The 144,179-nt window shown below is 43.3% G+C and overlaps 1 protein-coding gene across 1 annotated transcript; it reads left to right on the plus strand.

Moving 5' to 3' along the window:
• Nucleotides 1-14,591: 14,591 nt before the first annotated feature.
• Nucleotides 14,592-101,385, plus strand: Foxo1 (forkhead box O1). The gene is made up of 3 exons (XM_036190732.1): nt 14,592-15,680; nt 96,345-97,696; nt 98,276-101,385. Exons 1-2 carry the CDS (start codon nt 15,075-15,077, stop codon nt 97,680-97,682), a joined length of 1,944 nt encoding a protein of 647 aa, XP_036046625.1. The 5' UTR covers nt 14,592-15,074; the 3' UTR covers nt 97,683-97,696; nt 98,276-101,385.
• Nucleotides 101,386-144,179: the final 42,794 nt, after the last annotated feature.

Consider the following 144,179-nt stretch of genomic DNA (forward strand, 5'->3'; position numbering starts at 1 on the left):
CCTCTTTTTTTTTTTTTTTTGAATGCTGAATGCTGTTTATTGAAGGAGGGAGGAGGTCTTAAATACAGGCTTACAGCACAATGGAGAACCCTGAAGGGTAGAAGTTCGCTACTGATGTTTTGTTTTGTTTTTTTGAGCTGAGGATCAAACCCCGGTCTTGCACTTGCTAGGCAAGCGTTCTACCACTGAGCTAAATCCCCAACCCGGCTTCTGATGCTTTACAATCTTGCATCTAAGCTGTTAATGCCCAATATGCTGGATACACAGACAGGGAGCTTCCCTTGAGCATTTATGAGCATTCATTCCCAGGGAATTAGCATAGGGAGGATATCAAGGTCAAGGTCAGCAAACAATGCAACAGTTACCCAAAACAGGGGCCAGGGCCCTACAGGTCCCCCCTTTTTACTAAAAAATGAGCTTCTGACTTAGGTTGTTTGGGACGTCAACAGGTCACCTTACCCGTCATGGAGACACCTGTCTCTGTCTTAGGTTGGTGAGCGCCCCCCAGACATTACCCAGCTCTGAATACTCATTATCATACAGGCTAATTCCTGTGAGAGCTGCAGAGTTAACTGTTGCCAAAGATCTCTAAGTGGTGCTGGGCTTGCAATCTGTGTGTTCAACACAGAAAAGACCAACAGAAGTCTTAACCCACCCATAGCCAGTAGGCTAAAGGCAACTGAGCCATTCCCTTCCTTAATGAGCCTTACTGCAATTTGGAGTCCTTGTAAGATGAATTTTACTGTATTTTTTAAATTAACATTTGCAATACAAACTCCTACCTTGATTGTATAATTTAACACTTTTTTTTTTTTTCCATTTCAGGTCTTCCTGGTTTTTTACTTAGGATGTTTCCAAAGTTCTCATCAGTCCTTTTGAATGACTTATTTATTTTCACTTTATGTGCATTGGTATTTTGCCATGGGTGTCGGGTCCCCAGGAATTGGAGTTACAGACAGCCGAGAGCTACCATGTGATTGCTGGGAATTGAACCTGGGTCCTCTGGAAGAGCAGCTGGTGCTCTTAACCCCTGAGCCATCTCTGCAGCCCTTCTCATCACTTCTTACTAGTTACTAAATTTGCTGTATATTTTAATTATGCTATGAAAATAAGATGGCATTGGTGGGATCTCTTAGTAGAATATTACTACATATACACATCTCCTCCCAAATCAACAGGTGGTTCTCCAGTGCCGAGAACCACCAGTCTAGGAATAACTGTAAAATAAGATAAAGCAGGTGGTGGAATGTGTTTACATGAAGAGAATCCCTTCTAGTTTTAAAAAGGGACAGTAAAATTAAGCCGTGGACTTTTCCCATGAGAAATATTTAACTAGTTTAAAAGGGAATTAAAGAAAAACCACACAAGAATAAATGTGGGACCTGAAAGCCGATGTGTTCCTCCTCCCTTTAAGTAATGTGTGTGTTGTTGGAACTGTTCTGTTGGTCCCCTTTCCTAAGCTTTCTTTTCCTTAGAAATATGATTTTAGCTGGGTGGTGGTGATGCACGCCTTTAATCCCAGCACTTGGGAGGCAGAGGCAGGCGGATCTTTGTGAGTTCGAGGCCAGCCTGGTCTACCGATTGAGATCCAGGAAAGGTGCAAAGCTACATGGAGAAACCCTGTCTCGGAAAAACCAAAAAAAAAAAAAAAAAAGATTTTTGAACCGTTTGTTGTTTAGTATTCTATTCATGAACTAGACACGCCTGCAACTTTTGTTTCTTAGAGGCAACATCTCTTATATATATGGTAACACTATCCAGGCCCAAGGTTATTTTGTGCCTGCCTGGTCACTTCTCAGCCCCCACCCCCACACCATTAGTCACATTCACTTCTGGGACTGTCCATGACCTTGACCATGGTCCAAACATAATATGTAGTGTCAGAAAGATGCCGCTGGGCCTTGTGAAGGAAGTGAATATTACTAGGCCACTCTAAATCCATAACTAAAGCCCCCCCCCCAATTCATGTAATTATGGCTTTGTCTCTTAAAATGCTGTACTCGGAGCTTGGGCTTCAAGATACTTCGTGGTCTGGCCATTAATGAGGACTTTTCTTTCCCCAACATAATATTTTTATTGATTACTTGGGAATTTCACATAATGCACCTGGATCACATTCATTTCCCAGTCTTTCCAGGTCCATCCCCCACCCTTGTAACCTACCCCCAAAAAAAGAAGAAAAGAAAAAAATATACCAAACTTTCCCTTGGCTCAATCACTGTGAGTTCTGGTTCTGGGTTCTAGTTGTGGTTCAAGCCCCTCGGGAACCCCCTAATTAAAGGGGATGGGCCCTTTTTCTGGAAAGGCTTCTTCTGGATAAGAGGGGTGTTGAAAGCCTCTTTCTGGTTTGGGAAGACAATTTTGGACAGAAAACTCTCCCCAAATCCTCCACAGAAAGTTGGGATGCCTATTATGCCTTTATCCTGTGTCCTCAGGAGAGACACGGTATTGGTTTTGCTTGAATAAATGGCCGGCCAACTGTGTAAATGACTAAATGTGTGACGGACAACTCCCAGGGAGTTGTTTATTTGATTTCTTGATTTTGTAGCTGACGTTTCTGTTTTGTCTGGTACCCGCAAAGGAAGCGGAGTCCTGTTGACTGATTCAAGCTCTGCCGGTTTTCCAGATTTTGCCACTAGGTGGCACCCTCTGCACGACGTTGCTTGTTTTTATTTTTATTTATTTATTTTTTATTTATTTTTTTCCTGCCCCTTGCCATTCTCTGGCTCTGAGCTCTGTGGTTGGGGGTCAACCCCAGTCCTGGCTTGCTTCACCAGGCAAGGTGGGCCAGCGGAGTCAAGTCATGGCACCACTGTGTGTGGGAGACCACCACCCCTTCCCTTCTGTCCCCCTCACATCTCCACAATGCCCAAGCCCTAAACCGCCCTCTTGAAATCTGTGCCTTGCAACCATTGCCCTACATGGGATGTTTGTCCGAAATTCCTTCAAACTCTGTTTACTTAAGTGGAAAGGGAACTTCTTGGGGCAGAGGCAAGATAGTTTTTTTGTTTGTTTGTTTTCCCTTCCTCAGCCACTGGTACAGATGCCGATAAGCGGCTTTCCCACCCAAGCACCCTGATTGAGACCCTAGGCCCGGGTCACATTTCACAGAGACCTTATTACTGGAATTTGGGGTGCAGCTCGAAAACTCATGAATTTGTCTACGGCTACTGAGGTTCTTCAGGGCTCAGAAGAGCCTCCTGGAGCATTTCTCAAGAGATTACAAAAAGAAAAAGGAAAAAAAAAAAAGCTTTAAAAAGCTACACCCTTTTTGATCCGCTGGCCCAGAAAATGGTAGGACATTCAATTTGATTTTTATCAAATCAGCTCTGGACACCGGGGGGGGGGGGGGGGGGGGGGGGGGGGGGCAGGCGACAACAGAACTCCAAAATTTAAAGGGCTTTACAGGGATGAATACCTCTCAGCGTATCAAAAGTTTACAATAACTGAGACACTAACGGGCGGCAAGCTGCCTGGCTGCTGATGGGACCACACAGGCAGGCAAAGAATATGCTGGCTGCTTTCCAGACAGCTATCTCTGAGCTCCCCACTGCCTGCACTGTTCACGTCCAAAGGAGAGACCCTTAAAAACAAACAAAGGAGGTGGCGGCAGTTACCAATAATAATAAAAAAAAAAAGCCAGTACAGGGAGCCACCGGCGCAATTAGGGACCATAACCTCACACCTCAAAGAACAGTTAGCCCTGGCCACGAGCAGGCGACTCACTCCTTCATGGTGGTCCCAGACCGTCCCTCCCCGTCTGAGCAGAGACCTCCGTTGAAAGATAGGCAGCCCCATTACCTTTACTGCTTTTTAAAAAAAAATTTTTTTTTTCCCTTTGCACCTGCCTTGGAATTTAGCTTCACTGTCTCTGTCTGAAAGAAATATTTTCTAGCTCACCCAGACTCCACAACGGAAACAAATCCAGACTCAGGGACCCTGCTCCAGGACTTAACAACAGTTTCCTAAGGTATGGGCTGAGACAAATAAATCCTCCAGGCTTGCCAGTGGACCACCGCCCAGCCGTGGTAAGTCTCTTGGCTACAAGATCAGGCTTTGGCAATATCCCATAAACCAAAAAACTAGACTAAAAGTTGCTCCCCAGATCAAGAGGCTGTTCGGAGCTAACATCTTCACCCCATGCCAATTGACTTGGAACCGGCTTTTCCATATTCTGAATCCATACATTTTGCTCAGTCTCTTCCCACCAGACCTCCAGGTCTACACAGTCCTGGAACTTAAGAATGCTCCCTTCTCCATTTCCCCAGCGCCTGTGAATATAGACTGATCCAATGACCAATGAGACTAGCCAGCTAACCTGGACGTGACTGCCCAAAGCATTCAAAACCTCTCCAACAGTCCTTGGGGAGACATTACAAAAATACTTAACAGGATTCAGGCTGTCACACCCAGACTCCACTCCGCTTCAGTACGTAGATAGCCGTCTACTGGCAACAGCTGACGCTGCCTCCCTTGAAAGACAGAGGATTTGCTCCAGCTCCACATTGTGATAGTGTTTCTCCATGAAGAAGGATCAGCTCTACCAAATGGAGGTCTCCTGTCTGGGATAACTGCTCGTTCAAGGTAGGAAACTCTCAATGCTGCCCCAAAGGAAGCCATCCTCAAACCAAGAAGCAGGTTTTAGAATTTCTTGGGGCGCCAGGATATCTCAGGCTCTGGAATTCCTGGCTTTCCGGAAATAGCCCAGCCCCTTTATTCTGCCACTGTGGGAGACCATGGACTCAAACAGAGGAATGAGCTTTCCAGAAACTAAGGCAGACTCCAACCTGGGCCCTAACCCTCCCTGGTGTCACGAAACCATTCCACTTTCTGTCCGTGAAATGAGACCCAGATCCTGGGATCTTAGTGGATACCTCTAGCCTATCTGTCCAAAAGTCTGGACCCAGTGGCCCCCGGCGGGCGATCCTGTTTGCATCCATACCGTAGCTGCAACTACCATACTAGGGAGGGTGTGCTCACCCTGGCCCAGGCCAGGACCCGACTTTAAGAGTTCCCAGTGCTGTGGAAATCCCCCTAAGAGGGGCAGATGGCTGGTGGATGTCAGATGTTCACATCACTCACTATCAGTCTGGTGTTTGATCACCCAGACTCACCGTTATTGCTGTACAGAGCCTCAATCCTGTGGCATTGGTGCCCGATTACAAACCTCAGGTCCCCTCCATGACTGTGAGGGTTTACGGGACATTTCTCGGGCCAGTTCCCCAGACCTCGGTGTTCCGGTGGAAACTCCACTCAGCTCCTGGGACCTATATACCCAAAGAATCTGGAATGTTCCGGTGGAAGCCCCACCTCAACTATCCTCCCCCATCTCTCTCTCCCCAAACCCTGCCCTGTCTCAAGCCCGCCAAACACATCTCCTCCCCGAGAGATGCTCAAAAATCACTCCCACCAGGTGGTTAAACTGCACCCCAGAAAACAGACATGTAGTTTTTCAGCCTCTTTTCCCATCTCCTCTCTGGGGTGGAGAATCACCCGGAATGCTTTAAACTTGGACTTTTTCTAATGCGGTCTGATCTGGATTCCTGCATCTGAGGAGAGGCTTGTCCAGGTGTGGAAACTCTTCACTCAGGACTCTCCCTTGCCTGAGGCAGAGGCCGATCTGTTTATTGATGGAAACAGACAGGTCACCAGTGGAGTCAGGAGAGCCGGAGCAACAGTGACTACAAGCCTTGCCACAGGGCACCTCATCTGCACAAAAGGCAGACCTAGTCGCTCTTACTCAAGTCCTGTACAGGGAAAGGACAAACACGAAAACATTTATACAAACAGAAGATATGCTTTGACTTCCCTCTGTGTTCATGCTGTGACTTATAAGAGGGCTCTACTGACTATAAGGATAAGACAACAAACCCACCACCACCACCACCACCACCACCACCACTACCACATCATCATCATCACCACCATCACCACCACCACCACCACCACACCACATCATCATTATCACCACCACCACTACATCACCACCACCACCATCACCACCACCACCACCTCCACCACCACATCACCACCATCACCACCACCACCACCACCACATCACCACCACCACCACCACCACATCACCACCACCACCACCACCACCACCACCACCACCACCACCACCACCACCACTACCACCACCGTAGGACCTCAGAACATTTCTATGTAATAACCCAGGGATAACTGAAGAGGCCTGCGGTCTGCATGGATCTCGTAACTTACCTGTTGTAGGCCCATGCCTCCTCTGATTAGGGCTGTAGTACCCAAGACAGCAGCTCCTTCTTACTGTCCCTGGACCAGTGCTGCAGCCGAAAGGAGAAGACACGACCTCCTGTGGTCCTGAACAAGCATGCACTTGGGGAGTCTATGCACAACCATACATAACTCTGGCATGTTAAATGGCTGCTTCTGTTCTGACGTGAGCCTGCTAGAAGTCAGCCTCATTTTCACTGAGTGGTGGGGCTTTTTTTGTTTGTTTGTTTTAATTAAATCTATGAACATAAACTTCTAGTCCCACTCCATTCCCAAGGTAAGTTTTTCTTTAAAAATACCTCTGAACCTGGGACATGGTGGTACACGCCTTAATCCCAGCACTCGGGAGGCAGGGACAGGTGGGTCTCTGTGAGTTTGAGGCCAGCCTGGGCTACCAAGTGAGTTCCAGGACAGCCGGAGCTCTTACACAGGGAAACCCTGTCTAGAAAAACCAATATAAGTAAATAAAAAAATAAACAAGTAAATGCATACCTCCAACATTTATGCTCACTGGGCAGTAACGGGACACTCTCTGGTTTTCTCTGTGGCCACGTCTGAGGAATAAATAAATAAATAAAGGGGAATCACAACAATTGTGTTTGCTCTGCTTTGCCCCTTGTCTGTGGCCTCCCGACGGCTCTGGCTTGGATCCAGCAGTGTGTCCTCCAGGGCTAGACGAAATGGAACAAGGCCCTCCACCTGGACTGTAGGATAAGCTTTCCCGGTTCTGTACTCATGCTTCTGGAACTCAGGAGGAAGGATGTCTTTTCTATTAAAAAAAAAAAGCAGTAATTATCGCTCTCAGGTGCTTATAGAACTCAGTTTGATTCAGCATAAAGAAAGTCAGGGAAGGACTTCAGATAAGTCAACCATCCCGGAAGAGCCGGCTACTGGAGCTGTCTGAACAGCCCAAGCGATGGGTAGTCCCTACTGTATTTCTGTGTACAAATGCAAAAGCATCATCATTGTGGTTAATTCCGTTGTGTCTAAGCTTCTTTTATTAACATAGACTGAACTAGCTTTCTTTTTTAATGATTTATTTTTATTTTATGTGTATGGGAGTTGTGCTCTAATGTACGAGTGAACCAAGTGCATGCAACGCTCTCAGAGACCAGAAGATGGCAGCCGATCACCTGGAACGGAGTGGCAGGTGGTTGGAAGTTTCCAGTTGTCAGTGTGCTTCCCTGCCCCTTCACTCCCTCCCACCCACCCTTACTCCCCCCTCCCCCACGGGGTGGGGGTGGGGTGGAATGGGGATAGGGCAGGATGGGGTAGGATGGGTAGGGTGAGATGGGTTGGAATGGGGGTGGGTTGGAATGGGGGTAGGGCGGGATGGGATGGGGTGGGATGGGGGTAGGGCTGGGATGATTGGGGGTGGAGAGGGGTGGAGTGGGGGGTAGGTAGTTAATGAAAACTAGGAACGTAAATGTCCAATCCCGGGCTGGAGAGATGGCTCAGCCGTTAAAGGCTAGGCTCACAACCCAAAATATAAATATCCAATCCCATCCCATTCCCGGAGTAAGCTCTCCTTTAAAAATACCTATGATATTTATGGTCGCTGGGCAGTAGAGGGGGGACACTCCCCAATACATAGGCAGTTGTGGGTGCTGGGAACTGAACCTAAGTCCTCTGGAAGAGTAGCAAGTGCTCTTAACCACTGAGCCAATGCTCCAGCTTCTTGAACTGCTTTGTGAGCAGAGCAGACTGCAGCTAATAGTGATAAAAAGGAGAAAGGAAATCTCAAATGTTATCCAACATCTCTCCCCACACCTAACCCAGCCCCAAACTCCGTGCGGGCTGGAGCTGATGTACCCCAGGCTGGCCCTGAACTTGCTGCAATCCTTCTCTTAGTCTTCCAGGTGTGGGATTACAGGCCGGAGACACATTTCTCTCTCAATTTTTCCAAGTGTAAAGTTTCTAGGAAAATCATTTTGAACCATGAAATTAACATTGGATTCATTTCTAGTGAGTCCCAACATTGTATAGATGCATGAAACAGATGAGCTCTGAACTTGTAACAACAGTTGGTTCCAGACAAGTTTGACTATAATTAGACCAGCTTCTAAGATAAACCTGGAAGTAAATTGTACCTGAGTTTTCATTTCTGTAAAGATAAAACACATCAGCCCTTACTTCACTGGGTGATTTGCATGATTTATTCAAAAGATAGCTGTAAGCCAGGTGTGGTCCCAGCACTCAGGGAGACAGAGACAGGTAGATCTCTATGAGTTCAAGGCCAAGGCTGCTTAGTGAGACCCTGTCTCAAAAAAACCAAACCAAACCAAACCAAACCAAAAAACAAACCCACAAAAGATAGCTGTAAAATGCCTGGTTTATATTACTGTTGAAAGTATAGTTTTTATTGAGACAGGTTAAAAGTATGTTTTTTAGATGTATATAGGTATTTTCTTTCTTGTGTTGAGTCCAAATAAGGGTCTCAAGTATGTTATCTCAGAGTGCCACCAACGTCCTACACCACAAGCTTCATGTGTGCATATATATATTAATTAGTTCAGTGTGACACCAACGTCCTACACCACAAGCTTCATATGTACATGATTGTTTATGATTTAAGATCTAGAGCTAGAACATTCAGACACAAGACTGCACACGTATACATATTCATTATTTATTTTAGCTTTGGGAGAAGTGCTATAGATTTGAACCCAGGGCCTTGTCCCACTGAGTGACTTCCTTAGCCATATCAGACAATAGATTTTCTTGTTTCAGAGGATGCACAAAGTGGAAAAAACACAAGGAAGACATTCAGTGGAGCTTAGTTTTAGATTGCAGTTTTTCCAAGTTGCAATCTTCTAGAGCTCACACAAGCAACATAACTCAAATATCCTGTTTTTTGTTTGTTGTTGAAACATAAGCTTATTTAAAGTACATATGGCATCTTTTGAGACAAATTAGTTTCTTTCCAGGCGCTCCCTCAGTCAGCTGCTAATTAGAAATTTCATTTTGAAATGTTAAACCTCAGTGTAGCAGGAACCCTGTATTCCCTGCCTTCTGAGGAGACGGAGGAGGAAGGATCAGGAGTTCCAGGTCACCCTCAGCTACATAAGACCAGCCTGGACTACATAAGAGCCTGCCTCAAAACCAAAAATAATAAGTAAATGTTAACCCTAACAATACAGAGTGTTTCCATGTGTTGTTTTTTTTGTTTGTTTGTTTGTTTTGTTTTGTTTTTTGAGACAGGGTTTCTCTGTGTAGTTTGTGCCTTTCCTGGAACTCACTTGGTAGCCCAGGCTGGCCTCAAACTCACAGATAATCCTCCTGGCTCTGCCTCCCAAGTGCTGGTATTAAAGGCATGCGCCACCAACGCCTGGCCATGTGTTTTTAAAAGTTGTATTCATCACAAAATAGAAACATGCTCTCCTGAAAGAGGTGTATATTTGTCTCTTTATTTTCCAGCACGGGCACTTTACATAAGAGTGGGCCCTTTGAGTCAGCCAGATCCAATATTTAATAATCTCTTCCTCCCTGTCTCTTTTAAAAAATTTCTTTAATATACATGGGTGTATGTCTCCGAGGCACGTTCACGCCTAGCAACTGCAGAGGCCAATAGAGGGCGTGGGGTCCCCTGGCGTTAGATTTACGTATCTTTAGTAGTCAGCCACCACGAGGTGAGGTCTCTGCTACAGCACTCAGCTCTCTCCACCTCAGCCATTCCTCCAGCCCCTGAAATCTGGTCATCTCTTCTCTCCCACTTTGACACCCTCACCCGACACACGTCATCTCCACATTATAGAAAAAGACATGCACTCTTAACTACCTACACAGCCACTGCCTCTTGTTACTATTATTTTTTTAATCAACACACAACAAGCAGTTTGGTTAGTCACTAAAAATGGCTAGCAGCAGGACCAGCAGGAACATGATCAGTGGGTAAAGGCTCCTGCCGCCAACCCTGAGGAGCTGGGCTCCATCTCGGGGTCTGCTAGAATGAGAGAATGGAATCAAGGTTGGCTTCTGACCTCCGCACACTTCCTGTTATGTGAGCTCATGGGTACACATGTGTATACACACACACACACACACACACACACACACACACACACACACACGTTAACAGAAAATGCTAGTAGTTTCTTTTTCAGTCATGTGTTTACTACTGCTCCTGGACTCGGGCATTTGTTTGCGATCACATCTGACCCCCTTGTCAGGGCTGAAATGCTATAGAAACAGGATGATTAGGCTAGAAAAGTAAAGAAAACAGACCGATATATAAAGCAGCCATTGATTTCTTATGTTCTAACGTGAACATTCATGCACACTAGTTCTCCAAGTAAAATGCCTTGTCGAACCTCCTCTCTGCCAAAAATGCACTGCCATCTGGGTTCTACACGGCAACGCTTTCTTATTTAATACACATGTCCCACTTTGGGGAAAAGCATGGTAAAAAGCTTTAATATGACAAGAAACAGAAATAAAATAGTGAAAACACATTGTGTTTCAAAATGAATGCAAGGTTCAGATTTGTAACACCATGAGAATTGGAAGTTTCACGTGCTCTTTATTATTTTTATGGCCATACTATGAGTCTTCAATGTCATAATTTTTTTTTTTAATTCTAACCTGCACACAGTTTGTAGATCAGAATTTGTTTATTAAAAAAATAGTATAAGGGCCTATTATTAAAAGAGGTTAAATGTCAGCAGATGGTTCCAACCCCCAGGTAATATCACCAGTAGTGGAACAGAAAGCAGAGTGTTCGCTTGAACAAGAGGAAATCTGAATTTCTCACCCAGCTTTGCTAACTGCACAAAACTCGGGCAGATCATTTAACTTCTCAGTGTGGCTGTTCCCTGATTTGAAAGGTGAGGGCTCTGTGTTAAACTGAGCATGGCATCTTCAGGTGACAGGAGCGAGCAAGAGAGCCAGCACTTTCCCGACTGGTAAAGCTTATGTCACCAGCATTGTGGGATGGCATCTGAAATATTTTTATTTTATGACAACGCTAGGGATTAGAGCCAGTGTCTCATACATGAGTCACTGAATAGACATCCCATTGAGCTATACTCACAGCCTGGAAACTGTATTCTATTCACTTCTTAGATCCACCTTTTCTCCTTCCAACACAAGGGATTGAACCTAGGGCTCAGATGGCCATCTCCACCACTAGGCTGCATCCCCAGCCCCTTTGGATTTTAAGACAGCATCTTTTTAAGTCTTATTGTAATTAGACTTTAACTTGTTCTGTAGCCCATTAGACCTAAAACTTGAGAAGAATCTCCTGTTTTAGCTTTATGAATTTCTGGAATTGGGGCCCTTAGCTCCCAGCTAAAACATTTACTTTATTTATTTGTTTGCTAGTTTTTGAGATGAGGTCTCACTATACAGCCTTAGCTGGTCTGGAATGAATGCACTATGCAGAACAGACTGGCCTGGAACTCAGAGAGATCTGACTGCCTCTGCCTCCCTGAGGGCTGAGCTTAAAAGGCTTGTGCCACTATGCCAGGCAAGTTGACATTTTTCACAAAGCACCTTTTATTGTAGTATTTTTTTCTAATTCCCTCCCCCTTTGCTTCTCTCTCTATCTCTTTGTGGGAGGGGGCATGATCTCATGTAGCCCAGGCTAGTTTGGAACTCACCTTGAACTTCCAACCTTCCTGCTTCTGCATCTGAAGTGCTGCGGTCACTGGTGTGTGTGCTACCTCATGGAGTTTATGCTGGAACCCAGGACACTGAGCGTCCTCAGCAGGCACTCCCCCATCTGGCTCAGTCACAGTTTTCTTAATCTTTTAAGCCAAGACTTCACTCGTCTTGGTGGAATTCATTTGACTAAAGTTAAGATGATTCTCGGCTAGCAGGAAGAACACACACAAGCAGCAGTGTTTATGCACACCCTGGCATTACAGGGCCCTGGCGCTTCTCTGCAGGGGCGCTGAGGATACTGATGGGAAAGCCAGAGACTGAAGCCCTCGCCCTGGCACTTGCTCCCTTCTTAGTGTGCTGTCTCATTATTTATTAATTAAAGGAGATCAGAGATAATCTCCAAGCTAACTTTCAAATGTAAACGTTCTGTAGGGCTATCAGAAAAGGAAGTTTAACTAGAGATACCTTTTAGCTAGGAGAGCTTGCCTGTTTCAGAATTCCCAAAGCACACGCCTGCTCGCTCTCTCTCTCTCTCTCTCTCTCTCTCTCCTGCAGTGACGCCTGTTCTCGCACACTTCACACGTGTGAGGGTGCAAAATGCCCGTGACACAGGTTTTTCTTTACAGAATAGTTTGTACCAGGTAAAGATAGGAAACAGTGAGATGTTAGCAATGCCCCTGTGCTTCAGGAAACCGATTTTTTGATCCAATCATAGGATAATCATCTACATCACCTTTTAAGACACATTTTTATTTTTTTGACCTTTGTATTAGGGACATTGACAGTACAGGTTCTCTGACTCTTTTCCTTTTTGGCCTTGGGCATTGAACTCAGGGCTTCACACATACTAAGCCTGGGCTTTACCACTAGCTAGCCCAGACTGTGACATGGAACAATTGGGGACAGTGGCTTTAGAGAATTTGAAAATTTGGGGAAAGCTTTAGGAAAACTCCTTTAACCAAATGCTCTTATCCCTGAGAAACAAGTCCCCGAGAAACCGGAATCGAGATGAGGTTAGGGCCAAGTGCACAGCTGGATTTCATCGCCAGGAACGATCCACAAGGACTCCTATCTGCAGGGCGCGGCTGTCGAATGCAGGCCCATCTCTGCCGACTGTGATTATAAAGAGGAGTAGCAAAGACTTGTTCTTTGTGGTCCTTCGAAGCTCACTGGTTTACTCAAGTCTCCCAGTGGCTGCCAAAGAAGACCCCACCTGCCAAAATTTATAGGCCTGGTGAAGAGATGACAACCAACCCATGTCCTGGTTCAGGAATCTCCACCCACATCTCCTTTCGAATCAGTGGGAAGCCACTGCGATAAAGGGATTATGAAGAAATACCGGCCTGGACTAGAGAGATGCTTGAGACAAAGGAAGGAATAGACCTCTACATAGTTCTAACCTTTGTAAGAACCTGGTTTTCTTTAGATGCCTCCTTTCAAATAGAAAAATTCCCTGTAAGAAAGGAGAATGAAATACAACAGCAACAGGAAATTAGGGGCTCTCCTTTTGGACACATTTAAAACCCTAATATTCATCTTCAATTCTAAGGGAGTCCTATTCATGACAAGAAAAGGCTATCCACATTTCTTTTTAAAAGAGAAAGCAAATCAGAAAACCAAGCGAGGAAACATTTTCTTCTACTGTGTAAGACGAAAAGGATCTTTATCTTTCTACCTTTGGCCCTGCTGAGCCTATACTGGATATCCAGATCTGGGAGCTCACATTGGGAAAAGTGAGGTGTAGGTGGGAGCTGGCTGATGGCGCACAAGCAGGAAGCTTAAAAGACCCTGGGGCTGTGCCCCAACACTTGGGTCTGATCTCCTTTTTCGATTTCACTCAACACCTCATCGCTTCCACCCTAAAAAAGAAATAAGCAACCAGTTAAACTTAATGAGGGGCAATAAAGTGACAAGGTTGTCTCTAAAACGCTCCCCTGACCCTTTTGGCCACCACTCCGGGTCTCGGGGGGCAGTGAGATTCCCGTGGCAGGAAAGCGGTTCCCACAGCAGACTTCAGATCCGAGGCGCTGCTGGATCTGTGCGCTTGTGCAACAGTCGCGTCTTCTCTCCGAGCCGCACCTCTCTCGGGTTCAGGATGACTGGCGGCTGGGGGCTGGACCGAACCGCAGAGTCTCAGCTTGCAGGTGTGCAAGGGCAAAGTGGGAAGGGGCACCCGGGGCCGCAGAGCCGGGGGTCTCCACTATAGGATCTCGGAACCCGAGGCGGCCCGGACAGATGCCAGCTCAGGAAAACATTTCTCCAAAACAAACCCCACCGACTTCCCCTTGCTCCGCGAAGACGCGTGGGCGGAGCGGGCTTAGTGGAATCCACGAGGCGCCCCGCCGCCCACGTCGCGTCCGGGAGCGCGCAGGGGCCCCGCGCCACCCCTGGAGTCCGGGTTCGGGCTCCGAGGAGGAGTACGCGTATGCACTCCGTAGTAAACAAAAAGTATGGTCGCCGCCTCCACGCTGCTTTGCCTCCTAGCAATGCGAACTCTTGAGAGGCGAGAGACTCAGAAACACTTGAGAATTACAGAAAAATAATAACGGAGATTGAAAAAAAAAAAAAAGTGTGAGAAAGAAAAACACCCCACTAACCCCCCCCCCAACCTTACTGCCGCCTCCCGAGGGAGAGCAGCTCCCGCCCAGGCCCGCGCTCATTGGCTAGCTCGGCGGGGACGTGGCGCGCCCATTGGCTGCGCCGCCCATCAGTCAGGGGCGGGCCGGGGCGCGCGCGCCGCCGCGGGCGGGGAGCCTCTGCCGAGCTCGTAAGGCAGGAGGCTGCGGAGTCGCTGCAGTCCTTGCCGCCGCCACATTCAACAGGCAGCAGCGCTGCTGTCGCGCGGCCGCGGGGAGAGCAGCGAGGAGGGCGAGAGCGGCCCGCGGCGTCCGCCCGTCTGCTCTGGAGTCCGCCGCCCTGTCAGCGGGAGCGTGGCGCCCGAGCTGCCGGGCCCCGCGGCCTGCTCCGTGCCCCCGTGCCAGCCGCAGAAGTCGGAGGATCCTGGACGCCCGTGGTGGTGGTGGTGGTGGTGACCCAGCGAAGTTGAAGTTCTGGGCGCGTCCGTCCGCCGCGCCGCGCCTCGCCCCGGCGTGCGTCCGCTGACCGCGGGGGGCCCCCCCCAATCTCAGAGCGACTCTCCTCCGGCCGCCCGCCCCGCGGCCCCCGGGTGGCCGCGTCTCCCGGTACTCTCTGCTGGTGGGGGAAGGGCGGGGGGGGTCACCATGGCCGAAGCGCCCCAGGTGGTGGAGACCGACCCGGACTTCGAGCCGCTGCCTCGGCAGCGCTCCTGCACCTGGCCGCTGCCCAGGCCGGAGTTTCCCCAGTCCAACTCGACCACCTCCAGCCCGGCGCCGTCGGGCGGCGCGGCCACCAACCCCGACGCCACCACGGCCAACCTGGCCTCGGCGGCCGCTGTCAGCGGCGACTTTATGAGCAACCTGAGCCTGCTGGAGGAGAGCGAGGACTTCGCGCGGGCGCCGGGCTGCGTGGCCGTGGCGGCCAGCAGGGGCCTGTGCGCGGACTTCCAGGGCCCCGAGGCGGGCTGCGTGCACCCGGCGCCCCCGCAGCCGCCCCCGCCGAGCGGGCCGCTGTCGCAGCCCCCGCCCGTGCCCCCCGCCGCCGCGGGGCCCCTGGCGGGACAGCCGCGCAAGAGCAGTTCGTCGCGGCGCAACGCGTGGGGCAACCTGTCGTACGCCGACCTCATCACCAAAGCCATCGAGAGCTCGGCTGAGAAGAGGCTCACCCTGTCGCAGATCTACGAGTGGATGGTGAAGAGCGTGCCCTACTTCAAGGATAAGGGCGACAGCAACAGCTCGGCCGGCTGGAAGGTGAGACGACCTCGGGGTGGCCCTGGGGGACGTGGTGGGGGCGGGCGGAGGGGTCGGCGAGTGTGGGGTTTGCGGGGGCGCCCCCGGAAATGGCAGGTGTGGCGGGGGCATCTCGGAGACCTGCAGCTCTGGACCAAGTGCACGCCAGGGAGTTCTCAGTGGGACCCGGAAAGGGCTTGTTTGGGAACCCAGGGGAACGCCGGAGCAGGCGTGAAAGTTAGCTCGTTGTTGGAGCGGAGGGGTTCACTTCGCTGGGCTCTCCTCCTTGACACCCCGAACCCGCGATGCTTCGGGCGGCTGCTCTCCGCCCACACGCGCACCCACTCTCCCAGGCTTTGGCCGCCAAGGTTTCCCCGGAGGACGCCTGGAGATGTCCCCCCTTCACGCACACGCATCCTTGGGGACTCCGGCTGCCGTCGGGATGGCCAAAGACGCGCACTTGGCCCAGCTAGGTGCGGGCCGGCAGCTGCCGAAGGTTCCCGAGGCCAGAGCCAATTGGGATTTAGCCAGAAGGACCCGAGCAGGTGGTCTTGCGTTCCTGCTCCCTGGGTAGGGTGTCCGACGCGTGCAAGGGGGCGGCCACGGCTTTTAGGCTCCAGGCAGCTTAAAGTTCAAGTGTGACCCTTGGCCGGGGCGTGAGCCGGCGGGGAGGGAGGGACCGCGTGTACAGGAAGCTAGAGCTTTTAAAGGGCCAGTGCCTCCAGCCTGGGAGGCCACACTTTAGTAGTCAGGGAAGTGCTTCCACAGTTGGTCTTGCTTGGGGAGGGGTGCTTTTTTAATTGGAAGTCCCAAAGCTGCTACGCGTGACCAGATTATGCATGGGTGTTTGCGAGTACTTTCTCTAACTATAAAGCATGGAGCTACCCACGAGGGGCAAGGCTGGGAGCTTTGAGAAGTATTTGGTGAAGTCTTAAGGGGGATGCCCGCTTAAGGAATTGCCAAGGACCTTCTGCCTCGGTGGAGGATTGCAGATTTGCAAATTTAGGTGCTTATGGTCCTTGGATTACCTTTCTGGAGGTGGCAGGGAGAGACCGAGGTGACTCAAGAGTTGGACTACGACATCCTTACCCCGTGGTGGGGGGTGGTATAAGGGCCCTTGGCTTTTTGGAGGAGAGAATTGGGATTACACCGGGGTCCCTCTCACGGCGGTTCCCCGGCTGACAGTTTCTCAGCGTCACTGGTGGAACATAATAGATCCTAAGAGTCTCCAGTTGAACACAACATTTTTTAGCTTTTCTCTCTCTCGGTCTTGACTGCACAGCGTAGCAGAGTCTTCGCTTCGTGATTGTTGCAGCAAGGTGCTTTTACATACTCTGTCATCCCTGTGGTTAAAGTCTCTAAAAGGTCAAGTTACTCACATCATAAGAAAGTTCTTGGAGAAAGAGCCGGGGTGGTTTTAGTTTTGCCACAATGTGTTTTAAAGATATCTACTATGCCTGACATGCGATATTCCTAAGTGTTCCAAAAAGTAAAATACCTATTTCTGATATTCTAGTTCACAAAAATAGAGGTTGTCTTTAAAATCCAATTTTAATTAACATTTGACTGTAAGTACTTGACTGCTTTACTGAAATATGGAACTTTAGCTGTTACATAAAGCATTTGTCATTAAAAACAAACAACAAAAGTCTGAAACCCTTTGGGCACCTAAAGTACAGTGTGTACTTACACCATTCTTTAATGTTCTTGGAAGGGGGTACAACCTCCTTCAGTTGGAGTGCCTTACTTTAAAGATACAGGCAGTGTTGGGGATATTTTGGTTCTGCCTTTCAGATGGCTTGTGAAGATACTCTTCAACTAGCAGTGTAACTTAATTTTAAAATTGGTTTTTAGAAAAATAGTCTTCTTGGGTCACATTTTTAAGCTCATTCTTCTGATTTCTTAATAATTCAAGTGTAATTATTTAGATATTTTAAAAAGCTCTCTCATTGGAGCCAAGGAACCTGTGACGCATGAATTAAGGCCTCCAGAAGTGAAGGTCTAGCCACTGTTATTTGAGCAACAAGCAAGTTTTGGTTGGGGTGGGGAGCAAGTCAGTGTGTTTTCAAAGGAGTAGATGTTTGATTGTAAGAAGTCTGTCCCAGTAAGCTACACTGTAGCAAATGCGAATGCGTTTTCAGTCTGAGTAACGGGGTGTTTTATTAAGAAGAAACCTGAACCGTTGTAACTCATAACTAGTCTTCTGGCTAAAGCTTTTATAAGAATGAGTTGTGATACTTGTTAAAACCAAGTTTCACTCTCAGATCTGAAAGATACACTGACAATTCATAAAAGGAAGAAGTTATATTATGGTTTAAAATCCAGTTCTAAAATGCAAATCAACCCAAACTTAACTGGTCTAGTAGTATGGGCAAGTAGCTATGAAACAGTATTTCCTCTGATTAGTAATTGGGAATTAGGCTGAATCATTAATTAAATTGTGCTTTGTGATGCACTTCCTGGGACTTGACTGAGAATTTGAAAGTCTTTTTACAAAGGACAAAACAACTGGAAAGCTATTAGTGTCCAAAAATTTATTTTTAGAAATCGAGATGTAGTTCAGTTGGTAGAATGGTTTCACCCCCTAGAGCTGTGTAAACAGGGTGTGGTGATACACTCCATCATTTCTAGTGCTTGTCTGTAGTCTCCAGCTCTACAGGGAAATGATACATATTTATATACGCATTTGGAGAGTAAGTTATAAATTTAAAATTTGGCATAGTGATACATGCCTGATACTATGGCATTCAGCAGTTGGTGGCAAGAGGATCATAAGTTAAAAGTCATTCCTATCTCCATAGTGCAGCCTGGGCCACCTGAGTCAAAAAAAAAAAAAGAAAGAAGCCGCCGGGCGGTGGTGGCTCATGCTTTTAATCCCAGCACTTGGAAGGCAGAGGCAGAGGCAGAGGCAGATCTCTGAGTTCGAGGCCAGCCTGGTCTCCAAAGCAAGTTCCAGGAAAGGTGCAAAGCTACACAGAGAAACCCTGTCTCAACTCCCCCCCCCAAAAAAAAAAAAGAAAAAAAAAACAAACTTTTAGTGTTTGATAAAGCATTGAGCATGCACTTTTCCTGTTTGTGGACATGGTGTGTAAGTAACGTGTCTTAATATTGTGTGTTCGAGCACACAATTGTTAGCTGGTATGCATGGTTTGAATGTTTTCCTCAGCCTCTCTCCACCTTATTTTTCAAGGTAGGATCTCAGTAAGGTCTCTTACTGTGGCCTTTAGAGATTTGGCCAGACTGTCCTGAAATGAGCTCCAGGGGGTCTGCCTCCCAGTTAACTGCAAAGACACAGGCTTTTATGTTGGTGCCTGTAACCAGAACTCAGGCTCTCGAGAAGGCCATCCAAAGCAAGCACTACCCATCTTCCCGGCCTCTTTTATTTTGATATCAGCTAGAACTGTTTTAAGTAACACACGAGTGGATGGAAAACCTGGAATGTTTTAAACAGCGTAGTATTTGTAAATAATGAAAATTCATTTCTATGACCTGTTTCCTCACCTAGAAGACTTTCTAAAGCTTGGGAAGTAGCATTGTGAGTAGTAGTTCTTTTTTTTTTTTTTTTTAAAGTGGTGGTTTTGAGTTGACCCTTGATTGATTTGGTGGAACACTTTAAAAAATGCTTTAGGGCTGGGGTTGTAGCTCAGATGGCAGTGTGCTCGCCCTGCGTGCAAGAGAGCCTTGATTTTTATTCCTAAGTGCAGTGCATAGCATGAGGGAAGTGGAGGCAGGAGGATTCCAAGTTCAGGGACATTCCTGACCACATATCTCTTCTGGGGTATTTGAGACACCGCTTCAGTAACAGCAAAATTATTTGACTGTAAGATTTAAGATTTATTAAAGAAGGTTTAGGGTTTCTTTTTTTTTTTTTTTTAATGAAATAGCTCACTTGTTAATTTTGAGTGAAATTTCTTAAATTTAATCAATAAAATAATAGTGCATTTTTTAGTGTCTTCAAATTCATGTCTAGTCTGCAATTTAGTGTTTTAGTTTATAGGTGAGTAGCTGCAGACAGCTGACTGCGATGGAGGATTGTGCGCGCTCACCTTTGAATTCAGAGAGCCCTTCTTTCTGAGACCGGGTAGAGGACTTTAGGGCACTTTTCCTACTTCTAGTTTTTCATTCATTTCACTGTGTGTGTGTGTGTGCACCGCCTGTGTGTGCATACAGAAGAGATGTTGGATATCCTTGACCTGGAGTTACAGGTGGTTGTGAGCCATGATCTAGGTACTTGTAACCAAACCCTGGTCCTCTACCAAAAGCAGTGATTGCTCTGAACCTCTGAGCCACCTCCCCAGCTCCTGTTTCTGTAGCTGCTGCTGCTGCTTTTTGTTGTCATTGACGGTTCCTTAAAGCCATTTTGATATTCAGACAAAGCCCTCAGGCGTGTAATATGCTGACTACCTGGAAAGGTGAAGAGAATGAGGAGACCGAAGCCGAGTGTGTGTCTTATCTATTAAATGCTAAAACATTTTAGAGATTTGAGTCCTGTACATACCCCCATTTGGGGGGCCATAGCAAGAGGACTGTGAATTTGATACAAGCTTCATAGCAAGACAGCCCCCCCCCCAAGTCTCCACAACAGAAAATAGATGTCAGATCTGAAAAACATAAGAATGTTATTCTGTTAGGCTTCACCTATGAACTTGCTCTCTGCAGGAAGGACCTTCCCTCTTTTTGGTTTTTTGAGACAGGGTTTCTCTGTGTAGCTTTGCGCCTTTTTCCTGGAACTCACTTGGTAGCCCAGGCTGGCCTCAAACTCACAGAGATCCGCCTGCCTCGTCCTCCCGGGTGCTGGGATTAAAGGTGTGCACCACCACTGCCCGGCAACAGGAAGAGATTTTTTTTGTTTGTTTGTTTTTGTTTATTTGGAGCTAGGACTGAACCCAGGTCCTTGCACTTACTAGGCAAGCACTCTACCACTGAGCTAAATCCCCAACCCCAGAGGAAGAGATTTTATTGCCCAGAACTTTCCCACTTTATTTGCTTGAGGATTTTTCATACATGCGTATGATTTGATCAGATCCACCTTCCATTTTCCTCTCCTCCAGTTCTTCCTCTATTGCCCCAGCACTTTGATCCTCCTAGATTCATGTGTTAAATGCACTGAGTCTACTTATGCTGTCTGTATGTGCATGGGTGTAGGACTGTCTACTAGAGCGTGGGTAGCTTCTTAGGGCCACGTCCCTGAAGAAAACGGACTCTTCCTCCCCAGTAGGGATCAGCTGCCCATAGCTCCTCAGTGGGTCTTCATGAGCCACTCCCACAGCCATGTTGGGGTATTGTTGCCTTGACCTTGTGCAAGTCTTCTACATACAGTCACAGCCACTGCGAGTTTATGAGTGCCTTACCCTGGTCATGCCCAGCAAATACTGTTTTGCTGTAGATGGCCACTACCCGTGGCTCTTTGAAAGTCCTTCTGCCCCTTCTAAAAGGACTCTTGGAGGTCTTGGTTGTAATGGGATTCAGATGTCCTATTTAGAGCTGAGCGCTCCTGAGTTGTCATCTCTGTACATTGACTAGTTGTGGGTCTTTGCAATCTGCTACAAAAAGAGGCTACTGTGGTGAGTGTGGAGAGATGAACTAACCTATGGATCTTACAGTAACTTAGGAGACAGTTTATTAGTTATGTTCATTTAGTATAATAATTCTAGATTTCTCTACTAGAGTTTATGACCTAGCTGGCCATGAGATTTGGCCCAGTAAATAGTACTAGGCACCAGTTTCATTTTGAGAAGTGGGCTTTAAGTCCAGTTAGAGAGTGGTTGGTTACTCCATACTGTCAATCAGGTCATTACCTCACCAGTGGGCATGGTCTTGCCAGGGTAATCATTGTTTGAGCTTTCAGGATTCACAGCTGAGTATGAATATAGATGATTTTCCCCCAATAGTGTGCATAGACCCTTCCACCACTATGAATGCTAACCAGTAGGAATGAAGCATCCAACTTGATTTCCCTATGTCCTGTGACTTCGCTATCTAGTATCCTTAGCAATAGGGTCTTACTGTCAAGTTCTTGATGGTAATTAATAGCACTGGCCATAGCTATAGTGTCTTGATTTAGTGGGAGGAGCATTTACGGTAACCTGCTGACCAACGATTTGAAATGAGGTAATCCATACCTGATACTGGGTTTCTTACCTGATAGCCTATGGTAATATCTAGGAAAGGCATTGTGCTACCCTCCCCTGTTACAGGAAGATACTATCATTTAAATGCCTTTTGTATGTGTATATGTATATATTTTAGGAAATGGCTATAATAGTTTCTGTGTACCTTTTTCAAATGTCTTTAGTGTTAGTTAGCCCCCCCCCCATGCTCCCTCCTCTACCTTGCCCTATCTTCCCGCCTCATTTATTCCTCCTGTTAAGTTCCTTTCTGCCTTCATGCATCTTACATTCTATTCCCTTCTCTTGAAATCCAGACCTTCATGGCCCCTTGCTGGTTTCCTGATTTCCTTAATTTCCAATTTAAACACATATCTAAAGCTTCACAACTAGCCATCACATATGAAAGAGAATATTCAGTGTTTTTCTTTCTGTGTCTGGGTTACTTCACTCAGAATGTTATTTCCAGATCCATCCATTTACCTGTGAATTTCCTAATTTAATTTTTCTTTATAGCCGAATGATACTTCATTGTGTATTTGCATCATTTATTATGGGTACTATGGCTGTTTTTGTTTCCTAGGTATTGTTGAATAGAGTAGCAGTGAACATGGATGAGCAAATGTCTCTAGTAGGATATAGTCGGCTTGAGAATAAGCCCAAAATTGGGATAGCAAGATTAGATATGGTGGACCTATTTCTAGCTTTCTGAGAAAGAGCCACACTCACTGTCATAGCCGATGTCCCAGTTTTATAGTCTGCCTTTTTAAAAACAATTTTTGTTAAGACAGTGTCTCATTATATATCCCTGGCTGGCCTGGAATTCTGTAGACCAGGCTGGTTTCCAACTCCTAGAAATTCACCTGCCTCTGCCTCCCAAGTGCTGGGGTTGAAGTTGTGCACCCTAACACCCAGCTGCAGTACACGCTGTCAGTCTGCATGCTAATATTTATATTCAATATATATGCATACTGACATTTTTTTCATTTTAGTCGTTCTGATTGGAGTAAGATAAAAATCTCAAAGTAATTTTAATTTACATTCCCTAATGACTTAGAATATTGCATCTGTTTGTTTGTTTGTTTTTCTTTTTTTTTTCTTCCAGAACTCTGGTTCCATGCCTCAGTTTTTAATTATGTTTTGTTTTGTTTCTGTGTTTAGGATTTTTTTGGGGTGGGGTGGGGGTTATTGTTTGGTTGGGTCTTTATGTTCTAAACACTAACACTATGTCAGTTTTATAGCTGTTAATTTTTTATTTTTTTTTTTTTTTAACATTTCCTGGGTTGCCTCTTCTGGAATTATGGTGTCCTTTGCTGCACAGAATCTTTATTCTGTTTATTAATTGTTGATCTTAATGCCTACATTGTCTTGTTCAGAAAGTCTTTTCCTGGGCCTTTAAGATGAAACATAGTCCCTGCTTCCCTCTCTAAGAGGTTCAGGTACCCAGTCTTAAAGATCCTTGATTATTGGGAGTTGAGTTTTGAGTGGGTGGACTCAGGAGAGAATCTGGTTTCATTCTTACATTTAGTATCCAGTTTTCTGCAGTGGTACTTTGGACCTTTTTGTCAAAACCAGTTGGCTCTAGGAGCATTCCATTCTGTTGTGCTGACCAGTGTCTGTCTGTCTGTATGTCAGTGCTGTGTTGTTTATTTCTGTAGCACTGTATTGTAACTGGAAAGCAGAGCTTCAGTGTTTTTATTACTGAGGAATGTTTTTGCAATCTTGGGTCCTTTGTACTTCCATATGAGTTTTGAGATTATTTTTTTGAAGAGTTGCTTTGACATTTTGAATCAGTGTATTGCTTTGGGCACAGTAGCGGTTTTCCTGTTAATCCCACTAGTTGGTTTCTGTGTGGGCCTGTTTAAATTATTTACTTCATTTTGAATTAACTTTAGTCATATGCACCTAGAAATTCATCCATTTCTTTAAAAATTTCAGATTAGTGTAATGTTAAGTTTTAGGTTTGTCCTTAGGGTTCTTTGAACTTCCTTAGTAGCTCTTATAATGTGTCCATTTTCACCTCTAATTGTATTAATTTTTGTCTTTTTGAATTTTGACTAATTCGGCTAAAGATTTCCTTTTTGTTTTTTGTTTTTTGTTTTTCGAGACAGGATTTCTCTCTGTAGCTTTGGAGGCTGTCCTGGAACTCACTCTGTAGACCAGGTTGGCCTCGAACTCACAGAGATCCACCTGCCTCTGCCTCCTGAGTGCTGGAATTACAGGCGTGCGCCACCACAGCCCGGCAAGATTTCTTAATCTTAGTATTTTCAAACATCCAGTTCATTTCATTGATTCTTTGTACTGATTTCCTCCCTGCTCCCCAGACAGGGTTTCTCTGTGTAGCCATGGCTGTCCTGGAACTCACTTTGTAGATCAGACTGGCCTCAAACTCACAGAGATTTGCCTGCCTTTGCCTCCTGAGTTCTACGTTGTGTGTCGATTTTTAATTTTTATTTCTTTTATTATTATTATTTTTGAGGCAGGGTTTCTCTGTGTAGCCCTAGCTCTCCTGGAACTCACTATGTAGACCAGGCTGGCCTTGAAGTCACAGATCTACCTGCTTCTGCCTCCTGAGTGCTGGGATTAAAGGCATGTGCCACCAACGCCTGGCTTCCTGTGTTTTTTTAAGAGTTGCTTTGTATCCTAATGTGATTGATTTTGTAGGAAGCTCTGTTGGCTGCAGAGAGAATGTGTATTCACAATGGTTACTTTTCTGTTGCTGTGAAAATATGACAAAGGGGAATGAAGGAAGAAAGGGTTTTGTGATGGTTAGTTTTTTGTCAATATGATACAAGCTAGGGGCGACCTCAAAGAAGGAGCCTCAACTGAGAAAACGCCTGCATCAGATTGGCTAATAAGCTCATAAGCACCTCGGTGGGGGTATTTTTTCTTGTTAATGTTTGCTGTGGGGGGCTCCATCTCTTCACTGTCTCTGTCCGCTTCAGTTCCTCCCTCCAGGTTCTCGGCTTGAGTTCCTTCCTTCCTCGTCTTCTCTTGTGGGCTTCACTTGTTGGTTCATCACAGTGATAGACACTAGGACAGGTTTGCCTTGGCCTACAGTGGCAGGAGGTAACAGTTGATCATGGCAGGGAAGGAAGGCAAGCAGTTAGGAAAAGCTAGTGTTTCAGGAGCAAGCAGGAAGCTGGCTGATGACTTTTTCATCTACAAACAGGAAGAGAGAACAGAAGGTGGGGTAAGGCATAAACCTTCAAAGCACACCCCTGGTAACACCCTTCCTCCAGAAAGGTTCCTACCTCCTAAAGGTTCCATAACCTCCCCAAACCACCAGCTGAGGAACTGCCCTAGTCACCATTCTATTGCTGGGAAGAGACACCATGACAAGGAGAGACAGACAGACAGACACTGGACCTGGCACAGGCCTCTGAAACCTCAGAGCCCACCTCCAGCAACAGTTTCTCCAACAAGGCCATACTTCCTGATCCTTGTAAACCTTCCAAACGGTTTTACTCCCTTGTGAAATGTATGAGCCTATGGAGGCCGTTCTCGTTCAGACCACCACAGGGACCAGGTGTTTAAATACAAGGACATTTCTCATTCAGAAACCATAGTTTTCAATAATTTTTGGGTGGATTGTTCTGTTGTGTGATGTCTTTCTGTACGCCATGAATATGTGTTCCTCTGATTGGTTGATTAAATAATAGTTGATAAATAAAACACTGATTGGCCAGTAGCCAGGCAGAAAGTATAGGTGGGGCAAGCAGACAGGAATTCTGGGAAGAGGAAGGCTGAATCAGAAGTCACCAACCAGACACAGAGGAAGCAAGATGTCAAGGCAGAACTGAGAAAAGGTTCCAAGCCATGTGGCTAAACATAGATAAGGATTATGGGTTAATTTAAGTGTAAAAGCTAATCAGTAATAAGCCTGAGCTAATGGCTGAGCAGTTATAAATAATATTTTTTAAAAAATTTTTTTCTTTTTGGTTTTTCGAGATAGGGTTTCTCTGTGTAGCTTTGCACCTTTCCTGGAATTCGCTTTGGAGACCAGGCTGGCCTTGAACTCACAGAGATCCACCTGCCTCTGCCTCCTGAGTGCTGGGATTAAAGGCATGCGCCACCGCCACCAGGCCAGTTATAAGTAATATTAAGTCTCTTGAGTAATTTTAAGTGTCTGTGGGTCTGCAGGGGTCAGGCGGGACCCGAGAAACCGTAATGGCTACAAATGTTCTGTAGATATCTATTAGGTCCATTTATTTGATAGAGTGTTATTTAATGTTTCTTGGTTTAGTTTTTGTCTTAGATGACCTTTTTATTGGTGTGAATGAGATATTGACGTCAGTTAATGTGTTGAAGTTAGTGGTTTTAGATAAGTCATATGTTTTTAATGGAGTATGCAGGTGTTTGGTTTATACATGTCTAGAATTATAGTATCTTTTGGTAGATTGTTCTTCAGTGAATATGAAGTGACCTTCCTTATCCCTTCTGATTAGTTTTCATAAAATAATTATGCTTGCTTTTTTTTAGTTCTGTTTGCCTGGACTATCCCTTTTATCCTTTGAGTCTAAGCTGGTATTGTTTTTCTTAGAGGCTGCAATCTATCTATCTGTCTCTCTATATAGATGGCCCATTTTCTAATCTAGTCTGTATCTTTCATTGGGGAATTAGGACAATTAATGTGAAGAGTTATTATTGAGAGATGTGTATTAATTCCTGTCATTTTGATGGTTTGTGGAATTTTCTCAGACCTCTTCATAGGTGTCCTGGCATTGTCTGGTCCTTGTAAATTCTTGGGTATATTTATCTTCTTCAGACCTAAATATCCCCTGTAGATCTGGCATCCTGTTCACAAATCCCTTTAGTCCACTTTATCATGGAAAGTTTGAATTTTTCTTTCACTTTTAACAGATAGTTTTGCTGAGTATAATAATGTGGTTTGACAGTTATAGTCATTCAGAGCTTGGAATCTGTTTTTCCAGGCCATGCTGGCTTTCCAAGTTTCTGCTGGATAACAGGTGTTAACCTGATGGGCCTGCCTTCAGAAGAGGCTTGCCATTCTCTCCTTCGGCTTCAGGACCTTTCTTATTCTGTGCTTTTACTGGTTTAATTATGTCTGGGAGTTTCTTTACTGGTCCTATCCATTTGGTGTTCTGTATGCCTCTCGTACCTGAAGGAACATCTTTTCCTCTAGAGTTGGGACATTTTCTTCTATGATTTATTGGAACTGTTTTCTTGTAATTTGAAGGTTAAGTGTTTTCTTGATAACCAAAGCTTTCCCATGATCTCTCCATATCTTTTTAAAATTTATTAGAACATTTCTCATTGACTTTTATTGAGTGATCCAATCACTCTCCTTTGTTTTCTAGCTCTACCTCTGTTTCCCACATGGTCCATTTTGTTGGCAAGTCTTGCACTGAAATGTTTTATGTAACTTTTCATTTTCAGCATAAATTCAGTGTGGTTTCCTTGGCAGTTCCAGCTGTGTTTTCATCTCCAGTTGCCTTCCTTATTTCACTCATCTCTTTTTTATTCTCTTGGAGTATATTTGTGTCTTTGAGTTGTTTGAACACAATTACAATAGTTTGTAAAGTTATTTGGAAGTTCTTCCAGGTGGCTTTTTATTATGAGCCATTACTGTAGGATTCATAATTTTTGTGGAGAAGACATGATAAAGCTTTTTGGTGTGTGTGTGTGTGTGTGTGTGTGTGTGTGTGTGTGTGTGTGTTTCCCTCTTTGTAGCCCTGGCTGTCCTGGAACATGCTCTGTAGACCAGGCTGGCCTCAGACTCAGGGATCCATCTGCCTCTGGTGGGTTTAAAAGTATGCGCCACCACTGCCCTACTTGCTGAAGCTTTTTTATTACCATATGCGTTTGTCTGCACAGTATGTGTATGAAATATGTGTGGAAGTGTGGGTTGTGCAGACCCTCTGTGCTCTGGAGTCAGAATGTTCAAGAACCCGCAGTGGTCCTGGTACTGGGACTGAGTGTCAGACTTTCAAAGCAAACGCTTTCACCCACTGGGCCATCTTCTTGCCCAGGGGTTTGATTTTGTTGTAGATCTGGGAATGGTGCAACTATTTAGGGGACATGCATTTTAGTCTTGTCAAGTAAGTAGCAAACACTTGAGTATTGGAAATAAGGCATTTTAATCTGAATATTTTAAATTTTGGAAAGCTGGAGTTGTTTGAGATCCCCAAATTGCTGAGAAGGGAGCAGTAAATGGAAATACTCTGGATTCATGCTTTGCACACTCCATCTTGGTATCCAGATTAGATGAGGTGAGGCAAACAACTCAGTGGTAATGTTTTTTCTGTCTTTTGCCTCTAAACCCCTTTAATCAAACTCCTAACCTTCATGGTTTTGTTTGGTGGTTGTTTTGTTTCTAGATTTATTTAGTTTAGGTGTATGAGGATTTTGCTTGCATGTATCTTGTACATTGTGCGTGTGCCTAGTACCTGAAGAGGTAGGAAGAAGGCTTCCGATCCCCTGGAACTGGAGTTACAGATGGTGGTGAGTGTTTCAGATGTGGTGGAGTAATAGATGTGGGTGCTGGGAACTGACTGTGCTCCTCTCCAAGAACAAGTGCTCTTAACCACTGAGCTGTCTCTCCAGCCCCTAAAAGTAAATCCTAAGGTGCCCCATGTAACCCCTTGCTGGTCTGGAATTCACTGTGTAGACCAGGTTGGCCCTGACGGAGAGAGAGCCCCGTCTTCCTCTGCCTCCTGATTCCTGAGATTAAAGATGGGATCCCAACGAGCCTGACTGGTGTTTGTTCCCTTAAAAAACTCAACAGTCATTCCTCCTTCTTCCCTGTGCTCCCCCTTTCTTTCCTCTTCCCATTTCTTCATTTTTTAATTTTTTAGATTAGGTCTTATATAGCTCAGGCTGTCCTCAAAGTCAGTATGGAGCTGAATATGGTCGTAAACTCCTGCTCTTCCAATGTCAGCTGCCCAAAGACTGAGATGAACAGGTGTGTGCCACCACACCTGGCTGAAAAATGAGAAATTCTAAGTTAGTTAGCAACCTCAAAATATATTTATGGCAGTTGTGAAGAATTTATAATGCTAGATGAGTTAATAAACTGTTCTATAGTATAAATGTGAGCTGTAATATGGCATTAGCTCAGTGTTAGACATCTCTGACAACGTTTTCCTTCTAGTGCATCATCATCTACTGGCTCAAGTGCAGCAGTGAGATGTTGCAGTTAATAGATACTAAAGCTGTTAGATTTGTTTAGGCCAAACCTCAGAACAATGCCAATTGATCCAAAGTGATGCCAGTTGATGAGCTTAAGTATGTTCAGAACACCAGAGTAAGCCTGACTAGTGTGTGATGGACCAAATAGTTTGTGCAGTACTATTCTTCCTCAATTATGGATTGAACCTAGGACTTGGCTTATGCTGGGCAAGTACTCTACCACTGAACTGTAGCCCGGTCTTCTTTGCATTTACTTTTCTTTTCTTTTTTTCTTTCTTCCCCTCTCTCTGTCTCTGTCTGTCTGTCTGTCTGTCTCTCAACAGGGTTTCACTTAGTGGCCCAGGCTGGCATTGAACTTAGGGCCCCCCTTTAGCCTCCTCAGTGTCTGGTGTTACATGCAGCAGTGTACCCATCAGGCCTGGTTGCTACAGTACAACTTTTTTATGGCATAACAAAAGGCATATATAGAAATGTACTAAAACTAAGCCGCCATTCATTGCAGACACAATGAAGATGTTTTAGAAGTGTGGTGGTGTGTTTATACAGTGCTAGGAAATTTTATTTGAAAGATACCCTGCTGGGGGGGTGGGAGACAGTTAACACAAATAAACTGAAGAGCCCCCATGGTGAGGTTTTTATGTGTATGTTAGTTACATGGATAAAAAAGCTGATTTAAAATTTTTGAATGATAGTTATGTTTTTAAATTCAGTACTGTTCTGAATTTCAATCCACGTCTCCCCCTATCCCTTCATGTTGTAAGTAGAGATACTGTCAAACATCTTTGACCTTTCATTTGTGTCTCTGCTGGATTGTAACTTGCAATGGGAAAAGTATAGGGTATTACATGCCTTGGGGAGGAGAGGTAGAAATCAGCTTGTAGATGGGGGAAGGGACCTTATTTACCCAGATCCATGTCACTTCTGTCACTTTTAGGTGAGTTCTTTAATTGTTAGGGTGAAAACACATCCACATTTGTAGAGAGTGAAACCTCTGGTGTCTTGTTGGGTCTACAACTTAACACCCCTGAAAGTTGCTGCCGAGTGCAGGAAGTCCAACTTGGCCACCTGTAGAAATCCCGAGGTTGCCTCTTTCCTCAGTGATTTAGTTTCAGGACTTTCAGTCTGGGAATCGAGACTCCACTTTGATGTGTGATATTTGTCTTAATTACAGTGTGCCTTTTGAGTCCTAAGGTAGGAACTGATCCTAATGACATATCTAGGACCTTAGCAGCCATGGAGAAACTGCCCAACTTCATCTAGTACAAGGAAGCCATGGTTAGAGAGGAGGGAGGAGAGGGAGGAGTCTGCTTCTAGGTCTCCTGTTGGAGGAAAGGCATTTCCTGACTACAAGCTTTTCTCCACTGCTGTTCCTCGCAAATCTGGAAACTAGGTCATGGTTTTGTGGATCTTTACTTGGATTAGACCAGAAGCTTTATAAGGATCCAATTTGAGAAAAAAATATTATTTTTCTGTTTACAGTCACGTTTCTCCTCATCTTTAAGTTGTTAAAATTGAAGTACCTTCACTTCTGAGTTTCCCAGTTAAAACTTTGAGAAGTAATTAAGAGAGCCTGACATTGATCTCATAGTGGCTACCTGTTGTAACTGCTATAGAAAAGCCCGTGATTACCAGAGAAGTCAAATTCAGACCATAAATAAGGGAGGAGCCTCAGGGAGGGAGAGAGGGTTAGGGAAACGAGTTTGAATTATGTGGGAGATAAGGATTGTCTTTTCGGTGGCCCCAAGTTCAGAAGAGTTAGCTGAGGCCTGGAGGCACTGAGTTTTTCTCTTCTTAGCTTTCCTTCATTTTTATATCTGCTTTTCTTTGGAAACTTTCAAACTCCCTTCTCTAGTTTGCCGTGTGATTACCTGTGTGTGCACAGTGCCTACAGAGGCCAGAGGAGGGCAGTGGGTCCCCTGGGACTGGAGTTACCGATGGCTGTGAGCCACCATGTGTGTGCTGGGAATTGAACTCAGTCTTCTGCAAGAGCTCCTGGTGCTGACCGCTGAGCCATCTTTCCGCCCTCTTTTTCTGTTTTGAAATCTGGAATGGTTAATGTTTCCACCGTCAGTGCTTTACACTAGAAGCCTGTCATGTAAGTGGCCAAGGGAAACCCTGTCTGGTGAGAAATGGTCACACACCAAAAGGGTCTTCTGTCTTTGCAGGTGACGGGTAAGAGTGAGGTGACACCACACCATATCTAAGGAGCGGTGCACTGAGATTTCAAGTCTAATCTGGGGAGGGAAATGACAGGAACACACAAATATTGTGTCCTTCAAAGCTTGAAAACGAAACCCTGCAAACGTTTGTTCAAGTGTCAAATACTTGAGACGGTTTGGTTGCTTGGAGTCAAGATCAAAGGAAATGGTTTGCACATGGTTTAACTAGAGACCTTATTTTGGCAGATTCTTGAGTTAGTAATGGTCAAAATGTGTGCTTTTGTCTCAATTTGAGAAAAGTTTTAGTTACTACCGTATAACCTTAAATATAAGATTGTATTAAGAAAAGAATGTCAAGGAGAGCCGGGTGGTGGTGGCACACGCCTCTAATCCCAGCACTAGGGAGGTAGAGGCAGGCGGACCTCTTGAGTTAGCCTTTTCTACAGAGTGAGATTCAGGACAGGCACCAAAACTACACAGAGAAACCCTGTCTCGGGGGGGGGGGGGAAGAAAAGAAAAAGAAAAAAGAAAAAGAATGTCAAGCAGATGTATGTGTTTGGTCATTGTAAATTTTTTTTTTAATCAGATGTGATGTAGCATTATGACTCTTGTTATAAGGCTTGACTTGTAGAATCATGACTGCAAAAGAAGTAAGAGCTCAGTGTCAGGCTTCAGTCCTCCTTACATGTGCATTTAACACAAAGCCCAACAACTGTAAGGCAAGAGTTACACTTGCCTCTGTACATCTGGGAGCTTTCTCTATGGGCCTAATTCCTGAGAGAGTGGATGGGGGAGGAAGGGGAAGGGATGCCAAGGAGAGGGAAGCTAACTATCTGTTGAGGTTGTTTGTGTACTGGGTTGCTAGCTGGTTGCATCTCTAAATTTAATGGAAAATTTTACTCTCTAAATAGGTAGATACAGAAGCCATCATGAAGTTGACGTGCAATGAATATAAAAAAAAAAAAAAAGCCCCCTGTGTACCATTTTACAGCCCCATCCCATAATCTGTGTGATCAAATGGGTCTTTTTTAATCAGCATATTAGAACTTTCTTCTTGGTGGCCTATTATGAGCTTGCACATATGAAATGTTAAAAGATTCCTGTGTGTGTGTGTGTGTGTGTGTGTGTGTGTGTGTGTGTGTGTGTGTGTGTAGCAGTTTCTTGGGGTGAAATAGAGTGAATTCTGTAGATCTCAGATTTGTAGTGCTACTTTGAGTTTTTTGTTTGTTTAGAGGCAGAGGGTCTCAGGGCAGTGTAACCCTTGAGCTTGCAGTGTAGACTAGGCTGGCTTTACTTTGCAGCAGTCTTCCTGTCTCTACCTCCTAAGTGCTGAAGGCATATGCTATCACACATGCTTAGAATTATTACTTTAAAAATATGTTGATTGCTTTTGGGAGTTCTCTACTGAAATATTTGATCATATTAAAGTTCTGTGATTGGGCACATTTTAATGGGATGGGCAACTTCTTGCCTTTTGTTTTGTTTTTGGCAACGTTGCTCATAGTGCCCCTTCTGTAATGTTCTGTTTCGGTAATCCAGTGCTGCTTCAGGTGCTTTTACATCTCTATTTAGAGACAGGGTCTCACTCTGCAGTGTGGGTTGGCCTGGTACTTGGTATGGATAGCCCAGAGTAGCTGAGGAACTCACAATCTTCCTGTTTCGGTCTCTCAAGTAGGGGGATTACAGACTTGTACCAGCACTCCTGGCTGTGACTATTTGAGTACATTGCTGATACTTGAAGTTATTTCCCTTTGTTACCTCTCCTGTTGGGTTACACTTTGTTGGTGGCTTGTTGAGATGGTTTCAGGACTCACCTAGAACACTGACTTGGATTGGAATGTAGCTCGTTAAGAGACATACACGAGGCTCTGGATTGGATCCCCAGGGTTTTATCTCTGAGAAGGCTTGTAGAAAAACTTACTTTGGTAGGGGACAGATACCTTGCTCTCTTAGGTTGCTTTTGCTGTGGCCTCAAGCAAGCAGCAGCTATAGTTTTTGGAGCATATGGCATGAAAAACCCACCGAAGCCAAGCAGAGTGACTTGTTAACTGGTACTTGAGTGAATGAGCTTGAGTATTCCTGGGACAGCATACTGAAACAGGCTTTAAAAACCTAATCACGCTTCCAGTTTTTCATAAGCTTAAACCTTTTGGATTTCATATTCTGTTCATAATACATTGGTTTGGCCAAATGTGGGGCATGCCTTTTGGTGTCCTGCCTGGGAGTTTGACATCCTTCAGTTTAAGTGAATTCCCATGCCTTGTTTCCTGGACTAGCACTTTGACTTTTCAACCAGAGGTGGAACAGGATGGGGATTGGAATGGGTGGGGAAATAGATCTGGAATGCATGAAGAAGGTATTAATGACTTTGCTGGGTGTGGTGAATTGGCATACATTATCCAAGTTTGAGACAAGGAAAATACTTGGTTAAGTGTAGAACAAGAAAGTTCTGTAATTATATTGGGCTTTATTTTCTTTGATTTGGAGTGAGGCGTTTTTTTTTTTTTTTTTTGTAAATAACTAGTTAGAGTTTTGAAGTCCTTGGACTGTTTTGCATTCATGTGTAAGTGTCAGCCTTTTTGCTGATGGTTCTCCCAGACCATTGCCTGCCATAACAATAGTGAAGGAGCTGAGGAAGGCTGTGTACTGCTACACCACAGACTTGAAGACCTGCTTCCTAAATTAATCAGAAGTACCATATGTAATGACTTTAAGTGGTTACTTTTTTCAGTAAACAGGTCTCACTGGCTGCCCCAATAATCAGTATTTACCCCAAGACTGGTCTGGACTCCTGAATGACCCATGTTCCGCCTCCTCAGTGTTTTCTTAAGATGTGAGCCCACCATACTCAGCTTGAACAGAGTTTGCTTTATCATTTTTAAAAGGTTTAGTTTTGTTATGTGCATGCATGCTTTGCCTGTGTGTGTGTGTGTGTGTGTTTTCTTTAATTCATTTTCTAACATTTCAAATCATGTAATCCTTTGCTTGGTTGGCCATTTGGAGGCTTTGGCGAATACCCTGTCTCCACACTGTAATAATGAGGAAAATAAAACAAACACTGGGAGACATTTTCTTGAGTGGTGTAGTGGCTGCTAAGTTTCCTGTGTTCCAAGAAATGAGTCCTCTCTGTGTTCATGAAGGGAAGGGGATTAGTTGGGAGGAAGGAGGGTTTTAGTAGATAATGGGTATGTGTGTGATCAAAATACATAAATACATAGATGAAATTGTCCAAAATAAACAAAGTAAAAGAATGTGTAAATAAAAAATAGACAAATGTGTAATACTACACTATTTCTCTGTACATTACCCCTTCTACACATCTTGCTTTGGATTAGGAAGCTACATTGAATTAGCTTGGCTGGTTTCCCATTAGATGCATGAAGCCAGCCCTTGAGTTTTCTTTTCTCGACTAACCAGGCTGAAGGGATAGATGTTTCTTTGAGAACTTAGTTTTCTGTACTTGAATATCATTGCCAAATGTAGGACCCCAAACAGAATTTAAAAAAATACGAAGTGAACTGCAAAGAATACTTAGAGGTGGATAACGTTGCCTGCCTTCACATTTGGGAATTTGTATTTTTAATATCTGGCCTATAAGATTACGAGGCTATGGACTAGGGAAATTTCTTATGTTAGCAAAAGGAGGCAAAATGTGCAGGGAGTTTGTTTTCTGTGCTTGAGTGACGTGGGAGAGATAGTACTGTCTTTGTCTGGGATGAGGAAGTCCATAGATAGGTAGATGTTGAGACGACAGAGGTTTGGCTGTGTGTAATTGGGATCTCCAGTGTCTGGAGCTCTCTGCTCCTATAGACCACACAGGACTCTCCTGAGCCAGCCCTGTCTGAGAGACCTGTGAGGTCATGCAGCACTCCCAAGCACTTCCTTCTCCTTACCCACCCTCTCTCTTCAGTGGGGGAGTGTACGTGTGTGTGTGCGCGCGTGCGTGCGTACGTACGTGCACATTCGGAATCCTGCCTTTGTCTTTTGAATGCCGGGATCACATGCATGTGCTACCCTGCCTGACCCATTGGTGTCTTTCTTATGTCTTAAAGTGTCCTCCAGTTTCGTTTGGATTTTGTTCTCATACACTGCTCCTTCTGCTCTTCTCTCAACCCCAGCCATTTCCCCCTCCCCATGACCTTTCATTCTTTCTGATGGAGGCAGCCAGGCCCTCCCTCCCTTACTGTCCTTCCACCTGGGGCTTTCATTGTTGGAGTGTGGGTTTCAGACTCGTTCCTTTTCCTACTTACAGTTTTGAACAGTGATAAGTGGCTAGCTGTGTCATTGTCCCCGAAGCACGCTTGGAGATCTTTAGACCAAAGATGCTGGGGTGTTGTTTCAAACCTGTATGAGGGTCTCTTTAGAACTCTCAGAATTCCCTCTAGCACTTGCTTTTCAGAATATCCTCAGGAGCCTTAGTCTCTGTTTCTGGATTGCCAACCACATAATTCTTACTTTGACAGTCACTTCACAATGGTGCCAGCATGCTCATCTGTAGAGTGGGCTTACTACTACTACTACTACTACTACTACTACTACTACTGAGAAGTACTGTAGGGCAGCTTGAGATATCCAAGAGTCTGTGTCAATTCCATGAATTTTAGTATTAGCAAAATGCTTGGGGTTAGAATTCAAAGCACTAAGAGTCTGCTGGCTTTGTGATTCTGTGGAACACTTTAAAATACAAACAAGCCAGAGCCAAAAGAATAACTAAGACTACACACACATCTTGATAATTCTATAAGAAGTAGGTTAAGGCCGGCCGGTGGTGGTGCACACCTTTAATCTCAGCACTCGGGAGGCAGAGGCAGGCTGATCTCTGAGTTTAAGGCCAGCCTGGGCTGCAGAGAGAGTTCCAAGACAGGCTCCAAAACTACACAGAGAAACGCTGTCTCGGAGGAGAAAAAAAAGTAGGTTAAAGGTAGGTACTATTGTGCCCTTGAGGGATTTTCTTAAGAGTTCTAACAATACATATACTAAAAGTCCTATGTAGCCCAGTAGAGTAGTTTGAATCAGAATGACCCCCACGGGTTGATAGAGTGTGGCTCTGTTGAAGGAAGTGTGTCACTGGGGGCAGGCTTTGAGTTCTTAGAAGCTCAGGGTAGGCCTAGTGGCTCACTGTCTCTTCTTGCTGCCTGTGAATCTAGATGTAGAACTTCCAGCTCCTTCTCCAGCACCATGTCTGCTTGAACACTGCCATGCTTCCTGTCACAATGATAATGGACTAAACCTCTGAACTGTAAGCCAACCACAATGAAATGTTTTTCTTGTAAGAGTTGCTGTGGTCTTGGTGTCTCTTCACAGCAGTAGAACCCTAACTGACGCGCAGGATTGCCTTGGATTTATGATAGTCATATCTTAACCTTCCAAGCACCTGGGATCACAGACCTGAGCTCTAGGCCTGGATTGACAACCAGTCCTGTGATAGACGCTTACTGGCTTCTCTAGCTGGTTAACTGGAGTTTGCGTCCTGTCCCCCTCTCTTTTCTTTTCCTTTTGCTAAGGATTGAATGCAAGGTCTGATGCTGGGTGAGTAGATACTGTGGCCCTGAGCTGTACTCTTGAGCCATTAACTAGATGCTAAAAGATGAAAAAGTATTTTGATACAGCAGGCTTTGAATTACTGAATTTTCTTTTCTTAAATTATTCATGGGCGTTTGTGGAGATGGTAAAGTCATGATTCACAGTGTGGTGAAGAGGTCATTCATGGTTTTTTTACCAGATGGATAAAGGAGTTCTATAAAGTACTCAGAGGTAAAGCAGAAGTGTTTACCTTCACTAACTGGGGCTTACTCCTGGCTTATTCCTCTTGGTGCTGTAGGATAGGCAGACAGAATTCACAAACATTGACCTATCCAGAGGAAAGGACTTGTTCCTGGAGTGAACTTTACTTCAGGAAGGCGGCCTCTTCGAAGGAACAAAGGCAGAATACTGTAGTCGTCCACATGGTCTAGCATGTTGGTTTTTCTTACCATTTGAGTACTAGTACCTTCTGTATCATTTGGTACTGTCTCTGTTGCATGGGAGGAGACCAGGGCCGAGAACTCGTAAATGACATGCTGTAACCACCCTTTTTGTTAGAATAAGGTGTGGTCTGTATATTGGAGAGAAGTCTCCCTAACTGAGAAAGTTTTTTGGTTTTGCTTTGAAAGATAAGGGGGTGGGGGAGGATTGTCTGGTTTGGGGGCAATGATAGTTTGGAATCATAGTCTCATCTGGGTTGGTGTTGGACCCTGCTTCCAAGCCCTTTTTCCCGTATAAACTTTAAAGACTCATGACTCAGAATAATTCATTCTTTTGAGTCATTTTACATAATATTACTTATATGAAGTGGTGGCATGTTACCTTTTTGTTTGTGATGTTTTTTGAGACAGTCTCATTAAAATCCTGGCTAACTAGGAACTTGCCTTGTAGACCAGGTTGGCCTTGAACTCACAGAGATCCATCTGCTTTTGCTTCCTGATGGCTAGGATTAAAGACATGCATCACTACAGGCCTGGCTACCTTTTCTTGAGCAAGTGATTAACAGAAGCACACATTTTGTACCTCTGAACACATTTTAATTTTAAAATAGTAGAATTTCATTTACTTAAGTACAAGAGCTCTTTTTACAGAAGTTCTGTGGTGTTTAGAACCTTAAGCAGTGTCAAAATCTAGCCAAAGTTTCTGAGCTTAAGGTTGAACCAGTTAACATTTAACTCTTGGTCTCCTTGTTGAAAGCAGGAACCCGTCTGGGATTGCAGGAGGTTGAGACATGGGGTTTCCATGTGGATCAGAGGTGCTGTTGCCGCTTGTTCTTACTTTTTTAATCGTAGAGTTTTCAGAGAGAAGGGGAATTCTCAGTATGTCTACATTCTACAAAAGAGTAGGCGAATAGTTCTCAGTTTTGTTTTGTTTTGTTTTTTCCTCCACCTGGCACACTTCACAAGCAAGGAAACTTTTTGGTTATTATAACTTCTTGGGAGGACACTTTGATATTGACCTCTAGTGGTAGGGACCATAGATGCTGCTGAATACCCCACGGTGCACAGGACCAACCTCCCACAACAAGGAATTATCTGGACCACAGAGTAAGGAATGTTGAGGTTGAGAATCTGTTCCAGGCCCAATAAGCCATGTTTTCTGAAGTAAAAGTCTGTTCTTTGGGGCAGGAGAGAGGGCAGGTGAGGTGGCTTACCAGGGAAAGGTGCTTGCCACCAAGCCTGATGACTTGAGGGCTGATTCCAGAAAGGTACATGGCACAAGGAAAGAACCAACCTGTGCAGATTTCTTTATCTCTGACCTTCATTACCTAAAATTAGAAGACTAAGTAGGACCCTAGATCTTCAACTCTAGACAGAGCCGCAAAGGTTGGGCTTTCACAGAGGGTCGAATTGATCTCTGCTAATAGACAGTGAGGGCCTTCCCCACTTTCTGAACCTTCCATGGTCAAGCTTTTGAGCTGCCCAGTTCCTTCCCCAGCCCTCAAGCCCCAAATAAGAAACAGCAGAATGGAAAGGTTTAAACAATTTCTTATTTTTGATCTCTCTCTCTCTCTCTCTTTAATGTCCTCTTGTTATATTTACCCCTCTCCCACTTTTTCAAAGGTCTCTTCTTTTGTTTAAAATGTAAATCAGCAGAGAAAGAGGAGGCCATGTGTACCTGGGCACATGGAGCTGGCGGTCAGTGTGTGCTGCAGACAGGTCTTAGCGCCTGCTTCCTTACCTTGCTGTGTGTCAACACAACAGACAACAGTGTTGGGTTGCTGTTGATAGCATTCTTTTAGATGAGTTTGCACTAGTAAATCTATTGATGATAAGATTGTAAATGCACTAGGAAGCACCATGGCCTTGCCTAAGCTCTCTGTCACTTCCTGTTAGGCTCCCTTTCCCTCTGTCACTACCTCGGGTGACTCCATCTCCTCTGGGGTGGAGCTGTAGGCTTGGAAGCTCCTCAGACCGCCTTCCTTCTGCCTCTTGCCTATAGTTATCCCCCTGCATGTCCTTTCCACTCCCTTGGAAGTTTCTTGTGCCCTCTCTATCCCCAGCTTTTCATTACTGTCTTAAGAGGGGGCACATATGCTGCCCTTGGAAACTGTAGGGGTGGGGGTGCGTACTGGCAGACCAAAAGCCATCCTCACCCTTGCCCTCCTGCCTTTCCTGCCCAGGCAAAAGCCAGCCTACTTACTTCCTGCCAACTTGTGTTGAGCTCCTCCCCCAGGAGCCCAGACTCTTCCTGAGTCTCTGCAGAAGTTGTGCTCTCAGGGAACTTCTTGTGGGTAAGTCTCGCCTTGTTTGACTCTCTCTGGTGAACCCCATCTTTCTTCTGGTCCTCGGAAGCACCTGAGTGTGTATATAGTTCTCTGTATATAGTGGGCAGGAAACAGACATCTACTAAATGGCAAAGCACAGTTTTAATGGATAAGGGAGCACATAAACAGCGTATTATTTTGTACTATGTTTTTCTCACTTTAAACGAGTGTTTCACTGGAAGTTACCTTACTGTGATGCCAAGGGCCTTCGCTTGGCATAGTTTTCTAATACAACTTTTAAAAAGCTCTAGGTCCTTAAAATGTCGGGTTCTTTGCTGTTGTCACACTTAAGTAACCCTAAATCCACCTGCCTTTTTAAGTTTGGGAAAAGGACTGAAAAGATGGTCGGTGGTTAAGAGTACTTGTTCCTCTTACAAAGGACCTGCCTTTGATTCCTGGCACCTACATGGCAGCTAACAGCTGTCTAGAACTCCAGTTCCCGGGGATCTAAGCTCTCAGGCATAAGACACACACGGTACATATACATACATGTAGACAAAACGCTCATGTACATAAAACTAAATTAAAAAAGACAACGGAAAGAACGTTTTATAGTGTCCTAGCTTTCTGCTGCTGAACTATACTGACAGAAAAAGACATTTTAAGATCTCCCCACTTAGTGTTTTATTAGGTAGTCTCACCATCATATTCCTCCTGGCTTGGGATTCCCCACCTCCTTCCTGAGTCTTCTTAGTAGTGAGATTACAGTATGTGCAATTGGGCCTGATTTTTTTTTTTAAAGAATTTTCTCAGACCCCAAATTAAAGTGGGCATACATAGTCACTGGTAGGAGACTAGTGCACTATTGGTGGTAAGATCTGTACTGTCACTTAGAAGTGGTCCTAAGTGGGGGGTTTCTAAAACTTCAGGCTCATTTGTAATGTCCAGTTTACACATAGACAGATGTTTTGGGTTTGATGATTTTTAACCATACATTTCAGAGTTCGCCCCATAGCTGAGGAAGTCAGCTTGGGTTTTTGCAAGTCAGCTGCATTATATGGGTTGTGTAGTACTTGGCAGTTTTGTTACTCAGGCAGTCTGCTTGACTACATCGCTTTTTCTCATTTAAAATCGTAAACAACTGGTAGGTTTTGTTATAATTGAATAAAATGTGAAATGTGTTCTGTAGTGTTGGGTGTGTAGGAAGTGTTTTATAACGGGAAGCTATTATTACCACTATTTTAGCATAGAACAAAGTGTGTGTGTGTGTGTGTGTGTGCGCGCGCGCAGAATCTTTTGAGTTGGTTAATGTTTGATAGAAAGGCTTAGGTTGAAGGTGAAATCCCAGTGAGGGACTGTTGTAGAATTGTACGATGGGACCAATAAGAACTGTTATCTTTGTGTTTGAGTCTTGAATCCAGATGCCCTCTACTTTGATTGAAATTCTCAGTCTTTTTCTTGTGTCTGTCTGTCTGTCTGTCTGCCTGTCCATACTTGTGTGTGCATGTGCATTCCACAGTGCTTGTGTGGAGTCAGGACAGCTTGGAAGAGTTGGTGCTCTCCTTCACCACATGTGTGTGCTGGAGGTTGGACTTGGGCTTGATGGTGAAGCCGTCCCGCTGGCCCAAGTTCTCTGTTGTTTCTGCTTTGGTTTGCTCATAAAGTGGGCTAATAATGGAGGCCTGTATGAGCTCACACGTGTGAGCTGATGGTGCAGCACTTAGGGAAGGAACAGTGTCTGAGGCATGTTCAGTGTCCCAGAGGAGCATTGCTGGCCAGCCATTGTGCTGTGACCACTCTGATTTGCTGGCTTAAGAAAGGGAGCTCTGAAATAACCAAGGTCTTGTTGGAGATTGGGTAGCTTTGTTTGGCAGAGGTTAGTTGGACCCCACTGCTTCTCCTGTGGGCCTGGGACACACATCCTTTGAATACCCAGGACAGGGGCAGCAGTGACTGCAGAGCTGATAGGCCTCAGTGAGGGGTTTCCTGAAGCATCCCTCCTGTCACAGGCTGTGCTGATACCTTCCTACAGAGGTGATGAGCTGACCCAGTTGTAGAAAGCAGTGATTAGAGGTGAGGTGTTTAAAGGATTGCTTAAGGCTATAAAGTATCCAGATTTTCCTTTGTAAAAATACTGTCAGGATTTCTGTGAAGATTTTTCATTATTGTCATAGCAGACAGAGTATTTGTCATAAAAAGGTTCAGTAGTGCTTGACAGCCAGATTTTGAGTTCTGGGGTTGCAAGCTCGAGCCATCCTGTTTGTTGAAAGATTGCCTAAACAGTGTATGTACACCACGTCTTCCTCTTTTCCTCCCCATGGACTGTAGTGCTCAGTTACAAATTAAGTTTCTAACACTGCCCTCTGTTACATGGCTGTTGATTAGAAACATTTCATTGATTTCCTGCTATTAAAGGAAGCTGTCGTTGCAATGATTCTGTAAAGCTGCTGATAGTAGCCTACAGAAAAGTTAATCTTCAGTTAGCCTTGTCAGTTTTCATGGAGGACTGGAGTCAGAGAGAAGCAGTGTTCCCAGTCTGGTGGTTAGTGTCATGGCTGCTGTTCTGTTGCTGTGATAGAATGGCAGGATGCTGCCCCTCTGGTGCCACCAGATGCCAGGTGTGTTGGTGGCACTTAGCTGTAATCCCGGCACTCGGGAGGCAGAGGCTGGTGGACCTCTGTGAGTTCCAGGCCAGCCAGGACCACATGGTGAGACCCTGCTTAACAGCAACCAAACCTCCACACAAGCAACTTGAGGGTTTTTGGCTCACAGTTCCATGGTGGCAGTCACAGCCGGAGCCTAAGTGTTCTGGTAACACCGAGTCCGTAGTTAAGAGGGAGGGAAGGATGCTCTTCTGCTGGTCAGCTCCCTCTGCGCTTATATCATGCAGGTCTCAGCCAGGGAATGGTACTTCTTATGACCAAAGTGGCAGTCAGCACTGATGACCAGAGTGGATGTGGAATGAAGCCTATGGCATCCTCAGATGCCTACTGAGGGCATGGGATCCCCTGGATCTGCAGTTAGAGGTGGTTGTTGGCTGCCTAGCATACACAGGTGCTTGGAACAAAACTGAGCTCCAGTCCCAAAAGAACAGCTAGAGTTCTTCACTGCTGAGCCCACCTCTTCAATCGCTTCTGTATGCATTTATCTGGTGTTGGAATAATGCCAGGTGCCCAGGAAGATGTTCTATGTGTTTAATTGGTTAAGAATCCTAATGGTACAAGTTGGGAATAGAGGCTTAGGTTTAGTTGTTGAATTGACATTGAATTTGTAGAGGATGTGTGTGGGGGTGGGGTGTGGGGGGTTAGGACCAAAGCCTAATTCTTTACACATTTAGAATGACAGTTTTTCTTCTTCAGCTTCTTAGGTTTGTATTCAGTTTATTGAATCCAGCACTGTTCATTGGTTAATGTCTGTGTGGTATTTGTCATTAGTTAATGTAGCAAGCCATTATTATTTGTCTGTTAACCTAATTCTATAGACAGAAACCAGTTAAATTACTGATGCCCTGACCAGAGTCTTTGTGGTGTTACCAGAAAAGTCGTAAAGTGAAAGGACTTTATCTTGGGCACCTTGACTAGAAAGCGGCATCTTCCTTGAACTTTGCTATAAACTCACATGACTATGGAGCCAGTTTCCAGTATTGTCCTATGTCTGTAACGTAGACTGACAGCTTGACTGTTGTTAAATCTTAGATTCTAATTAGCTCATGAGAGTAAGGGAAGGCTGGGCGGTGGTGGTGCACGCCTTTGGTCCCAGCGCTTGGGAGGCAGAGGCAGGCGGGTCTCTGACTTTGAGGGCAGCCTGGGCTACAGAGTGAGTTCCAGAACAGCTAGAGCGACACAGAGAAACCCTGTCTAGAAAAAAGAGGGGAAAGCAAGAGCAGAACTCCTTAGAGCTGAGTCCCCAGCATTTCTCTTGTAAGTACTTGTAGTCGTGCTTCTTTTGTGTTTTGTGTGGATTATTTGAGACAAAGTCTGGCTCTTTAGCCCAGGCTAGCCTGGAACCTGAGGTATCTTGCCTCAGCTCCCAAGTGTTGGGATTATAGGCCAGTGCTTTAGTACCTGGCTCCGTTTGATTTCTTTAAAAATGTGGTGAAGTACACAAAAAATACACTCTCTCAGCCATTTTGAGTTGTGCTGTTCAATAGCATTAAGTACTTTCCACATCATTCTGTAGCCGCCATTGCCATCTATTTTTAGAACTCTTTGTTTTTGTTTTTTTGAGACGGGGTTTCTCTGTGTAGCTTTGGTGCCTGTCCTGGACTAGCTCTGTAGACCAGGCTGGCCTCGAACTCACAGAGATCCACCTGCCTCTGCCTCCCGAGTGCTGGGATTAAAGGCGTGGGCCACCACCCTTAGAACTCTTTTTGTCCCAAGCTTTAAACTTATTAAACACTAATCCTGTTTCTTCTTCCTCCCAGCTGTGGCGCTACCACTGTGCTTACTTGTCTATGAGCGTGACTGCTCCAGATACTTTCTCTGAGTGGGTATGCTAGGGTGTGTTTGGTCCTTCGAGGGGCCTCCTGTGCCCTGCCTGCCCAGGCAGGTGTTCAATGGCAATAGGAAGATTGCTCTCTACACTGTCAGAAGCCATTCTTGGTGGGAATTTTCCCTTAGAAATACTGTAAATTACTATTGCCTTATGTAAAACTACCACAAAATCATAACACCACTTTCCCGTTTGTGGAAATTAGACTTTTTGGTGGTATCTCAACCAATGGAAATTTGAGTATTACAAAAGGCTGTTTGATGTCTGAAATTTCTCCTGAGTCACGTGCAGATGGTCCTCCTTTGCTGTCCCCCACTGTGAGTGGTGTGAAATTGTGGACACTCATGGAACAATACTTAAGAGTTTGAAGGTAAAGTAATATTAGCATTGAAAATTACAGGCAGTGTGAATTGTTGATACCACTGTAAATTGTTGATACCACTGTAATTTCGTTTGTTTGGATCAAGCAAGATACCTTGGATTAACAGTTTTTACATGATACACATTTAGTACTTTATCACTAATAATATTTTGTATATCAGATTAGTTTCATTAATAGCCATATACTAACAAAGAGAAAACTGAATTGGTCATGAAGATGTGATTTGGCCAGTTACCTCCTATGATCCGAAAGTGGTACTTGTCTCATGTACCACAACACCATTTTCCATTTCTGTTCTTTTCCTACTCTCCTGAATTTCATTATTGGGGAAAAGAATATTTATATGGGAAGACTCGAGTAAAGGTGAATATATGCTAATTAGGAGTGTTTGTATGTGTGTTTATTTATAATGGTAGAACTGGCTCAAGGCCTTGTACTCCTAAAGTGCTATCCCCCTAACACTAGGAGAATTGTTTTGATTGAGTAGCAATCTTGGGTGAAAGGTATTTCAGCTAATAATTAGGCTGCATAGATGTGATACCGAAGACAATATATTACAATGATTGGTAGGGGCTTAAGTCTTTGAGGCACACCCTTGATTTGGAGACTCTGCCTGTGGTAGTTGCTTTTTATGAGCAGATCATCCTTCAGGTAGATCGAGTAGTTAAATCTAAAAGTTCAAGTTCAAATCATTGAAGGTCTGATCTCTTTAAGTATCACAGCCCTGCTGTTCGGTAAATGAGTCTTCTCCTTAGGTTCATCGTTAGTCAGCGTTGCCTGATCAGCCTCCAAATGTATCTGCTTTGCAACATGGATTGCAGCTTTTGGAGGTAGGTGAAGGAAGCGTGAACGTAGGAATTTGAATGGTGTGTGTTGTGTTGGGACTGCTGTGTGTCCTCTTTAACCCGGAACTGCTTTGGGAGGGTAAGCTGCGGCATCACTTGAGGCCATTTTGGCAGGCATGTTCATTGATTTCTGTTTTGTCATTCAAGAAGTGAGGCCTGAAGTGTTCTTTATAATCTTAGCTGTGTGCTCTAGAACCTTCCCTCCAAAGGATGTTGCATGGATTAGATCTCATTTGCTGTGCTTACAAATTATATAGAAAAATCAGGCTTGAATTACAGAGGAAATCCTCAAGTTAAAAGAGAAGTAACTAGGGACTGGAGAGGTAGCTCAGCTGTTAAGAGCACTGGCTGCTCTTCCAGGGGACCCAGGTTCAGTTCCCAGCACCCACATGGCAGCTCACAACCGCCTGTACCTCCAGGTACGGGGTTCTGATACCTTCACACATAGACACATGCAGGCAAAACAAAATAAATGCACATGAAATAAATAAATTATTTTTAAAAAGAGAGAAATAGCTGCGTTCATCCTCTCCCTCACCCTCAGATTAAATAATCTTCATTGCTGTTTCTATTACATCTTAATCGAATCCAGATCCTCATACACATACTGCTGGTAAACAAACCATGCCCTGCCCATGGAAGGTTCAAGCTGAGAAGAAACATAAAGCACCAGGAACTTCCGCGGCCCACACCTCCTTTCCACCCCAAAGCTCTCCATATGTCCCATCAGTGCAAGGCACCTGTCTGTGCCCACAGCCATTCCTGGGAGCCTCCCATCAGGGTCTCATGGGGCCTCAAGCTGACTCAGATGGCCTCGCGGTTCGAACACCCAGCTGGCAGGACAGCTCTACGTCCACACTGCTGCTCTGGGGATAGAAAAGAGTGGTTCTAACAGGCACCAGTGGACGCCGCCTTTCTACCTCATTTTCATGTTCAGTGTTAGCACTTTCAGATCCCGCCCTCCCCAACAACTTGGCAGGAGAAGAGGGGTGCCAGCATCTTGGAGCTTGTGTGCCATGGATCTGTGATGTGGTTCTGGTGCCTTTTCTAGCTACTACAAACATGTTACCTGTCCTTCATTAAAAAGTTTGAGCTTAATCAACTGTTTACTTTTCCTAGCATTAGGAATGGATTGTTTACCTAAATGCAGTAAATTAGTATATTTAATTTGAAAAGCATCACAGAGTATCTACTCAGTTACTTGTAAAGCAAGGTGAGTATGGGGATAGACTGTATGTGGTTGCATGTTGAGAGGGATGGAGTGAAGCAGAAGGGAATTTCAGCCAAAAGAAAAACACTTAACGGTTAGGTGTATCTGTTGGCTGTGAGAACTGATCACTACCAACTAAACACACTGGCCCAAGGTTACATGTGATATGGCCTGGCTATCTAGCTGCTTCTGTCTCCATCCATTTCTTCTGGCTCCCAGTATAGACCACTTTGTAGTGTTTATTCTTTTTACTACTTGGATCTGCTTCCAGCTCTTCCATTGTGCCTTCTTCCTGCCCCACCTCCTTACAGCCAGCTCTGTGTGGTAGGCTCAGAGTCACAACTTCATCCACACCTCCCTCTTCCTTGTTTATTCCCACCCACAGTGAGTAGTTGATGTGAATGCCACCTTTTCTGCCTTCCTTGAGTGCCCTGGCAGGCCCCTCGGGTGCATGTTGCCCTTTCTGCCTCTTGAGTTTCTTTCCCATCTTTTCATTAGACTTGTGCTGTTTTGTCTTTATGGTCCATTCCTCCATAGAACTTTGTGTAAAGATACTGTGTCTGTGGTTCTTACTTTTTCCTTAACTGCTTGGGGGTTTTTGCTTCTTTTTGTGCTGGGAATTAAACCCCAGGTCTTGTATGTGGTTGGCAGCAGTCTGTCACTGAGTTATACCTCCAGACCCATTTTTCATTACTTGTCTGCTTTTTTCCTTCATAATTACTGTAAGCAGTAATGCTTCTGTTCACCTGGGCACTTGTTTTTTGTTTCTTTCTTGTTTTTTGGGTTTTTTTTTTGTGTGTGTGTGTGTGTGTGTGTGTGTGTGTGTGTGTGTGCAGTATGGGCTCAACTAAACATACTCACATACTCATTTGGGGGAGTTATGAACAAATTCTCCAAGTAACTAAAAACTCTACTAATCTTTCTCATGGAAAACTAACCATATGCCTCTAGCCAGGAAGTTCTATGACCTTACCTTAAAAACAGTTTTAAGTTGCCTTACAGTGGGATAGGTTATGAGAAATGTGTGTTGGTGATTTCATCATTGGTGAACCAGCTGAGACGTCTGCTGTCTGTCACAAGGCCGCTGCAGCCTTATGGAACCACTTTTACGTGTGTATTCTGTCTTTCACTGAAACAGTGTCTGCAGCGCCTGACTGCATGCACGTCCCTGAATTCTTGTCCCGTTGCAGTCTGTTCTCAGCTGGACCAGAGGGTCCATCTCCTTCGAGCCATGTGGACTCTTTCAGACCATGCCTCAGGGTTTTCACTCCGTCTTTGCCTCTCCTGTATGGAACATGGTGTTTGGCTGCTCTTCTACCTCACAGGCACATCACCTTTCCACTGTGATCTACCCCCACGTTTACTCTCCATGTTACTGTCCATGGACAGTGTTGGATTTGTTGATTTTTAGTTTTTGCAAGGATCGGGAGCTTGTCACAGCTCAGATTCCACAAGGAAAAGCATTTTGTCTGTTTTGTTCATTCCTTTCTTAGGCCAGACAGTGTCCCAGAAACTCCATTTCACACAGTGTAATTGGAAATGCTCATGGGAACATTGGCTTTTTTAGTTGTCACTTATAGACCTTGTTTTCTGGAGCTGCGGATACTCTTCACACTGCCCATGTGGGCCTCCCAGCTACTTTACTTATCTGTGCTTCTCAAGCTCAGAGCGGGAATGGAAGGCAGGAATGGAAGTTCAACACGAAGTGTTAAGTGACTGGCTCTTATTTCCTCCATGGCAGCTTTGCGGGAGGGCTAGAGGCTGCTGCTGTAGTTCACTGGAGTCTGGTTGTGTTTGGTGACAGGCTGAGTGCTTTCTGAGTGGCTCAAGTTGGTATGCCGTGCTCTCATGGACTGCAGCACTAAGGAGTTTGTGACCACTGTCAGAACAAACAAAAGATGTGATGCTTCTCTTATTTTAATGCGTCTATTTACAGAACGACATGGGCACTGGTCATTTTCACGACTTTTACTACTTCAGTGACATTGAGTTGTATAGGTTACTTCTCAGGGTAGGAGGGTTTAAAGGACCTGCCATCTTGTTGCAGGATCATGTTTTTGAAATGATGGGTGAGGTCCTGTTCTCTGCATTGTTCTTGCCTTTTCAAAGTTGTTTGAACTCATGGCCAGCACATACCCTGATAGGGAAATGGGTTTAGCCTTTAAATTCAGTCTACTTGAAGAACAGAGGAAAGTGGGGACTAATCATACAGAAAATAGTTTGGCACCTCAGGTATCTTGGCTGAGTAGGTTTGCATAAAACTGCTGGCCTCAAGTTACTCCCATGGGACTTCCCCAGAAGTCCTTTTTGTAGTGAATTTTATTCTTTCTTCTGAAACAGAAGCCACTGAAATCAGGAACTAAAATTGCTGGAAAATACCTTTGGAAACTTGGGTTGCAAGGTAAGGGGAATGGTAACTGCTGTATCGTGGTAGTTCCCTCCACCCCCATTTTTTCTTTCTCTTTTAGAAGATTGATTTACCTTCTCTTCTGCCTCTCAAAGCATTTCATGGGCTCTTAAAGTGGTTCCCACCTCTAGGGTTCAGTGTTAAATCTCAGGAAAGCTACCCTTGGTCCTGATAGAAGTTCATGCAACTGAAAAGGGGCAGCCATGAGATGTTCTGTATGAACTTACATGTTCACTCAAGTGACCCGATTGTGTTTCCTACTGGAGTACCTGTCTTAAACGAGATCCTAATGCTCCATAATTGTGCTAATCTCTACAAATGAGAGTCAGGAAGTTGAAGTTCACAGGGTCTATAACTCAGCTACATACCGTGCTCTTACCGAGTCTGAGAGAAGCGGTAGGCAGCAACACTGAAATTGCACATGGAAGCTGAGTTGCTGTTGCCGTGGAACTGCAACTCTGATGTTTCAGACTTTGATGTGATTCAAGTCTGTGTGGTAACTCTTTTCTTCTTTTCTTTCCTTTTCTTTCAGTGTCAAACAAAAATTGATTTAGAGGGAGGAGGCCTCTTGCAAACCATTTTCCTTCTTTAGAGCTAACCATTCCTTTCAGATTGTATTCTCGGAGCACATGCTATTCAGAACACAGTTCTCTTTTGCTGTGCTTTATGGGCTTGATGGCAATCCTGGGGAGAAGTGGTGCTCACCCACTCTGGATGACTCTGCTACAACTGTTTTCTACATCCCAGCAGTCATTCTTGTTAGCATCTCACCGTCTTTTTGACATGAAGCTTATTCCTAGTGTCTTGATGAAAAAAAATGGAGGCAAGAGAGGCAGAGTTTGTGGGTCATTCGCTCTTTAAAAAGTTGCTGTAAATGAGAAATGTTGGAGCCTGGGTTGCTTAACTTCCTTGGCCACAGAACCTTTACTGGCACTTTCTTTTTTTCAAGGGAATCTTACATTAACTTGCATGTGTGTGTGTGCTAATGCACACTAATGCACACAGTGGAGAGACAGCGAGGAAGGAGAGGCCATCTTTGGGGTCTTCATTAAGGTTGAAAACCTGGTGTTATCCTGATGATTTCATGAAGAACTTGGTGCAGTTTTCCCTCAGATTGCACATTCCATCTTTTAATGTTGTTCTGTGTTGAATGCCTGTTGTTGATAGGACCCCAGATTTCTGCCAGGAACCCTAGGTTTTTGTTGGGAAGAATCAAAAGCTAGCAAATGGAAGTGGGGTACTGAAACCATTGTCACTGCCTTTTCTAACAAACCTTCAAGAACCTAGCGCTGCCCTTGGCTAAACCTGTAAACACTGCAGGGTAAAACCTCGTCATCTAGGCCTGAGGTACATCTTTCACCTTTGGTAGCATACACAGGATTCATTGGGAAGTACAGTTTCTGCAACATAGAACTCACTCACCTGCCCCAATACATCTGTCTTTGCCTTGTCAGGCTTCTTTCCTGTGAGCCCCTCATGCTAGAGGTCCAGAAAAAGGGTGGACAAGTCTTCTAGCAGGCTTTCTCTTAGTACTGTTTGAAGAACAGTGAGACAATCATGGCTCAATTCTTCATTGCAATAATTCAGCAGACACTGCAGATTTGCTTTATGCACATTGTACACTGAGAGCCTTAATCTATAAATGGAAGTTTATTAAAATCTATGCTGTATACCTAAGGTTGGATGCAGTGATGTCTTAGATTTTAAATTAAACGTGTACTAAGGTTGTAGTAGTACGCTGCATGATTTGAGTAAGTTGTTCCATTATGAAGTAGCGGTCATAAATGGTTTCTAGAACCCTCTCATTGCCTTGAGGTACGCTACTGTTCTGTTCCTTCTGTTCTAATCTACACAAGCCTTATACACATTCTCAGTAAAAACGCCATTAAAATAAGCTTTGGGAGGAAATGGGGTTCAGGGTCACACCAGGCTATATGACTCTAAAACCTACTGCCTCTCCTTCCTGGGTGCTGACATTGCAGTGTGTACCACCAAGCCCTGTAAGCATTTATTTGTGTCTTGTTTTTTTTACTTTATTTTATGTGTATTGGTATGAAGGTGTCAGATCTCCTGGAACTGGAGTTACAGACAGTTGTGAGCTGCCATGTGGTTGCTGAGACTTGAATGTGGGTCTTCTGGAAGAGCAGCCAGTGCTCTTAACTGCTGAACCATTTCTCCAACCCCCACATTTGTATTTTGCCAAAGAACTTTCTCTACTATTAAGTTGAGGCGCAGTAACAAAGACTTTGGTTCCTGTTACTTTGGTGCTATGTGAAAAATACATACAGTGTAATACAACCCAGCAGCCTTCATGATGGTAGAAGATTTGCCTGCCTTTATAGCCAGGGTTGTCAATTGAATGACCATTAAAATATGCAGCATTTTGTCTTGATGAAGTAAATGAATTTTATTGGTTGTCTGGGCATTGCAGGCTGTTTATTGGTCATGAACTTCGTTTTCTGGTGTTTATGTGTTTTTCCTTCTAGGTGTTAAGTGAGCTATTGTCTTAGAGCCCATATTGAAAACATGCTCTTTCTTTTTTAAACGGATTGTAGTTATAGAGTCTTGTTAATAAAATCAAAAACTGTGAGGCCGAATAACAGTTATTTTTATATTTTCCTGTGAAAACAGCCTCACTTAAGTGAACCACAATGAACAATGATGTATTTCCTCCATCATGATGGAAAATAAGCCATTATTATTCCAGGTCTGACTCACAGTGAACTTGCTGACACTGAGATGTTTTAAATCATAATCATAAGGAACAGGTTAGGGCAGAAACTTGGATGCCAGGATTACCTGCTTATTACAGTGTTTTACAACTTGGATGGTTTAGGCTTTCCGGTGTAGTGTCCTAAGCCTTATACACTAAACACCCCTTGCACAATTATTGCTTGCTAGTTTTAGATGATGCCAAATAGGCAGATGCCTCATCATAGTGACCATTTTTAAATTTCACTGTTACAGAAAGAGAGAGAGAGAGAGAGAGACAGACAGACAGACAGAGACCTCTTCTCTTTCCTCAATCCACTCTTCTTTCCTGTGAAAAATCTCCAGATGTCCTTAGTTGGTAATAATAGGCACCTTAAGAGTGGGATGTAGGAGGTATGTCTTCAGTGTTATAAAATAAAATACAGAATGTAAATGCACAGGGTTGCAGCGAAAAACACAAAGAACTCAGGTACACTTCATGGCAGATGTGTTTCTTGATCGATATATTACGTGATCAGGTTCGGTGGTGGAGAGGTGATGAGTAAACACTACTTTGAAGTGTGTGTTGGAGCAAGGTGCTAGGGATTCAGTTCAGAGCCCGGTGAATGGGAGGTAGATGTTCTGTTAGTAAACTACATTCCTAGTTAACATTTCAATTTAGAAACTTTGTGTTACATTTGAGGTTTGTGTGTGGATGGGGATGTCCATGAGTGCCACAGTACATGCGGAGGTCAGAGGTCAGTTTACCAAAAGCTCGGGCTGCTCGGTTCAGCATTCAGTATGTTTACTCATGAATTGTCTTGCCAGCCTGGCTAATGGTTTGTGTTTTTGACAGCAACTATCAAATGAAAATACCAAGTTGTATTAAAATTAGATCTTTTCTTTATTTCATGTGTGTGTGCTGTGCAGCACAGATATGCCTGGTGCCCACAGAAGCTGGTTGAAGTTACAGATGGTTGTGAGCCACCATGGGGGTGCTGAGGATTGAACCTCTTTCTCTACAAGAACAACGGGTTCTGTTAATCACTAATCGCATGTTCTACATACAGGATCTGGGTTTTAAAAAAAGTAGTCTGGCATTGAGGGTCTGCTTTTTTTCCTAAGAATTTTTTTAGGCATTAGATTAAATATATGAAAATTGTAAAGATTGCCGTTCAGTTGAATTGGTCTTGTGGTTCAAAACCACAGAGATTCTGTTTTCTTGGCCAAATTCCAGTTATCTGTTCAAGGTGTGTGTGTGGGGGGGGAGATGAGACTTGATTTTTCTTAAAATCACCAACAAATACAATGTCAAAGGTCGATAGATGGCAGGGCTAGAGAAATGGCTGCACCTCTTCTCCAGGTCTCCCTGCACCCACACTAGGCAGCGCACGGCCGCCTCTAGTCGGTTCCATGGGATCCAGCTGATGCTGGGTGCACATGCTCAGGCCCACAAAACTAAAATAAAAGATTTTAAAAGAAGCTTTTGAAAAATGTAGGTCCAAGTCAGGTGTGACACGCACCTGGAATCACAGTACCTGGGAAGAAGGAGGATATTGTGTCCCAAGGCCAGCCTGGCCTCCCTCATTTGCCCTAGACCATAAAGCTCCCAGCCCTTCCTGAAAGAGGTAGATTGTGTTATTCTGTTTTCCCTGGTACTGTGTGACACTTAGTGCTCAATCCCCTTACCCACGACTTTATTGCATAATGTGTTTGTCATCCAAAGGTAATTTTATCTCATCTACCAAGCTTCAAAACTTACAAATGATTTTGATAGATAATTAAGTACAAGTGGTTTAAATAGCATTGAGCTATGTACTATAGTAAGAAAATGTCAAAACTGAAGGAATTTTGCATTTGCATTAGCTGTCATTATTTAATGTTACACCACTGTGGAAGTCCTTTAAAATAGCAAAAGTATATTTGAACATTTATTCCACTTGAGGGTTTTAAAACAGCCTTTTAAAGATATCATTACTACTTACAGTGAAAGATACATGCACTCCCTTCCCACTGCTCTGTAGGATCCATCACATCAGTTGAATATTATCTTTTAACAACCAGTCGTGACAAATCTTAATGCTTTGCAGGGAGGAGGAGGAATTTGTGAGGTGATTCTGAAAGGATAATTTTGTCCCACCATCTTATATAATCTACTTTATGAATCAGGAAATTACTGGGAGACAATGCTTTAATTTGGAGACCTGTCCTAATAAAATGAAAATAAATCAAATAAGAGATGCTGTATTATCATTGAGCTGACACCCTGAAGGGCAACAATGAGAGAGAAATGTTTTTGGTTTGAGGATATCAGTCAGCTGTTGCTGAATAACAGCAGGCCACAACTTCTCAGTGGCATGCAACTGTTGCTTTTATTTCTTGCTTTTATGTGAGAGTTTGCCTGGGCATCCCACTTTGTGGTCTGTCAAGGCTAGAAGTAAGTGACTTGGGTACCTTTATGAAGGTGTCAGATGTACAAGACCAGGAGCTTGGCCTCACAGTCTTGTTTTGGTTTTGTTCTATTTTTTTTTTTTTTTTAAGATTTATTTACTGTTACTTTATGTCTGTGAATTTTTGTCTGCATATATGTATATGTACCGTGTATGTGCCTATGGAGGTCAGGTGAGAGTATCAGATCCTCTGGAACTGGAATTAAAAATGATTGTGAGCTGCCATGTGATTGTTGGGAATTGAACTCAGGTCCTCTACAAGAGCAGCAAATACTCTTAACATCTGAACCTCCTCTTTGGCCTTAGCATCCTTTTTCAAGCCCTGCCTAGGGTCAAGTTCTGAAATCCAGAAGGGAAGTACACTTCTGCTCAGAGGCAGTGGGAGTCCATGTGTCAGAGAGGGCGTGTTAGGACCACTAAGTCTGTCTGCACTCGGTAAGAACATTAGTGACTGATAGGAGCATTTGGCTGTCAACTGTGGTGCCATCTTAACTGCTTTGGTTATGTCATTTCTCTGCCCCATAAAGACAGTTCAGTGTTCCTTGCATGACTGTGGTGCCATCTTAACTGCTTTGGTTATGTCATTTCTCTGCCCCATAAAGACAGTTCAGTGTTCCTTGCATATGGATGTGGACTTAGTTTACAAGACTTAGGTGGGTTACAATCAATCAGATGAGGAGCAAGGGTCAGGGGGCGTTTGTTTGAGGCTTACAGAGATTGGGGCAGATCACTGTTATGGTGGTGTGGGGAGGGAGGCGGGAGGTGAGCCCCCAGGTCACACAGCTTCCCTCTGTTCTGGGCCACATGTTCTGTAAAGTGAAGGTGTGGCTAGTCTGCCCAGCTCCTTGGTTTCTTCACCAGCAAGACTTGAAATGAACAACTTACCTTTAAAGGCAGGTTTTAAACATTGGTGCTCTTCGTCTACTTTTTGTTGCCCCGTTGAGGGGTGTGCAAAAGCTTCATAAAGGCCCAAGTCAACAGAAATTTTTAGTAGTCAAATGTGGTAAGGCAGCTAACCAGAATAAAACTGTTGAATGTATGGACATCTATTACCCATAATGTAGAATGTTGGTTTTAGGAGATGGGAGATTGAGACAGGTTAGGCCTCAGACTCACTATGTGGCTCAGGCTCGTCATATAAATTCAGTCTTCTAGCCTCAGTTCCCCGGTGCTAGGATTTAAGATGTTTGCCACCATTTGCAACCTGGACTATTACCTGTTGACGGCCATCTTGGGGGTAGAAGTGGCAGAAGGCGATGAGCTCTGCAAGCCTTCTTCTTTCCATTACAGCACCTTCCGTAGTTTCTGACTGGCAGTGATAGCACATGCAGAAGAGATGAAAATGAAATGGCCAAGTGGAAACTTGAGGAGGTTCTAGTACCTCCAAGAGTAACACTGGTCCTCTGTTGTCCCTAATTAACAATTAGGGTGGACAGCTCTCTGCTTCAGGTAGTTTAAAATGTTCTGGTGGCTCAAGGATCAAAATCCTAATTAAGACCTTTGACTCTGTGTTTTAGACCAGCAGTGTTTGCTGACATCCAAGATATACATTTTTATCTGGAAGGCAGACGTGAAAATAGTTACATTGCCTAGTGCCAGAGCCCTGAAGAAGGTAGAGCCATGGTAGAGCTAAGGAGAGCTCAGTGGAAGAAACTTGGGTGTTATCTTGTTGCTTTGATTGAAGAGTAGGGAGAAATAGGCCACGTGCGTTTATGGAGAGCCTTCTGGGAAATGTGAATGTCACAATACATTTGGAGGAGCCTAAACGTGGTCTGAAGGGAGAGGTGGGATAAGATGAGGCTATAGGGGAGACAGTTAAATCGGCGCTTTCTGTATTTCATCAGTCTCAGGAATGTAATCAGTTGTGAGGTGCAGGACCATCCTTATGGATAGGGAGTTGGGCCGGGTTGATACCTGGCAGATGGCATCTACATGAGCAACACTCTACTGCCTTTTGGCCCTGCTCCTTCCCTTCCCCTTTCATAAAAGAGAATATGATGTCTGTCATATAAAGCTCACTTTTCATAAGCTGACAAGTGGTTACACTACTTTTGAAATGCGGGTTCCTGTACTCCTCTGTTTCAGGATCAGTAGCCTCAGGCAGCAGAAAACCTCAGGATTGAAGAATCGTAGAACCTTGGTATGGATGATGTCCTCTTGGTTACTAAAGTAATGGATGGTTTGGGATCTTAGTTTTTTTCCATTTGCTTTGATTTAGGTAATAATATCTGGAAGTTTGTTTTTTACTATAGTTTGACTAAGTGAAACGTGCCTTTAGTGAATATCGCTGTATCACTGTGGCACATCTTTTATTTTGTGCCACATTTGCTAATATATTTTTATTCCTTATTCTTAGTACATTTTCTTGATTATAAGGTTGATACTTAACCACTTTTAAGTAGTTGTCACCTGATACCAAGAATCATTTTTATATTTTCTGTGTGTCTGAATTATGGGGTGTGCGTGCATCTGGAGAATGTGGTGTCTGCATGTGTATCTGTAAGTGTATGTGTGCTTGCATATGGAAACCAGTGGAAGATACCAGATTTCCTGCTCCATCAGTCTCTTGAGACAGTGTTTCTCACTGACCCTGTAAGCCCTAGATATCCTTGCCTCCACTCCCTACAGGCTTTGCATTTGAATGATCACATCACTGCATATGGGTGCTGGGAATTTGGACTAATGATTGTGGAGCAAACAGTCTTAGCCATTGTGGCATTTCTCCAGCTGGATAGGCATGTCTTAGTGGTGAGTGGCAGCACACCATGCGAGTGCCAGGACAAGAAGCAAGGCCCCTGTTTAAGATGAGCACTGAAGTACAGATGCAGTTTCCACAGCTGAGGCTGCACTCTGGCTGGAATGAAGGAGATGCTACAGCAGAGCAGCAACAGCTTAAGGGCGAGAATTGAGGAGAGCAGTGAGTGGGGGTTGGACTATGGGAGACGGGGCTGTGTCTCCAGGATTGGCATTGGAAGATGGAGAACTGCTGAGAAAGGAAGTCCTGTGTTTAGTGGTGACAGTGATAACTGTTAGAAAGTTGAAGGTACAGGAGAACATGTGCACGCAGACTGGGATGAATGGCCTAGCACAGCACAGGAACACCACTCACTCCTGGGCTGACTGGGCCAGCAGTGAGTTTTTAGGGAGTTTAGTGTTTGTGTTTCGTTACCTACTCCTGTCGCTATTGACTAATGTCATTTGAATTTTTTAATAATGTGGCTTGGCTGACTTTTTTGTTTGTTTTGGTTTTAATTTTTTAAAATTACAACCCTAACCCTAAATCGCCAGCATTCTAAACACCTTTTAAATTCTAATTTTATCTAACTAAAAAGGCCTTCTCCTAACTGGGCATTACTTTTCCTGAGAATGTGTGCCCTTTTACTGAAACTGTGTAAATTGTATTTGATATCGTGTTGAGACTGGTGTCCCTTTCAGCCAGGCCTCGGTGCTGGCATTACAGTGCAGTGCCACAACTAGCCAGACCTTGCATTTAAAAAGTTAGTATGGATTTGTAAAGTTTTTAAATCGGTTTACTAAAAAGTAAATAAGGAAAACTTCACTTACAGCTGTGATTCAAGAAATAAGTACTCATTTTTAAGTTCTAAAGACAAAGACTCCAGGTTTCTTTGGAATTTTACATGTGACTAGTCACAGATTATGCAAAATCTGCATTCCAAAGGCAGTTTAGAAGCAGAAGAAAAAGTCAGATGAGAGAAACAGCTGAATTTTAGAAAGAGGAAGTTAATGTATAGCCATTTTGCCCCGTAAAATACTTAGTTTCTGTCTGGAAGGAAACGGCGTCTCAGCCTGGTGGCAGGTGGCTTGTGCCTGTACACACAACTATAGAGATAACAATATCTGCACATTAAAGAATGAATGGAGAACTCTGTATTCCTGCTGCAACATTTCCGAAGAATGCGTCCAGCAGAGGCAGCTTCACCTCTCTGTGTCTGTTGTAGACATACATATCTGTCGGCCTTTCTGTCCATGCCAGCCAGGCACCTGGTATCTTGCCAGACACCAATATCATGCTTGGCTCGAGGCATCTTGATCAATTTTGGTATAAATGGAAAGATAAACATGCCTATAAAACTACTTATAATAATACTGTATATTCCAAGTACAAATGAATTTTGAGCTTATCTGACATCAAGCTTACTGTGAGATAATTAGGACTTACACATGGTCATATGTATATATTAACATACATACACTGTCGTCATTTTGAATTTGTCAAAGAAAGATTTGTAGGAATAAATAAAATTGAGCGTTCTTCATTTTTTATTACTTTATTTCATTGAAACAGAGTCTGACTTTGTAGCTCTGGCTGGCCTGTAACTCACTTAGACCATGCTGGCCTCCAGCTTACTGCGCTCCATCTGTTAGTTCTGCCTCCGAATGCTGGGATAAAGGTGTATGCCACTCATGCATGTTGAAAGAATTAATATTAGTGCTTCTGTCTCGGGGTTTCTATTGCTATGATGAAGCACCATGATCAAAAACAACTTGGATAAGGTGTGTGTGTGTGGGGGGGGTTCATGTTACACTTCCTCAACAAGAAAATGCCCTACAGACTTCCCTACAGACTAGTCTTATAGAGACATTTTCTTAATTAAGATTCCATCTTCTCAGATGGCCCTAGGTTGTATCAAGTTGATATAACTAGCTAGCACAGCTTCTTAGGTAGTGGGTACTTAGATTTTTGTTATACTTTTTTAAAGAGAAATTGTAACAATTGTGTCTGTCATAATCAGTACAAACTGCATTTAAGAAAACATTCTTGACCAGGTGCCAGGGCATTTAATCCCAGCACTTAAGAAGCAGAGGCAGGCAGATCTCTGAGTTTGACGCCAGCTTGGTCTACAGAGCGAGTTCCAGTACAGCCAGCACAATTACACAGAGAAACCCTGTCTCCAGAAACCAGAGAGAGAGAGAGAGAGAGAGAGAGAGACAGAGACAGAGACAGAGACAGAGACAGAGACAGAGACAGAGACAGACAGACAGACAGACAGACACAGGAGGAGAAAGAAACCACCCTGAAGGCAATAAAGAGGTGGCTCCGCAGTCCAGCAACACTGGCTGTTCTTGCTGAGGACCTGGGTTTGGTTCCCAGCACCTACAAGGTACCTGACAGCCCTCTGTAACTCCAGTTCCAGGGCACCTGACAGAACTCTTGACCTCTGAGAGCACCAGACACATGCATCATACCATACATACATGTCTTTTAAAAAGACAAGGGAAAGACAAAACATCTGGAAGCAGTCTTTCTCTTTGCTTCTTTGTGGCACCTCTGTCTGTCCTGCTCTTGTCCATTCCCTAGCACTAAGCGTATTTACCCTCTGATCCCTTGGATCCCTCTTGGAGAGCAACCACAGCTGCCTGAGCTCACAGTGTTACTTACAGCTCCATTCTAGTTGTCCTGAGACCAGTTACGCTTTTGTAGGAACACTTGTTTTCTTAATGGAATTTTTTTGAGGGTGTTTTTAGTTTTGAGACAAGGTCTCATTATGTAGCTCTGGTTATTCTAGAACTCACTATGTACATCACAGACTCTGCCTCCCAAGTGCTGAGATTTAAAGGCATGTGCCACCACGCTTGGCTGAAATTAAATATTGACTATGAATGTGAAAGTTATAGATTAGTTGTAGTCAAATCCCCAAAAGATGTGTGAAAGTATATGAAGAATTCTGTGACTAGACTGTTGAACAAGGTAGTTTCCTTTCCAAAATTGTAAAAATTTGACAGTAATACCAATTGTGGGTTTATAGGAAAGACTGGAAGCCTAGCCAGAGGACCTTCGTAATAGGAAAGGTCTGCTAGAAGTCAAGCAGGTTTACATGTATATATACTCTTTTTTTTTTTTTTTTTTTTTTGGCTTTTCAAGACAGGGTTTCTCTGTGTAGCTTTGCGCCTTTCCAGGAACTCACTTGGTAGCCCAGGCTGGCCTTGAACTCACAGAGATCCACCTGGCTCTGCCTACCGAGTGCTGGGATGAAAAGCGTGTGCCACCACCGCCCAGCATATATATATTTTTAAGGGTAATGCTTAAGGTATATGTTCACTATTCTTAAAATGATCTGCTTGTAATACTATTTATTATAGGCTTCATTACCAGCGAGTGCATCTTGATCTGGTTTTGGCTAGATATGAATTGGATAAATATATTGGAACCTGTGATCAATAGTATTGGAAATACTATTATTATATTAGGTATATATATATTCCCACACACACACACACACAAGATTTCTTTGTGCATCCCTGGCTGTCCTGGTTCTTGCTCTATAGACCAGGCTTGCCTCAAACTCAAAGATCCACCTGCCTCTGAGTGCTAGGTCTAAAGGTATGTGCTACCATGCCTGACTTAGACTATTAGGACTATTATTTCTGGGTCTGGAGAGATGACTCAGCAGTTAAGGTCCTCCCAGAGGACCCAAGTTTGGTTCCTAGCACCCACGTGGTGGCTTACAACCGTCTATTATAGTTCCAGTTCCAGGAAATCTGACCCAATCTTCTAGTCTCCGTGTGCACTAGCTATGAAAGTAGTGCATTCAGGCAAAACACACATATGCAAAATAATTTTCCTTAATTCAAAAGTTTAAAAAGTATTATCTAATCTACTTTCATTGACAGTCATTCCATTCCTCCTCATGGCCTACGGTGAAATGGATTTATCCTAAGCATGTGCTAAGAGGTCTAGAACACACGGAAAGGCGGTAGTCATAGTGAAAAGTGAAAAAGACCCTTAAGCACTCTTGCCAGTACCACCCATTAAAGCTGAAATTCTCCTGCCAGGTTGAAATCACCTTAAAGTGGCTTAATGGTGTTCCTAAGGTGGTGAGTGGGTGAGTTTGGTGTGCGTCTTCATCCCACCTTATAGGAAGCCGGCTCTGGATTGAGCCTGGTGTTCCATCCTTCTGACAGTATCAGTTGGAGAGCTTCATTTGTCCTGCATATGTGCTAGGTGTCTGGGGCCCTCTGCTGCCAGCCTGCCCCCAGGTTGATGTCACAGACCTGGAAAACCTTTCAACCATCTCCAGTGACTAAACATGGTGTATCAGGGGCTTTGCTAGACAGAATAGAATGTGCCGTAATGGAATGAATTGGAAACATTTTTTTTAATGTAAATGAAGTTGCATAGAAAACATGAGCATCACAAAAGCTGCATCTGCTGCTGAAGATGACTTCTCATTCTGGCTAGAAACAGCATTTTTTGTTGTTTATGAAATGTCATTCTCTTCTAACTTGAACAGATACGTTGACTATATGTCTTCCATCCTCCACAGTTAATGTCTTGTACTTTGAGTTGAACATGTTTCTTGTCCTCAAAAGTGAGACTGGAGAGAAACAAAGAAGGTACGCTTTGATAAGTTTCTCTTCAAAACTTTTATTTTATAGATACATTTTTTTGAAAAATTCTCTCTCTCTTTTTTTTTTTTAAAGATTTATTTATTTATTATAGACACAGTGTTCTGTCTGCATGTATGCCTGCAGGCCAGAAAAGGCCTGCACTGCAGATGGTTATTAGCCACCATGTGGTTGCTGGGAATTGAACTCAGGACCCCTGGAAGAACAGTCAGTGCTCTTAACCTCTGAGCCATCTCTCTAGCCCTGAAAAATTCTCTTAAGCACAGTAGGCTCGTTGGTTGGGAATGTTAATTTAGAAGCCAGAAACCATATTCAAATCCCTGTCCCTTAGTAGTTCATATACTGGTCCTGTGCTCAGACTTGCATTAGAATGTAAGGGAAAGGAAGTGCAGCTTCCTTAGAATTAATGTGGAGGTTGGTTATGAATTTGGAGGCTCGGTTTTTAAAAAGGTTAAGATATTAATTAGTTCCTGTCTTAATAGAATTTCTGTTTTCTGTGAATTTTGTTGTGTATTTTTCACCCAGAGCATCTTGGTGCTGCTGAAAGCTGTGAGCATGTAATTTTTGTTACAGTGTGGACATGGGCACCCAGGCAAGCCTCCAACTTGCTTTGTAGCAGCAACAAGCTGCTGCTCTTAATTCTCCTGCCTCGGCTTCTCAGGTGCTGGCTGGGGTTACCAGTTTGTGCCACCATGCTTGGACCGAAGAGCTTGATACAGTTTTTTCCCCTTAAACCCCCATGACCCTGATGTGTTGAATCCTCCACCATATGAAAAGTCCTTTGATAACTGGCATGGTTTTACGTGGTTAATAGTAAATGGCAATGGTGAATAATAAGTGGTAAAGCAAGGCTATAGCTTGGACATGGATGTTGGAAAAAGTGCCGACCTAATCAAAGCATTTAACTACAGACAGTGGAATTTTAAAACTGATAACAATATCAGTGTTCAATGTAGTAAGTTAAAAAGATTGATCCCTTCAGGCTTGCTTAAGGGCTTAAACAAATTTGGCTTTAAATTGTGTATTTTAAATATGTATAGTTCAAAATCTAAAACAGGAAAGAGCAACATTTTAAACTGAAGCTGGTGTTTTAGGAGTGTTTTCTCTTTCTATACATTAATTAAAAGTAACTGCTTAATGTACATAAAACTTGCAAACTTGATTTTGAACAGAAATAATCTCAACCAATGAATAAGTAAAATACTTTGGCAAGTGACTTGTAGATTGATAATCTTATTTTATTTTATTTTATGTGTATGAGTGTTTTGCGTGTGCGTGTGTGTGTGTGTGTGTGTGTGTGTGTGTGTGCGCGCGCGCGCGCGCACTGCATTTGTGCCTGGTGCCTACAGAGTCCAGAAGAGGGTGTTGGATCCCCTTGAACTGGAATTATGTAGTTGTGAGCCTTGTGTAGGTGCTAGAACTCAAATCCCGATCCTCTTCAGGAACAAGTGCTCAGTTTTTAAAACATTTTTATCATGTGTGTGTGTTTGTGGCCAGCCAAGGCACATGTCTGGAGGTCTGGGAGGTTGAAAAAGGACTTTGTTGAGTCCATTCTCTTAGGTTTCAACTGGGTTTCAGGCATCAAAACTGGTTGCCAGGCATGAGCAGCAAGTTCCTTTACCTGCTGTACCATCCTGCCAGCCCCTCAGGCAGATGGAGACTTGTTGCAGAGGCCTGGGATTCGGTTCGGTTGGTGTGCATGTAAGCCTGCCTGGTTTCTGTCTCCAGCAGGCATAACTGCCGTAGTGACACCCGCCTGGAATCTCGCGCTTCACAGGTAAGGCTAGAGGATCAGAAATTCAGGGTCATCCTAGGCTACATAGGAAGGTCAAGGAAGCCTGATAATTGCAGCAGAAATCCTCTCCCCTCCCCACACAGAAAGGGAGGCAGGGGCCTTCTTTCCTTATTTTTACTTTGCCTATTCAGATAAAAGAAACATACCTCCTTCTGAATCCTCATTTAATGTCTTCCAGACTGTGCCTTAATGAGCAAGTCTGTGTTTATTTCCTCATCCAGGGGCGTTAGTACAGTCTGGAGAAGAGCAGAAAAGGGAAAACAGGTCCTGGCTATCCCCTGAGGCTCCGGGTGCTTTCATTTCTAGACCGGAGACTCAGCTGCGTAGTCAGCACTTCAAAAATCGTCGTCTTAGTCCCCACCTGGATTCATTTATTTATTTACTTAATGACTGAGTGTGGGTTTTCGAGGCAGGGTTTCTCTGTATAGCTTTGGAGCCTGTCCTGGAACTCCCTGTGTAGCCCAGGCTGGCCTCCAACTCCCAGACATCCTCCTGCCTCTGCCTCTCGAGTGCTGGGATTAAAGGCATGCACCACCATCACCACCCTGCACTGATTGATTTTTGAGACAGGGGTCTCACCATGTAGCCAGGCTGGACTGGAACTTGTGCCCCTTGTCTCTCAGCTTCCTGCATGCTGGGATCACAAGCATGAATCATCAACTTGGCCCCTTTCATCTTTTATTTGTAGAAGATTTCTGTTGTAGAAGAGCACTGTTCGTTGGTTAGAAATCAGCTTAAGATACATGAGGAGGAAATCTAAATGAAAAATTTGTTTTATATGCAGTTGGGCTAGAAATTTGAATGCCCAATTTAGTGGAGTGCCTTTAAATCTCACTGGTGATAGGCAAATTAGGTTAGCTAGCACTGTCCTATCCAAATTACCCTAGGACTAAATTAGAGTTTGGAAGCCCCATTAACTCTTGAGTACTGGGGTACTATTTAGTCTCCCCAAACAGTAATTTACTAAGTTTAGCCTACTGAGACAGTAATTTGCAAGGAATACCCTGAAGAAGCTGGAAGACTTAAGGAGATTCCGAGACCTTGTGCTCTGGGGAAGACTGACTCAGCAGTCACAGAACAGGCCTTGAGAACAGGTGGCTTCACACTGAGCACCTCTGGGTAGAGCTCTTGCCTCAAATGGAAGCTGGTCTTTGATTTTATCCTGTCCTACTGTGTTCCTTGTCCCAGTGCATGCTCTTATTTTATGTAACTATTGGCCAGTGTTTGCTGGTGGTCCTTTGTTTGCACAGCACTCAGCCTATCCCCTTGACACTCACATGTGGTCTCTGGAGGCCTATGCAGGTTTGTCTAACTGTCCGTGTCAGGATCTCCGCATCTTTTCCCGAGCTGTGCTCTGATTTCTCAGTTCAGCAGAGACTATATGGCTAGCTTCTTGTTGCTGAAAGCCTGTCACTTCCTTCTCCTTCAGGTCATTTTCCCTCCATTGGGTTTTGAGTAGTATTCTCTGCCTTTTATTATTATTTTTTCCTTCAGAAGAATGATTTTCAGTGTAAGAGCCTGGGAAACATTGCCAATTTCTCTCTTCCTTCTCTGCCCTGCATCCTACGGTTTCATTTCACACCTGCGTCACTGCTCTGGTCCTGTTCTTTACTGCCTTGAGTGGTCTCTGATGTAGCTAGTAGCTACTCCACCCATCTCTTCAAACATCTTTAGGCTGTAGTCCTACCTGAAGAATAAAATCTAAAGCCCTTGTTGAGAGTTCAAAATCATTTAGCCCCCTGAAAGGTCAGCCTTTCCAAAGCTTCCCTTTCTACATCCTTCTTCCGACCACTCCCCACTTGCTTACCTTGTGGATTCCCCTCCCTACTGGATATTTTGTTTCACCCCGCTCTTTTGCAATCACGCTGATTTTAGAATCACTTAGCAGAAGAAGCCAGGCTTCAGAGAGCACATGATTCTATGTGTGAAAACCTAGACTGTATGCAAGTACTGTGAGGAAGAGGGGTCTGACTGAGGAGCAAGGGTGAAATGATGGGGTTTGGGGCTGGAGTTACCTTGGTAGAGCACTTTAAAAAAAAAAGGATGGACTTTTAAGATGAGCTGGGTTGAAGCTGCAGAAGACAAGGTCTTGTATTCTTGAGTGTTGTGTGAATTACTCCTCAATAAATCCTCTAAAACGCTGTGGCAAGGCTTAAATGTTAGGATGTATATACAGTGTCAAGCACAGTGACTGGCTTGTGGTGGGGGAATACCCATCCCTTGTTAGACAAAAATAGTGTTTGTCAGTTGGAAATGCATAGCTGAATTTCTGCCTCACCAGACTGACTTTGCATAGAGTTAGGCTTTGGAGATTTGCGCTGCTGGGGACAAAATTCAGGGCAAGCACTTTATAGCTGAGCTACAGCCCCAGCCAGAAAGGTTTTGTTTGCTTTTTCATTGCATTACTCACTTGAGGTTTATTGCTATAGTTATTACTCAGTGTGCTTTGTTTAATGGATTATTTGCTTTTATTTTTTATTATGGTGGGTTTTATTTATGGTGATGTTTGTTCTTCAGTAGAAACAGTGGAAGTATGGCTTACTTGATTAAGCACTTACCCCTTGCCTGTTTGCATACATTCTACAAAGAACTTTGGGTTTGTTTTTAAAGTATTCAAGGGTCAGAGAGATGGTCAAAAGGTAAAAAGCTCTTGCTTAGTAAACCTTGGTGACTTGAGTTAGGTCCCCAGGAACCGTGTAAATGTGGACGAAGAGAACCAATTACACACACACACACACACACACACACACACACACACACAGAGTCTTAGTTAGGGTTTCTATTGCTGTGAAGAGACACCATGACCACAGCAGGCCTTAAAAAGGAAAACATTTAATTGGGGTCGCTCGGTTACAGTTCAGAAGTTCAGTCCATTATCATCATGGTGGAACATGGAAGGAAGTGTGCAGGCAGATGTGGTGCTAGCAAGGTAGCTGAGAGTTCTACATTGTTGTGCAGGCAACAGGAAGGCCATTTTCTTTCAAACCACCACACAGAGTTTTCTAGTTAATAAAGAAGGATTTTGTTTTGTGGGTGTCACTTTGTACCTTAGGCTGGCAAGATGTTCTCATGGCTCACCTTCCAGGTGCTGGGATTACAGGCACATACCAAAATGCCAGCTGTAGGAAGCATCCTTGAAAAGTGAGCATGATACAACTTACTGCAGCAACTTTTTTAGGCATGTAGTATGTGTTATAATAATGCATATAGCAACGTTACTTTTTATGTGGTGTTTTTTTAATAGCATTAGAAAATCATTTTAGCAGAACTCTTAAAATTAGCTTAACTGTTGTTTAGATAATAAAATACCTTTTGAGATGGCTCATAAAAATACCTAGACTAGCTCAAAGGTCATACCAAAGCTGCTAGTCCTGGTGCCATACTTGAAGCATCCCAGAGTTAGGAGTGAAAGGTTTAGAGATGGGACATATAATGAACAAAATAAGAACTTGGTTTATAAGCACTACCCCACAAGTTTGGATAGGTAATGTTGACATGAACCATGATTATGTAAATAGTCCATTCAAGAAAGTATTAGCACTTAAGTTTGGGTGTTCTGTGCTAATTTTTTTTTCCCTCCTGTACCAGCAGATAGGACTAGTTGACTTTGTTAGTTTGTTTGAGACAGGGTCTCACTATGAAATGCTGGCTGGTTTGGAACTTACTGTGTAGACCAGGCCAGCCTTGACCTCACAGAAATCGAACCACTTCAGCTAGTTGGAGAGCTGAATGAACATTTAGGGAATGTATCCTTCTCACTGCCAGCCAGCCTTAACCAGCTAAGCAGCAAGAGCAGGGCTTTGCCCACTTGCTCCTGGGCATGCAACTTCGTTGGGTACTGAAGTACCAGACTGCTCGTGGGTAATTTACTGATGAAGATTTTATGGCACACCTCTAATACTTCTGAAGGGCTCTCTGAGCTGGAGAAGATGCTCTGGTCATGGAGAGAGGAGCTTTGAACCTGACCAGAAAAGGGCCCCATAGATGCTACAGGCTAAGAAAGGTCCTAGGAGTTCAGTGACCTCAGTGAGGGAAAATGCAGGACTGTGGCTTCCTGTTAGCTCAGCTTTGCCATTCACATTCAGACAGAGACCTTATAGAGGCCATGAATAAGGTCTCCAGATGGTGATGGGCTTTCATTTTTAGATTCTGATCTCTTATGTGAGTGTACCCCAAACTGAGAAAAACAAGTCCCAAGGAGTCTAAGCACCAGAAATGTGTGTGCAGTGGAATTACATGGAGGGTTCTGCTAACAGACCTGTTCAGGGTCCTGTCACCTCCCCACTGGGAAGACCTCAGACTTGCAGAATGATAGGAAAGGCCCCAAAGCTACATTATTAGGGTTTGGAGCCATAGCAGACTCTGATGGCTTTATCCATGGTGATAATAGTCCTGACTATACCACAGGGTTAGTGTGGAAGTTGATTTAAGTTGTTCTAAAGGCAAAGGCTGCATATGAAAGCATTAAGAAACTGTGACTATTTGTAAACAGTGTTCTTAAAGTCTTGACTCTGAGTTCCTCCATGAATGGACTGTAACCTGAAGATGTGAGCTACAATAAACCCTTTCTCCTCCAGGTTGCTTTTGGTCAGGATATTTTATCATAGCACTTGGTGAAGAAACCAAGAAGCCTTATTAACAAGACACTCCTTTTAGTACCTCATTTCCCATGGTTAGGAGGCTGAATTCACTGATGTGTTTTCAATTGAGTGGTGTTAGGAAGTCTTGAATCATCTCTGAACAGTTATAGGTGGTTGTCCTCAAGTCAGCTCTTAGAAGGGGGGGATCTCATTAGGTAGTGTTGTGTTAACAGTGACAGGATGCCCTAAAATGTGTCCCTAAATGTCAATTATCTAAAGCCTAATTGTTTTTGCTATATTTTAGTAGATTTTACTAGAACCCCGAGGATTCTTCAGATAGATAATTAGTGCTTAGGACAGACATCAAAGAGGAAATGTGCAGAACCAGTTTATAGGTTCAGGTGAACTTGAAATACTTTGAAAGCAGAGTAAGTAGCAAGTAAACTTGTGGTGCCATAGTTTCATAGTATCTAGGTAGAAAATAGCTGGCAGTATTTTAGAGAAATTGTGAACTGGTACTTAAGATCCTTGGAGCAATCACACTTTTTCAGTTCTGTACTGTATAGGAAACTCACAGTCAAGTACCCAACCTCTCGCCATAGATTTCATTTTTGTTTGTTTGTGGTTTGTGTTTTTGAAACATGGTCTCACTGTAGCCCTGGCTGTCCTGTAACTTTTTACCTAGACCAGGCTGGCCTCAGCCTCACAGAGATCCACTTGCCTCTGTCTTTGGGATCTAAGATGTGCTGCACCACGCCCAGCCTGCATAATTGGCATTTAAATTTTTGTTTAAAATTTAAATTCCGTTTTATTATTTGTATGTTGATGTGTGCATGCTATAGCACATGGATAGAGGTCAGAGGACAACTTGCAATAGCCAGTTTACTCTGTTCACTGTATGGGTCCAGGGATCAAATTCAGGTCATCAGGTTCAGTGACCAAATGTCCTAACCATCTGAGCGATCTGTCAGGCTTAAACTTTAAAAATTTAATAAATTATTGTATTTAATTGAGAGGAGGGAATAGGTGGATAGGTGTGCTTGTCTGTAGAGGTCGGAGGATTTTATATGAGTTGATAGGTTATCTTCCTGCCACCTTGTTTTGGAGCAAGGCTTGCTTCTTCTGGTGCTGCCTGCCCTAGTCTACTGACCTGTGAATTTCTGGCCGGTTTCTCATTTCTGTCTCCTCTCTGTATTGCCTTATTAGGAATGCTGGCATTACAGATAATCACTACTATCTGGCTCTGGATTTTAGGAGGGTTCCAGAATTCAAAGGACTGTACCTGAAGCTCTTTTACCCAGACAGCCTTCTTCCTCATCCCCATAATTCATAGCATAGTAGTGTTTTGTACAAATAATCATTAGCTCACCTGTGAAATAACTGTATATAATACGAGTTTAATAATACAAGGGTTAGCCTAAGGCCATGTTGATGGCCGTGATCTCTACTGCCGCTGGGGGCCATGTTGGTGTCCCCGGTTCATGTTCCCTTCAGAGACCATGCAGAGCCAGCTACAGGAGACCATGTTGATGTCTGTGATCTGTGCTGCTGTTGAGGTCATGTACTGCACTGCCCCCTAAAGATCAAGTGGAAGGAACTTCATGATCTATGCTGCCGCTGCCGCTGCCACCACCACTCATGGCCATTATGAGCAAGGGAACTTATTTTGCAGTGATGTCAATGACTACAGACTCATAATTGAGAATGAGAGACATCGAAGGCATCTGTGACAGTCTCCCCCCACCCCCAAGAAACAGTCCAGTCAGGAACCTGTTAGAGAGAGTCCTTAAACACTGTGATGGAAATGAAATGCTGAAGTGTAGCTCTGCACAGTGATGACTCCTGGGGGAGGGAGGGACATGGCCCAGTTATCTCTAAGGGCTGAGCGTTAGTGTGACAATGCTCCAGTGAGTGGGGGCAACACAAAGTGAACAAAGTGGGATTTTCTTCTTCTTTTTTTGGGTGTAGGGTAGGAGGGTGGACCTGAGAGGAGCGGGATGTGAGTGTGATCGGGGTACATTGTATGAAATACCAAATAATCAATAAGGATATTATATTGTGGAAAAATAATGATAGAAGGCTTAGAAACCACCTTCATGTACTCATTTTGAGTTTCATAGCAAAACAGTCAGGGCCTGCCATTACCATCAAGTAGTAATTTAAGGGATTAGAATGTGGAAAAGTGGTGTTAGTGAAATTGGAGTAAAAAGGCAGCAACTTGGTCTTTTTCAGTTGCTAAAAGTCTGGTTGTCTGTCTGTGCTAGGCACAGAAGAAAGACAAATGACGTAGACTAAAAGGTGTTCCCTCAAGGCAAGAGTCCCTCCAAGAGACAGACTCGGATCCGAGATCCCCAAAGAATGTCCTGAAGAAGTGTAGGGACCAAATGCCTTTCTAATCCTCTCTAGCGCTCCTACTCTTCAGGAAAAGGAAGGTCTTTGTATTGGGTCTTTGAATACAGATCAGTTTGTGCTTAATATGATTTTCTAATTCTGCTTGTTTATTTTCTGTGTGTGTGTGTGGGGGGGTCAATGGACAACGTTTGCCTGTTGGTTATATTCTCTTTCACTGGATTCTAGGAGTGAACTCAGGTTGTCAAACTTGTGGCAAGTGCTCTTACTTGTTCTAGAGTAACTCCTATAGTGACGCCCCAGACAAAGTTCACAGAACATGTTACCTGAGAAGAAGAAACTATGTCCTGGATGTCAGTTTTAATGGAGGGCAGGACGGAGGTTCTACAGTTAGTCTGTCCAGAATTGAGTAATTGAGATTGCTGTTGAAAGGAGAGAGTGTGAGCACCGCCTGCGAGGCTACCCAGTTAGAATAATACTTGGGTAGCCTAGAGGTTGTAAGACAGTGTCATAGGTCCAGAGATGTCACTTAATCTCTTTGCAAAACTAATTTACTGAGCTTGGGAAGTGAAAACGTTGTAATGCCCTGTCGTGGTTTTAAGTGCTGTACTTGGGAGATCATAAACTACTATCAGCTTTATGGGAAGATGTGAGAACTGAGAATTGGAAGTTTGAGTAACACCAATCCATGGCACCATTTTAAATCCAGCCTTTTCCATGTACTTGAACGTTTAGTTTCTTTGATAGCTTTTTGAATTATAAAATAAGATGGAGATATCACAGAAATATCTAAAATGATTTTGACCGAAGAAAAAAAATACACATTGGAATCTCTTACCTCAAGGAGAATTTTACATGTCACCAAATAAAAAGACCTTCATTTTCAGATAATTACATCCTGAGGTGTACTCAAGGCAAGATGTTAATTGTTTTTGTAGAAAAGACATGTCTCTTGGAGCTCAAAATCAAAAGCTGCAGTCTAGGATGAGAGATGCCTTACATTGAATATCGTGTGGTTCCCACAAAGTCAACCATGACAATATGGACTTTGCTCACTGTATCCCTTTGTATTTATCCAGACAGTATGTACCAAATGCCCCATAAATGCCAGGCTGCAAACTGATATGGGGTTCACAGTCTCCAAAACAAAGACACAGAAAATACAATCTTTTGTGTCACATATTTTATTGAACAAGACGAGCAGCTTGCTGACTTCTGGGGGTGGCCTCATTGAGGTGATACTTAAGTAAACACTTGTACAAGTCAGATCTTCCTTTGAATGTTGTACCATGTACATATAATTCCTTATAAAGTATCAAGGGGAGAAAAACCACAGTACAGTTCTTTAGATATGCTCGTAATGTTCTGTAGGGCCGTAAGAAAGGCTTTGAGCCTGAAGATGAGAAGGTGGTTGAATGTGGAACTGGTGAGCTTGTCTTGAATGAAAAGCTAGGTTCAGTCACAGGAATTTTCGTGTTGAAGGCTTTGAGGAGATGACATGGAGTCTCTTGTGAGTGGGAAGCACAGTTTCTGTGGGTCAGGAATGCTGCTCCCTGGTTGGCTGTGTATTTGGAGTGGGAGGGGATGACCTAGAGCCTGAATATGTAGAGAGTGTGTGTTACAGGCTGCCTGTTGGTGAGATCTCCACAACTGTGTCTGCAAAAGCAAGAACATTTCTTACTGTCCCCTTTAAAAAAAACAAAACAAACAGAAAAACCCCCACCTCATTTCATGTTTTTTTTTTTTTTTTTCCCCCAGTCAATATTACAAATTGACTGGCCTTTGTGATCTCAAGTGTTGTCAGTTTATGTAGCCACCGACTATTCAGCTAGTCAGCTGCTCTGCTTCCTGGGTCTGGTTGATCATCAAGTAGGAAGGCTCTGGGGTCCTGTTCTAGGCCTCAGCCTGAGTCCCCTCTCTACTGCTGGGGGTCTTTACCTTCAGATGAGCTCCTGGGGGAAGGCCATAGTACCATGTGTTGGTGGGACCTGTCCAGCTGGGGAACTCAGTTGATGAGCAGGCAGCACTGTCCGTCAGGCCCTATCTAAAGGTTTTCTAGAGCCTGAGCATTGTGCTTTTCCCAGCTGCAGGTTAAAACTAGAAGGGGAGAGAGGCGGAAAGTGGATAGACACGGAACACAAATGAGAAACTTAAAAGCCGGTGTATAAAGTGGAATTTTGCTTGAAAAATACTGTGATCTTAACAGTTTAATACTTTTGATAGTCTGAATGAGAGTATGCCACCCAGGCGTTAGATGAAGTATCCTGCTATTCTAGAATGTTTACTGAACTATTTATTGAAAAGCTACAGAGAAGGCATTGCTTGTGGTTTATTTAAAGTGGACCGGCTCTTCAGTATGTGTCCATCCCTGTGCCTACTGGGCTTCCCCAGATAGCAAACCTGGGTGGGCAGACGTGAGTTCGAGCCTTGAGACTGCTTCCATTTGCTGGGCTGCAGAGAGGAACACAGCTGGGCCTGTTATGTTTCTGGCTTTGTGCTGCTGTACAGTCACCTTTGGAACTTCAGGGTTCTGATTGTGGCCTCCTGTGTCTTCCCCTGGGATCACCACTTTGGGGAGCTGCTAGAGTCTGTCCTGCAGAGTATACAGCACATTCTTCACCCTCTTGCCTCACTTTTGGTTAGGTTACTAAGAAAGGGCCTCTTCTAATTTCTTAATTCAGATGGTTGTAGAATTTAAAGTGCCTTGTGCTCCCAGTTGAATGGGACACTGAGTAGCAAAAAGGCTGTAACAGGTCACTGGCTGAAGAATGCCACCTGGTTCTTAACTGCTGGATGAGCTTCCTGTCCTACACCTGGTGCCTCTTTCTGGAAGTAAACAGCAACTTGAAGGCAATCTCTCCCTCTCCCTCTCCCTTCCCCCTTGCCCTCCCCCTCCCTCTCCCCCTCCCTCTCTCTCTCCCTCTCCGTGCACCCTTGACAAGTGACAGCCTCTCACACCCTTGATTTTAGATCTGGGAGGAGGTGCCATTTGGGGAAGGATTCTTTTGGAAAGAACAGTGTTTTGGGGGACAGTGGCCACCTGGAGTCTTCATGTAAGAAGTAGCCGAGAATCTTGGCAGCAGGTGATGTTATTTAGCCACAGTGTAGGTTCTTCGCACACTCTGTCTGCGTTATTTGGTTTCCATACAAGATGGTACTGGCCTAGTTCATTGTTATGTAAGAGTAGGCTTAATCAGTCACCCAAGAGGGCTTCTCGTTGCTGTTGTCAGTCATTCTGGGTCAGAAATGACATTTTAGAAATAATATTATCATATATTAATACTTACAGTATGCCCATGTCCATGGCACGGTCATGGGTGTCAGAGGAGTCCACTGGCCTTCCATCATGTGGGCTCTGGGGATTGAACTCTGGTCTGCCTTGGCAGCAGGTGCCCTTACCTACTGAGCCATCTTGCTATCACAGAAGTGATGACATCTTAAGTAGTGTGTTTAAGACTTATTTCAAGTGTTCTTAGGAGGAGTCGTGTAGAGAGAGGAAAGGCTGTCATTGTGATCAGCAGACTTTGAGTACAGCTTTTGGTTTTTAATTGGACCCTGACAAAAGAGCGAGGATTCTGTCAATTCTTTACTGTACCGTTTCCCTCTTCACATCTTGGCCCCTGAGCAGCACTAACCATTTTGGTGTTGGCCTTGTCCTGTCATGCTCCAGTGACCAGCCCCAGAGATCTGTGAGCCCTTCCTGTGCACCCTGGCCACTCGGGGCAGCGGGGCTCCTAAAAGCTGTTCTGCTGCTGCCCCATGTCAAAGCCCATTTCCTGTTTCTCAGCCTTGGCCATGAGTTCTGTCTGCAAGATTTGTTAATCTAGTCTGCTTTATTTAGGAGGTAGCTGCATTCATTATTTGACTTATGTTACTGGTTAATTACCCAAACTAGAACATCTTTCCTTTTTACAAATTGAATGTTGAGAGAATAACAAAGACCAATATTTTACAACACAGATCTTTTGAGTTTAACTCTAAAATAGATCTTTACTTTGCAGTACTTCTGGTTTTAGTGACACTTAGTATTGTGTGTTGTCTATTTTTTTTTTTAGCAAGTTTTGAATTTTAAGTAAACCAAAAAATCTAACTAATTGCTTCTAAAAATAATATATAGACTGTACATTTTGGTTTTCCATGTCCTAATTGGAAAAGAAGGTCTTGCTTGGGATAGGAATATGCAAATTCGGTACCAGTCTCTTCTTTCAGATTGGCAAGCATCACACTGAAGTTGTTTGAGATGTTGATGGGGATAGAGGTGTTTGGGATTTCTTTTAATACACATTCTTGCTGTCATTTAAAAAAAGTTTTTAGTTGGCGTAAAAATTGTATGCATTTAAGGGCTACCAAGTAATGTTTTAATATATTTGTATTGTGTAATGTTCAAATCTAGGCAAACATCTGGCCCCTAAAAATACTGATTCTTTTGTTTGTTTGTTTTTTGGTTTTTCGAGACAGGGTTTCTCTGTGTAGCTCTGCGCCTTTCCTGGAACTCACTTGGTAGCCCAGGCTGGCTTCGAACTCACAGAGATCCACCTGGCTCTGCCTCCCGAGTGCCGGGATTAAAGGCGTGTGCCACTACTGCCCAGCTAAATAACTGATTCTTTTTGGTAGAAACATCATTGATCTTTCAGAAGCTTTTATTGAAATACTCTGAATATTATCTTCATGTTTTTTCAGGCTGTCATATAGTAGACCCAGACTACTACTCACATACAACTCTAATTTAATAACCTTTGATGAAGCCTCTCCCCACCTGATCTTCAGTAATAGTAACTCTTTCAGCTTCTGTTGAGACCAATATTTTTATATTGCATATGTAAGTGAAATTGCATATTTGTCCTGACTTATTTAATATGATGTCCTTCAGTTCTGTCCAGGTTTAGATGGCAGGACTCCAGTTTCTTTATACACTCATCAGTAACCACTGTCCTGTGGATGGTAGACCCCGTGGTACTTTCATATTGTTTGTGTCTGCTCTCTGTGACTGACTTGGTGACAAGCCTGTCTTGTTTCCTGTGTGCCCATGTGGTGTCCCTGGAGACTGGTAAAGGGCTTCTCTGATGAAACCTGGTCTTTGGGGGTTAACGGATGAAGAAGTAGAGGAGGGATTGTATTGCTTCCTAGGCCCTTTAAGTGTTTTCGTCTTTTTGTTGTACTTACTTTATTATTTTCAACTTTGATTGTGTTTTTCCTCCCCTAGTCCTCCCTACCACCTCACCCACCCAGTTTTATGTTGCTTGTGCACTGGCGCTTGCTGGCGCGCTCTCACAAGAACAAACAAAGCAAAGACGCAAAAAATGAAAATCTTAACAAAGCGACAGTTACCAATTCTGAAACTAAATAAAAGGTCCTCAAATACAAACAAGCAAATGTCTTTTGTTTTGCCTTGGCCCACTGTTCCTGGACACTTGGCCTTGGATTGTGGTTGATACTCAGTGACACTCATTGGAGAAAACAGATTTTCCCCTTTGCTAGCAGATGCGAGTTGCAAATCGCTTCTTGGTTAGGGGTGGAATCCTGCCTGGCAGAACTTGTGCACGCTGCCAAGTTTCTGAGTTCATTTGTGTATCATCAGTCCTGTTACACCTGGAAGGAGTCCTCTATCCCCCCACTCTTGAAGTCTTCCCACCTCCTTTTCCCTGTAGCTCCTTGTGCCTTGAGGAGTTTGATGAAGGCATCTCATTAGTACTGAGTGCTCCACTAGGTGTGGTGGTGCACACCTTTGATCCCAGCACAACACTCAGGAGATGTACAACTGGGCAGATCTCGATGAGTTTGAGGCCAGGTTGGTGTACACACAGCAAGTTCTGGGACAGCCAGGGCTACATAGAGAGACCCTGTCTCAGAAAAGGAAAACAGAACAAGACAGTGTTCCCAAGTCTCTCAAGTCTGTGCACATTGTTCACTTGTGGTCTCTGTGTCGTTCATTGCCACCTGCTACAAGAACTTCTCAGATGAAAGCTGAATGAGGGCCCTGATCTGTGTGTATCCTTAGGAGTCGTTTTATCGCCGTGGTCCTTTAGCAGAGTAATGGTGGATTTTCCCCCTAAGCCCATTACTCATCCAGTCTTGGGTTCCTGGCCACTTTAGCGATAGGTTTCATCTTATGGTTCCTTGTTACATTAAAGTAAATTCCTTCAAATACAAGGTTATGAAGATGGATTGCAGAGTTTAAGATTTTTTTCCCCCGTAGTCTTGATTCTGTTAGATGCTTTGGTTCGGTAATTATGAAGGAGGTTAGCCATGGGGTTATGAGTTATTTCACTTGAGACACCCCTTGGCAGTGTCAGGCTCACACAAAGAAGCAAGGCCGCGAGAGAAAGTAAACAGGCCTGCTTGACAGACACGCCTGGCCTCGGTGAGCATCCAGTTGAGGGAATTCTGTTTGGCCAGTTTGAGACATACCCTATCATTTGGACAGGATGGGAAATGAGCTCCTCTATGTTTTCCCACATGTTGCTGTTATAGATTAAGTGGGTACATACTTAAGTGGAAGATTCCATTTGCCTGAACCTTTTGTTAATTGTTAAGTGGTTAACACCCTCAAGTCTCCATGATATGTACTCTACATTCTGTACTGTGAAGAATCTCTGTCTAGAAAAGGTTACTTTTTTCCTTTTCATCCAGATGGGAGACTCCTATAGCTAGCCCTGGGTAGTCACCCTGGGCTCTCACAGAGGCAGAAACCCATTTCAGTCACCCAGAGAGGAACAAGGATACTGTGACTGTTCGAGACTGCACTTGAGTTGAATAGGTTTTGTAATAAGTGTCCCTGTAAGTGAAGATTTTTGTTCCATTTGCCTTTCTAGAACATTTGGAAATGGCAAGGGAATGGAGGGAAGGAGAGCTTTACCTTTTGTTGGCCAGAGTAAGAACCAGTGCAGAAGGGCTTGCAAGATAAACAGCTGACCCCTGTGTTGAGAGAGGGCTCTCTGTGCAAGCCTTGGAAGGAGGCGACACTGCCTTGGGCCAGTCTCCTGATCCCTATGGCTCTTCTCTCCAGTCTGGCTTTGTTTTGTTTTTTCAAAACAGTACTTTCTAATTGATTGCTCAACCCAGGACAGTCCAGCTTCGGAGAAAGACAAAAGAAATTTGAGGTTTATCCGTTTGTTTTTGTATTTGTGTTTGAAAGTGGCTGGTTTAGCTAATCTGGACTTTTGGTTGTCATGTTTGTGTCTTCCTATGGATAATCAAAGCCCCCATTGCCTCTTAATGCGTTCCTGTAACTGTGGTCTCCTCTGCTGTTTTCTTTGGTCAGAGTTCTTCCCAGGCAGAGGTCGGACAGGTACACATGCTTTCTGAAAAAGAAGTGGGTAGAAGGAAAGTATGGAAGAATAAGCCCTTCTGTCTAGATTCATCCTTTTAACATTGGTGCAGTGGGTGGAGTTATTCTTAGAGCTCCGGTTTGAAGATGGTTGTGCAGAAACCCATCTGTACTGCTGGTTGCCCACATTTCTGGTACAAATATTGTCATTTGCTCTAGAGGCAATCTGCTATCTCAGTCCTAGATTCAGTTTTGTAATATGCTGAGCAAAATAGCTGAGAAAAAAAATCTCTTGAAGTGGTAGTATAATCTTGTTTCAAAACACACAGCAGGGTTTCCAGTGGAGGATTTTTGGTGTATCTCCTTAACTCGGCTCTAAGGGAAATCAGAAAGTCATTCTTTTCATGCTCACCCGAGCCTGCTCCCTTGTCCTGACCGCACATCTTAATTCTGTATCCACTGAGAGCAATGGTAGTGTTTGTCCAGATGAAAGGTCTGTATGGTGTTTTTTTAAGATGTGCTGTGTAAGTGTATCCATGCCGTGCTCATTTTGCTGAAAACATGAATGCACTCAGAAATTATTTGTTATATGAATCAACTTTACATTAAAAATAATGAAATAGACAAAGCAGGCCACTTTATAAAGAAAAATAGGTTTGCACAGTTCAGTTTGGGAGGCTGAAAATCCGAACAGATGAGGGTACTCCGTTGCCTGCTTCCATCATGGTGAAGCATGAATTGTCTCTGTTCCTTCTTTAAGCCACTGAGTCAATTATGGGTTTTCTGTACCAATGACCTAGTCAGTCTGTTTTCAAATGCCCAACTCTAAGCACCCTAGACCTTGTACTCACCTGCTTAACACCTCCTAAATAAGATGTTGGGGGTTAAGCTCCTACATGAGTTTGAGGTACAAACCATATTTGAACAGTAGCTGTAGCACCTGGTTACAGAAATTGTCAAATGTGATGTCACACAACTGTTTCTACTGATCTCCTTCACTGTCCCAGGCCTTGAAAGTTACAAATTGAGGGTGCCAAACATCTTGGCAGAGATTTGCATAGAGCACGTATAAAGCAGGTGATTAGTAAATGTAATGGGGTCTCTAGAAACTGGGGGCGTGAAGTTGCTACCATTTTATTGGACCTTTGTCAGTCCTCAGAGGGAGAAAGCATATCCTGTGGGAAGTAGTATGTTTTCTTCTGTTCCCGGCCTGATGCGTAGTGAGAAATTGTCGTACAGAATGACTCAGTGTACATGTGTACACATGATACCAGTGCCTTACAGAGTAGTAGTATACTTACCATTAATAGGAAATATATTTGCTCTGTTTTAATTCATGTAAAAAAAATTGCTGGCCCTGCCTCTCAAAGTTGATTTTTACTACTTTATGGATTGTGATCTAGAGTTTTAGCCTGTGGCAACCCACATTTTTCCAAGACCTCCAAGTCTTGGCAACATCCCTGAAGTCAGGGGAGAGGTAACTGCATCTCCATATATGGAAGATGTCTGGGATAGAAATGGGAATGGAGCACAGTCTACTCAAAGACACACTGAAGGGCCTAGGTTGTTAAATCAGTAGTCCCTCTACACTGGTCTAAACTTGGAACTGTTAAAATTAAACAGTGAACCACATAGCTCTGAAAGACAACTTTAAGTCCCAAGTGACAGACTGAACATGATAGAGTTTGACGCTTAGATACATTCAGCTGCTCAAGGTGGGCAGCTGCTCTTGGTTAGGCCACTTTCCTGACCTGTTTGTCACGGAATCGTACTCGTGGGACCTCATAGCCAGCTGTCTGCATAAGCTTCAATCTCATGAAAGTTGATTCCACTTTTCATTTCCTCACATATAAATTCCACCCTTAGCCTGAAGTTGGCTGGGTTGTAAGAAATATAAATAATTTTTGGAGTTGATGTTAGTATTTGATTTTTAAAGAATTTTACACCTTAACCTTTTTCTGCATTGTGGAAGTGTGGATTGATGTGATTGGCCAGGGTAGGACTGACTCTGAACAGCTTTCTCCTACATGGGCGAGGCCTAACTTTTGCTGGTTGGTGTAAGGAACTATAAACTTTTCAAACTCTATTGTGAAATTAGCTCAGTGTGTTCAAAGGAAATGCTGAACATTAAAGGGGAAGCGGGGGAGGAAAATCCCAGGAAGTTGGAAGGTGAGGTTGACATTCCACGTTCATTAACACTGCTTTTAGTTTTCTTTGAAAAACAGTGAGGACTTCAGAGTTGGTCCCAAAATTAACTGGCTTCTGGCCATAGATAGCCTCATGATTATATTTTGAAAATATCCTTTTAAAAATATCTAGTAAATTGCCTTTTATTGTTTGATACTGACTAATAGTACTGCTAACCTCATGTTTCTCAGAGTTGACGGCCATATGATTACTCCTTAAGAATATTCTGGAACTTTACTCTTCCGGTTGAAGCACAGCTCATATGGAATAGCATGGTTGAACTGAAAAGACTTGAAATGAAGTTGTTGGTCTCAACATTCACAGACCTGGTGGAGTTTAGAACAGATTCTGAATACTAGTATCATGATGTTTCCAAAGCTTTCCAGCCGTTGCCTAGACTGGAAACCACTCATTTTCAAGTTGAGGAATAGGAAATTGGATTTGTTGTGTTGGATTATTGGGCTTAAACTCTTCTGCTGTGGAAATGGGGTAAGGGTCAGTCTCAGCAAGCCCTGGCTGAGGCCAGTCGAGCATTTATGGTTCAGGTCCTGACAGTGTAGGTGAGTCTGAGCAGTTTGAAGATATCAGAGCTCTCCCTGGCCTAAAGGTTTGCAGTTAATCAGTGAGTTTGTAGTATTCCAATCCTTGGTGAATGTGCCTAAAGCCTGAAGAGTGGTGCTCCGAGGCTTTTGTCTTCATCAGCTTCTCAAAAGTGTGGGGGCAACTAGAGCCCTGCCTTTCAGCTTATGAAATACTCCAAACATCTAGAAAGGCTCACGGGCTTATATAATTTGTTCCCATAGTTTACCTCCAAGTTTTGATAAATACCACTGGTCTTCCTGTAAATAGCCTTCCTACCTCTCCAGAGGCAGCCACTGAATCCAGAGCTGGTGTCTTCAGGATGCCTGGGGATGCTTTCTGAAGCCCATGAAATGGCTAAGCTGATGACATCTGGTCCTGTGTAAGACAGCCCACCCCCTTTAACTCATAAAGATGCTATTTAATACAAATCTCAGTCAATAGTTCAGTTTTCTTTACAAAAGTATCAGTATTATGGTTTTGAAATTTGTCCATGGACATGACCTGGTCCCTTATTCAACACTAAAATCAGGAAATCCAAGCTGCCATTGCAGTGGGGCAAGGGGGCACAGAAGGGGGGAAGATGGAAGAAGTAGGCAGGAGAGTCTCCTTTGTTGCATTTCTAGTATAGAACATTGACATTTATAGGAAAATTATTAGTTGAATAGTCCAGTATTATGAAATTATAATTCATTAAAAAATAGTTTCTGTTTTCACTGGGTATAGTTGCTACACTTTAGCCCAAACAGGTGAAAGCTAAGAACGTGGCATCAAACAGGAAGCAGATGGGGGCTAATTAAAGTTCTGTGGATGATAAAAGGATGAGCATCAAGGAGCAGCTGGTTCCCCAGTTTGAATACAGATTCATGCTATTGTGTAAGGGTAGCCCAGCAAGTTCTGTAGAGGCACAGTGGGATGGCTGTGTGGCCGCTGTGCTCACTGTGACTCTGAAGTGTTCTCTTCAGGGGTCCTAGGGGAAGAGAGCACACACAGCCCCTGATTTTAGTGATGCTTTAATGTGTTCCAGTACCTTCCACACTACCCAGAAAAGATGGTGCCCTCCAAAAAAGGGTCCATGATTTAATTTTGTGGTTTTATTTGTTCCAGTCTTCTCTTTTAATGGTATTAAAAATGTTGGTGGTGCCCTGGCCTAACCTAAGGCCTGTGTCTACCTAACCAAGTACCATGTGAAAATTTGTGAGGTGTGTGCTGGTGGTGCTCCGGGAAATGTTTTGGAGCTTCTCAGAGGTCAGCAGGCTCCTGCTCCCTTCTCCTTAGTTGTCCTTTTGTCTCTACTGCTAATACTGGCTGCATAGGCCCAGAGTAAGAGCCCTGTGTGTGTTCCGCCTGGACTGTGTGCTGGTTCTGGAGGCGACATGAAGTAAGTGGACGTTCGCCTTACTTGGAATCAAGGACTGTATACTCTGGTTTGAAATTTTGCACCAGTATTGTCTAATACTTGTAAGTGTTTTGTGGGATAATTTCATTTTGCAAATGGGGAGTTTGAAACTTAGAGATGTTTGGTCATTCAGCTGGGTCTAAATTTTTCTGATACATGTTTTTTAAAAAGCCATTTATTTATCTACACAAGCTTTGCGTAAAATTCTCCTCTCCCCACTTAAGCTCTGTTGTTTCTCAGGAAGTGCACCTTTGTGCTTGTTGTTGCACACATATGTTCACGTTTGTTTTTATGTATGTATAAATCCATAATCACGTTTCACTAGGTTGTTCTATTTGATAGAAACTGTTTCTGTGAATGAGTGAGGGAAAGGCTTAGGGTTTGTTGTTGTTTCTTTCTCCAGTGTAGTTTATTCTAAGTTACCTTGCTTTCACAACCTCAGAAGGAACACCTCACCCAGAGGTAAACTAGATAGTGAACGCTCTCAGCACATTCACTATCCAGAAGCACTGTCATTTGTAAGCGGGGACAGGGGTGTGCTGGGGAGGGTGTGGGCAGTGGGAAGGGTAGACATGATCAAGACATGTATACAGTATATAAATCTACGTAGATGGCAAATAATAAGTTTTGAAATGATTTGGGCCAGGGAGATGGCTCAGTGAGTTAAAGGCACCTTGTCTGACCTGAGTTGGATGGCCAAGACCCATATACTGGTAAGAGAAACCTGACCCCACAAATGGCTCTTTGACCTCCCCGTGCTTGTCAGACATGTGCCAGAGACATACCTACACAAATATAATCATTAAACCATAAATAATTGACTTAGCAAAGCTTGAATGATTTGTAATAAAGAACTTTATTTTACTTACAAATAAATGGTATACAGTAGAGATGTCAGGGATGTCATGGTTGATGGCCACTGTCAAATGTATAGAAACTTTATCATGCTAGAAGCTGTTTTTACCCAGTTGGGTTCTGCTCATCATTGATAAGGAAAGCCTGTATGAGGATTCCTTTTCTTCTAGCTCAGCTCCCATGACCCTAGAGCATTCCTTTGTCGGAGTATTGTTGCAGCTATTGCTGATTTGTTACTTGTGCTAGATGTCTTGAAATTCTTTCTTTCAACCTGTCTTTTCAGCCAATCACTGTCCTCCCCCCTACTATTACTTCCCATATCTGACTTACCTTCCTTTATCTCACTTAAATGCTTTTAACTTCAGCGTTTAAAGAGGTAGGAGAGGATTGATCCATTTTTCTGTTAAACTGATGTTAACTTAGTTTCTGGTGTTTGGAGAAGGGAGGTTGGTGGTAGGAGTTGCTTCATACTGAGTAGTCTGACATGGCTTGCATGGACTGGTTCTTTATCTTTCGAGGACCAACGGTCACCACTACCTCATGTCTACCATCAGGGCCCACAAGGCTTCTTGGGTACCTAGGTCAGGTTCGTTCTTTGCATTCTGAGGCTTTCAGCTCGAGCTCCCTTTGTGCCCTGGGCATACTTACATCTCACAAATGCATCTGTTACACAAACACCACTGTGAGACAGTTAGCACTGGCATCTCATAGGCAAGAAAGCAAAACCATGAGATTTTAAAAAATTGTCCGAAGTCATGAGTACAAAGAGGATAAAGCCAGGGTTAGATCTTGTAAAACACTTTTGTTAACATGCATTAGTTATACATACATATAATATGAGTTCTATTATAATATTTTCAGACATGTACATAATATACTCTGATTATAATTTCCCATAGGCTTAGTTCTTCTACCTTTCTATTACCATCTTTCTGTTAGATGAGTTTTTCCAAAATGTGTGCTGCTGCTGTGCATCGGGTTGTAATATAGAAGGTCAAGAAGAGCAGACAAGCATGCCGTACTGTGTTTGTACTTGACACATGCATGCAGTTTATTAACCCGTCTGTCCTCCGTGCCTACATAGCAAAAGGCCTTAAACTAATAGTGGGGTTTAATTTTCTTTGCTTTGTATATAAATTAGCACAAAATAATTTAGAAAAATAAGCCTGTGGTAGTGAATTCTTCTTTAGAAGTCCATGCCTCAAATAGACTTACTCAAATGAGTTCTTTTCAACACAAAAGGAACCATTGTTTCTGAGGCACACATTGAAGAATACCTTGTTAGACTATGGAAGTAACCCGGAAGTGCTAGAGGAGGAAGAGATCTCTCGTGATGGGAAATTGGGGGATGCAGAGGATGCATTTGCATAGTCACTGGTTGGAGATGTTCTGTCAGCTGCTTGGTGGAAGAGCAGAAGGAATGAAGTTGGAGGACAGGGCTCCTCGAGGTGGGAGAAGGAAGGTGGGGGTCTGCCGAGAGTAAGGTTCACACCATTATCACCTGCTTTTCACTGGAGTTCTGATGGGAAGAACCGGTAACCCTTAAAATGTCTTTGGGGCTTAGAGCTTGTGTGTCCTTGTGGTTGGGAGGTGGCTGCAGCATTTCATTTTACAAGAGTGCATTAGGGAACCAAGGAGAAGTCAGAGTCCTTCTCACTTGAGACTCACATGTCCAGGTCAGTTGTGGGTCTGTCTTAGTCTTGGAATCTTGTCATGAACCTTTCAGAGTACGGTCAAAGATTTGAGTATTTTGTTGTCGGTTTGTCTGTGTTCGTGATAAATGAGTCATTGTTGCATTTCATTATTTCCTGTAATTTCCTTTAAGCTGTTCAAAAACACCTGAAAGATTTGATCAACCCTAAAAAATGGTCTCAAGAAACCAAGATGAATTGAGTTTGTTTGCCAGATGTTGAGAAGATTGGATAAAATGTTGGAAAGCAGTAGACTTATTCATGGAGGGAGGCTTTTACATTTGTTTTCAATAAATAGTCCCCGCTCCAGTGTTTCACCCTTTTAGACGTGAAGGTAGGTAAGAGAGAACAGAGTCAAGTCTCATAAATTACAGGACAAAAGGTGAAGGCTAGTTGAACATGAAACCACAGCATTTTCCATTCAGAAGTCCTGAGAGTGACACTTGTGTCTGGAGCTTATGCTGTCCTGGACACAGGCTGCACCAGCATTCTTTAAACCAAGGATGCTTTTCAGGTTAGGGAAGAGTCATTCAAAGACAGCAGTGTGTGTTTACACACGAAGGGCAGAACAATGTTCAGCAGTCTTTCTCTCCTTCTACAGTGTGTAGAATCCAGGGATCAAACGCCGGTCATTAGGCTTTTGACAAGCCTTTGCCCGCTGAGCCGTCTCACCCACCTGGCAGCTCTGTGGCAGAACCTTCTGAGATAGGCATTAATCTCTTTCCTGGGGCAGTAAAGAGCCAGCCATCTCCTGCTCCCACCACTCCTTAAAGGGCCACTGCCTTTCAGTACTCACCTGTACTCCAGGGACTAGCCCAGCACACGGACAAACACATCATCTGGAGCAGGGGTTTTGCTTTGCTTACTCTGATGGTTTATTCTAGATTACCATGAGTTTCTTGATGCATCCTCTTAATGGGTTTGGAATTGTTAACATTTTTACATTTGTGGTATGTTGTGCGTTTTCCAAACATACCCCCAGTGGATATTCATGACATGTCTATGGTTTATTTGGCACCAGGACATTATACAGCTCAGACTCACATAAACAGATAATGAACTATAACTGGTATAAATGTACAGACTAACAGGCCCTTTCTGAAGCTACCATTTGTATTAAACTATATGTCGAACAAATATTTTTATGTATGTGCGTGTATATCAGAGAGAGAATGGCAATGAAGTTCATAGATAGTATTCTTGAGTGTAACTTGTAAAAGATGTTTAAAAACTGTACTACTTGCTAGATGCTACCGACAGTAGTAATTATTCAATATCCTCTTGGAGGAAATGAACTCTTAGCCCTGGTCAGTGTGGAGTAAAAGAGCAAAGGAGTTTGGACCACCGCTCATCATCAGGCTGGGTGGAGAGGCTGGAGTCCTCTTCCTGTGCATGGCACCTGCCATGGAGTATGGTTAATATACCCAGTGACATTCCGAAATCCTATTCTCTTAATTCATGGTTATAACACTCACTTTTTAAAGAAGACACTTGTCAGGCTAGAATAGTAAAATCAAAGGTCAAATAGAAGAAGAAAAACCCGCCCCAGTGGTGAGGCTTGCAGGGACCCTGCAGGGCCCATGCAGGGCCCACAGGGCCCACAGGTGGATCAGAGGCCCTTTGCATCCTCCTTCACTTTCCCTGGATCATCGGGCTGGCCTGGGCATGCTGTAGGAGGTGACTTCCTGGTCTGTCCCCGACCCCAGAGCAGTTCTGGGAAGCACCTTCCTCCTCCATAGTGATGGGCTTGACCTAAGGACAGCTGGAGGCTGCATACCCTCGTTGTCCTTATGTTCTAGTTGGGTGCACATGGGTAGAAATGCTGCTCAAGCACAGTTACTCAACACTGTGGGGCAGAAGCTAGATCTAAGAAAGAAGTAAAACTGTTTGGGAGGCGTGGCTCTCAGGTGGGCACTGGAGAACGTGAGGGGTCACTGGACTCCGCAGCAGTCTTCAGGAACCTTAATAGAAACAGCATTGTGGAAACATTTGTTTGCAGATGGTGGTGCAAACAGGGAGCAGCAGCTCTGGGAGACTGTCTTTGGAAGGAAGTGTGAAGGATGGGGCTGTTGCACCAAAGGCCTGCTGGCCCTCATGTCAGTGGGAAGTCTAGAAACAATCTGGCTTGGACACATGGCAGTGGTAGTTGTACTTTTCCTTTGGGACAGTCCTGTAGTTCTGTTAATATTGGGCCAGCCAGTGCATTATTTTGGCATCTAGTTAGAGACAAACTATAGGAATTTGGGGTGAAGGAAGTCCCCCAACAGTGACTACTTAGCAAGCATGAGTTATTGTTGCCAGAATAGACAAGGTTCTCTATCAGCTTGGCCAAACAAACAAAACAACAACAAAAACCCATTGCATTACAAAGAATGCACAATTCTGTATTATCCTTGTTTTGCTTTCCTTGTAATGACTATTATAGTATCAGGGTTCCAAAGCAGGAAGGAAAGAATAAACAACTAGGTGTTAGCAGTTGAGCAGTTCTTAGGAAGCAAGCTGTGTATCTACAACATTAGCCCCCTCAGACTCTGCCAGACAGCTCCAGACGGGGCATTCTGTGAGTGAAGTCTTGTTTCAGGCTGTCAGAGCTTCAGTATTTTACCTCTGAATTTATATCCATGGAGTTTTTAGTAACTTTGTAAAGAATTTGGAGCACACACCTCTGACATATATGCGAGCAGCATAAATGAGCTATCATTATAACGCTGACAAAGTTTACTTTAGTCTTTTAAACACCCTTGAAATTGATCTCAACATCTGCTTTGCACTTTTATGCCCAATTAAAGTTCTTTATTGGAAGGAAGTTCTAATGTGCTACTTGGTCTAGATTTTTATTTTGTTTTTTGTTTTTTAATTCTTGTAGCCAAATAGATAAAGAACTTAATTACATTTTAATGCTGTGTTTATAGAACCATTTTAGATTTGGAAAAAAAAAATGATATGGCCTGTAAAATAGACCAAGATTTTCATTAGGAAACAGCAGAATCCCTTTAGCGGCAAATGAGATTCCTCTTACTACTCTCCTGTGGTGGGCCCTGTGTGTTTAAAACACCTATTTGCCAAGAGCAGCAAAAAGAGTTTGTATCGTGAGCAGTCAGTTAAGTGAAGTTTGGGGGCCTAGAGAGATTGCTCAGTGGTTAGGGGCGCTTGCTGCTCTGACAGATGACCTGGGTTTCATTCCCAGCACCCACATGGCATTTCAACACCCATCCATCAGTTCCAGGATCCACCACACTCTTCCAGCCTCTACGGGTACCAGACGCAGACACACTATGCAGGTATGCATGCAGGCAAAACAGCCACATCCATAATGATTTTAGTGGAAGGTTTGCAGAGGATGACTCCTTAGGTTACCAGCATGGGAGAATTACGGTTAACTGATGTGTACTTAGCAATATTTGGCCTCTGTAGCTCCCTGACTGAGGTTTAAAGGCTCTGGGGAACACCTGCACGATACAAGGAAGTGGAATTAATCCCAGGAAAGCAAGCTTCCTTTGGTAACACTTGTAGATCCCTTGAAAATAATAACAATGGTAGATTAGGGGAGAACAGATTTTAGCTATGTCTACCACTAGGACCTTATTAACTAGGGTGACACTTTATATAGTTGGCCTTGTTGGATTTTTGTGACATTTAAGCCAGAGCCTATAGCGTGTCAAGTAGTCTGGTTGACAGAGGTTAGAGATGGTCAGTGATCGAGATAAATGCCTGTGGTTGCACTAGAGGGAAGATGTGTCTAGAAGAGCTGCTTATTTCAGCCTCACCTGAACTTGGAGACTTGTCTTTTGGAGGCATTTCATTTCTTTTCCTCTCTTAAATCTCTGAGTGTGGTATCTCTGTCACAGCATGCTTGTGGCCAGCAAGTTTTTTGAGACAGAATTTTTCTCTTTGTGTTTTGCTGCACATGGCCAGGGTAGTGGACCCACAAGCCTCTGGGAGATTCTCTTGTCTCTGTTCCCAACTTCCCATAGGAGCTCTGGGTTTGCAGATGCATGCGCTACTGTGTCTAGGTGTGTGGATTCTGGGGACTCATGCTCGGGTTTGAGCACTTTACGCACTGACTCCTCTCCCCACCCAGTGTTTTAGTGCTGGGAATGTACAGAGCACATGCCAAGACTTGGTTTTCACATCATGAACATTACAAGTTTTGTTTTTTCACAAAACTAATTTTGTCTAATAAGAGGCTGTCCTGTGGGACATAGTTAAGTTTTATGGTAAAGGTGGAACACCACTTATTAAAAATTACTACCTCCCAAGCAGCAAAAACTTGTCAGAATTAATATTATTTAGCACTTTTTAAAAAAAAATCCATCCTGGAGCATTTTTTCTTAAATACTAAATGAGATTTTAGTATGAATAGATCTGTTGACTAAAGAGCTGGTAAGCCATGAACTTCTTTATTTCCTGTTTCAGAGCTTTGTTCTCCCTGCTTTTTAAGATTGTGGCACCTCCACTTTCCATCTTTGTTTCTTAAGGGTATAGACTCACTCATTTATAATTTGCCTGCTCACCAAATATGTCTGTCTTGCAATTCTTTCTATGTTCTTGAATGCTCTGTCCCTTCGTGCTCGAAGGGGCTGTAAAGGTTTGTTCATGGAGTGAAATGGTCAGGGTTTTAGAACAGATGTCATGTCCTTTGCTGTGTCCCGTACAGCCTGGGTCCCAGAACCTTGGCTGGGGTGACAAGGGAATGAAGAAAGGACACACACACGCACACACACACGCACACGCAGTGAAGCTGGGATCAGGTGGAGTTCCCTAATTCTGCCACTACCAGGCACCCTGGCACTTGAGCCTATTGATTAGGTACAGCACAAGGGGAGGGTTTAGCCTCGTCTGGGTAAGAGGTCTCTGGAAGAGAGAGCAGTCTCGGGCTGTAATACTCCCCAACTCCCCAGGTGCAGGATGTCGCAGTTGCTCATCTTTGCTCACACTGATCAATGGTAGTTTGTAAACACTCGTGTGCAGACTTCCAAGAAAAGCCTTGCCATTTCTCATCTGCCTAGCCTGTATGGGTAATGGCTGTGCCCGTGCTGAATAGACATTTGCTCAGGGTTGCCTAATGCAGGGCTTCCTCTGCTTCCTACAATCCCCTCCCCCTTTCCCGTTTCTTAAATGTTCAGGATGAATCTTCACACCTAGTCAAGGCTGGGTTCACCTCAGTGCTCCGCGCTAGGCTAAAGATGGTAAGGAGGAAGGAATGTAACAGCTACTGTATGCCAACAAAAGCAAAAGGAATGTTTTGCAGGTTAAAGGGATTAAAGCCCCAAAGCTCATCAAGGATTGTTTTGTAATATTAACAAGAGAAATAATCTGATGATAACCCTTTTGTATTTTTTAGGAAGTGTCGATATAATTGGATCATACCTTTTGTTACCATTATTGAATCTAGTCAACCAGGAGATGGGCCCAAATCAGTTTATAGTTTTTATATGAAGTCACTTTTGTCACACATATGTATTGGTAATCCATGTGATGTACTAAATGATGCCTAAATTGCAGTACTATAGCCCACCCTGAATAATTCAATGGAGCCCATTGGAACTCTAGGTGATTAGAGCAGTACCCCTCAAAGCAAAGGGGGCCATTAATATAAATATGTGTGGAAGAATGTGACCAAGGTGCTGGGCTAAAAAGCTGTGCTCTGAGGATATAAGTCCGGTAAGCCTATTCCATGACTGGACTTTTCTCTATGGATATGGTATCAGACATCTCAGAAATAGAACTGCTGAGTTGTCTCTTCATACTGAAATCAGGCTCTTCACTGCCTCCGTGGCATTTCCACACCTTCGGGGAAGATGAAAGCATACCTTTTCCCCACGTTAGAATGGGTTGGCTCAAGCCATTTTCTGTCACATCTTTCCTTTAGACCTTAGGTTTCAGTCCCGTTTCTGGTGAGCAGTACTGTTCTTTAGCAGTGAGGCCATCTTCTGTACAGTTTAAATTTTGTAGTATAAATGAGGCCTTGTCTAGAGAATTCTTCTAGAGAAAGGCTTTGCCATTCCTCTTGAGCATGGCCCATATGGACTTGGCCAATTTCCAGTGGGCCAGTTGGTTTTGGAGTCCTCAGCAGGCCATCCCCATTTCAAAATTCACCCAGGACTTACTCATGCAGGATTTACTCCACTCCACTCTGTACAGACCTTTGCAGTACAGACAGTTTTAAGAAGCCACAAGTTGCCATCTACAGTTGTGGTACCCCTAGAGTAATCTTAATGAACAGTATTTGAGAAAAAGCATAATTTTCATAGTTGCTATCTCAGATTGATCTTTCATTTGTCAACTAGCATGTCTTCTTTTTCCTGGAACAATTTTGTTGACGACGTTCTCATATAGGCTTCCAAAGACACCAAAAACTATGCTAAACACTCCCAGAATTAAATCTACAATCTTTGTAAGGGAGAGAAAAACACAGGATTGCAGTTCAGCTGTGAGGACATGGAAACAAGCCTGAGGAAGCCTGTTAAACAGGAAGTTAGTGATGAATGACTTAATCAAGTTGGAACCATTTGTGAGGGCTTCAAAATTCCTGTTTATATATTCCTTTACTTCCTATAACAAAGTAGCCAGCATATTTCCCTCACTTTGTGTGAAGTGATATTCTGAGCCCTTCCATGAATACTAACCAATAGGTAGTCATCTGATAGCCATGACTGTGGACAGATGTTAAGAGCCAATATTCACTGAGACCACTGACCTACTCTGGGTTGCCCAGTCCAGACTAATTCCAGGGCCAGCACCTTTGGTTCTACCTCATCAAGCATCTCTAAAATGTAGGAGGCTTCCCATGATATCAATGAATCCCTCACCTACATGACAGCAGAATCTCTCACATCCTTTGCTCAGTGAAAGACTTCTCTGGAATGATTGGAGTAAGCTAAAGCAGTGTAGAGGAAAATGTGATTCCACAGCAGTCTGGTAATGTACACTTATATGTTGGATGGCCTGAAAGAGGGTCATTCATTGTCTGAGAGTATAGACCAAATGACATGCTTTTAACTTATGGTAGCGCTTTTAGAACCATGAGCCTGACAGCTTTGGGATCACCAGAGAAGTGCTAAGACTTCAGACAGAAAATTGTGTAAGGGGTGTTCAAGTGAGGAAAATGAAATCATCTTTATGGAAAGGCATGGATTAACTGTTCATAGCAAATCTTCTGTTACAACATGTTTTTGAGCCAAATTATGTGCACACTGTTGGCAATTCATATCTCTAGACACATACATATACACAAACCGTTGGGTAAATGTCACACGATTTCTTTCTCATTTACAATCACACTGGACTATTTTAAGTAGTTTCATTAGTAGCTCAAATGGGAACTCTGTTGAATAGTGATTTTGCTACTTTAAGTCTGGAGGTTGTTTTCACTTGGTAGTGTAGAAGAGATGGTGTAAGAGAGGAAGCAGGAGGAGGGGACGGAGACTTACTGGCTATCTGTAACAGTTGTGAACAATAAGAAAGTTTGGAAATTAAGTACAATGTTTGGGAAAATCTAGTTTGTCTAGCATCTTTAGAAAGAATTTACAGAATTTCTACAAGTGGGAGCTCTTTGGTCATATGTCCTCTTCGCAGAACATGAGGTCCTTGGTGTTGGTTCCGTGCCCCATGCAGTCAGGTGGCAGTTCTCAGCAGCTGAGGGTCCACATAGCTTCTGTACATAGGCTTTCCCTATGCACACCTGAAACTCACACTACAGCTGCTGTGGTTTTCTCATAAAGGAGAGCCTATGGGAAGCAAGTCATGGTGTGTAAATTTGTCAGCCGTTAAGCAGAGTGTGGGTTTTGTAAAGTTGTGAGTGGAATTATTTATTCCTACTCCCTCATGGTATGTTCCCATAACTCCAGTGCCGGGGAGGACAGTGTTGAAGGTAGAGTCACAAAGCATTGCTTTGAGTTTGGTCTAATGGGGGAGGGTGTCTGCCTTGGTTTCCCTGTTTCTAAAGTCGGATGGTAAAAATCTGTCTGTCTTGTCTGTAGTCCTTCCTCCCTGTAGGGTTGTTCCAAGAGTGGAACGAGATGAGCCACAGCAAGCAGTAAGCCATAAAGGAAGAGCTAGGAGTAAGTACAAAGGCCAGGGTTTCATGAGCGAGATGCTTTCCGCTTACATTGCTGTCTGATGGTTACTCCTGGTTGAAAGAAAGACCAAGGGTGTGCTTATAATAGAACAGCAGAAATAAGAAATGTACAAAGACCCTGACTAGCAGGTAGTGGCCTTCACACAGGCTGAGAAGCAAGTTCAAGTGTGGCTCAGGTCAGACTCCAGGGTCCTGCGAGTCAGGCGTCTAGAGAAGCAGCACCAGATCCACAGCAGTGCTGGGGCTGACACTAGCAAGCAGAGGACAGGGCACGTTTTCAATACAGACCTCGGGGTGAGAGGCACAGTCTACGGCTGACTGACTTACGGCTAGTTCCTCACCTCCGATTTTTGTTGGAGGTTCAGCATTCCTAGAAATCTACTACAATGGATGAGTGGTTTCAGTGTTTTGTTTTGATTTTGTAAATCACACACCCTTTTTGATAGGACATCAGGTTATTTATGCAGTTCATATATATTGTGTGCATTCTGTAGCACAGTGTTAGACATGGATTTTTAAATGAGATTTAAAACTTCAAAGTAAATCCAACTTTTAAATAATTGACTTCTGCACTTCAGTGACTGCCTGATGGTTGCCTCAGACTGGGAGGATAAAAGCATCTTGGTTGGGGAGGACAAGGTACAAAATGACCCTGTCCTGTGTCTCTGGGGCTTTTTCCACCATAGGACAGTACAGTGGGTCTCGGTCATAACAGTCTCAATGGAGATGCCTGACAACGGCCACTGAGGCACCTCTGCTCTGGCCAGCAAGCACTGTCGAAACTGACTGTAGTGTCTGAATTCAATCCTGAGACGATGCATGTGCTGAAGAGCCATCATAACCTTCCTCCACCCAGTTCCTGTTTCCAGTACATAATCTAGAAATGCCTTGTATTAGTGGGAACAGTGAAAGGCCATAGTGTGTGTGTGTGTGTGTGTGTGTGTGTGTAATATAAACAAGTCCAAAACCCATTATTCTAAAGATGCTGTTATCCTCGTAGTGTTAACCTCATTGGTATTGATGGAGGCAAGCATCTTCCCATGTACTACCTTGTTTAATATGTTGACATAGAGCTGAGGGAAGTTGACTGCTCCTAGACAGTTCTGTGGAGGCCGTCTACTGAGTTGTCAAGTGGCTACCCACTTGTTCCCTTCCTTTGACAAACTCTGGAGGGAAGTCTGTGTCTTCATTCCTTCATCCATCCCTTTGTGCTTCCAGCATCCTGTACCATGAGCTGTCACAATTGAGGACATGAGTGGAGACCTAAGAATGTACAGGAAGACGTCCCATCTTCCCTGTAGTGTTTGTGGGGTGCCTGTCAACCAAGGCTTATTGAATTCATCTTCTCTGTATAACATCGATGAGAGACTTTGGAGATTTGAAACTTAGTTTAATCTTCTTGTGGTTAAGGAACTTGGAATCTGGCCTATGGAGGGTGTCAACTAGCACTGTAAAGAGCAGGACAGGTTGGACGTAAGTCCACCAGGCTTCTGTCTACCTTCTGTGCAGGGCTTGTTGTGTCAGGTTCCTTGGCATGCAGTGTTCAGCCATGCAGGTAGCATCAGGAATATGGCTGAGACTTGACTGGCAGACTGCAGGCCAGGATGGCTAGTCCAGAGGAGATGGCCAACCTTAGCCATCTCATGGTGTCGTATAGAAAAATCATAAGTGCGATTTTTGTTCTCACTGTCTCTGTCCTCACATAATGCTGCTTGGTAGAGAATGTTGAGAGCATGCTATCTCAGAGCTCTCACAGTTGCAGGCAGAATTGTGGACACAACATGGATAATAGCACCTCTCCAAACCCTGCCCCCTTTTTAATGTCCCATTGGCTGCATGAAAAACAGGAATTTATATAACAAGCCCTGCATAGCAGACCTTTCTCCTGGGGGGGGCGGCAGTAATTGTTGGCAAAGTTAGTATACAGCTCTGTTGCTCAGAGTGACCTGAAATGTCCTCAGAAAAATATGTAGTGTGATATTTTGATAAGTAAAGGATTGCTATGGCAAAAACAAAAACAAACAAACAGAAAGTCCAAGTCAGTAGATACTAACCCAGAAGTTAGTCAACTGTTTTTAAACATTTTTGAAGATTCATTATTATTAAGTCTTCTTCAGTCCTGTTGAAAGTGCCCCTCCCCTGTGTGTCCTTGCCATGGTCTGGCAGACTCTTCCTGGGCATTATAGAGCTGTACCCTCCCCGTTAGCTGCAGGCAGTCAGGAAGCTGATCTCTGGGAAGATCTCCTCCCCCAGACTCTCCTTTGTTATTAACTAAATGTGACAGGACAGGAGTCAAGCTTCCTCTCTTCCAGAAGTTTCATCAGAGCTTATCTGCGTGTCTATTGTGTTCAGAGAACACAATTATCATGATGGAATATTGTGCAAATGCCCAGACTTCCAACATGTAGCCGGCATTGCGGAATGCAGGTTTACAGAGCTGGCTGCTTGCCAGCTCACCCAGGCAGACTGCTGCTTTTAAGAGAATTGGAAATTGTGCTCCCTGGTGTTGGTGGACATGACAGCCAAAGCTAGAGCTCAGGGTGATGGGGTGGAGGAGAGGATGACAGGGAGATAGAGACAGCAAGTTTTTGAAAATTCAGGGATTGAGTTACACCGTTGAAAGAAGATTAACTCTTTGGAGATGTTTGGAGTTCAAGACCTGTTCCCTCATAATAGGCCTTGAGTTGGGATAGATCATAAGTAGGAGTATAGAACAAAGTCGGGGGGGGGGGGGGGCTGACTGACTGACAGACAGGCACTGCCACATACCTGCCTGGCATCCAACCAGAAAGCTCCTGTTGGGCCATGTCTGCTCCGCCCTTGCCATGCACCCTGGCAAAAGAACTTGGCACAGCTGTTGTGTTGCAATCCTTGGGTGGAATGTGGTGCAGAATGCATTCTGAAATGTGGGTTTCTGAGCTCTCTTGGACCTTTGACTTTTGTCTTTAGAAAGTGAGATTACCACTAGCCTCCTTTTGTTTCCCATCTCTTGGTGAGAAAAGACATGAGTGTGTCAGGGTCATGTGGAAGTCTGACCCTGTATTGTTCTGCTCTGGTACAATGGTTGGCACATGAGTGCCTTTATTCCCTGTCAACAACATGAGGATGTGGGCATTGTGGCTGCCTTGGGTGACCACAGATCTAGCTAGAGTCTTGTTGTGGTCCAAGAGGGGCCACAGAGTATTTGTGCAGCTAAGCCTGGCACTCAGTCAGCAGAGAAGGCCAGAAAATTGAGGAGAGCCATGTGCATAGCTCTGCTCTGAGGATTGTGAGATACTCAGAATACATTCCTGGATTTGGGGTTAGGTCTCTCAGGATCTAATCTGGTTGCCAAATGAATAGGGCAGAAAGCTTAAGACAAGATGCTCCTGGGACTAAATGTTTTCTCTTTCCCACATAGGCTCTCCCAAATTCCAAAGTCACACTGGGCTGTCCTTGTCTTCTTCATCAGAGGACTGACCTGCTCTCCAGTGTATTTGCAGTTTGCACATGCTTGCCATGTGTATGTTATACTGTCCTGTCTACACCCCCACTGAATAGGAGCATCACTTAGGGTGCCTTCTTACCCTGCTTCCTTTCACATTGCCCCTCTTTTATAGGGTTAGAGAACTTCTTGAATTTAAATGTTTCATTTTATGGCAAGTTAACTTTCTCAAGAGAATAACTGTTTTCATATTTATGTTTGATGCAATGATTCTCAAGGTATAAAGATACGAATTTAGGTCTTAATTATTTTTTCTTTTTTGTAATGTGACTGTAGTTCATACTGGCCTCAGACTCACAATCCTGCCTTTTCCTCTCAAGTGCTGAGATTAGAAGTGGATACTGAATGTCTGTTTGGGATTTTGGTTCCTGAGCAGGGCAAGATCCTACTTTTATCTCCTTATTCTGTGATCCTTTAGGCCCAGTAATACAGAATGTCTCACTTTGTGATGTTTTTTTACCTGAAGGGGGAAAAAAATGGGAAAGGGCTTTGTTTTTAAGACAAGTTGAAAACTGTATAAAAAAATTAGTTGTGCTTACTTATTGGAGACATAAGTGCTTTTTTTTTTTTTTTTTAAGAAAAATGCCATTTTTTCCTAACTCAATTTGAGAACTTTTATACTGAGTTTATTGTACTGTTCAGAGCCAGTGGTAGAGGTGCCTGTTGCATAAGCCTAGCCTGGTGCCTTGAGTTGGATGCTCAGAACCCATGTAAAGGTGAACAGTGAGAAGAGACTGCAGAGCCATCTCTGACCTCCTACGTGCTCTGGCTTCAATACCGTTTGCCCTTAAATACATTTGCCCTCCTCACAAGTAAAAGCTGTTACGGTGTTCAGATTGAAAACTGTATCTATATGATCCTTGTTGAACAGTAGTAAGTTTCCCAAGTGGCAAGTACTGCTTTCTAACATATTGTTTTGCTTCACAGAATTCAATTCGCCATAACCTGTCCCTTCACAGTAAGTTTATTCGAGTACAGAATGAAGGAACTGGAAAAAGTTCTTGGTGGATGCTCAACCCAGAGGGAGGCAAGAGTGGAAAATCCCCTCGGAGAAGAGCTGCGTCCATGGACAACAACAGTAAATTTGCTAAGAGCCGGGGACGAGCTGCCAAGAAGAAAGCATCCCTCCAGTCCGGGCAGGAGGGCCCCGGGGACAGCCCTGGCTCTCAGTTTTCTAAATGGCCTGCAAGTCCTGGGTCCCACAGCAACGACGACTTTGATAACTGGAGTACATTTCGTCCTCGAACCAGCTCAAATGCTAGTACGATCAGTGGGAGACTTTCTCCCATCATGACAGAACAGGATGACCTGGGAGATGGGGATGTGCATTCTCTGGTATATCCGCCTTCTGCTGCAAAGATGGCTTCCACTCTGCCCAGTCTGTCTGAAATCAGCAATCCTGAAAACATGGAAAACCTTTTGGATAATCTCAATCTTCTCTCATCCCCAACATCTTTAACTGTATCTACCCAGTCTTCTCCTGGCAGCATGATGCAGCAGACACCTTGCTATTCGTTTGCACCGCCAAACACCAGTCTGAATTCACCCAGCCCAAACTACTCAAAGTACACATATGGCCAATCCAGCATGAACCCCTTGCCCCAGATGCCTATGCAGACACTTCAGGACAGCAAATCCAGTTATGGAGGATTGAACCAGTATAACTGTGCCCCAGGACTCTTGAAAGAGTTGCTGACTTCTGACTCTCCTCCCCACAATGACATCATGTCACCAGTTGATCCTGGAGTGGCCCAACCTAACATTCGGGTCCTGGGCCAGGGTGTAATGATGGGCCCTAATTCAGTCATGCCAGCCTATGGAAGCCAGGCATCTCATAACAAAATGATGAACCCCAGTTCCCACACCCACCCTGGACATTCACAGCAGACGTCTTCAGTCAATGGACGCACCCTGCCCCATGGGGTGAACACCATGCCTCACACGTCTGCCATGAACCGCATGACCCCTGGGAAGACATCTTTACAAGTGCCTCTGCCCCATGCCATGCAGATGAGTGCCCTGGGCAGCTACTCATCTGTGAGCAGCTGCAATGGCTATGGGAGGGTGGGGGTCCTCCACCAGGAGAAGCTCCCAAGTGACTTGGATGGAGTGCTTATTGAGCACTTGGACTGTGACATGGAATCTATCATTCGGAATGACCTCATGGATGGAGATACCTTGGATTTTAACTTTGATAATGTGTTACCCAACCAAAGCTTTTCACACAGTGTCAAGACTACGACACACAGCTGGGTGTCAGGCTAAGAGTTAGTGTGCAGGTAAGTCCATTCACTCTGGTATCAAAAGGCCTTTGAAACAGGGACACAGTAGTACCATGTGTCTTCCCTGGTTAGACGTTTTTAAAAAGAATTAAAGACAGAGTCTTACATAACCTGGCATCTCACCACACCTGGGTTATGTAGTGCCAGGATCTAACCAGGGCAGCACTCCTGCAGAGCTACACCCTGATCACAGTAGGCTGTTTTCTAATGTCTCCTAATTGTGCATTGCAGGGAAGCATCTGTACTGTTCCCTGCCGCCGTCCCCAGCTTATCAGTTTTCGTTTTGAGGCTAAGCTGGAGTGCAGATTTCTTTAACAGCTTATAAGATTGTCTTTTCACTGTTGGATGGCTACATCATCCTTTCTACCACCTCTTGAATAAATGAGCACATTTGTTACAAATCAGATGCCAAAGGTCCCCCCACTTTGAGGAAAATGAGGAATTTCCTGATGAATGATTTTGGAGCTGTTTGAGAAGGCTGTAACTGCCCCTACCCCCAAGTGTGCCTGTCACTCTAGCTGGTTAAATACAATGGAATTGAATCTGACTGTATTTCATGTGTGTTTTCCCCCCCAGGCTGCATTTAAAGCACTGCAGAGTGTCTGACAGCAGGAGCTGAGAGAAGCAGTCCAAAGATGCCCTTCACCCTCCTTTCAGTCTTCTTGATTAAAAAAAAAAAGAAAAAAAAAAACAACCCTTTTTCCTTTCATCAGACTTGGCAGCAGAAACCCTTCCCTGTGCAGGATGTTTGCCCAGCGTTTGCAGGTTACGTGCTCCTGTAGATAAGGACTGTGCCATTGGGAGTCATTACAATGAAGTGCCAAACTCACTACACCGTGTAATTGCAGAAAAGACTTGGAGAACCTGGCGTGCTTTCAAGTTTGTATATATGCAGTAGACACAGAAGTGTATTTGTGTGTGTGTGTTTTTAATATCTACTTGGTCCAAGGAAAGTTTATACTCTTTTGTAATACTGTGATGGTCTCATGTCTTGATAAACTTTGCTTTGTACTACCTGTGTGTTCTGCTAAAGTGATGAATCACGAACTAAGATCTCCATTCTGCTCCTCTGCTGAATGATGTTGAACCTGTTCATCTTGCCACAGGATTCGTATGAGAACCAAGTAGCCTGTGATCAATCTGCTGAATAAATGGACTTGTCAAACTTTGGGGCAGAATAAGATTAAGTGCCAGCTTTGTACAGGTCTTTTCTATTATTTTTGTTGTTGTTTATTTTGTTATTTGCAAATTTGTACAAACACCTTAAAATGGTTCTAATTTCCAGATAAATGACTTTTGATGTTACTGTTAGGACTTGATCATTTTGGAGTAGATATTGAACCGTAATGTTTTCTTAAAACTAGAGTCTACTTTGTTACATTGTCTGCTTGTAAATTTGTGGAATCAGAGGTATTTGGGGGCAGCATTCGTAATTTTCATTTTGTATTTCTAACTGGATTAGTACTAATTTTATACGTGCTTAACTGGTTTGTACACTTTGGGACGCTACCTGATGATGTTTCTGACTAATCTTAAATCATTGTAATTAAATTAGTACTTGCATACGCAATGTTTCCGACCCCATTTGGGCAGGAAAGTGATGTATATTTACAGACACTTTGTGTTTTGTATGTAGAAAAATTTAATACGTTTTTATGTGTGTATTTTAAAGAAATTTCACTTGCTTTTATTACCCTGTGAATTGCGTGCAGCATAGCATCGAGTCTTGAGATGGATGCCCTGTGTTAACGTTCTTACAGCTCCTCTGGGGAGGCCCTTGCAAACATGCCCTGTGTCACGGTGTCACAGTTCCTGAGGGGAGGCCTCCTGTCTGTAGGTCAGGAGAGGAGAACTTCATCTAGAATGACATTCTTTTTGTCTGACTGGGGTTTTCCTCCTACTCTGAGCTCTTCATTTTTTGTCCAGGTTGGAGGTGGTTTTATGGCTGTGTCCTGAAGAACCATGTGATTTCTCAGTCGCCATCCCTGTTCTCTTTGGCTCTGAACAGTGTACATCTTAGGAGGAAGTTTGAAAACAGGACTTCAGCGATTCATGGAGTGCTTTGCATTCTTAACTACAGATAGTGGCTACCACATGGAATAGAACTAGTTAACAATTGAGACAATAAACTTGAAAACAAACTAGCCATAAGTGTACATTTATTTTGAAATACTTAGCTTAAGAATTTCAGTTTTTGGGGGGCCTTGAGCAGCCTAACTTGTATCTCCAGACATTCAATTTTAATATGTTCTAGTTACCTGTAACTGACAGACCAGGATTAATTGGTTTTGCCTCCATTCCATCCATCAACATTTCCAAGTCCTGTTGAATGTCCGAAGCTACCACAATTTGAGGAATATATGTGCAGTAGCATCCCTCTTTGTCTTCTTGAGAAGGCCTGGTTTTTGTGTACACAGCCTAAATCAGATTTACTGGTATGTTACTTACCTCTCCTTTTGCTTAGTGTTTTCTTTGTGCACATTAACAAGAATTTCACAGGTGATCTGCTCTGTCATAAGCTTCTTGCTGTGACTTTGTTGTTGTTGTTGTTGTTTTTGCTACTGCTCCTCTGATCATCCTCTTTGAGCACTCCAAAACAGGGCTCATTTTAGACACCTGAGTTCCTCCAAGCAGAGCCTTACTGGTGTCAAAGAACTTGGGTCCCACTTTGCTGTTTCATGCACCATTTCTTCACCATTGAAGAAAGAGCCTCTGCATTTAATCATTCAACACAGAGGCAACTACAGCCGTAATCAGTGGCAAACTTGCAGGATGGTGCTGAGTGACTTGGAGGTGTTTCTTCCTCCTGAAGCTGTATAAATCTCAAACCCCAGTTTCCTTAGTGGTAAGATCATAACGTGAATCATGGGTAGTTGTCTGGGGTACAATGAAGTCTAGGAAAGGCTTCTTGGCTCTTTTAAAAGCAAATATCATGTGGCCTCTGGGAGTCCTTTTCTGTAAGAATGTTCACTTTCTAGAGTACCTGGATATTATTGTAAATGATTGCTTTGTGAACTGATTTCACCTATGCAGCCTTGGTTGATTTATTTCCTTTGGTTTGTACTGTTATTCAAAGCATATTGTATTATAGAGCTATTTGGATATTTTAAATATAAAGATGTATTGTTTCCATAATGTAGATGTATGGGATATATTTAGGTGATAGATACATGACATGGAAAGTTCTGTTTCAACAAACTGAGTCTAAGTTAATTAGCAAATATTACCATCCCGTTGATCAGTAAAACCTGGAATAGAACAATAAGGGATAAAGACACTTAAAGACAAAATAGTTCCCCAAAAGTGTTACAATTTGAACTTGTTCAGCTGCTGAATATATAGCTCCTTTTCCCCTAAAAACCCTGAAGTTTTTGGTTTCAGTTCTTAAAAGTTAATTTTAAGTGAAAATTGTCTCTGGTTTCAGCTAGGGAGTGATCGTTCAGTGTAGTGTGCATTGTGGTTTATGCAAACAGCACAGCCTGGCACTGTGGCCAGTGATAGCTTTGTAAGTCCCATCAGGATAGTCACACCCTCCCACACACTTTACCACCCAGTTGAGTAACAGTGCAGATTCCTTGTTCCTGTTCCGACACTATCTGAGAAGTGCCTGATGATGATGATGTACTTACAGATACAAGAACAATCTTACTATAACTGTATAAAGCCATAAATGTACATAAATCATCTTTCAGTGGCTTGGTGTGTTTCTTTCCTTAGTGTTTGAAGGAAGCTCTTGATCAAGAAAGTTTTTTTATAACTACCAAAGCACTTGAGTTAGACCTTGTCAACCCCGGTGTTAATGGTTTATTCAAATCTGACATATTTCCTTTGGAGGAAAGAGGAAACCTTCCCCAGAGGACCAAAACATGGCCCTTGATGGGAAGAAGTGGAATATAAAATAAAACAACAATGTAGAGCAGTGTTTCTCAACCTGTGGGTCATGACCCTTTAGGGATCAAATGACCCTTTCACGGGGGGTTGCATATCAGATATTTGCATTATGATTCATAACAGTAGCAAAATTAGTTATGAAGTAGCAACGAAAATAATATGGTTGGGGTCACTGTAACCGAACTATAGTAAAGAGCTGCACTATTAGGAAGGTTGGGAACCACTCACTGCTCTAGAATCAGGCACAGTGTAAGCCTTTAATCCCAGCACTTGGGAGGCAGAGGCATATGCATCTCTGAGTTAGAGGCTGGCCTTATTATCTACATGGAGTGTGCCAGGACTGAAAAAACAATCTAGAAATTTTTTAGTCTTGGAATGCCTAGAATCTCATTTTATGCCAGTCATTATAAGCATATGAAACCTTATTTTAAACAGACTGAAGAAAAGTTAGGAGGGATGATCCTCTGAGTGTACATCTTCCCCAAAGAGAAGGATCTCAATGGTTGCAGAGCATAGGTGAGGTGTCTATGTACTTGCTGTTTGAAAAATCGCCTGAGAAATGAGTTGAAGTTCCAATTAAAGTAGTTAAGACTCTTATTTTCAAGCGAGCTCTGCTTGCGTCCTGCTCGCTACCAGAAAAGCAAATGGATGAGTTAAAGTAATAAAGGAATGGGGAATTGTTGAGTTTTATGTTTAGACAGCAAAAGGTCAGCTTGGGGTTCCCCCCACCTCTCTCAGCAGAACCTTTTCTTTTAAAATGTGGTACCTGAAAGCCCAGTATACAGAACCGAAAACCAAACAACGAACTGTATCTATCCAGGGGCTCATGCACACATGAGTTTTGAAAGCTTTTGATCTGGACCAGATGTAGGCCTCCTTGATTGCTCTCGACTAAGGGAACTCAGAAACCTGCCGGCTCCTTGCTGAGTGGCAGGAGAAGGCAGGGTTTTCAACAGCACTTAGGTCCTGCTGTGGCTTGGGGAGGACTGGAGTCTGTACTTGTGTGCCTAGGGTTGCTTCTTGACCTGGGGACTAGCTACCCTACAGAACTGTCCTGACTGCAGTTTCTCCATAGCTGAAATGACCTGTCACTGGTAGAAGTAGTTAATCTCAGTAGTTGATAAGGTTGGGTTAGATAGGAGGGCTGAACCAAGATCTGTACTGAGTACAAATCTCCGAAGTATGCATTATCACATATACACTAACCCTTATGTCATCTGCCAGTGCTCAGTACAGGCCTTAGAGCTACACTCGGATGTTGTAGGGTTGCAATTACTTAACTCATAATGCATTAAAAATACTGCAACCTCTACTCAAATTGTTTCCACCACCACCACCCCCACAATAATGAAAAATTAAAGACAACCTAAACAAAAGAAAAGGGGCTTTAGCGATTATGTGTATACGTGGGCTTAGGGATGTTTTCAAGTTTAAAAACAAGGAAAGGGTGAAGGTAGTACGAAGGAAACCAGACATTAAAGGGAACCACCAGCCCAATGATCCTTTAACCCTCAGTGTTAGGTGTCTAGAAGTTAGGAATTTGGGGAGATGGAGTCTGTAGAGCATGTAGCCCTTGAGCCTGCTGACCTGCTCACTGCTGAGATTTCAGGTGTGTGCCCTTAACACGCCTCAAGGACTTTGAATAAATGAGCTGAGAAGGTGTGCTGGTGCCTGAGGAACTGAGAAGGCATCAAACTGCCCTCAAATATTCTTCATGAATGCATCCCAATGACAGTTTGGAGCCTTTAACATGCTTATAGTGTTTACAAAGTCCAGAAATAAAAGTATTGAGTGTATTGGGAGCTACCAACTGAAGGAATAGATTTACGGCCTCCAGGAAGAAAGGGGCCACCTTGCAACAGACTAGTTCCCTCCCGTATTTGAGAGGCTTGTTGTATAGTACAAGCTAGCTTAGAAGCCATGATTCTCCTGCTTCAGCCTCCTGGGTGTTAGGATTGCAGACAAGCCCTACTGTAACAGCATCTACCCTTTATCATTTCCATGAACTTCTGTCTCTAGACAGCAGCTTCCAGAATTCTCTCAAAGTGTACAGAAGTTTTGTTGCTGAAATAAACTGACAAGAGTTTAGCTCAGCCGTTTCAAGAGAATTCCCTTCATCCTGGCAAGGGAAGCATGGGTAAGCAGTAGAAGAGGGATGTCTGATCCTGCTGGCATTCCCTCTCCTCACATCTGACAGGCCCCCAGCCCATTCAGAGCAGCCCTCTTCCGGTCACTCCTCTGCAATGGCGCCCACAGGCATGGCCAGAGAGGCATGTTCCACTCATGTTCACTGATTCCGAAGTGTGTAGCTGCCCTTGGGTACCGAGTACGGAACTCCATCCAGGCGTTGGGCATGTCAGGCAAGAAGAGCTCAACCACTGACTTACACTCACAGCCAATCCTAAGTGATTTGAAATTCAGTCACATTGATGAACCATCAAGTGTGTAAATAGATGCCATGTTGGGCTCTTAAGAGTTGCTGGAGTTTCTATATTCTTGAGGTTCGTTTACTGAAATTTCTGCGTGAAGGAGAGGCCCTTAGATGAGCCAACCGATCAGAGTATGTTTCTTACTAGACCATTTTAAACTCATTTAGTTTCCTAACTGATGAAATGAGACAGAGGTCTATTTGCACTTTGGTACTTTAATTCAGATATGCCAGAGACTCCTGTTACTCTGGAAACACTAGGGGCATCTGCATAAAAATGAAAATGTGTTTGGATGGCAGCTTCCTGCTGGTGGATAGGTGACCTACCTCAGGTTGATGTGAGGATTAGCAGGGCTGACGTATGTCTTCAGAGACTTCCTGTGTCAGGGAGAAAGACTGAATACTATTTGGCTTTACCTTAGGTCACGGTAGACTTGGAGGATTTGTTTATTTAGTGGGCCCCAGGGATGGTCTGCATCTCCCCACATTAGAAGTAGCAAAGTTGACTGGTTCTTTGGTTCATTTCTAGTGTTTTCTATATTCTATTTGCGTAAACAGTTTACCAGACCCATACTTCAGGACAATTTAATAGAATTATGTCTTGGGGACTCTAGAAGTACCAGTTATGAACTCTAAACCTATTACACCCCAATTATGAAGTAGTGGTATTTGTTACCCCTAAAGTTCCTCACCATGGGCCTGTACTAGACACTAGGGACCGCCTTGCCTTCCTCTGTCTTGCCCTTGCTCCAGTCTAGAGTAGACTCGGGATCTCTGTCCCTATGTGACCTCTCCCAGTAGTTCTTCCCTACAGTAGAGAACTAGGAGACGAGAAAAGAAAGCCGGTGTTAGGGTCACTGTGGGCTATGGGAATTTTGCATGTTGATTTTAAATACATTATCAACAATGCAGTTGTATGTACTTACTATTACATTACCTGTGATGTCAGCTGAGGAAAGACAGGTGAGTTTGGGGCCAGCCCAGGCTACAATGTGGCCTTGCCCTCTGGCCACAACAAAAACCAATGAAGTCATTTTGCAAAACTGAGAAGGCAGTCTGTGAGCTGAGAGACAGGCCTTTGCCAGACAAAGGATCAGCTTGACCTTTGCCCTGGACTTCTCAGTCTTCAGAACTGCCCAGATTTAGACCTTTTTGTTTATTGTTTTGAGACAGGATTTCTCTGTGTGGCCCTGGCTGTCCTGAAACTCTGTAGACCAGGCTAGCTTCGAACTCAGAGATCAGAATGCCTCTGCCTCCCAGTGCTAGGATTGAAGACATACACCACCACCACCCGGTGCAAATTTGTATCTTTTTAAATCATGTTTTGTATGTGTTCATGCATTGTTTCCCTCCTCCTACCATGTGGGTCCTAGGAATCAAACTCTGGCTGTCAAGCTTGGCAGCAAGTATCTTCACCCTCTGGGTCTTCTTGGCAGTCCCAAATTTGTATTCCTTTATAAGCCACCCAGCCTGTAGCATTATATATGTCAGGGAAGGAGTTCCACAAAAATGAAATAAGTGCAAGCGAGGCTGGCCATTGGCCAGCAAAACAATCCTAAACATTGGAATTGGATTTTTTTTTTCTCCGCAGATATGCTGATGTTTTTATTCTTCCCAGTGCAGTTCCAAGACTTGAGGAAAAACTGTAATTGTAAAAAGCAAATGAGAGCCGGGCAGTGGTTGCGCACACCTTTAATCCCAGCACTCGGGAGGCAGAGGCAGGTGGATCTCTGAGTTTGAGGCCAGCCTGAGCTACAGAGTGAGATCCAGGAAAGGTGAAAAGCTACACAGAGAAACCCTGTCCAAAAAAAAAAAAAAAAGAAAGAAAGAAAAAGAAAAAGAAAGAAAGAAAGAAAAGAAAATGGGGACTGGCAAGATGGCTCAGGGTTAAGACGAGACGCTTGCATCAAAAGACTAATAACTTGAATTTGATCCCTAGAACCTACATAAAGGTAAAAGAGAGAGCCAAGCCCGGGCGGTGGTGACACACACCTTTAATCCCAGCACTTGGGAGGAAGTGCCAGGTGGATCTCTGTGAGTTTGAGGCCAGCCTGGTCTACAGAGCACCAAAACTACACAGAGAAACCCTGTCTCAAAAGATCAAAATAAAATAAAAAAACAGAGAGAGAGAGAGAGTGCCAACTCCACAGAATTGATCTCCATTGTGTACAGGTACCTACACACATCCGTCATATACACCCACAATGCCAATGAATACAAAGTTTTAAGTGAATGGATTACCAGGAAAAGCTTTTTCTTCCAAAGACTATCTGATTTGAGTGGAAATTTCCATTTGTAATACCTCCTGTTAAAGGGAACCAGGTTCTTCTACGTGTCCTCCTCATCTTCCCTCTGAATTGAAAAGATTAGTTCAGACCCAATTTCCCTGAACCACAGACAGTGAAACCCTGTCCCTGGGGCCCTGAAGGTGACTTACTGGGGACCCCGAGGAAGCTGGAAATGACACAAGATGACTCACAAGACATGGGAGGAGTCGTAGACCTGCAAACTCCAGGGTACTGTCCCTAGACGGTTGAGTCACAGTAGTGATGGGAACGTGATGGGGTAGATATCTCCATCGGATACCAGATGATTCCTATGAACCCTGAAGCTTCTGTAACTAATGTGTTCTATCATCCCATCCGTTCATCCATCCATCCTTCTATTCCTTCAGCAGTTAAGTTGACTTACCCAGTGCCTGCTGCATACCAGGTCAGCAGCCACAGATCCTCTGCTCACTAAGCCAGGCAGATGCATTCTCTATCCTTGGAGAGCTTGTGGTCCACCACTTCTCTTTGGATATGTGGTCCAGTTTAGCAGGCAAGTGTTCCGAAGTAGTCAGTTAAAACAGACTACTCGAACCAGGTGTGGTGGGGCACATACTTGTAATCCCTGCACTCAGGAGGAAGACTAGAGAGGGAAGATGGAGTTTTTGGCCAGCCTGGAATACATAGATCCTTGTCTTTTTTTAAAAAAAAGGGGGGGGGGGGGGGGAGTTGGATTGAGTAAACACTGGGTTCTTACCTGGGTGGTGGACAGCTTGGCCTCCAGCTTGTTTGGGGCTTCCCTAGCCAGGCCTGGCAAAGTGCCAGCTCTGGGATGACGTCAGTAACACAGATAACACTGGAGCGGCATGAAAGCAGTCTGAGCTGAGAGCAGACCTGGGAAGGGTCTCTCTGAGCCAAGTGGCTATGTAGCTGAGCTAAACACATCCAGATCTGAGGACAGTAGCAGGCCAGAAGAGGAAGGTTTTGTTTCCCATCAGAAGTGAAGCCAGCCCCACCCCTTCCTCTCAGGACCAAGGCAGCTCACAGAGGCCAGGTCTTTCAGGAAACCTAGCTGGGAGGAGCTTTGCTCAGGTCCGGTTGTGACAATGACGGAATCCCAGCCCAGTAGGAGCTGTCCCAGAAACACCAGACAGTCTGAGATAGGAACAGTGACAGTTCATCTGGATGTCGTGGCAAGCTGAGCACTATTTACACTAGGGAACATTCTCAGTCACTGGAAATTGTCTAGCTTTTTTTTTTTTTTTTTTTTTTTTATCTATTTGGTTTGTAAAGTGTGTCCCAAAGTAGGATATAATCGATCCTTTAAAGTCAGAACCTTATCCAGTACAACCTGATCTTTTCTCCTGACTCAGGGTCATCATTGGGAACATATGTGACTGAGCACTTGGTGTACGCCATGCCCTGGGAGCTGTTGAAGGGGGCATCTTGTTGGACTCCTCTTCCTTTCTTCCTCCCTTCTGCTGCCTCCCCCTTCTCCTTTCCCACCTCTTCTTGCTGCCTCACCCCTTCCTCCCTCTTGCCACTCATTCTTATGGAAAAATTGCAGAACTGTACATAGTAATTTATTTCACTGTGAGGTTTATTATGGAAAACTTCACACATAAACAAAAATAAAGAGAATAAAAAGTACAATGGGAGGTTGGGGGTACACACACAAAGTATAATGTAAACTCATCACAAAGGTTGAGTAATGATTAGCTTGTAGCTAAACTTGGTTTCTCTCTATTCACATTTAGCACTAGATTATTTTGGAAAAAAAATACCATGTAATTTCTCACTCTAAGTACATACTCAAATGTGTGAAGTTTTTTTTGTTTTTGTTTGGAGCTGAGGATCAAACCCAAGGCCTTGCACTTGCTAGGCAAGTGCTCTACCACTGAGCTAGATCCCCAACCCGAAGTATTCTATAATATATAATGATTCAGGTGCTTCAAAGTACTAGGGTATGTTTACACATAAATTGCATACAATCAGATCTTCAAAACTTAAATATAACATCGAGTCATTTGAACAACTGAAAATTAAGTTACATAATATTTTCCTTGGCCATTCTCTATGTCCCCTGCTGTGTCCTCACACAGCCTTTGAGACTTGACCTGACTGGGCCATCAAGGCAATGATGAAACAAAGAAAAAAACAGATACGTGTGGACACGTGGACAGAAAAGTTGGAATCAGATGACTTGAGTTTTCTAATTGACAAGTCTCAGTACCACGGAAACTCAGCATGTTGTATAGTATAGTGTAGTATAGTATAGTATAATATAGTATAGTGTAGTGTAGTGTAGTGTAGTGTAGTGAAGTGAAGTGTAGTGTAGTGTAGTGCAGTATAGTACAGTACAGTATAGTATAGTGTAGTGTAGTGAAGTGTAGTGTAGTGTAGTGAAGTGTAGTGTAGTGTAGTGTAGTGTAGTGAAGTGTAGTGTAGTGTAGTGTAGTGTAGTGTAGTATAGTGTAGTGCAGTATAGTACAGTACAGTATAGTATAGTGTAGTGTAGTGAAGTGTAGTGTAGTGTAGTGTAGTGTAGTGCAGTATAGTACAGTACAGTATAGTATAGTGTAGTGTAGTGTAGTGTAGTGTAGTATAGTGTAGTGCAGTATAGTACAGTACAGTATAGTATAGTGTAGTGTAGTGAAGTGTAGTGTAGTGTAGTGTAGTGCAGTATAGTACAGTACAGTATAGTATAGTGTAGTATAGTGTAGTGTAGTATAGTATAGTACAGTGTAGTACAGTATAGTATTTTATGTTTATATGTATTGAACAGGGAGGCAAGATTATTGCATACAGCTGAACAAGGAGATAGGCTTATTACAAATAGATAAACAAAGAGTCAGGTTTAGCTAATCTCAGTAGGCGCAGTCTCTGTAGGGAGTAGTCTTCAAGCCATGATATGGGGTGTGGGGCAGAAAACTATGATGGGCATTTTCTGCACACACTATCAGTATCTGCACATGGACCAGGGGAAGGCTTTGCAATCTCTCTGAGCCTCTTTCCTTGGGGTGGGGAGCTTTGGCATTCCCATGGAATGAAGCTTTGAAGTCCTTGCTCCTGTCGATAATGCATTCACTCAGAGCTTCCCCCATTTCCCCATCAATCAGTTACATGCCGGCAATCAAGCACTGATCTGATTTCAGTTTATTTCCCACTTGTATGTCTTGTTTTACAAAGTAACTTTTAAATATTTTGCCTATTTTAAAAATTGAGTTGTCTTTTATTTTAATTAACTTTTTTTGAGACAGGGTTTCTCTGTGTAGCCCTGGCTGGAAGTTTCTCTATAGACTGGGCTGGCCTCGAACTTAGAGATCTGCCTGCTTTTGCCTCCTGGGTGCTGGGACAAAAGGCATGCGCCACCATGCCTGACCAAGGAGGTCTTTATAGAAGAGAATAGATATTAGATGTTGAAATGTATGGATAATAGAGATATATTATTTATATATTATTCATATTCAGATATAGGTTGGCACATGTTTTTGTTTTTGTTTTTGTTTTTGTTTTTAATATGCTACATATTTTCTTGACAGTGTCTTTTAGTTTTCTGTTTGTTTGTTTTTGTTGAGACAGGCTCTCCATCAGCATCTCAGGTTGGTCTGGAACTGGTGTTTCTCCTGCCCCAACCTTCTGAATGCTAGAATTACAGGCTTGGGACCACCATATCTGGCATAGGCCCAACTCTTTCAAGAACCAGGTGCCAACCCAGACACTCACTGAATCCACTCAGCAGATCCTCAGAGGTGGCATTTGTATGTATCAGTCCTCATGACTTTTGCCCCTAGGGAGTTGGTCTATCTTTGATCTTTTCTGTGGGTTCCTTCTAGGCTACCATCTCCATTGTGGATTCCAGGAAGAGTCTCCTTCTCCTTAAACTTCTTACATATAAAATTAAATTTTTTTCTACCATCAAATGCCTTTCTCTGTGCAAAATAATAGGAAGCCAGGATAAACACTCAAATAATAGGATGTTGATTATTCCCATTAAAGTTGAAAGAGAAGGACCATAGTTGGAACATGAGTAATACCACGTCTCTTTGCTTACTGAGTCAAGCCGAAAGCTTAAACGGGCTATTTGCCCCTCACAAAGGCTCCATTTCCTCTGTGGTAGAACAGAGAGAAATAATACAGGGTCATGATTTTGAGAAAAAAAAAAAAAGTGTTTTCCTCTATAGGCTAACTGAATAGCTCTGGTGGCTATGGGAATCATAACTGCTTCCAAATGAATATGGGAGATGAGCACCCTAGAGAACACACCCTGCCTGCTGAGAGAACCATTTTACCTCCTTCGTGGCTTTTAGGAGGAAGTGATCTAAGTGACTAGGTATTTGAAGGAAATTATTAGGCAGAATACTTAAAACCGTCTTTTGTTTAGAAGCAAGTGTAGAGGACTTGAAGAACCAATGGGTACATGCTACACAACAACCCCTTTGCAGGGCCGTGTGTGCAGTGACATGTCCATGCAGCTGGTTCCAAGACAGAGGTTTCATTCTCTTTTTTCATGGCATGGGTTGTGTGTCTGTGTTTTTTTATTCTGCCTGTATCTCTTGATTCTCTTCCATACAGTATCTCTTAACCACCCAGCCATCTCTATATTGTTGCACATTCATCCAGCCATAAGTTTATTTCCCCTTCAGACTTCACTGAGGAGTAGCTGAAGATAATGCCATTTTTAGTAAATATTGCCCACCTCAGTTGTTTCAGCTGGAGATTTTGTTGAACCTGGAGTGGTTTTGTATCACAGTTTACTAGGAAGGCCTAATTTTTTGCCTTATTGCAATTACGAATAAGCACTTTATTTTAAAATGTATGTGTTTATGATCAGGGGGCACACACACACACCTTAGCACACTTGTGGGGGTCAGAGGACAACCTTGTAGAAATGGTTCTCTCCTACCTCTATGTAGATTCTGGGAATGGAACTCAGGACTCTGGGGCTTACCTACTCAGCCATCTGTCTGGCCCAATTACCATCTTCTTCTTTCATAAATGTCCTGGTTTGCCAGGCATGGTGGTGTATGCCTTTAATCCCAGCACTCGGGAGGCAGAGGCAGGCGGATCTATCTCTGTGAGTTCGAGGCCAGCCTGGTCTACAGAGTGAGTTCCAGCATCGGTGCCAATGCTACACAGAGAAACCCTGTCTCAAAAAACCAACCAACCAACCAAACAAACAAACAAATCAGTGGCACCCTCATTACATACAACAGTTCCCCCAGGCATGCAAATGGCAGCTGTGGGGTCCAGGGAGGAGTGAGGACGGCAGCCATCAGGTTGTGGATGGCTTCCTGGTGACACCTAAATAAATAGATTACTTTTATGATGTCTCATGGCTGTCCCTCTCCGATAGCGAGAACAACATTGCAAATGACAGTCTGATCTTAACTAGGAAACATCGTTTTTTAATCTGGAGCCACTCTATGCCACCTACTCCAAATTCTACCAGCCTATCTCTTGTGGATATGAGTTCCTACCCTTCAGCAGGAGGCTGGACACACATCATCTGATTCCATATTCTAGAACCTGTTGGCATAGCCACAAGGAAAAAACATTAGGAATCAATCCAGGCATGGTGGCACACACTAGTAATCCCAGGATTTGGAAGCTGAGGCAGGAGGACCTCAACAAGTTAGAGGCACTCGGACTATAAAAAAAGTTCCAGGCCTCAGAAACATAATGAGATCTTGTTCCCAACACCAAGAAGTCTGCAAGGCTGTGGAAGTTGTCCCCTTCTCTGCACTGTATATACCAGCAAACTGTGTAGTTCAGACCAGACCAGGAAGGGAAAGCCTACTTGATTTGGCAAGTACATGAAATAACCCATACTCTTCTAAAAAGAGTCCTATATAAAATTAGCCTTAGTCAGAGATGTTACTGGACATAGCCAAATTAAAAAGTATTTTTCCTAATAGGAACTCCAAAGTCAGAGGAAAGACTCATGAAGGATTTCCAATTTAGGTATCTTTGGGGAATAAAAGTAAAAATCATTTATAAATTATTCTAGTATTCATGATCAGTATTAATTCAAATATTCTAACAATTTAAGAGCCAGTATAATTGATCTGACAATGTTTCAAAGTTTAAAGTGTATATAAACATTAGTTATCCCTTAGGAGAATCAGCTGTACTATGACATAGTGTTAAGGGCAGTCCAAGTGAAAGACCAGTAAGACATGATTCCTACCTTCAAAAACTTCATATCAAAGACTGGGAATGCCAGCACTTGGGAGGCAGAGCCAGGCGGATCTCTGTGAGTTCGAGGCCAGCCTGGGCTACCAAGTGAGTGAGTTCCAGGAAAGGCGCAAAGCTACACAGAGAAACCCTGTCTCGAAAAACAAAACAACAACAACAACAAAAGAGAGAGAGAGAGAGAGAGAGAGAGAGAGAGAGAGAGAGAGAGAGAGAGACAGGGAATGTAGCATGGTGGAAGGCCATGGGGTCAACCCTTAACTCTACAAAAAGAAAAAGAAAAAAGAAATTTAGATTCTAATCAAATTGCAGCTGACAAGGTAAGCCTCCAATGGCCAGTAGTAGAATAATCTGAGCAACTGTTAATTCCACAGATGGAGAAAAAAGATCACTGACTCAATACATGGCCAAATTATTTAAAGCAAGTTTTATTCATTTATTGGGTTGCCTCCCCCTAAGGTGGGGTTCAAGAGATCAGCACTGGACTTGGTGAAGATAAGGGTTTTTATGGCTTAGGAGTAGAGTGCTTTCCAAATGGGGCATTTTGCTGACAAATAGGCGGGGTTACTGGAGCAGAGCATAAGCATAACAAGTTGGTCATAACAACCTCCCATAACAAAGACATGGTTGCAAGGTGGTCATAACAAGGTGGTCATAATAAATCTTTGAAACAAGGCATGGTTGCCATTTCCTGAAACAGGCAGTACAGAACCATTTGTACTTAAGGTTTCAGATGGGGCACAGCCCAATCCTTGAGAAACATGATTTAATAATAAACAGGAATCAACCTAGTTTGTTTTTTATATATGATGGTTTTCAAGCCCAAAATAGAGGCAGGCTGGTTTTTCATTCCTCCCTTGTCTTGTGTGTCCCTGTCAAATCCTTGATAGGGTCTTAGCATTTTTTTTAATCTGGGGGAAACAAAATTTGTAATGCATCAAAAGTTCATAGCCCATTCATAAATGATACCTGTTTTGTTTGTTAGAATGGACAAATATCTATTTTGTCTTCTTTGTTAGGGAGTTTCCTTTTAATCTAATATTCCAGCCTTCTCTTGAGGATAAGGGGTAATGCGTTCTCTTCTGTAACTACTTCTCACATGAAATTAGGGCACCATTGTCAGGGTCCAGGAAGGCTGGAATATTAATCAAAGGCTGGGAGGGAATTAGGACAATGCGGTACTCATCAGAAGCAACTTGCTTGCTGATCAGGCTGAAGAGACGGGGAGTGATCACATCAACTAGACTAGTTTGCATCAATTTTCAGTCTAGGGCTTTCTGGTTTTGTAGGACTATCTGGGGTTGGCATGGTGTAGATCACCTTTGAAGCAGTTTATGGTCTGCAGCTGATTTCTAGGGATTGTCTATAAGCTGAGTGGAACTCTGTCAAGACAGAAGTTAAAGAACTGAAGGGAAACATATTTGAAGGTTCCTCTCAGGAATAGGCAATAGGCAGGGAAGCTTAGCTGTTGATTGACAGGAGTTATTCACCTGGAGTCTGTTTGACCCGTGAGAAGTGGATCTAAGTCTTAGGACTTTTCAGCTCCCTGAATCTTACATTACCATTGTTTGTAATCTGCGCTGAAATTCACATTGTAGAAAAGGCAGCTAATAGGTTTCTGAAAACAATTAGGGTAGACTCACACCTTTGAGCCATAGTAAATGCTATATGGCTTTGGCATTAAAAGCATGAACGTTGTTTTCTCTGTCCAGAGGGCTAGAAATATAGATTGGGCAGAAATGTTTGGCATCTTCAGAAGCATTGTTAAGTCTATATTTAGAAGACACCCAGAGGGAATTTAAAATCATGAGCTTGTGACTGATGATAGTAGATGGTGCTTTGTCAGCTTATCAGAACTCGATTGATCAATGTTAAAACTCTGAACTTTTGAAATCTTAATATAATAATAGCATAGCAAGAAGAAGAGAAATTTGAAATAGCTTTGTATCTTTATAACTTGTATATTTAGGTTTTCATATATCATGTTATTTATTTTTTAGGCCTTTATAACTTATTTAAGCTTTAATATCCTTCGATCTTTTTTCATCCAATCATTTATCATGGGACCTAAGTGGTTAGTTTCTAAGAGCAGTTATAGTAAAACAACAACTTTCTTTAAATAAAGGAATAATAAAAATTATTTTGGATCTTGCTTTGGGAGTTTATCCATATTATCAGGAGACTTCATAGCTCTAAAAACAGCAAGCTCTGATTTTTATATATGAAATTCATTGACCTGGAAGTTACTGCTAAACAGATAAAGCTACACTTAGCTGTTAACACCATCAGAGATCTGAGAAGGGTAAATCAGAGCAAGAATTATAATCCATGTTTTTTAGTTACTTGCTTTAGGCTTAACCTTGAACACATATACAGGAGGCTAAATAAAGCTTATTTGTGTAAGTAAATTATATTGGTACTTAGCATAACTACAAGTATAGTTTTGAACATGCTAAAGAATTTGATCATTTATAAAGTGACTATTAACTTGAATGTCTTAAACATCTTCAACAATTTACAACAGGTTAGTAGCTTTTATAAGATTAGGATTTTACAGTTTTATCCCTGATAAGTTTATCCTTAAAACATTATAATTCTTGAATTGGAGCTCTGATAATAAAGCTTTAAAACATAAGTACAGTCCATAAAGAGACTGGCAACTTTACTTTTTTTGGTCCTTTTATAGTGCACCATTGCAGAATATCATAACTTCTTCTATGACTCAGTTTATCAAAGTAGCTAATGCTTAACAAAGTCAGCAAAGACAACAAAGCTAGACATACATTCTTAAGTCAGTCTTTGTTAGCCTGAAGAGACTTTAGATAAGGAGAGACATTTTATAGACTCTTTGTCAGACTGCTTAGGTCGTTGTCTTACTGAATCATGAGATAGGAATATGCCAGTTTCTGGTATTTAATGTTTAGTGTTTAAGTAGTTGTAGCCTTAACTTTTGTTAGCGAGTGATTATACTGGGTGTTTGGGATTCCAGTGTAGCCTTGAGCCTTTCTCAGGGTGAACCTTTAAGTATAAAAAAAAATAATAATAATAAAAAAATCATCTTTTGGGTTGACATATTTCAGTTAACCAGAACAGTTAGCCAGATGTGGAACTACAGATTAATACATTTGGAGACTTTCCCAGAATTATGGGCTTTGATGGATTAGGTCTTTGTTTTCATTTTGGCTGGTGGTGCTGTCTACGTGCTGGATTTTATAAGCTAAATGGCAAGATAACCTATGTGTAAATTTCTAATTACCCTATGCTATAAGTCTTAAGTCAACTTTTGTTACAGATTCTACAGATTTATAACCATACCCAATAAACTTATAAATCTTGAGGTATAGAAAGTTCACATAATAGTCATATAGATCTTGAGATAATGTTTATATCTTAGCCAAAGTTGTAGGCAGTTAAATGAAACCAGTAGTCTAATTTTTTTTTACCTGCTCTGCCTTTTTTTTTTTTCCTTCTTCCTCTATCATACTGTTAGGTGGATCTTCTGACATAGGATAGAAACTTTTCAACTCCAGAGCCAGCTTTTCAATACAGCAGAACAGCATAAAACAATATTTTCACATTATCCACACTCAAAACATTTGAATCCCCGCTAGACTGAATCCAGCGACAAGAAAGCTCAAAGATAAGAAAATTCTGAGCCCTGGCTATCAAAGTAGCCATAGCAAGGGGCAGCAACGAATTGGGGTCTGGGTGGGGGGAGGTGCACAAGGCCACCAGGGTGGCATGCTGGGTGGGGGTATCTGCTTGTCCCAGTCCTGCAGCATGAGAGTGGTGACAGCTAGAATGTGGTCCTGCACCCCAGTCCACCTATAACTGGAGAAGATTGATGGGTACACAGAAACACATACAAGGGACATAGACAGCGAAGCCAAAACCAGTAAACAGAACACAGGCCAGAGGACTGTGCAGCTTACTATTCCTATTACCTATGTTTGTTTTTCTCAGTCCCCTTGAGTCAGACACAAAGACAGACAAGGCACAGAGCAAAAATAACAGGGACAAAGACAACAACAATTGGGGTCATTCAGAGATACACCAGTTTAACCAAAGAGTTTTTAACAAATAGGAGGCCTTGTCTTAGCTGCTTCCCTGTACAACCCAGGCACTGGCAACCCACCATAGGCTTTCTAAGTGTTGGGTCACCTCCCACCCCCACCGCTCAGTTCAATTAGGCCAGGTCTTGACAATGTCCATCTCAGCTCCCAGTGATACTGGACATCCTGCACTGGACCTGTTCAATCTCTTAGCTCCCAGTATTGAGGAATGCCCTCAGGATTCTGCAGCTTTATTCTAGGCATTGAAACCCTGTCACTAGGCACCCAAATGCTAGGTCTCTCTGATTTCTGTCTTGGCTCCCAGTCTCATCAGGGCATCCCTAGAGTCCCAAGGTGGGACAGAAAAAGAGCTGATCTCTTTGGCTGAACTCCCAGGGAACCAGATGGGTGATGCAACATCTTGCTTGTTGCCCTGGATAGGTGACTGTGTGTCTTATCAGACCCGCTATGTCTCCATCACTCAGGCAGTCCACAGAATTAAAGGTACCTTGAAATTTCTCCAAGGTGTGCCTTCCCTAGGGAGCAGCTCTTCAGTTCCTGAGGGACAGAGGGAAGGGTCTGGCTTCTGAATTTGGGTTGAGGATCTTGATCTTGCTGGGGCCTCCAAATGTTAATCCCAGAGCTATAAGGAGAAAGACCACTGATATAAATCATGACCAAATTAATTACAGCAAGCTTTATATAAGGTGGAGTTCAAGTGATCAGCATTGGAGATGGGGAAGATAAATGTTTTTATAGCTGAGGATGAGGGAATGGGCAGGGAAATAGATGGGGTCACAGAAGCAGAACATAAGCATAACAAGTCAATCATAACAACCTGAAACAAAGACATGGTAGCATGGTGGTCATAATAGTTTTTTGAAACAAAGGCATGGTTGTAATTTCCTGGAACAGGCAGTATAGAACCATTTGCAGATAGGGTATATCCCACTCCTTGAGAAACAGACCTAATCAAAATAGGAACAAATCTAGATTGTTTTTATTATATGATGACTTTCAAGATGGGGGCAGGCTGGTTTATCTCAACAAATGATGATAGCAATTGTATTTAATGTCATTTGTATGATTTAATATACTTTATATAAATGTATATATACTTTGTGTATAATTTATATGTATAATCAATGTAATTTAGTATAACTATATATTCTGTCATGAAGTATATAGATACATTATGTTTTTAAATTTTTGTTCTATTGTTCTGAGAGAGTGCCTCAAGTAGCCCAGGCTAGCCTCAGACTCTTCTGGGTAGTCAAAGATAACCTTGAACTCTTGATTTCCTGCCTCTACTTCCCAAATCCTTGGCTAGATTAGAACTCACCATATAAGACAGAATGGTCTCAAACTCATGGCAACTCTCCTGTCTTAGCCTGCTGAGTGCTAGGATTACAGATGTGTCCCACCATTTTTATCTGGATATTTTTTAAATAATGCCATTGAGTTCACACTGAGAGATATAAATGGCTTAAATAAGTAAGTGGGGGCAACTCTTTTTTTACAGAAGAATTCTACCAGAAAGATACATAGCTTGGCATGGTGATGTATGCCCTTTAATCCCAGCACTCAGGAGTCAGAGGCAGGCAGATCTCTGAGTTCAAGCCTAGCCTAGTCTACAGAGCAAGCTGCAGGCAGTCAGGACTACACAGAGAAATAAATGTGACCAGCTTTAGAATATACTAACAATTCTGAACCACTGCTGACCTAGGAAATTCCAGAAACAGTGTGTTTGTGTACCTTGAAAGCATCTTCCCTGGAATGTTTTCTATTAACAAAGGAAAATAATGAGGAGCATCTTGGCTGGAAACATTTTGGCTCTGTGGTCAATATCACCATCACTGGCAATAAGATGCATGGGCATCAGGTGCCCTTGATGTGATGTGCAGAGAAAAGCAAGCCTCTGTGATGGCCTTGCCTAAACCTGATGGGAAGAAAACCTCACATGTCCATGTTAAGAAACATTCTACAAAATACCCAGCTGATATCCTCCCAAAATGTCAGTATACTAAGTGAAGAACAAGGAAGCCTCCCAAGTGGAGGACACTAAGGAGATGTGGGTGACCAAGGCAAGGAGGGATCCTGGACTGGATCTTTTTATGTTTTTTAAAAAAATGTTTTATTACACTTATATATTTACTGTGTGTGTGTGCAGGGATTTTGTTTTTGTTGTTCGTGTGTGTGTATGTGTGTGTATGTGCATGTGTATACCAGAGCCCATGTATAGAGACTAGAGAGCCTTCAGGAGTTGGTTTTCACCTTCCTCCGTGTTGAAACAGGGTATCTTTGTTATTTCTGCCTAGTGTGTACTCCCAGCTAGTTGATCTGTGAGTTTCAAGGTATTTCTGCTTCCCATATTGTCTTAGGAGTGTCTGGCTTTTTCACATGGGTTCTGGGGATTGAACTCAGGTCATCACTTTTATTCAGTGAGTCATCTTGCCATATGTAAATTGGCTCTTGAAAAAAAGGCAGGGTGAACAGACAGGGGACAAAAAGGACATCAGAAAAAATCTAAATAAAGACTGTGCTTGTAGCAATATGATATAAATGTTAATTCCCTGATTTTGATTATTATACTATGATTGTGTAAACCTTTGACATTACAGGAAACTTAAGGACAGTTAAATTAAAATTCTACTGCTTTTATAATCCTTTTGAATATTACTTGGCTCAAAATAATAGAGGGCAATATTTATACACACACACACACACACACACACACACACACACACACACATGCAAGCTGATAAAGTGAGAAAGAAATGCTACAACAGGTCTGAAGGTAAAGTGAATTGTACATTCCTAGCTTCTCCTGACTTAGGTGGTGAGTTGGGATAAAGTGCCCCCAGAGTGAGGTATGGGCCGAAAGTAAGGCACAGGGGATCAGGTGTAAGCCCTTGGTCACTGGCTCATTTGATGGCATCCTGAAGGCTGGGGGACTTTGCTTCCTAGGCCAGGAGTAGGGAAGCAGCATTTGAGGTGGATGATATCTGAAAGATATAGACCACACTGAGAGAAAGAAAGCTGGAAAGAAGAACCAACAGGCAAGTTTGGCTGGAGGTCCAAGGCCTGAACAGAGCAGAGGACACTGGGTCTCAGGTGTAAGGGGAAGTAGAAGACCAGGCACACTTAATGAGGATCACTTGGTTGAGCATTATGGGGAGGGCTCATACACTGAAGTCATCAGAGGTGCTGAGTTTGAACCTGTTCCTACCTACTACCTCAAAAGCTACCCAAGGTATGCCAATCAAATAGGGTATCCAAAGGTCTTTGTGGACCCTGGTGTGGAAGCATATAGAATGCCAGCACTTTGAAGAGTGAGGTAGGAAGATTGCTGTAAGTTCCAGGCAAGCCTGTGCTACCTAGTGAGTTTCAGGTCAAGGCTAAAGAAGCTAAGTGAGTAAAAAACAGAGGATTTTTGTAGAAGTAGAGTGGAGGAGACAGAGAGGCAGACAGAAGACTCCTGTTCCACAGGGCTCCTTCCTTCTTGGACTTGGGTATCCCTGGAGAACTAAACCTGGCCTCAGTTCTCTGCTGGCCTCAGCTTTCTGCCCTGAGTCTCTCTCTTGCTGAAGGACGATTTCTTTTTCAACAAGAAACTATCTCTCCAGTGGAAAGTAGTCCTGCTCAGACTCTCACCTCCTGCAAAAGGGTTCATTGGCTCCACTGGGTCTCCAGATCTCGGGTTGCTTGAACAAGCCAGGTGACCTTGAATGCTGAGAGTGCCCTTGGGAGCATGTGATGCTTAGCCAGGTTTCTGACTTTCCTAATGGGAATGTTGGCTTGAAAGCTTCCGCAGGTGTTGGAAAGCAAGTCAGATTAAGAGGTGAACACTCCTTAAATCAATGTGCTTGATTCTTATGTCATGGCTAGACAGCCTCCACCGAGTCTGTTTGCTGCCCTCTCCCTTCTGCTTCTGAGTTGTGTCAGGACATTTGGGGAACTTCTGACTCACAGCAAGAGACTGTGGCCTTTTCTACGGAAAGTGATGACCCCAGGCATGAGGCAGCTGTGACCTAGGTAAGTGTAGTTACATGGCTTGACAAGCTCAACTTGGACTTTATGTGTGATGGAAACCATAACACATGGTTCTTGGGAGCAGTTCCATGCTAGAGGGAGGACACTTGGACACTTGGAGGACACTGCCTGTGTTTAATCAGCCTGAAAACAACTATATAACTTAGCAGCCATAGGATGTATCAGACACCTGAGGATTTTGAGACTTAGGTTGATTTTGGCTATCTTTGAGACCAGAACTCCGGCTTTATGGAATTTAAGCAATTGAACATGTAGCTTGTAAAAGAGGCTCTTATGCATTCTTAATTTGGGGATCTAGTAGCTTGACTCAGAGCAGACCTCCCATTCATTAATATTCCAAAGAAACAGACTTTAGGTGAATGGCCATATTGTTCTAGGAAGTGACCACTAGAGACCAAAGAAATCCCCCAGTCACATTTTGGGAGCCTAAGGTTTCCGCAAGATCCTACTGAGCACTCCAGGGCTTAATCCATGGACCGTGGCAGCAGAAATGGGGGGGAAGGTGAATCCAGGTCTCGCCTATACCTTTCTCTGTGAATGCATGGTCAGGATTAACGAAGTCACAAGGACAGGAGGAAACCTAAATGGTCCTGTCCTGTCCTCCATGTGGTCTCTGGGCCACTCTATGTCCCAGGTTGGTGCTGGGTGTTTCCAAGAGTTGAATCTGGACCCAGTGTTAAAGGTTGGCTTAGTCACTCAATGGTTATATAACCTTGGGCAACTGCCTTGGCCAGTCCGAGCTTTTCTTTCCTTGTTGACGGAAGTGGGATAAGAATACCTTGTTTTCCAGATTGCCCTGGGGATGAAGCAAAGCAGCCCAGTGTCTGGAAACTGGCTGTCAGAGTCCAGTGTCGGGGAGTTCCCAATACCGCGGCTGTCGGGTTCCGTCCTCTACAAAGCAGCCCTGCTCATCTTGGTTTCTAGAAGAGGAGGTGGAGGAGGTGGATGGTCAATGGTGGCCCGAACAAAGACGTGATTTCTGTCTGACTGCACCTTCCTTCCATGATGCCGCTTCAGCTCCGAAGGGCCAGGGCCAGGAGTGCAGACTCTCAGAGGTTGCCACAGTCCTGTGGAGTTCTTTTAAACATCATTGCCATTTCAGGAGCATCACTGGAAAATTCTGTTTGCTAGACATGTACCCTGCCAGGCCCTCCACAGCACCTTGTTTTGTTTTGATGTTTTGCTAGTGAAATGGGCCACAAGGCTCGGGTCTAACTCATTCTCCCGAGAGCCTTGGGTTTAGAAACAATTGTAGCCATGAGTTTTAGTTAACGCCCTCCGTGTAGGGTATGGTGTGAACAGTGTTATCTTGGAGATGGAAAGCTGGCCAAGCAATAAGAGGGTTGGCTGCTCCTACAGACAACTGCCAGTTCCAGGACCCAGAAAGTGATTTATAACCACTGTAACTTCAGTTCCGAGGGATTGACCTCTCTGGGCACCAGGCACACATGTGGTGCATGTAAATGAGTGCAGGCAAAACATTCATACATGTTCAATTAAAATGTAGTGGTTTCTTTTTTTTTTTTTTTCTAAGTGTGTTTCTTATGTTATCCCTGTATCTACCCTGTAAGGAAGATTTTTTTTTTTTTTTTTTGAGATGTATTTATTTCTGCTGGACATGGTATAGCTTGCCTCTAATCCCAGTAATCTGGATTGCAGAGGTTAGTGGATCTCTGTGAGTTTGAGGCCAGTCCGGTCTACATAGCAAGATCTAGGCTGGTCTACATAGCAAGATCTAGGCTAGCCAAAATTATATAATGAGACCTTATCTCAAATTTTAAAATATACATTGAATGTGTATACTATGCTAGTGCCTGCATGTACATGTGCACTTGGCCTTAACTCTCAGTCTCTTTGCTTCAGACTCTGTAGTAATGGGGACAACAGACATGTACAACCATCCCACTGGGAGTTTTAGTGGACAAAACCTTTTTAAAGTATTTTTTAAAAATTAATTTAAATTCAAATTAGTTATTTAAAATTTTTTATTATAGTTAAATTTTTTAATTACCTCAATATTTTTGCTAAAAATAATTTTAAATCTACAAGTATTTTGCTTTCCTGTATGCGCACCATGTACATGCCCGACACCTGACGAGGCATCAGATCCACTAGAACTGGAGTTAGAGATGATTGTGAGCTGTCCTGGAGGTGCTGGGAATCAAACCTGGATCCTCAGAAAGAACAACCAGTGTTCTTAACCACTGAGTGATTCCCCAACTCTAAAAAAGTAGCTAATATAAAATACATGATCAGTACATACTCTTACCTCAAATTCAAGACAATTGGGTTTGATTTAGTTTAAATGGTTTTTCATTTCTATTTCCTTCCTTTACTTTAAATCTTTTGTTCTTTTTTAAAGCACTTTCATTTATTTATTGATTGTGTGTGTCTGGAGACAGTTGTGAGAGAAGTCAGTTCTCTCCTCCCAGCGTGGGGCCTGGGGCTTGAACACAGGTCATTATTTATCAGGCTTGGCGACAAGTTCCTTTACCAGCTAGGCCATCTTCCCAGCCTGAATCTTCTTAGTTCCAGTCACACCAGCATAACCACTTCTTCACTTCTTCAATGTACGTGGGAGTCTTAGAGTGGGTGTGTACCAGCACTACCACAAACAATGTGCTTACCGAAGACAGGGATTTTTACTACAGAATATTCAGAATATCACTGGCTTTTAAAGTCACTTGAAAGTATTATTCTGTGTTTTTCCTCATATAAGAAGTAAAATCTCAGTGTTTTAGCCATGTGGTGGCGGCGCATGCCTTTGATCATAGCACTCTGGAGGCAGAGGCAGGCAGATCTCTGATCTCTGAGTTCAAGGCTGGCCTGGTCTACAAAGCTAGTTCTAGGACAGCCAGAGATACACCAAGAAACTCTGGCTTGTAAACAAACAAGAAATGAACAACAACAGAGTTAATTGACCAGAGCTGAGTATGCAGCCTACTGATAGAGCATGAGAGTTGCTTAAGGAGAATGTTGGCTGACATGAAATAGGAAATCTGTCCCCTCCACACATAGTGGTGCTGGGGACGGAACCCCTGTACTCATAAAGATCTCTTGGCTATTTAAAAAAAAAGTGGGGCTGGAGAGATAGTTTAGTGGTTAAGAGCATTGGCTGATTTTCCAGAGATCATGGGTTCAGTTCCCAGCAACCACATGGTGGCTCACAACCATCTGTGTCTGTAGTCTCAAGGGATCTGATGCCCTCTTCTGATGTGCACATGTTCATGCAGACAAAATATGCATAAATAAACAAGTTTAATTCTTCATTCATCTATATGCATACCCTAGTTATCACACTGTCCTGGTTATTAGAATTTTATGGTAATTTCAAATTTGGCAAGGTTACTATTTTGAAAAGCTGCTTGGGGTTAAAAGCTGTGCAGAGCACCACAGGAGCAGTGCTGGGCTCTCCCTGGGCAGGACTGCTCTATACTATAGTGCTGGGCTCTCCCTGGGCAGGGCTGCTGTATACTCATAGTTTCCAGGGAATAAATTAAGGCGTTAGAAGATTGTTTCCACACACAGAAAGAATAGAATTTTCTGGAAAATGTCATTATATAGAGGGGTATTCTTGGCACTTGTGTGAAATTGTCTTTATTATTTACAAGTAAAATTAATGTGAAAGTTTTTGTTTTAATAAGGAATAATTTCTACTGTGCATCTCTTAATCAACTAAATGTGTGAAGTGTTTCCACTTAGATTTCTGGTTTAGAATTCTTTGCATACACTGTCATAATCACTCCACTGATGTTTTGTTGAGAATTTTGTGTCTGTGTACTTGAGAGGTATATAGTTTTATTTCCTGTATTGTGACAAAGCAGCCCTGGACTGGAACTTACTATGTCACGGTTACTCCTGCCTCTGCCTCCCCCTCCTCATTTTGGTGTTTTGAGACAGCTTCTCTGTAGCCTTGGTTGTCTTGTAACTTGCTCTGTAGCCCAGGCTGACCACAAACTCAGAGATCCTCCTGCCTCTGCCTTCCTAGTGCAGGGATTAAAGGTGTGTGCCACCACCACAGGACAAGAGGGTGTTTGTTTATTTGGTTGGTTGGTTTTTCAAAACAAGGCCTCACTTTGTAGCTCTGGCTGTCCTGGTGCTCACTCTGTAGACTGGGCTGACCTTGAACTCACAGCGATCTGCCCTCCTCTGCCTCTCCAGTGCTGGGATCAAAGGCGTGGCATTCACTTCCACGCCCAGCTGATTTATCTGCTTTGAAAGAAAACAAAACAAACAATAATGATATTGTAGACCTCAGAGATGCCAAATATATGTCTGCCCTGAGCTACATTCCCGGGGTCTTCTGTGAGTGTTGTTGTGTTTCTTGAGACAGAGTTTCTCTGTGTAGCCTGGCTGTCCTGAAACTGACTATGTAGACTAGGCTAGCCTCGAACTCACAGAGAGATCTGCCTATCTCTGCCTCAAGTCCTAGGATTGAAGGTGTGTGCCACCCCTGCCTGGAAGTACTTTTTTTTTTTTTTTAAGTTAGAGTCTTGCCAAATTGCTCAGGCTGGACTTGAACTTGCTTTGTCTCACTACTCTTTCTTCAGCCTCCCAAGCAGCCACTTTGTCTGGAAATGTCCTTTATCTTCTGGTATTGAAGTCCTGCTGACCTTCTAGAAAGGGCTTGGAGGTACTCTCTCTCTTGCCATTTCTAGAAGAGATTGTGTATAGTTTACATCGTTTCTTTATTAACTGTTTGGAAATTCACCAGGGGAACCATCTAGCCTGACACTTTCTTTTTATGAAAGTATTAATTATATGTTCAGTTTCTTCTTTTCTTTTTTTGTGAGCCAGGGTTTCTCTGTGTAGCCCTAGCTTTACTGTAGACCAGGCTGGCCTCAAACTTAGAGATCCACCTGCTTCTGCCTCCTGAGTGCTGGGATTAAAGCTGTGCACCACCACTCGGCTGAATTAGAGTAGTTTGTATCTTTTAAGCATTGATTATTTTCATCGAAGTTTTCGTATTTGTAGTCATAGAATTTTTTATAATATACCTTCATAATTCCTTTAATGCCTGTGGGGCTAGTAGTGATAACTCTTGACTTCATTGTATTTTTATTTAAAACTGTCATATACTGCAGCCCATCCTTGCCTTCATTGTGGTCATCCTCTTTTGTCAACTCTCCTGAGTGTTGGGATGACAGACGTGAGCCACCATGTTCACCATTTTAAACATCCTTCCAAGTATTGGTATAGTAGTTATGAAGAATAGAGCTTCCTGCAAGTTATATAATCCATTACTTTTGTTGAAAATTAAATGATTATATGTATCTAATGGAATCCAAATACTATATGAATTACTACATAATCATCTATTTAAAATTATGTAAACAAAGTTGTGTATCTGTTATTTCATTTTCTTTATTTTTTAACTGACAAAAGCATGTATTTATTTTGTTCAACATGGTGTTTTGAAGCAGCTGTATCTCACAAAGGTTCGGTTGAGCTAATTAGCGCATGTGTACCTCACACGCCTATCATTTGAAGTGCTGAGAACACTCAACATTCTCTTTTCTCCTTGAACTTGAATTTTCATTTCACTCCTCCTCCAGAACTTTATCTTAATAATAAGTTACTTTATAGTTGAAATCATTAACATTTTCTTACAACACAAAAAGCAAAATTCTTACTGGAAATGCCTCATCTTCTGAAACAGACTCAGTGTCCCTTTTAAGGTCACAGTGAGTTCTAGCCTCCAGGGTTAAACATGACTTACTGCTTGGATGTCACTGGTTTGCTCTTCATGGCTGTGGGTGCTAAGACACCTGTATAGCTAAGCAGAGAGGACCAGGATGATTCTGTTAGAGCAATGTCAGGCAATTCTGACTCCCTCCAGAATTAAACACCAGAAATTACTTGATTTTTTTTTCTTTTGCCAAAAATGACTTTTAGGTATTGATAGTAAATAACTAATTCTATTAAAAAAACTTTCCATTTTATTGAAAGCAATGTTATAAACTGCTTAAACTTAGGGAAGATATTTTATTAGTTCTTAGAATTATTGCACTTGCTCAGAATCAGCACCAAGATTTTGTATGAACATTTCTTGGCACCCTGGAGATTTCAAACAGATAGCACGTTGTTATAAGGGTGAGAATATCATTGTAAAGAGAGAAAAAAGACCTATTCCCATCGGTAATTTGAGACATGGGAACTTGTAACACTGTCCCCTTGTATTCAAAGAATGAAGGTGGATCTTGAGGTTCTGAAAACTATAACTTATATAACTATCTAAAAGCCTAGCTATGCCTTGGAAAGATTTCATGACTGAGAGGGGACACATTGTTTTGAAGATCTCTCTAAGTAGGTGAGACAGTCAATTTACAAAGAGAGAAGGGTTATCTGGACTCACAGTTGCAGTCCAAAATCAGGTGGGCCTGTCACTCTGGGCCTTGGGTGGACATGCTGGGTATAATGACAGGGAATGCCTTCAGTGACCTAAGGACCTCCCATATGGCCTTACCTCCCAAAACAATGCCACACAGGGTCCCAAGCTTTTACATATGGGCCTTTGGGGACACCTATCCAAACCATAGCAGCACCCTTCATGTGATGAAATTCTGTTTGAGACTTGGATAAACAATGAAACCATATGGCTAATTGAAGTGTTCACCAAGGAGAAGGAGCTACAGGCAAAGGTTCTGAAGCACCAGTGGGCATGGATGTCACAGAGCGGCAAAGAGGGCTGTGCTGGTGAATAAGGGACATCACGGAAGGAGGTCAGAGAGGCCATTAGTAGTGTGCTAGGAACTGGAGTCCAAGGTAGGGGTTTGGATTGTCTTGTGGCTGAGATGAAAAGAGAGACTTTGGCTTGGAGTGTTTGGCACTGGGGCATCACTACCCAGCTTTAGTTGAAAAGGCTTGCTCGGGCAGCATTGATTATCCCCTGGAAATGGTGTGGTTGTGAGTTATCTTTTCTGGGTAGCTTCGCTAATGCTCTCTCTGGATTCACAGCTGTGGGTGGCAGTTTTAACTGAGTAAGAGTATGGACATAATCTGACCCTTGAGAAAATTTTGGCTACAAGTTTGCTTGGGTGCGGTTCTTTTGGTTTTATAGATTTTAGAACTCTCGTCTTTGAAGGGAAGGTGCTTCCTTTCTAGCTGATAGCCCATTGGATTTTAGCCCTCAGTATTGGGGTTTGAGGATCTGAGAAATACAGTGAGGTCCAAGATGTGACCTGTGGAGGTGAGTCATAGCCTCATGGTAGTTCCCAGGACACAGACTATGGAATTCAGATTTGGGTAGTGGTGAATCCTTCTTCAAACATGGTTTGAAGGGGGATGAACCGAAGGAGACACCAGACTCCAGTGCAATGGTAACAGTGACTGTCACAAAGGCCTGGAGATGCCTGAGTCTTCCCACCTTCCATGGGAACTAGTCATTTGTGAGTGACCCATGGAAAAGGGATGTGATGGCTCAGTAACTGTGTCCCAGGGGATGATTTAGCTCGGCTTCTCAGCTACAAAGACTCCAGGTGACCTGGGGAAGGAATGGTTCAGTGTTGAACAGGTATTTGAGTAGCATGCCAGTGTGTACCCTAGAGGTGATTGGTGGAAGAACCCTTACAAGACCGTTACCGGCCCATAGACACTGGCACCATCACCTAGACATCACCTGGAGGGCTGACCGATGGATCAGAGGGTGCTTGCTGCCAAACCTGATGATGTGCAACCCTAGGACTCATGTAGTGGAAAGAGAGGACTGCCCCCAACAAGTTGTCCTCTGATGGACACTGGTGTGCTGTGGTGTGCGCGCGCGCATACACACAGTGAATAATACATGCAAAAATACACAAACAGTTGTTTAGCAAAAAGAAAATGAGGCCCACAGAGGGTGAAAATATGGTTTATGTGTTAATAACCTTTTTGCTTATTAGTTATGAAACACAAATAGCTCAAACTCATCCCTCATATTATAAAGGAGGCTATGAAACATCTATATTTTAAACAGTATATTATTGTTAAAGCTATGGTTACATTTTTAATCTTTCAGGAACAGTTTTCTACTTATGATTAAGGCATCAACAAGTTTGTTTCTCGCTCATTCTGTTCATTTAGTTTTCTTCATTGATCTACACATTGCCCATTGCAATGAAAATCCAGTCTTTGGCTTTGGCAACGGTAGGAATTAATGCATAACCCTGAAATGATTTCAAATAACATGAAGTACAGGACTGGGATAATGTAGTTTGCTTTGCTTGAATGGTTATGTCTTTCTGAGTCCATTGTGTAAGAAATATTTTTTACCACCTAGAAATAATATTCCCGTATTTATAATTTTTCCAGGAAATAAATTCCCTAGGACTGAAAAATCAATAGATTTTGTGATGTGTGCACTAGAGTCAAACCAAAAATGAGACATTTTGCCAAGTTATAGAGGAAAAAGTAAGTTCTGTGTCTATGACAGGGCTTCTTAAATATGACCACAGCATGAAGCCATGAACAACGTGGGTAATAGTAAACGTGTTCTTAGTGCACAACAACACAAATTTAGTTCAAAGTCAAATACATAACGATTCTGAAGTATTTCTGGCCAAGTATGCCTGTGTTGTGCCGTGTAACTTCACTGCAACCTTGGTTCTGAACATACAACACATGTGCTTTGCACTGCATAGTCTTCTCTCCACGTTGAGATTTCAGACTGCCACATGCTGTGAATTGCAGTGTTTCTAGAAATATAATGATTTATAGAAATGCAATGATTTAATTGTGGAAAACAAAGACTTTTAATACTTTCCTAGTATATTTTCAGTATGTATCAGATTAGTATATGTTTGGATTGGATTGTGTTAGACATATAAGTACATCCGTTTTACTAGTATGTGAAATTGCTTTAATTTCTAATAAATGGTAAAATTATATATGTATCAGAGGACTGTTTTCATGATTTACTATCAGTAAACATTTGGTTTGTATACCTGTTTCAGAAACCTATAGACAGAGGTGTAATGTTTAACCCCAGTTGTTAACCTGATGAGAACTGTCTTGATTAGATTAATTAATTAGATTAATTAATTAGATTAATTAATGTGGATGAGGTCCCCTGGCTGGGGTTCTGGACTGGATAACGGAGAAAATGAGCTGCATACTGGTGCTCATCTCTTTCTGCTTCCTGACTGCAGCTGCAGGGAGATCAGCTGCCTCAGGTTCCTGCTCCCATGATTTCCCTCCCTGATAACTGTGAGTCAAAACTCTTTCTCCTTATTTATTTATTTAGGTTTTTCCAGACAGGGTTTCTCTGTGTAACAGCCCTGGCTGTCCTGGAACTCTCTCTATAGACCAGGCTGGCTTCTAATTCCCAGAGATCTGCCTGTCTCTTGTCCCCTAAATTCTGGGATTAAAGGTGTGCACCAGCTTGTAAGCAGAAAATCTTTAAGCAGCTCCGTTTTTCAAGAAGGCAAGAAAAAAGCCAGGTAGTGATAGCGCACACTTTTAATCCCAGCACTCGGGAGGCAGAGGCAGGCAGATCTCTGTGAGTTTGAGGCCAGTCTGGTCTACAGAGTGAGTTCCAGGACAGGCTCCAAAGCTGCACTGAGAAACCCTGCCTCGAAAAACCAAAAACAAACAAGCAAACAAAAAACCATAAATAAAAGAAAAAAATAAAGACAGAAAAGATAATGCATTAAGGAATCATAGAGAATTATTTCTTTTCTTGGGGATGATAATTAATATGTGGGTATGTCATCTTTATAAAGACCAATACCAAAATGTCACAAAGTGAGATGAAATCATTGAAAACATTCCAGAAAAATTAGGGGGAGGATTGAAATAAGAATCTCAAAATGCTGATGGAAGTTGTTGGCTGAGTTGAGCTAAGTTATTCTTTTTACTTTCTTGACTTGTCTGTGTTTAAAATCCCACAATTAAATCTTTTTTTCATGTCTGGTTTTGAAATCTTTATTCTATTAGAATAAGCTTTAAGAAAGAAAGGAAGGAAGGGAGGGAGGGAGGAAGGGAGGGAGGGAGAGAGAGAGAGAGAGAGAGAGAGAGAGAGAGAGAGAGAGAGAGAAAGAAAAGAAAGGAGAGAAAGAAAGAAAGTGGGTTGCCTAGCCCAGGATTATACTTCAGGCAGAGTAACTGTCCCAGTTAGGGCTGAAGCGTAGCCCAGCCTGTGGAAGTGCCTGGCTGATCCCATCTCTTGGACCAGCCTCTGGGGTCCACTGTGGATGGCCACATGCACGGCAGTGGGATGCACGCAGTCTTGATTTCAAATCTAGGCTTTGTGACTCTTCACTGGCTCAAGCTCTTTCTGTCTCATTTATAAACAAGAACTTGCTTGAGGAGTAGAAATAATGCAAAGGATGTAGTTGAGGCATCGCTGGGTCTGACCACAGCAGCCATTGTTGGTAGAAAGCATTTCCTGGGAAATGGTCTTGCTTTTTCTCCTTGTTACACAAGTTTCTCCTGGAATGTAGGTCTAGACTTCATTTACAGAATCCTCACCACTCTGCACTTTTCTGCTTTTTAAAACTCTTTTATAGAAGTTCGTTGGTCTTTCTTTAGGATCAGGTTAAGAATTTGAAAGAAATGTTTAAACATAAGAATTTGGGAGGGAGCTTAAATCACCTCTCACAAACTTTCATGTTTGGGTTGGGTTCTTACAGTTTTTCTCCCTTTGTGGCCCTGAGATCACATAGTTGGTCAAATAGAAATCACCCAAGGATGCTGATCCTTTGGTTGAGGTTGTATCTTTTTTTTTTTTTTTTTCTTGGTTTTTCCAGACAGGGTTTCTCTGTGTAGCTTTGCACCTTTCCTGGATCTCGCTCTGTAGCCCAGGCTGGGCTCGAACTCACAGAGATCTACCTGCCTCTGCCTCCCGAGTGCTGGGATTAAAGGTGTGCGCCACCACCACCCAGCAAGGTTGTATCTTATAAGATGGGATATTTCTGCCTCTTTTCAAACTTGAGCTGAGTGGCAATAATATCACCCCACATTAGCATTTCCAATGGTATTTTTGTTAATCCAGTTCTTTTAGATAATGTTTCTGTTTCATTTCTGTTGCTGTGAAAACATACCTTGACAAAAAGTAACTTGAAGGAGAAAGGGCTTATTTTACCTCACAATTCCAGCTTACAGTCCACCATACAAGGAAAATCAGAACAGCTAGTCACATCCCATGCATAGTTGAGAGCAGAGAATAATGAATGTATACATGCATGACTGCATACTTTCCATTCTCTGCTCTTACATAGTTCAGGGCTGATATTCCAGCCTAGAGAGTGGTGCTGCCCATGGTGGGCCATGCTTTCCCACATCCATGAACTGAACTAAGACACTGTCCCACACACATGCCCATGGGTCAACCTAATGTAGACCGTTTCTCCTTGTGACTTTCCATGTGACTTTCAGTTGTTTCAAGTTGACAATTAAAGCTAACCATCAAAGATAAAATTTCATTATATAGGATATCCCCTAAGTACTTTTTCAGTTAATATTGTATATTTTACTTCGTTTCATTGATTCTAGCCATAGCTTCATGAACTAGAAAGGTGAAAAAGAATGTCACTGGGAGACAGGAAGGCCAAGGTAAACACAAGATTCTACTTCCAAACACAAGATCATACTTTCACCCAGTATGCTATCTGTTAATTAATCCAGGATCTTCTGTGGGCTGATTACAATCTACCCACTGGTTTTGAAGTTAATTTCCCAGATGACCATTACTTGCCTGCACCCCTCCCCATGAGAGCTTCCCAGGGGGCCCTGGGCGATACTCACTAAGCCAGTTTAGTCCTCACCCAGCTTCCCAGTTGCTTTTGCCTCACCTACCTCCATAACACTTGGAGGAAATCAAAATAACAACTTCCTGGGCAAAGGCTAGGGTCTCTCACCCTAGATGCCCCCCCCCCCCCCCCACAGTTCTTGTCCACTCAGACTCACAGATCCTATGAGAATCTTATGTGAGGGAGGAGTGGGGTGAAGGAACTCCTCATGTCCTGCCACTCTGTGGTGTGACAGACTTCAAGTCTCGGAACACCTTTCCTCTTCACATCAGCAACACTTGTCCTCACTGTGGAGGCTACAAATCTTCTCAACTGGTTTCTGAGGTCAGCAGTCTCTGCAGGAAACCCTTTGGCTGGCCCCTACTGCTCTTCATTGGTTTGGACGTTAAGAAGACCTACCATTTATTGAATAACCATCCTGCCAGCAACTGTACAGTCCCTGGGATTGTGCAGAGAGCTTCCTGGGATTTGTATGGACTGGAGTGACAGTCACTAAGTTTAAGTGACTGAATCACGGCAAGGAGCAGAGTGCTGTGGGAAGGAAGCCAGGTTGCTTTTGGCATTACTGCATTTAACGTCCACAATACCTCTGGAAGCCAGGGAGGTGGTTTATGCCCGTAATTTCAGCACTTGGGAAGCCGCAGAAAGAGGATTTCCATGAATTCAAGGCCAGGCTGGACTAAGTGAGTTCCAGGCACCTTGGGTTACAGAGTGAGACCTTATTTCTAAAAGCCTATCAGAGAAACCAAGAGTTGGTAACTGGGTGTTTCTGGCCCTCTATTTTCAGACAGCACAACTTGAGGCTGTGGGAACTGAAGTAAGGAATACTGAAATTTTACCCCAGAGCCACCTGAAGCCAAGAACACGCTCTGCCCCTGCTCTGTTCTTTATACTCAGACAGAAACCAAGGGTGCTCACGGTTGGTGGAATGGAAACATGGTTTTCGGCATTCTTAAATTCAGGCACATCTTTGGTATCATAGAGGAGCAAGAGCCCATAAGTCTATAGAGGCTCCAGGAGGCTGAGACACTTCCGAAACCACATGCAAATTTTAGTTTTTATTATTTAGCTTTTTCTGAAGAGAAAGTCTGTAGTCAACAGAGCTCACTTGAAGGGACCAGTGATCTATTCAGAGCCTGCCCTTGACTTGTTGTCAGCCTGTACAGCTACACTGAACAAGCCAGTGTGTGTTTGGGGGAGGGGAGGGGGCGTAGTGAGGGTTCATTGCTTTTCTCATCTCTGCCAGAAGTGTGTGGTGGTGATGGAGGGTTCCCTGTGGGTTCTTGCAGCTAGACAGGAGTCATATGATTGGGTCTGAAGAAGAAAAGCAATTCCTTGCAGTGTGAAGGGAGAAGCCAAGAGGCTCTTTTTATTGTCACAGAACATTTCAGTGGTGAACCTGAAAAGAAGATGGAGAAAATGTTGTGCATCCGGTGGTTGATCTAGAATCTTCCAGGCTCTCTTTATCTTTGGAACCAACCATTGCTTGGTGTTGAAAGATGAGTGTGTGGCCTGTCTAAAGGTCTGAAAGAGGTTTTCCACACTGTAGCTATTAGCAGTCACTCCTCAAGTCCCCTGTACCATACTTATAGGAAATCCCTGAAATCCGGTCTAGCCCTAATGGATTTTTCTATCCTGCTCTTTATAATATGGGATCATATAAGCTTTGGCCTTTTGTAACTGGTGTCTTTAAAGGTTTTAAAATTGTATTCTTGCCATGGCATGTATAAATTCCTTCTCATTGTTGAATATAATTTCATTTTATGGACATAACACCTTTATCTGCTTAGCAGTTGACAAACATTTAGTTGTTTTTATTATTTGTTTACTATTAATAATGCTGCTATGACGTATGAACAAGTTTTACTTCTCTTGGATTGTCAGATCATATGTAACTGAAAGTTTTTCCTGTGTCTCGTCTGGTCCTCTGTCAGGACAAATCTCTCACCCACCAGTACCACAGCCTCTTGGACCCACATAAATACACAGAGGCTTATATTATTTATGAACTGCATGGCCATTAGCTCAAGTTTATTACTGACTAGCTCTTTCACTTAAATTAACCCATAATTCTTATTTATGTTTAGCCACGTGGCTTGGTACCTTTTCTCAGTTCTGCCTTCACATCTTGTTTCCTCTTTGTCTGACTGGTGACTCCTGACCCACCCTTCCTCTTCCCAGAATTCTCCTTGTCTGCTTATCCCACCTATACTTCCTACCTGGCTACTGGCCAATCAGCATTTTATCATCCAATCAGAGCAACACATATTCACAGCATACAGAGCAATATCTCCCATCAGTCATGTAGTATGTTTGCTTAACCTTTGGAAGAATGATCAGATTTTTTTCTAAACAAAAGCGTGCGCTGGTTTACAGTCCCACTGTTAATGTGAATAAAAATTCCAGCCCTCTCACTCGGAGCAACGCTTAAGGGACAGCACGTCTTTTCATTTTCACTGCACTGTGGCTAATGCGACTGAGAATCACGTGCTATCACTGTTTATGTATAGTCTTAGGAGAAATGTGCGTCCACATCTTTCCCCTGCTTACAAAGTAAGCTACTTGTCTTACATTATCAAACTGTAAATTTTTTTGTGTATTGCAGTTTCAAGTCCCTCTTCAGAAATATGGCTTGGTAATATTTTTCCATCATTAAAAAAAAAACCACATTTGTCTAGTTAGTGTGTGCATATGTGTCCTGTGCTTGTGTGGCATGACATGTCTAGGAAATCAGAGGACAAATGGGTCTGTGACTTCAGATTACCATGCTTAACAGCAGGTGCCTTTCTTTACCCACAGGCCAGCCTGTGCTACATACTCCTCCGTGAGACTCTGTCTCCAGGAGGACAAAAGAAAAGAGTGGAAGAACACAACAACAAGGAAGCTGTTGTTGACTGCCATGGACGTCACAGTAGCCGCTAACTCTGTGTCTGTGACTATTGCCAGCACACTGCTCACTGCTACAGCACCTGTTAAGGTGTGTGTACTCATCACAGATGCATAAACCCAGACACAGAATTGGAACACTAGCCCAATCAGTGGGTAGCAGAGCCAGGATTTGAACTCAGCATCTTTTAAAAAGATATTGTTCATTTTTGAAATTGTTCATATATGTAGAAATATGTGTATAATGAAATATTACCATATCTGGTCCCCCATTTCTCCCTTCCTATTCCTATCTCCCCTCAAGATGTCCCCCTTCCAACTTATTAATTTATTGGTATCCCATTAAGTCCAATTAGAGCCATCCATAAGTGCATGGGATAGAGCTCTAGGAGAGCATGGGAATCCTACTGGTGGCCACATCCTCAAGAAGAGTGATTCTTCCCCCAGCAAGTGCCCACTGCCAACAGCTCCTCAGTAAGGGATGGAGTCAGGAGATCATCTACTCCATCTATGCAGATATTTTTGCTGGTAACCACAGCTGTGGTAAGACTTTGAGATAATCATGTTATGTCTACCAGATAGCATTTCACTGCATTCTTCCCTATCCTACGGATCTTAGATCCTTCCTTTCTAAAGAGATTTATTTATTTTTATTTTATTGATATGAAAATTTTGCCCATATGTGTCTGTGCACCACCTGTGTGCAGGGCCCATGGAGGCCAGAATACGTTGTCAGATCACCTGGAACTGTGATCCTGGTGTCCTCTGGGAGAGCAATCAGTGTTCATAACCACTGAGCCATCTCTCCAGCCCTCATTTCTTACATTCTTTCTGCTTCCTCTTCTGTGGTGTCCCAAGCCCTGATTATGGTGGTTAATACAGCTGTGTAGTTAGAACTGAGCACTCAGTTTCTCCTTCTAAACTTTTAATCACCACCACATGGTCTCCCAAGTTTGTGGCAGTTTTCAGTTTCAATGACAGTTTCCTTTTTGGCAGTTAGTAGCATCGTTTGTAATTTCTATAAGGAGTTTAGTTTTTCCAGAACTCCTTGACTCTGGAGTTGCTCATTATAGTCGTCTTGAAGAAGTTTCTAGGAGAGACTCTGACTTAACAGGATGATACTGAGCTTCTCGAGGTGAGGTGAGTTGTGAAAGCATTAGCATGGGAGGCCTCTTTTACGGAGAATGGATGGCTTACCCTGCTAGGCCTGTGACACTGTAGTCCAAATGGACAACTGATCCCGTCTTCCTAGTTTTCACTTCTTCTTTTGAATCATGAAATGTCAGAGCCCATTAATTCCACTTGATCTTTTTGCTGATGAAAAACACTGGGGGCCTCAAAGGGTCCAAGACTTGCCCAGGACTTCTGATCCCAGTCCAGGCATTTCCTGGCCTGCCTGCTCTTGGCCATGGTGTATGTATGTTTTTGTTTTCTGGTCCAAAGTGTCTACTTTTCATATCTTAATAGTGGAATGTAGGTTGATATAATGCTTTTTAGCTGTTCCATTGTGAATTTACTCCAGATAATTTTTGTTTAATCACAACAATATTTCCTCAGTTGCTAAGCAACGTGGTGATGGGCTTTCAGATGTTATTGTAACCCATAGAATAGAAGGGATTCCTTCCCTTTCTCCTAGCATGAGCTTCCCTAAGCCTTGATTTGTGTTTGGATCAACAAATCCAATAGGTATAGAGAAAAGAACTAGAGGCAAAGGTAAATTAAAAAACAAAAACAAAAACAAACAAACAAAAAAAGAACCAAGAGGAAATAACAAAAAAAAAGAAAAAGAAAAAAAAAAAAACAGAACCAGAAATATGTGTGTGACCCTGTACTTGATGAGGAAATTGGACACTTAAAGAGCTATATTAAAAGTCAATATAGACCTGGGTAACTGGAAAAGGAAACATATTTAATTAGGACAAAAGACAGAAGTAAAAGGTTGCAAACACAGAGTTAGTCCCTTCGGTAAAACACTACACTTGTGAGAGAGGGCCACTGGGAACTTGGGTGAGAAAGAAAAGTCACATATACTACAGGGTTGGTGTAGAAGGGTCCACCCCACTGTCTTCAGCATACCTCTTCTGATTTGAGGAATCCTCAGTGGAAACAGAAAAGGACGACTTTGACTGCTGAAGGAAATCAATGAATGAATTGGGATGAGAGACGGTGCCAGCTTGATCCAGTTTGACTGGGTCAGCGTGTGTCTTGCTTTTCCATACAATCATTGCCATTTCTGAGTGCCAGGTGTTGCTTTCTCCCACCACCTGTGCCTCCCCCCCCCCATGGCGTCCCTTACCATGTCTTCTTATGATGTCTCTCGTTTTCATTGACTATGAGAATGCATTTCCCTAAAAGGGAGCTGAGACCAGGACCCACGTAACACAGAGCCAGCTTGAAGTCACTGCTTTCAGGAAGGTCTTTTTACCACCTTCCCTGAGTCTTCCCTGCCCTGCCTCTGGTTCTCTAGCTCCTTTCCCCTCGTTCTATGCCTTAGCTCCTCTTTCTGAATAGAGGATTTCAACAGAACAGAACCCAGGTGCTCAGAGTTTTGGCTGTGTTGTCAGCTGACCACCCCTTCCTCCTTACTGCCTGGCTCCTGTGTCAGCATCCACAATGAATTTCCTTAGTCAAGAACTCATTTCTAGCTGGGTGGTAGCGGTGCATGCATTTAATCCCAGCCTCTGGAGGCAGAGACAGGCAAATCTGTGTGAGTTCAAGGCCAGTCTGGTCTACAGAGTGAGTTCCAGACAGTCAAGGCTATACAGAGAAACTCTGGCTCCACCCCACGCCCCCAAGAAAGAACTTTTTTCTGGTCTGAATTCTGCAACTTCACCTCACCGTTACTGGTCATACCTGCAAAGGTTTCCAGTGACTCCTAGTCACCAGGGAAGGAAGCATGACAGGTCATCATTCATCCATCAATTCATGTATTCATCAAGGTTGGTTGTGCATGTGACATAGTGCCCAGATTCCATACACTCAACATCTTAGTGGAGGAGAGACAAATAGATGTTGGTATTTGACACAGTCAAAGGGTAAAAGAATGCCCGCTGGTTGGGTGACCAATTCATTGTTCAATATTTGCTTTTGTCTGATGATTTTTTTTAATTCAAATAATGATCGTCCCCATTTTTTGGAATATGTTCTGAAGTCCTATCTTATCAATCCCTTTTATACAGAACATACTAAGTTTCGTTTTTTTGAGGTAGAATCTTACCCTGTAAAACAGTGCAGAGATTCTCCTCATGGCCTCTTAAGTGCTAGGATTACAGGTGTGAAGGACCATGCCAGGCAAAATGTGTGTGTGTGTGTGTGTGTGTGTGTGTGTGTGTGTGTGTACATGCACACATGGGTGTACATGGAGAGGTCAGAGAATGACATTGGGTATCTTTCTCTATCACTATTTATTTATTTATTTATTTAATCAATTGATTGATACTGGGTCTCTCACTGAATCTAGAGCTCACAGTTTGGGCAGACTGGCTAGCTGGCAAGCTCACTTCTGTCCATCTGTCTGTCTCTGTAGGGCAGTGATATGATTATGGGCACATACTGCCATGCCTGGGTGTTGGAGATCTGAACTCAAGTCCTCGTATTTACCTGAGTTTAAATCTTAAACACTGTACCTACTCAGCCATCTCCCTAGCCCCAGGTTACACATTTTTAAATGTTTCCTGCATACCAAGGCTGCAGAAACATTAAAAAATGAAAAAAATACAGTATGCAAGGAAGGTAAGAATGAACTATTTAAGAAAAGACAGCAAAACATAAGTCATAACAAGTTATGAAAGTCTGTTGTTCTTTGTGGGCATGTATTTCCCTGTAGGTATTGCTCACATGATCACGAGACACTTGTACTCACATTTATGAATTGCAGTGTTTTTTACTGAACATACAGTTTCCTGCTTGTGTAGAAACACAATACTTTATGTGTCAGGGTCCTCCCTTTGGGGGAGGGAGCCAAGTAGGCACAGAGTCAACGACACAGACTCCAGAAGAATGTCAAAACAACAAGCTCGGTTTATTCAGGAAGAGGCAAGCCTTATATACCCTCACCCCACCCTGGGGAAAGGTCTGATGAATATTTATCTGCTGGTGTGACATGGCTGCCTCTCAATGGTCCGGGTCATCTCCATATCATGTCTCAGCTGCTGTTGCTAAGGCACTTAGGCAGACCCAGGTTGGCTCTCAGAAAGTATCTTTTTTTACTGGTTTGGGCCTGTTGACCCTCAAGCCTGTCAAGGATGAGTTATCCCACAAGTTAAGTTACAAAAAACTAAGACTTTTTATGTTTTCTTACTGTCTCTCCTCCAAATTTATGTGTCTTTGGGTTGCATTGTGTTAAACAAGCTTAGTCACCTCATTGGTATGCAAATTTCTTTTTGTCTTTAATAAATGGTTATTTGTTGAATTATATGAACCAAAGATTTGTTTCCTCCCCTTCCTCCCCCTTTCTCCTTCTCTCTGTTGGAGCAGGGTCTTATGTAGCCCAGGCTGACGTGAACCTCGCTGAAAGATGACCTTTAGCCTGTACTTCTCAAGTGCTAGAATTTGTGCACTAACCTGCTTGATCTTAAATAAAATTCTTTATGATTTCTTGTCAGTGGAGTTTTGATTTGTGATTCTATTTTAGGTATCTGTACACTGAGAATCACATAAAATTATTTCAGAGGAAAGAGGGTCAAAAGTGAAAGAAGTTTAAGGCCCCCTTCTAGTGGACTCAGTGACTGTTCTCCTCTGCTCCACTCCAAGTTAAAGAATCCAAGAGATGGGGCTGGAGAGTTGGCTCAGTGGGTAAGAATGCAGACTTCTCTTCCAGAGGACCCAGATTCAATTCCTAGCATCCACGTGGCAGCTAACACCTGTCTCTAACTCCAAGATCTGATACCCTCACACAGACACACATGCAGGCAAAATACCAATGCAAATAAAAAAATAAATAAATAAATTTAAGAATCTAGGAGACAGTTGTCTCTCAGTAGTGTAAATTGCCGAAATATTTTTTGACAGCAATCTATTTGCTGTCCCATGTCAGAGACAAGTATCTGGAAAGAACATTTAGGAAAAATATTCCTATTCTGGTAAAGAGTGGCAAAGCAGATCCTCTAGGTCAGTGGTTCTCAACCTTCCTAATGCTGAGACCCTTTAATGCAGTCCCTCATGTTGTTGGGATCCCCCCTATCATAAAATCATTTTTGTTGCTACTTCATAACTGTAGTTTTGCTTCTGCTGTGAATTGTAATGTAAATATTTTTGGAGCTAGAGGTTTGCAAAGGGGTCATGACCCACAGGTTGAAAACCACTGCTGTAGGCAGTAAAATGAAATTTTGGGACATGGAGGAGGGAACCCATCTTCAAAAGTTGTCCTCTAATAGCCCTGGCCCACATGTGTCCACACACATTCCCAAACACAGATAAATAGACGATAATAAATGTAATAAAAAACAAAAAACAAAAAACAAAACCAGCCACCTATGTTGGCAACTTTACAGGAAAAAAGGAAAGCCAAGTGCCTCAGAATAATAAATTAGAAGAATCTGAGTGTTGAGCAAGGCTTTTAGAGCATCGTGGTAGGTGGATGTTGGCTGGTAAGGCCCAGAGGACAAAGGCCTGAGCTCTTCCTCTCAGTGGAAGTGTGTGCTGACCCCGTGTCCTGCCTGGTTGGCTGACGCTGCAGGGAGACTGTGAGTAAAAATGAAAATATCCTTCTAAGGGTATTTCAGGTTCATATTCCAGTTGGCTCGTGGGAGGAGAGGGATATTATCTGATGTCAGATAGTGGAAGCCAACATCTGACGGTTACTCACAGCATCAACATGTGCTGGGAATTCCAGGGAGGTGCGGTTCAGAAAACCTGCATCCAAGTCCTTGACGTCCGTCCACTGTAGGGAAACAATGGGATGTTAAGGGCAGAGGGGGTGTGTGTTTGTGGAGCCAAATATTCATCTGTAGTCAGAGTGTGACTGAAGTCAGAAAACCACACAGCATTCCTCAAAAGCTTGGGAATTCCTTGGAAAACAAAGACAGTGGTGTTTGTCTTTACTTGTCCTGCTTCACAAGTATCTACAGTGAGTATCTCTGTACCGAAGAGGTGTCCTACTAGGAAGTGGAACCTAAAATCACAATGTACAGGGTTTCTCCATTTAGGGTCCTACAAATTTAATGAGGGTGCTTACAGAGTTATGTTTTGAAAAAGAATGACCTGGTCAGAACTGAAAGCGTCCCAATGATTCTCTCAAAGTGGGTGTTAGCTGAGTTTTGGTGAAAGAATTTTCAACTGGGAACAAAAATGGATGTGTAGAGTAAGTTGATTTCGGGTTCCTAACAGATCGGCTTCCATTTTCCTCTGCTTCTCAGCACCAACCCTGCTACCCCCGGCTCTCCCAAGGGGTGGAAGTGCCCAGAGCGTTCAGCAAAGGTCATGACTCTCCGTTACTAATCTTGTAAACTATCTACTGAGGACAAAGCCCTCCAGTGGCTCCTTCCAGATTGGTCCATGACTGCGGCAGTAGTGAGGAGGCCTACACAGCAGTGACCCTTAGCACCAGCTGTTGGGAAGGATGCCAAAGCCATCATGTTTCAGTTAACCCAAGAATTAACAGAGTGTTTCTGCTGGTAGAGCGGGCATATGTTCCTCTCTCAAGGAAGCCAGTTCATCCCAGACAGTGAAAGGTCTTTCAGAGCTGTCGTGTGTGTAAATTTTGAAACAAATAGCAATGAACTAAGTGCTTTATATGCCCCCAAAGCTGGAAGTGTAAGGGCTGTTCTGTGCTTTACTGTCTAATTAATGGTTGTGTCAAAAGTGTAGAACATTTTTATAACATGAGACAGGCTGTTCTGTGTGGTAGTCAGAAAGACCAGCTGACGAGACTCCGTGTGTGTGGGAAAAGAGCAAGTCCGTGAACAAAAGACCAGGGAAGTGGATAAATGTCCCATAAGGAGTACCATCAACAGTGACAAGGACTACCATTTAGCTCGGGGGTTGCCCCTGTGAACTCTGAAATTAAGTAGCACAAGTGAGAGTATCTAGTTCTCAGCCTGTTCATTTGATGTGATTATGAGCCAGTTCCTAAAATACAAATGACTTAGACACAAGAGCTAACAGCCAACACATGCCCCAGGCAAATGGACATTTCTTTGTTTTAGAAATAGGTGGTCTGAATTACTCATGTGCTTTGTAAAATTAATGACTTTGGGATGTACTTTGCTTTTAAAAATGATCATAATGTTTGTTATGTCTTGGCTATGTTCAAATTTATTGTCCTACTTGTCCTTCTCAAATCACAGATATTCTTCCAAGGGAAAACTTTATACTCCTGGGTTTTTGACGGGGCTTTGACTGTAACGAGTGCTGGGGGTTTGTGAGTTATGATGCTTGATGATAATCTTCGATGCTGATGGTGGTGGTGATGAGGATGATACTGAAGACTTAGGTGGTAATGATAGTGATGTCGATGACAATGATTCTGCTGATGGTAATAATGGTGGTACTAATGGTGCAGATGCTTGACCATAACTACCATAGTAACTGGTCCACACACTGTGCACTCAACAGGATACACCAGGCTCTTGATTCTGTTTTCTGCCTCCATAAACTCATTTAATCACTAGTGTGATAAACCAGATATCTTGACCGAATTGTAGAGATGGAGATACTGAGGCATTGAAGGAATAACTCACCAGTCTCTGTCTACATGGTGTGTAAGTGGCCAAGATGAGAAAATGACTCAAGTGTTTCAAGATCTAAAGTCCAAGCTCTTAATTGCTTTGCTATATAGATTTCATGGTATCCCAACCAGATACATCTCAAACCATGTAAATAAACTGAAGATGCTATTGTTGCTTTAAAAGATGTAACTCAGAGATTAGGGGGAGCAAGAGGCAAATCGGGAATCTAATCTTTTAGTGAGACATTTGCTGCTGGGTTCCAGAGACTGTCCTAAAGATTCTTCTCATGTTGCCATTTATAAACACCCACCTCCCTTTTTATCTACTGAGGAAAAAAAAGTGGAAACCCAGTCCAGTGAGCAGAATAGATTGCTTTCCTCAGGTCTGAGCACTGTGGCTCAAAGGCTTGACAAGCTAGTCTGAAAGAGCCATGGGGATTGGACTCTGCTCCCCGATTGGCAGGGATGAAATAGGGTTTAATGTAGGTAGTCAGAAGCTATGAACTAATGTGTACATGGCCTTTTCCAACCTTAAAACATTGTAAGAAAGAGATTCTCTCAGGAGGCAGAGGCAGGCGGATCTCTGAGTTCAATGCCAGCCTGGTCTACAAAGGGAGTTCCAGGATACACAGAAAGACCTTGTCTGGGGGCGGGGGGGGGGGGGGGGGGAGAGGAAGGAAGAGAGAAAGAAAGGGATTCTCCAGATTAAACACATAAATGTGTAATTTGTTCTTGTTAATGGGTTTAGAGGGTGTGGATTTGGTGTACTCTATTTCCTTTGCATTGTGTGTGTTCATGTGTTCATTGATGCATGAGTACACGTGTGTGTTCACATGCATGAATGCACATGCATGTATACTGTGTGCCATAACAACTGTTTAGACTTAGGGAATCGGGGGCAGCAGGAGGGAAGAAGCAGTGGGGGTGGATACATGCCACCTATGTGTATGAAAATGTCATAATGACATCCACTAATTTATACAATAAATGTGTTCTTCTATAAAAATATACCAAAAGAAAAAGAAAAGAAATCCATTTATAGATTTTTTTTTTTTTTAAATCTCTTAGAGGCTGGGGAGATGGGACAGTTGGTAAGGCGCTTGCTACGTAAGCGTTAGGATTTGGGTTCGATCCAGAACCCCGTGGGAGACAGGGGGGATGAAAGAAGAGGTTGAGAGATCTGAGTGGATTTAACATCTTCTAGCCTGTGCTTCTAAGAGGAGATGCCTGACGGCAAACACAGGGATGACGCTTGAAGAATTTCCACACTGGTCTTCCTGTGTCCTCCAGGATGCTTCCATTGGTCCATTGCCACC

The sequence above is a fragment of the Onychomys torridus genome, chromosome 6 (assembly GCF_903995425.1).
Source record: "Onychomys torridus chromosome 6, mOncTor1.1, whole genome shotgun sequence".
Classification (NCBI taxonomy): domain Eukaryota; kingdom Metazoa; phylum Chordata; class Mammalia; order Rodentia; family Cricetidae; genus Onychomys; species Onychomys torridus.

What these genes read in the sequence shown, in the direction of transcription:
- Foxo1 (XM_036190732.1), top strand. Translation starts at nt 15,075, where the DNA reads ATGGCCGAAGCGCCCCAGGTGGTGGAGACCGACCCGGACTTCGAGCCG. An exon ending in ACAGCTCGGCCGGCTGGAAG is followed by an intron (nt 15,681 to 96,344) that starts GTGAGACGACCT and finishes TTTGCTTCACAG; the next exon opens with AATTCAATTCGCCATAACCT.